Source organism: Cervus canadensis, chromosome 6 (assembly GCF_019320065.1).
Source record: "Cervus canadensis isolate Bull #8, Minnesota chromosome 6, ASM1932006v1, whole genome shotgun sequence".
In the NCBI taxonomy this organism is placed as follows: Eukaryota; Metazoa; Chordata; class Mammalia; order Artiodactyla; family Cervidae; genus Cervus; species Cervus canadensis.
Window position 1 is genome coordinate 4,056,250 of NC_057391.1, and position 144,179 is coordinate 4,200,428.

Consider the following 144,179-nt stretch of genomic DNA (forward strand, 5'->3'; position numbering starts at 1 on the left):
TACGTTGAGGAATAAATTATCAGTCAACCTAAGGAAGAAATGGCACATTTTATTTGAGCCATATATGAAGATTATAACCTGGAAACACCTCAGAAAGCTCAGAGAACTGTTCCATCCATTGGAAGTCAAGACACAGCCAGATAAGTTTTTCTAAGACAGAGGACTATACTTTAAATGATGTATTATTGAGTTTATACAATCCAGAGCTAAGCCTCATTGAGGCCCCTTACAAAATCAAGAAGAAATGTTATCTTTTCAGTTGTCTTGCTGATGCTAGGAGAATGTGGCTCTTTGAGGAGGCGTTTCTGCCGGTAGGGGAGGTTTGACTGATGCATAATTCAGATATACAATATACAGTAGTGGGGAGAGAGGAGAGCGAAGGTTAGAGAACATTTTTCCCGTTTAAATGTTTCTTATCTTGCTATAAAGTGTGAATTTTATTTCACAGCTACAAGAAAATGAAAATGACATTCTGTGGAAGCCCAAAGACAGAGAGACCCTCTCTCCCTGCGGTGCTTCTGGGGCTTCTCTGGTGGCTCAGCAGTAAAGAATATGCCTGCAGTGTGGGAGCCCAGGGGCCTCAGGAGACTCGGGTTCAGTCCCTGGGTGGGGAAGATGCCCTGGAGGAGGGGTGTGGCAACCCACTCCAGTGTTCTTGCCTGGAGAATCCCAGGGACAGAGGAGCCTGGTGGACTACAGTCCAGGGGGTCACAGAGTCAGACACGACCGAAGTGACATGGGCACGCATGCCCATGGTACTTCTGAAAGAATTGGTATGTGAGCTGGACCTGAAAGAGGAGCGTGCAGGGAAGCCTAAGATCTGAATGAAACATCTGGGGAGGGGAAGGGGGAGCTAGAGGAGGGACAGGGAAGAGCTACATGAGAGGTGGGCCCAGCAGCAGCTGGAATGCTGTCCTAACAGACTTAAGCACTCATGTAGACATAGGAATGGGCTTCCCGCATAGCTCAGTTGGTAAAGAGTCTGCCTGCAATACAGGAGACCCGGGTTTGATCCCTGGGTTGGAAAGATCCCCTGGAGAAGGAAACTTCAACCCACTCCAGTATTGTTGCCTGGAGAATCCCATGGACAGAGGAGCCTGGCAGGCTACAGTCCATGGGGTCGCAAGAGTCAAAACTTAGCAACTAAAGAGAGAAGAGAGATCTAGGAATGAACATAAAGAGAGGGATTTGAGGAACTCTCAGAGGCAATGCCAAGACTGCAACTCTTCAGCCTTGCTTTATTCAGGCTGGGGAAGGAGTGATGGGGTGGTGCTACGGCTGGGAGACACAGCTCCTCATAAGCCCTGAAGAGAAATGCCTGATCCTGCCTCCTAGTGACTTTTTCTGTTCACTTTAGTGCATGACATTTTCGACATCGTTTGTTTTCAACTTTAAGATTTAGCGAGATTCTGGGACAGTGAAAAAAGTCTGCTTGCCTCCTATCACATAAGGCTGCAATTCTGGTGGAAAAATGTTATTCATGGGTAAGAACTGATGGAGAATATTCATATATTGGAGCTTTCTTTGGGGGCACACTCAGGAGTCTATCTATAAATTCCTGTCCTTGGAGGGATGGGGTGTTTTATAAATTTCCTTAGTAAGTCAAAGAAAAACAGCTAGCACTGAATTGTTTAAATTAGTGGTAGTGTAGTAATGTTCGTTGCTCAGTCGTGTCAACTCTTTGTGACCCCCATGGACTGTAGCCTGCCAGGCTCCTCTGTCCACGGGATTTTCCAAGCAAGAATACTGGAGTGGGGTGCCATTTCCTCCCCCAGGGGATCTTCCCAACCCGGGGATCAAACCCAAGTCTCTTAAATCTCCTGCATTGGCAGGCAGGTTCTTTACCACTAGCACCACCTGGGAAGCCCTAAATTAGTGTTACCAGGGATAAAAAGGTGATGGTGGTCTAGTTGCTATGATCGTTCATTCCTTCCTTCCTTCATTCATTCATTCAACAAATATCTGTTGACTTCCCAAGTAGTAAAAATCTGTTGATTTTGTCTGCCTGGCCTCTAGTCTCCCCTTCTGACTTCCCTGGGTGACCTTATGCCCCACACTAATGCATTTGATTTGATGGAACTGGCTCCAGCCGACTCCAGAGGCAACCAGGTGACTCGGGCCAGGGCCGAGTTCATATGCTGCTGCCCATAGTGAACAGGTTGGAGATGGGTGTACGATGCAATGAGCGCCCACATGGCTAACTTCCTAAACTTCTATAGAAAGATTGTAAGGAAATACCTTATTTTGTGAAAACTGAATTGAAACTGTGAGCCTGGCATTACTGGGAATCATCCTATACAAGGGTTAGACTTCAGAGTCAGGAATGCTAGAGCAAGGTCCGAGTACCAAGAAGCTGTTTCAACCCTTTGGCCCACCTTTGCCTGAGAACCTACTGGATTTGACAGTTATATGACCTCATTTTGCTCAAGTCAGTTGGGTCACATGTTGTCACTTGCAGTTGAGTGAGTCCTGATGAAAACAACCTGGAACACTGGTCTGGTGTCGTAGAGGACAACTGTGACCAGTCCCAGTGAAGATGGCCTCACTCTGTCAGACAAGAAGGAGCGAAGCACAGCTCACTCCCGGACTGTGTTATGACAGGATAATTAATTCAGATCCACTTAGGGGAAAGATTGTCCCTTTCCCGGGGTCATGAAGATCCCCTGGAGAAGGGAATGGCTACCCACTCCAGTACTCTTGCCTGGAGAATTCCATGGACAGAGGAGCCTGGTGGGCTACAGTCTATGGGGTCACAAGAGTCAGACACAACTGAGTGACTGACACTTTCACTTTTTCACTTTTCACTGTCCCTTTCAGCCTGAGTACCTTCTGAGTATTTGGGTTTTTTTCTTTTTAGCTATGAAGTCAAGAACCAGTTGACAGATACGAAAGCCACAGAACCACCATTCCATATTAACTTTCTGTTCCTGCTTAATAGTTTTGCTCTTCTGCCCAAGGTTCAGTGTGTCCTGGGCAGAGCCAACGTCTATTTTGTTTTTTCCATTACCTAGCTGTGTGTCCTTGGGTAAACGATTTTATCTACGTCTGCTTATATGTCCCCGTCTTTGACATGGGGAGGGGAGAAACAATATCTCTGTCTCAATTTAAAGGATTTCCCTGAAGTGACATTTTTCTATGTATGCAAAAGTCCAGTAACAATGAAAGGATTAAAGTGTATATTTAAATAGTCTGGGCAAACCTTGTCTTTATTTTGAATTGACTGAATAGGTTTAGATATAGTGATATGCTCTCAAATATTTAACAGACTCTCTTAAGATAGAGAACTACCTACTCGGACTGGTAGTATTGACAGATTGACACAGTGTAAATATTCCCATTATTGTTAATTTTAATCTATCAGTCAGCTTGTGAAATTTCTCCATTCCATCTCCCATGGGGCTGTGTGAACCTACTCCAGTACAAAGCTGCTCTGAGCAGTGGTTAACCCTAACTTCAACTGCCTCAGTTTCATTTATCAAAAGATTTGTTTGGCAATATGCTCACTCATTTCATCTTCATGATTTCATGCTAGCATTATTTTATATTTATCAGTTAGATGAATCCTGCATAAATTCGTTAGAATCGTACTTTCATTTGTGGAAAGGTGTTTGGCAGTGATCTATTGTTGTAATGATACTTTTTCTTCTTATGACATGCCCAGGAGGGCCCATGGAATGGAAGGCTAATCAATCTTTTCAGTTGCAGTAGATTACTTTCTAGTTCTATATTTTTACCCCTCATGTGCAAGGAATTTTTCTGGTTGCATTTTTAGGTAAATATACATCCCACTCTATCATATGATATACAGACATAAACATGTCAAGCAGATGGCTGTCTCCTTGAGCTTGTATAAGAAGGTCCCCTCAGGCTACGGAGGCTTAAATCAGTGCTCAAAATCACATTCAGAAGATCTCAGTCTCTGAGATCCTTTACATCTCTTTGTGAATTACTCAAGAAGCAGTAAAATGGCCCTCATTAAGCAAAGTGAAGGATGTTTTCAAAAGCACAGAAAGCCGTCACATCTTCAAGCATTCATCAAGGGGAGTGAGTGAAAAAGCAAACAAAAACGGAACATCAGGAATGGGTCAGCTCTCTGATCTGCACGCGCAGAATGTAGATTGATCATCAGTTTGCTCACAAAAACACAGGTTTTCCTGCTCGTGATAAGGAATCTCTCTGAGTGTCAAGCTTCTGACAGTTGGAGGCTTAACGTGAACACACTTGACCGATGAACATGTGGAAGTGGCTGAATTGAACAGTGATGACATCAGGTGATAAGTTCTACACCGGAGGGGCCCTCTCCAGTTAGGGTGGCTTGCCATGACCTTCCACTGTTACCTCATTTCTTGGGGCTGAGTTATCGCGGCTGTTTTGTAATAAAGACATGTCCACTGATATTTGTGAAATGACATCACATACATGGTTACTCATTGCAGAATTGTTTGTGATTGTAAAAGGTTACAAATCACCTCAAAGTCCATCAGCGGAGGACCAGTGGGTTAAACTATGGCACATTCACACAGTGTAATACCATACAGGCAACCATCAGTACAGAGTGAGGGAACTGCTTGTAGCTGGCTATGGAAAAGTCTCCTTGTAAATGCACCATATGGACTTCAGAATGCTACCCTGTGTCTAAGTAACGGGGACAAGTAAATGAGGAAGCACAGGAGAGTGGTCATATGGGCCAGGTTACATCGAGAGAGGAAAACTGAGAGCCTGAGGATGGGGTGAAAAACATACTTTTCACCACGTGCTTTTCATTTCATTTGCATTCTCTATGGCAGGAAGTCTTACCTATTCCAACACACACAAACTTTACTTCCACACACACTTTTTTTTTTTTTTACTATTTTAACTATACACAAATGTTCAATTCAGTGATACCAAATACATTCACAATGCTATGTATGCACAACTACTATCTATACCCAAGTCATTTTCATTACCCCCAACGGAAACTCTGGACCCATTAAATAGTAACTCTCATTCCCTGCCACTCCCTACCCCCTCAGCCTCTGGTTACCTCTAGGCTACCTTTTCTGTCTACGTAAATTGGCCTTTTCTAGGCGTCTTGTGTAAGTGGAATCATGCATTGTTTGTCCTTCTGTGTCTGACTTATTTCACTATCCCACATACACTTTAAAGAAAACACCTACAAACTAGATAACTGAAGTTGTGAAAGACTGCAGTTTTTCATGTCTTTAGAGAGAACTGACCTTGTGAACTACGTGGATGTGCCTCAGACAAGGTAGCATCAACCTCTGGTGATTCCTAGAAACCTCCCTGTAACTTTCACAGGTTAACTAGTAACCCAGCTTGCTCAGAAAATGAAGTGAAATAGCCACCATTTGTCACGAGCCTTGGGAAAGCCTCATATGTGGCAAAGCTCTTAACTGGGGCTTCTAAGGGCCTTCACAGGGTCTAGGAATCTTCTCTGAAATTGTAAGCAAATCTGTTGTGTGCTGGTCTTTCTGGAGACTTTTTTAGCGTTTGAGATTTCAAAGTGGTAGGAGTAAAAAAATAAATAAATAAAGACTAAGCACCATTACTAAACGTACTGCTATCCCTTCACATGAAACACAGGTAAAAGCCCTTCATTCATCAACCAGTTCGTCCAAGTACATGATCAATGAACCCACACCAAAAGATAAGCCTCTGACATGGGCCTTGCACATGAGGCCAGGAAGCTTCTGACTCCTGACCAACAGGGCTGTGGGAAAGTGAGTCTGCGGTAGTGTTAGAGCAGCAGAACGAAATCAATCCAGTGTCTAATTCATAAGGAAGAGCTTTCTGGAATTCAATTTGTTAGTACATCTTGACAACTTATAGTAACGCCAAGTATATTTTAAATGCTCAGTCTCATCTGACTCTTCACGGCCCCGTGGACTGCAGCCCACCAGGCTCCTCTGCCCATGGAATTTTCAGGCAAGAATACTGCAGTGGAGTGCCATTTCCTCCTCCAGGGAATCTTCCCAACCCAGGGATTGAACCAGTAACTCCTGCATTGGCAGGTGAATTCTTTACCACTAGCACCAACTAGACATTGATGTTAGTAAACATTAATATCCTTCTCAAAAGTGAGAGGAAGCAAAGGTATAAAGATGTAAATAATTCTATGAGACTCCACAATCAATGGCCTAATCAGAAGTATCTTCAAAAGAGTTTACTTTCTAATTCAGTTACCAGAGATAACAAAACCCGTGATTATGACAGCTACTCATAAGAAAATTGCCTAGAGTGGGGGCAGCAAACATAAAAGGCATGAGTGGGCTTTGCAGGAAACACACAAAGGAAACAGGGAAAATGGGGATTGCCACAGATGGGGGAGGCGGCCCCATCCAAGGGGCAGATCCCAGCACGGTTAACTGCTATCAGTACGAGTGCAGCGCAGGTCCAGTCTTGCCAGACACTTCAAAGTCCATTCCTCCTTCCATGAAATCCCCAGTTTTTAACTGTTGAAATCTAATTCATATATAAACACATGCAGGCCCCACAGACAATTTTCAGGCAAAACTGATCATGTCTATGAGCCGCCCTAGGGCCAGAGACCCTTGGGTTGCTATCTCTGGCCAGTTGGTGAACACATATAGAAAACCCCAAAGGTAAGTTCCTCTTGAATGCGGTTTTAGGCTTTCTTATATTCTTATATCATAAAAGCATCTTCTGCAGTGCTTTTGGTAGTCTACATAAATCTAAGAAGCCATGAATCATATGAAATTCTGATCAAGCTAAAGAGAAGGAAAACTTTGAATTATGTTCAAACCCAACTTTATTAAAATTATTTGGCAATTCTGGCAGCAGTACAAAGTCTCTGACCACTGGATACATTAGACATTGAGTTCATAGTTTTAGTTTGTTGTGGGTTTGGGTACATGTACTTTTTGAAATCTTCTGCCCTTCATTTAATTACCAAATGGCAAAGTGCCTTAAGTTTCTCTATCTACTACCCTATTATTTATAGAACAGGAATTTGTAAAATAAGATTGAAAAAATAAAATGCACAGATTCAAAAAGTTCTCCTCACATATTGAGAACATACAAAGTATATTGAAGACATCTACATTTAGCCTTCCAAGTAACAAGGTGGGTGGTTTGATATCTTGCTTTTATTTATTGCTAATTACAATCCAGAGACCAAAGTGTTTCCAGAAACTATAAAAACCATCATTGACATTCCTAGTATGGTTCTGATGGGTTTAGCAGGAAAAACAGTGGAGCTTGATTTGACCTTTACAATCATAAGCCTTTTTATCTTTAGTGGGATTTTTCTTCTATAGTAGCTCGGGGCACTATTTGCTTACTTAATCCCTCATAATTAGCATCTGCCTTATGGTAGATTTAATATTGGCCTTGTAAAGTGTATTACTGGACAGGCAAGTGGTAGGAGACGTTCCTGTCCGAGGTGAAACTTCACTGGACCTTAAAGTAAAACCTCAGAGGGTCTGGTGCCCCTTAGTTGTTCTCCAGTGATCCTGAAGTTGCCTGTAAGAAAGAAAGAAAGAAAGCAGGGTGGGATCTTTCCATCAGACATTTCTGCCTGTTCTAAGCAGTTCTGTTTCTCTAGCAGTGTTTGCAAATTCAGTATATGGCAATGAAGCTTCTGCTGTTTTGTTCCTGTGATAAGAGTATCTATCTCCTGGGGACTGGAATGCAAGAAAAAAAGCAGGGCAATCAGTTGAGAGAATTCTGCCCCGGCTTCTCGCAAAGGCTGTACTTTCCTAAGATGGATAAGGATATTCAGTCTTTTCACGCACTGTGCATTTCTGGGCATTCCCATGGCTAACTAAAGATCCCTCAGCTGAATGGCCCACTGACTTCAGAGGTAGAAGACTGCCATAGCATGTTACTGTTGGTTGCCATCACTGCTCAAAGACAAAGCAACTTGGGAATCAAAACAGGCAAGTTTCTTTATTCACGTTATCAGAATAGGATCTCAACTTTGCAAAGGTTAACTACACAAGTTATTTGTGTTGTCTCAGCAGATCAGACCTACGGACATGAAGTCACGGCAGCGGCAGATTTATCAATATAGTTCTCACTCTTATTTCCCTAATGACGATAAGATATTTTCTTTAGTAATAAGTATAAATTTTGAAATCTTTCAATAATCAATTCTTTGCAGCTAATTTAAGCTTTTTCTTTTTAATAAATGGAAGTATAGTCTCTGAAATTAAAGAAAGTAAGAGAATATAGAGCAGGTCTTTTCCCCAAGTTAAGGCTCATCCTATACTTCAACTTAAGAATTTAAATAATTCAAATAATATCTAGAACAAAAAAAGCAATGTATCCATGTGATGCTGTCAACCTACAAAGCATTCAAATATAGGAGAGAGAAATTATACTTACAAATGGAGTCCTGATTCCAAATTTGCTATGGAATGTCATGGTGACTTTGTTTTTATGTCCTGTTCTTTGATCAAAGGCATGGCACGTGTCAAAAGGCGGACTGTACAAGTGAAGGCTCACAGCAGGCTCTGTATGACTAATGTTCTCTACTCGATGTAAGCCAATGGAATCTAAACAATATCCAAGAGGGATGGAGAGATGAAGGGGCTTAGATGATAGACTTAGGTAAAAATTTTGTTAATCACCCCAAATCTTAAATCAACCAATACATATGGAATTATTAAAAACTAGTTATAACTGAACTTCTAGTTAAAGAGTAAATGACACTCTGCTTTTTTCCTGAAGATGCTCTTTCTTGAAGTGGAAGAATTAAAAAGGCATCAACATATAAAGATAAAAGGAAAAGAAAAACGTCTTTATTAAAGTGAAAAAGAAAAACTCTTAAAAAAATTAAAAGTACAGAAGTAGATGGATGACTTTGCAGAGGAGAGAAAGCTAAATCCTCAGTTATGCTTGGACATGGCCAAGAAATAACCTGATTTATATCCTGAAACTGACGAACAGCGCAGACTGGCAGCACAGACACTTCCTGAAATGAAGGTAAAGACAGGCTTCAGATAGAAGAACTCGTTGAAGTCTATCTTAAGTTTAGCCTCAAACTCTTTTCATCATGTCTCCCTCCCCTCCCCTCTAACCCTGGTAGAAGTCTGAGATCTATTTATTCTCTAGAAAGAGTATAGCAGATGAACTCAGAACCGGTGGATACTCGGTGAAAAACTGGTTGACTAAAATGAAAATTTACACATTGAGTGGTAAGATCTCCACTTTCTTCATCACAAAATTGCCAAAATGCTGCCAGATGGGAATTTCTTCTCCAGACAACAGATGGGAAGCAGTTTCTCTGAGAACCTGATCAGCTCAAGAAAAAAGTCCTGAAGATATGGCCCTTGGTTGGTCCTCAAGGAAAAGCTTTACCAGATGATCTAGAGTGAAGTCCAGTTGACAAACACCATCCATGTGTGAAAGCTTCCAATTAACTTTTGCGTCCCTGGTTTTTAAATGCTAGCACACAGTCAAGGCCACCAGACATGTGAGCAGAGCCTCTAGTATAATAGAGGCAAGAGCAACCTGAAAAAAAGGCAACGTGAAACAGACACGACTCATGAGAAGGCTTAAAAAAACAAAACCAAAAACATCAATATCCTCATAGAAACAAGAGAGAGGGCGTTCCCTGGTGGTCCAGGAGTTAGGACTGAGCGCTTTCACTGTGATGAGCTGAGTTCAACCCCTGGTCGGGGAACAAAGATCCTGTAAGCCACCTGGTGCTCAGAGACAGAGACAAGAGGAGAATACCATAAAAGGGCTAGAGAGCAAAAAGAGCTTTCATAGATATAAAGAGAAGAAATACAAATCTGAATAGAAGCGCTAGAAGAAAAACCTGTGAAGACTCAAAGAACAAAGGGCCAAAGATAGAACATAGGAAAGATAAAAACCCCAAAACACCAGAGGACTAGTTCAAAAGGTTTAATATCTGACCCATAGTAGTTTCAGAAACAAACACAACCATAGCAAAATCAAAGAAACAACCTGAGAGTATTATTTTGAAGAACGTGAATTCCTAGCTCATAAGGACCTCGTGAGCTCCCAGCACAACGAGTGTCATGAAACAAAGTGCATCAAAAGACACCCAAAGAGAAGGCCTCAAGAGTTCCTAGAAAGAAAAAATAGGATTCACAGAGATATTCAAGAATCAGAATGGAACCAGGCTTTCAACAAGAAGAATGGAAACTAAAAGACAAGGGATGACCTTTATAGTTGTGAGAAAAAGTGGTTGCCAGGTCATGATTTCATAAGGGTTGAAGACAGAGATTTTTAGACATAAGAGGTCTCAAAAATTTATCTTCCGTGTACCCTTTCTCACAGGGCCGTTGGAAGACTTGTGCTACCAAAACAAGCATGTGAACCCAAGAGAAAGCAGGCATGAGATAAGGAAATGAGGGAATAGGCGCCCGGAGAGAGGAAATGGAAAGCCTGGATGGTGTGAGGGGACCCAGGGGGAGACCTGGCCAGCCAATCCACATTGAAGGAGGTCAAAAGGCCCAGGGGAGGTGTCTTCAAGAAGACTGAAATAAACAAAACAGTATTTTTATACCTGTGGATAAAGAAATTTCTATAGTAGAGAGACAGTTGGAAGGTGAATCAAGGAAGGAGTTCAGGGTATTAGTGTAGTTAATTGTTGATCAGTTGCTAAGTCATGTCCGAGTTTTGTGACCCCATGAACTATAGCACACCAGGCTTCTCTGTCCCCCACTCTCTCCTGGAGTTTGCTCAAGTTCATGTCCATTGAGTCAGTGATGCTATCCGACCATCTCATCCTCCAACGCCCTCTTCTCCTTAGGGCACTTAATTTGGCCTTACGCTTTATCATCTAGCTCCAGGAGCTTGCATACAAAGAACAACATAGCTCAGAAACAGAAGTCTTTGATTCTACTCCCAGTTAGACTGACTACCTTTGAACAACTCAGAACTTCCAGGATCTTCTGTCTTCCTCATTTTAAAAAAATGGGGCTTAGTTCTTAGATATGCAAACCCTTCCATTTTATAGCCTATGCTTTTATAACACACTGGCTTAATTTTGAACAAAAGTGAAACATTCCGAAGAACTGATTGCCTTTCCCCTCCAATTTCAAGCAAAGATCCCACAAAAACAGGTCGCCCATTCTTTAGAAGCCCCCAGTGCTCATGTCTGATCCCTGATGTTAGTAATTCCAACGTTATTATTATTATTAGTTTTTCCCTCCTTTCCTTTTTGCCAATGATATACCCTCTGTCACACTAATACCAGACTGTTCTTGGTGATACTTATGGATGCCAGCTTGTTCGAGGCAATGTCCACCTTCCACCTATTAAGACAGGTAACTTGATTTCCTTGCCCCATTTTCCCTCACCTTCACCCTGTGACACATACTGCTTGATCAAGACATTCCCAGTAAAATTCTGCTGACCAAAGAAAGCTCTTACTTGAAGCTTGTCTTGGAGGCTAAGGCCCTGATCTGGCTTTACTCTCCTATTATTCCTATCCAAGTCCATTCTTCTTCCCTTCCAGCTAGACCATCCCTGCATAGTTTTCATTCTTTGCAATGGTTGTGCCTTCACTCATACTCTTTCCTGTACTTGAAACATCTTTCCTCTGATCACTATCCATATCTAGCATTCTTCCTGCATGTAAAAATCAAAGGTTAAAAGTCTATGGTTTTTGAGTAATACGTCTACAGAAATGTTTAGCTTATCTTATCCAGTATTTTGCAGGTTAGCAAAATTTCCCATAAAAATCAAGAATTTCCCAGGACCTCTCTGATGGTCCACTGGTAAAGATGGTGAGCGTCCAGTACACAAGACATGGGTTCAATCCCTGGTCAGGGGAGTCTGGCATGCCATGAGGTGCAGCCAAAAAAAAAAAAAAAATCAGAATGTCCCACTTCTACGGAAAAAAGTCAGGATGATCTCACTGGAGCTGATAGTCATGTTGTCCCTTTAGACAGGACCGCTTGCACACCAGTTCCCACAGTCTCTTGCATTGAAGACCCTTGAAAAAAATCTTAAGTGTTTTCCAAGATCTAATGTAGCTTCACAATGACTCTGTGATTCTAGCGGAAAGTAATTATTCTGAAAGGCTTTTGGCTTTATTGTGAGGAGTACTGGTAATCTTGCTCTTGGGAGTCTTGTGTGCCTGCTATTTATGTATATTTATTTATGTGTATGTATTTATTTATGTATGTCTCTTCAGTCGTGTGTGACTCTGCGTGACCCCATGGACCCACAGGCTCCTCTGTCCATGGGATTCTCCAGGCAAGAATACTGGAGTGGGTTGCCACGCCCTCCTCCAGGGGACCTTCCCGACCCAGGAGTGGAACCCACATCTCTTATGTCTCCTGCATTGGCAGGCAGTTTCTTTAGCGCCACTTGGGAAGTCCACCTCAAATAAGAATTTCCTGCCACTTGAGGAATTAACCCCCTTGTGTTATGTGAATGGGGGAAAAGTTCCTACACAATCTGACCTTTGTAAGTGACTTGCATTCTTAAACTAATGAACAAAATTAAGCCACGTACCAAGGCCAATACTTAACTTTAAGATCTAAGAAGAAAGAACTTGCTTTGCCAGAAAAACCTCTGTAATACTTTATTTTAGATAAGTGGGATAGCATCCCAACTAAGAGTGTGGGCTTTGGCATCAAATTCTTTGGGTTAAAATCCTGAGTGACCTTAATCTTCGTATGTGTTGGCAATTTCATCTGTAAATGGGAATAAAAAAGTTATCTCATAGAAGCTTTGAGGAGCTTTTTGCAGTTACTAAGCCCTTTAGGAACACAGATGTTAATCATTGCCTCTACTGAAGAGCGTTCAATCCCATATTATATTCAGAAGAAAGAATGAATTGTCAGAGATCTAGAAATCATTGCTAAATAATGTGCTTCATAAAGTTTCTCCTGAGAATACTGTATGCACTTTAGGAAAACAGGGACTAGCTAGCATTCTTAATCACTTCCAGAACATTTCTTTCCATTTTCTAACCAAAGACTAATACTTCCAAGTTGGCCTCTCACCTTTATTAAAAGACTCTCCTTATGTAAATTCCTATTTGATTCTAACTGTCCTAAGACTTGGTAGGTAAATAACTCTTCAATGGATGCTAGCCTGCATGCATATGTTTTTAATAAGTGATTCCTTTCCACACATGGGGATGGTTTAGTTACTGTCATGTCCAATTCGTTGCAACCATCCACATGCAAAAGCTTTAAGGAAAAAAAGCAAAACCCACTGCTTTTAAGTTACTTCCTAAGCAGATGAGATCATGCCTCCAGGACCCATGCTCTACTGCACAAATGTAAGAGAGCAATATTTCAGATGGGTGTGCAAGGTTTTCCCCACTAGTTAGTTAAATGTATTGGATGTTACCGTTGATGTAGGCACACTGGTTTTCCCTCAAGATTCTTTCAGACTTCTTGATCATCTCATTGGATTTCTTGTCAGGCCAGGCAAACAATGTCTCCTTTAGATTTCCCTGCAGCATCTTCAGAAAGCAGTGGGAGTCGGTGTGATCATGGATACTGCTATAGTTACACAAAACAACAACTGAACTCAGTAGATGAACTCAGACCTGTAACAGTCTCTCCAGAGCTTACAGCCAAAACTGTCAGTAGGATACCTCCCAGGCCAATATCCATTTCAGCTGGATTTCTAAATGTCATCAATTTATAATTCAACATTGTTCAGGGCAAAGTAATGCAACACTATATTTTCCATGTTGATGCATATAAGGGGTACAGTTTTGATCCATAACCCTACTGAAGAACAGTTCACTTTTTTAAACCCTGTTGTAAAACTACTTTGATAACAGAAACACAAAACCAGTAACCATTTCCAAGATACAGCTTTTCAATTAGAACTTGATTTAAAAACTACATTAGAGTAATTTTAGAAAGGATAATAATAACTGTAATAACAGCATCACGTTGAGAAGGTCAAAGGTCATGTGACAGTGTTTTCCCCCTCAGGCTTTTTTTCTCTTTCTTCTGGAGGACAAAAGGTATGAACGTGTGTGACCAACTGAAAATTATACTGTAAAGTATACAAAATGTTAACATTTTATAGATTTAGAGTATCCTACCTGTGATTACTTCCCAATATTGATGGGAGAATAAAAAAGCAAATTGGATTTGGGGAAAGAGTTTATTCCTGTAAATAGTATTTAAGCTTATTAAGTAGTATTAGCTACTATAGGGTTGATTAAAAGGTATGAATTTGTATACACTACAGCATTTATTTCGTACGTTGAATTCTGTTAACCCATATATGCACCATAAGAACTTGCTTCCTAATTCACAGAGCATTGTCCTACTCCTAACATATAGTCTGCTTTCAAAAAATTTTGAGAGGATGAAAACAACTTCATTCTAGATAGATAAGTAAATGCCCTCTATAAACCTAACTTTCCAAAATCTTATAAATTCATATTTCCTTTCTTGTACCAAAAATGGGTCTGGATTATTGTTTGTTTGTTTGTTTTACCATTTTCAAGACTGAGGAGGACCTACTTAAAGAGGTAATCATACTTGATTGGTAGTAAGACTTGCAAATGCATAAGCTGAGGGAAAATTAAGGAACGAAGAACTGGTATTAGCCTAAGTTACCTTATCTCTATATAAAGAAAATAAACAATCAGCTTGAAGTAGAAAATTTTCCAAATTGCTTTTCTAGTTTCACATCTGGATGCTTTGGTCTTTGGCCTGACAATTGTTTACACACTTCAAAGCACCACAAAGGTCAAGTTTTAGCATAATTCCATAGAAAGTTTAACTCTGGAGAACACAGAGGTTAAATTAAGCTGGTTACTTACCACCACCTCCTTTGACTGACCACTCATTTGAGCAGCAGGTCTCTCATACATGGTATATGCTAAACCCCTCATGCTAATTCCCATGAGAAGTTTTGCTGGGATTAGGGAACACTGTGAACAATTTGTGATTTATTAGTGCTCACAGACACGTGGCCACTTTGCACTATACTTTTCATGTGCTGGACTAAGTACTTTAATAAATATCCAAACGAGCAGCTGTCTTACCTGCCATGTCCTTCACCCCAGCATAGAATCATGAGATTAAATTTTCCATTTCCTTGATCCACAAGATTTCGAGTATACCTAAAAAGAACATTTCAGAAGTTTGAATTTGTTTGATGAGACAAGCACTGGGAGAAAAATGTCATACAGTATCATTAATTTACAAATGCTAATATTTTTACCTCTCAGCAACTTTAAATGTGGTTGTCTAGTTAGAAATTGAGCACAAATGAAAACAAATATTTTTCTATGGTTCATTTTAGACATTTTTGTATTTTAATCACTGTTCACAGCTGCTCAGTTTCAATCAGTGGCGTGAAAAAGGTAACCAAAAAAAAAAAAAAAACCCAAATTCCTTGATTTTTCACGTGACAGCCTCAAACTGATAAAAAGAATAAAAGTTTCTCACAGAAAGTATTTTCAAAGTACATTACTGCTCTAAGCAAGAATGCTGCTATTATCTTTTTTCCCCCTCCCTGTAGCTAAACCAGAATTTGAGAAACAAGGTTTTATTAAACAGCTGTTCTAGAATTCTCCTTAGTTTTACTACAGCCAAGACACAAACGACATCCACATTCAAAAGCATCAGAATGAAAAGTCCTCCAGAGGGACCTAAGTACCCGGACAAAAGTCACTATACTTGTGAAGTAAAATAATACCCTAAACCTTGTACAGTGAAGAGAAATTAGCAACTGGCCTCCAAAAATCTCAAACCAAAACAACCCCACCCACACCACCCCACCTCAGAAAATCAACTTTAAAGCTTCTCTTGGTCTAGCAGTTTCTCTTGACGCCATCTAATTAACAAAGTTAGGTAATTAAGACATTTATTTAAACTCATTTTTAAGGAAAGGAATCTTTATCCGGTTTTGTTTGCTCACATGGTCACCTGCTCACTGTGCCCCACACACCCCCTCCTCCCCTGGGCTAGAGGCCAGGTGCTGGCAGACCAGGGTCCCTGAGATTGATTAGTGGATTAGAGGACAGTTATCCTTACTTTGCAGCCCTTTATGATCTGCAAGGGGCCGCACACATAGCCCTTGACCCTGGGAAAGCTTCTGTACTAGGGATCCCAGTCTCCTTCCACCAGTCTTAGGGTCCTCCTCTTGCTGGGGCTTCTTCCGGAGAATTTACTGCCTAGCACTTACTCTGTGTTGCTTCTTCTGCACTGGCCTTCCCAAGGCCATGATGGCATTGATTTCTGTTCTCCCATCTCCCTCCCTCCTCCAACTGCAGGACTACACCCATTATCTTACTGAGGGGTGCTTCAGAAACCTGTGGAATAAGTCAACCCAAAGGTATCAAGTGGTTTCGAGCTTGTCCGTCAAGGTAAATTCAAGGCCTTGGAAATGCCCTTGTTCTACAGATTAAAAGCTCTTACAAGCTACCCTGGTTAATTGATTTCACTTGGTCAATAATAAATCTAGGCAAAAGAAAACTATGATGGCACCTTATGTCTATAGGAAGTTTAGCAGTGGTTTAGAGTGTAGGCTCCGGAACGAGAATGCTAATTTGAATCCTGGACATTAGTTCTTACGCAGGTAATCCAACCTTCTCACTACCTACTCTTCTTCCCCTGTAAAACAGGGATGACAATGGCACCTATCTCACAGAACCTCTGCAAGGTAATAAGTTAATTCACGTGCCAAGTGATCGGAAGAGGACCAGAGCCCTCCCTACCATTATGACCAACCTACCTAACCAACCATTATGACCGAAGCGCTGGCTACCCTTCCGTAAAAGAAATCCTCACTCTTCTGGGTGATTAAATTTTACTCCTCTCCCCAGGGGATTGGTAGTGCTTCATGTTTCAATTTTACTTAATCTCCAAGCCAGGGCTGCAATGAGCAGCCACCAGTTCATCTCACTCTAGCACAGCTGAGGAGCAGGGGTCTTCAATTTACATTCCAGACGCTCAGATCTAGAGGATAAGAAACAGCATATTGCCTGGGGGCTGAAAGAGAAGCACTCATCTGAGAACCAAACAGTGGGTTTAAACAAACCCACAGTCAGTGGAGACAACTTGCTTTGGGAGAGGGATCAGCATAGACTGAAAAATAGCAGCTGACATCCCCAGGTCGTTATTTTATATTAGCAAAAATGCTTGCCGGCGGACGCCTGGTTGCAGGCGACCGAGGGAGAAGTAATGTCGCTTAATTGTGTCTTCCACGGTCACCCCTTTCTCCGGACCGCTGTTGGACCTTCTCCTAGGAGCACCCCGGGTTAATCCAGCCAGTCCGAGCCTGAGGGCGTCCAGCCCCCAGGGGCTCCCCGCATCTCCTCCGCGGACTAGGCGAGCGAAGGCTCCGGAGCGGGGTGGGGGGTGGAGGGCTACTGCTCTGGACGCCAAGGTTGGGAGGAGGAGCGGCTGTTCGGCAGCCGAGCGGTCGATCAACGAGAAGAGAACAGAAAACTTGCAGCCGCGCGGTGTCCTCCCCTCCGGGAGCCTGTCGCAGTCTCGGGCCAGTGGGACCCACCTTCGGCCCAAAGCGCCGGGCGCAGGCCCCAGGGCTCGCGGGCGTGGAGGCGCGGCGCTGGGGTGCGGGAGCGGGCTGGGAGCATCGCGAGGGTGGGCGCGGCGGGCGCCGAGCCGCCGGCGCTCTCCGGCGGTCGAACCCCCTCCTCCCGCGCCGGCCGCCGTTGGGCCGGGAGGCCGGCGCTGCGGAGCCTCGGAGAGCGGGGCGAGAGCGCGCTCACCTGTACTGGTCGAACTTGGCGTACAAAGCCCACTCAGCGGGGTTGCTCTCGTAAGCCTCCAAGACGGCCTGCACCTCCTCCACGTTGACCTCCTCGCCGGCGAAGAGCTGGTGCAGGACGCGGATCAGATCGGCCAGGGTGCGGGGCTTTAGCACCTCGGTCCGCTCCATCCCCCGAGGAACTGGCGGCACGCGTCTCGCTGAAGGATGATGAAGGAGGAGCTGAGCGAGCCGAGGAGCCGGAGGCGAGAGTCCCTAGGCGCTAGCTAGACAGTCACTCGCGACACAAAGCCCCCTAACGCACGAGGGTCACGGCGTAAATAAGCCCTTTGCCAAGATACCCGCCCTGGCGGGTCTGGGTACGCGATGCGCACACAAATCAAGATCAAACCTTGTAGGCTCAGCCTCCCAGGGCCCTTTTAAAGCTCTCGGAGTCGGCGGGAATGTACCAACGTCCCTCGGAGGGTGGGGAGAAGCGGGAAGCGACCTGAGAAGGGTGGTTAAAGCGGCGACAACGTGTGCGCGTAAGGCCCACGCAGACGACCCCGGCTCCCTCGGCACCCTCGCCCTGGCGGAACGCTGTCCTCGCGGGTCCCAGCGCTTGCGATGGGCTTCGCACAGTCTCTCCCCCGCCGGAGCAGGGCGCCTTTTGACAGCCCATCCAAAGCCTACTCCCCCTCCCAGCTCCCTGAGGCTCCGTTCTGCAGCCTCGATTCACAGCGCTAGGACGTCGACAGAAGGGGTCTGGAGAAGGGGAGGACGACGGGCAGGAAGGAATGGGAAAGAAAGGGGGTTTTCTTCCAAATGGAGCCGAGGGATTGTGAACAGTTTGCAAAGGCTGAGGATGGATTGCACTCCTAAGGCTGGAGAGCTACTGTTTCGCCAATTGAAACCATCGATAACGTGCTTCAAGGCTAGGTGAAAATAAATGAAAATCTTAAAAAATTTTTTGAATGTGTTGTACTTTAAATTACAGTTTGACGAGGGAGGCTTGTGTCTAGAGCAACCTAGTGAAACAATAGAAGGCCGGATATCGCTCTGATTCTTAAAATCAAACATTTCCTTAAAAATAATATATGCAATGCAAAGACCTGATGTTTCAAGTAATGGGTCAAAGAAATTTAAAGCGTTCTAGTTACTTCAATCTCTCAATTTTAGGCTTGTGCTTGAAGGATAATACCACTGGTACTTGTGTGTACCAGTAATACATACAAGAAAATGCATTTCTATGTTGTGTGTGGCACACGGCAAGCTTTGATATGAACACAAATTAGGTATGAATGAAAAAGTGAAGGACAGAAGAAATGCCCGTAGAGACTCCTTCTTTCTCACTATAGATAGACTGGGGTTTATTAAAGGTCTAGACTTCTGGAAGACTGGTTTATTTTTCCTAGATTTTGCTCCAAGGTATTTATATGTATATACATATGTATGAATATATGTATATATTGTATGTATGTTAGTACTCCAGAAGCCAACCTTTTGTGGTGTGTGTTGCAGGGTGGTTACAGAATCATAGGACAAAGTATTAAAAACTTGCACCCTTTTGATCATTTGCTCAAAATTTTTTGTTCTTGTGTTTCCTGTTGTTGTTCAGTTGCTAAGTGCTACTCTTTGCAACCCCATGGACTGTAGCACACCAGGCTTCCCTGTCCCTCACTACCTTCCAGAGTTTGCTCAAACTCTTGTCCATTGAACTGATGATGCCATCCAACCATCTCATCCTCTGTTGCCCCCTTCTCCTGCCCTCAATCTTTCCCAGCATCAGAGTCTTTTCCAATGAGTCAGTTCTTCGCATTACGTGGCCAAAGTATTAGAGCTTCAGCTTCAGCATCAGTCATTTCAATGAATATCCAGGGTTGATTTCCTTTAGGACTGACTGGTTTGATCTTCTTGCAGTCCAGGAGATTCTCAAGAGTCTTCTCTAACACCACAATTCGAAAGCATCAGTTCTTTGGTGCTCAGCCTTCTTTATGGTCCAACTCTCACATCCTTACACAACTACCGGGAAACACATAGCTTTGACTATACGGACCTTTGTCGGCAAAGTGGTGTCTCTTCCAAGGAGTATGCATCTTTTAATTTCGTGGCAGCAGTCATTGTCTGCAGTGATTTGGGAGCCCAAGAAAGTAAAATCTGTCACTGTTTCCACTTTCCCCCCTTCTATTTGCTATGAAGTGATGGGATCAGATGCCATAATCTTAGTTTTTGAATGTTTAGTTTTAAGTCAGCTTTTTCACGCTCCTCTTTCACCCTCATCAAGAGGCTCTTTACTTGCTCTTCGCTTCTGCCATAAGGGTGGTGTCATCTGCACATCTGAGGTTGTTGATATTTTTCCCGGCAATCTTGATTCCAGCTTGTGCTTCATCCAGCCCAGTCTTTCACATGATATACTCTGCATATAAGTTAAATAAGCAGGGTGACAATATACAGCCTTGACATACTCCTTTCCCAATTTTGAACCAGTCTGTTGTTCCATGTCCAGTTCTAACTTCTGCTTCTTGACCTGCATACAGGTTTCTCAGGAGACAGGTAAGGTGGTCTGGTATTCCCATTTCCTTTAAGAATTTTCCACATTTTGTTGTGACCTACACAGTCAAAGCTTTAGCACAGTCAAAGAAGCAGAAATAGATTTTTTTCTTATTCCCTTGCTTTTCCTATGATCCAACGAATGTTGGGAATTTGACCTCTGGTTCTTCTGCCTTCTCTAAATCCAGCTTGTAGTTGGATTACAGCTGGATATTTGGAAGTTCTTGGTTCACATACTGTTGAAGCCTACCTTGAAGGATTTTGAGCATTACCTTGCTAGTATGTGAAATGAGTGCAATTGTATGGTAGTTTGAATATTCTTTGGCATTGCTTTTCTTTGGGATTGGAATGAAAACTGACCTTTTCCAGTCCTGTGGCTACTACTGAATTTCCTGTTGAGTCTCTTAATTACTGAATACCTCATTTCAGCCGTTTTAACTCACAAATATTGGGAATGAAAAACAAAAATCAAATACAAGCTTAACGTTCCTTCATTTCATAGTGGATTACACTTCCCTAAATTTTTCAGACAGTATTTTCTTTTTCCAGCTCCTCGACATTCAGAGACCTCAAGGATACACATATATATACACACACATATATATGTATACACATTATATATATAAAATATTGTATGTATCTATAATCAAGGCTCTATCTATATAATATAGCTATATCCACACGTTCATATTGCCTCTCTAAACTCTCCCCCCAAAATCACGATTGACCCCCTCTGTGGATGTCTCCTACATCTCCCTAATCGCATACACTGAGAGCAATCTCAAACACCTTTTAGTACCACAAATGAAATATACCATATGTAAAACTCCTTTCAAACATGCTTTTCATTTCCTGGAGGTTCTATTTCCACAGCGAGGCTACCAAAGTTCAAGAACCTCATCCACCACTGTCTACTTTTTCCAACTTCACTCTCATTTCAGTTCAGCTCAGTTGCTCAGTCGTGTCTGACTCTTTCTTTCCCAGCATCCGAGTTTTTTCCCATGAGTCAGTTCTTTGAATCAGGTGGCCAAAGTATTGGAGTTTCAGTTTCAGCATCAGTCCTTTCAATGAATATTCAGGACTGATCTCCTTTAGGATGGACTGGTTGGATCTCCTTGCTTCATTCTCAAGCCTTTTCAACCAATAAATAAGTTTTTTAAATCTCCAGAATATCTTTTAGGGTTCCCCACCTTTCTATTCCTATTGCTACTCCACTTGTTCAAGCCTCTACTATAATTTTGGGTGGATTATTGTGCTGGCCTTTCCCAGTGTGGATCCTTTATACACACTAACCATCCTTTAAACTCCAGACTGATTATGTCTCCTGGTCAGAAACTTTCAGTAACTCTTTTTCTACACACTAGGTTTGTCAGTCTGGCACTTAAAATTCTCCATGTTTTGGTTCTACAATTCCTTTTTCATCTTTCATCTTTACTTTTCTCATTTACCAGATATCTTCCAGCCAGATTGTATTAGTCAGTATTTCTTGTGGTTACCAAATCCATTCTTCTGCTTAAGCTTTTCCTTCTGCCTAGATACTAGAAAGACATTTTAATATGTCCAAATCCTACGTTAGGGTCTTAGCTCAAATGCTTTCCTCTCATGTCTCCTCTTGAACAACTAGAGCAATAATCAGTATCTTTCTTATGGTACTTACCACCTCGCAGCAGGTATTTGTAGTTACTTATGTGGATTATTTTGACAATGAGGACCTTTGGGACACACTTCACTTACATGTTATTTTTGTATCCTCTCCTCTGTGCCTAGCATACAGTGCTTTGAGTATGCATGAATGGTGACTTCAGTAAAAGCATACCGGTAATTGATTAGAGTAATTCAACTGTTGGTTTGTTCTTTAAGGATCCTTGTGGCTGTACATTCAAATGCAGTAGACTTCTTTGCAGGCTTTTTGTTTTTTTGCAAAGAACACCCATATTCTTTCACAAAGAACTGCACATGGTAATGGTAGTATCCCTCATGCCCACCCTACCCCAAGTGACTGCCAGGACACGCTGTGTGAACGTAAGCAGAATACCTAGATTCAGAGGTGGCAGTTCTACTGCACTGTGCATGGCCCAGGGCAATGGTCATCATGTTTAAGAAAGATTTAAGATCATTTAAGAAAGACATTGACATGTGGTGGATATCCAGAGAAAGGAGCTAGAATTATTAGAGGTTTACAATATTGAGCTATCTTTCAACACATATTTATTTTTAATTACTTCAACACATATTTAAAATCATGTACTATACAGCAGGTACTGCTTATAAAACTTAAGACTGCCCTCAGTAGGCTTATGTTCTAATGTTCATGGGGTTAGCTACGGCAACTAATACTACCTATAGTATACATGGAGAAATGGACACATGGTACTATATACAACACACAATGGAGAAAAATTAAGCAGGGGGAAAGATAGTGGTGAGGAGGTGTCATTTTAGAGGGAGCTCAGGGGAACACTTCCTTCATGAAGTGATAGTTGAGCAGGAACTGAAGGATGTTAGTGAGAAATGTGGTTGTCTGGGGGACGCTTCCAGGTGGAGGATATGGTAAGCAGAAAGCCTTGGGATGGAAGCAAGCCGAGTGTGTGAGTAACACAGATGAACACGGATGTGGGTGGCAAGCTGTAGTAATGGGGACTTTAGATCACTTAGGACTTTTAACTTGGGGGTTTTGGCTACAGAGCAGATAAAGGGAAGCCAATTAGCTGGCTATTATATTTCACAAAGAAGATCATGGTGGCCTTGGCTAGTGTCAGAGAAGAGATGAAAAATGGCTGAATTCTGAACATGTTTTTGGTAAAGTTGCCAAGATTTGCTGACAGACTGGAAGTGGGTTGTTAGAGAGGAATTAGTAATTAAAGAATCAAAAGGAATGGATTTGCCATGATTAAATTAGAGGACTTGGGAGAACTGAGGTGGAAAAGGGGAAAAGATAGGCTTCGTACATAGTAGAACTGGGAAGAGACAGTTTTAAGAGGCAGGGAGGAAGGCAGTAGCGAAGAGTTCTGTAAAGAATAGATCCAGCTCAAAATGGGTAGGGTGTCACTGTAAATAACCAATGAGCTTCAGGTATATCTGCTTCATATGAGAACATACAGGGAACCATGGGAGCTGATTTATAAGGATTCCTCTAACTCAAGATTCTAAACATACTCATATACATACCTGCTTTATCGTTCCTTCATCAATATCATACAAGAAAACAAAGGGAATTCTCTGGCGGGCCAGTGGTTAGGACGTGGCCCTCTCATTGCTGAGAGCCCAGTTTCAATCCCTAATCAGGGAACTTAGATCCCACAAGCTGAGTGGCATGACCAAAAAGGGAAAAAAAAAAAAGGTAAATCTAATATTTGGTATCAAGTATCTATTATTTAAAAAAATCAAAATTTCAAGAACTATTTAAATTCATACCTGACAATCTACCTCCCAATTAGAAAGTTCCAGAACAGGGACCTTATGCTTTATTCCAATGCTGAGGACATAGTAGGCACTCTATAGGTGAATAAACAAAATAAACAAATGAAAATTTATAATTTCAAGGCTTTTGATAGATTGCCAAAATGTCCCTTAAATACGTAGTACTAATTCATATTCCATTCACCAAGAGTATGATAGGACTTATTTCCCCAGAATGTTGTCAATACTGGTAGTTGTTTTTACCTACTGATAATGCAAGAGGTGATAATCAGCATTTCATAGTTTTTACTTGTACTTTTTATAACTAGTGATGTCCAGTACTTTTCATGCTCCATTAGCCATCAATATTTTTATTCTTGTTAATTGCATTATACTGTATTTCACCCATTTTTCAATGGTCTCTTTTATCAACTGAAATAAGCTCCTCAATTATTGGACATCAAAACTGTTGTATGTTGCATTTTTATCTTCTGCCATAAAAAATTAAATCTTTACTTGTTGCTTTAAGTTAAATCATTTTGCAAACCATACTTAATTTCATAAACTCAATATATAATGAATTACTGATTATGTGTAAGGCAATGTACTAAGTATTACATAGTGGGTACCAAATAAAAGCCCCCAAAACATCCCACTTTTAGGGATATTAGAATGAGGAAACGGTGTTCAACATGCTTGTAAGGTAGTAAGTGCAGTAACTGCTGTAAGCGTGGTAGTTTGCTGTGTTCTTATGAGAGCATCTCCTCCTCCTGAGATTCAGGTAATCTTTAAGATAAAAAATGAATTAGGCAGAGAAGTAAGACTTGAAGGGGCTGAGGTGTAGGAAACAGAAAACAAACACAATGCAAGTTCAGGGAATGGCAAATAATCTAGTGTAGGCTGAATGATTTTGAAGGAAAAGAGTTATTTGTAAAACTAAACCTGCTGTACTGTTTTCTGAATATTTTCCTTTCATTATGTGGTCTGTAGCTGAATTCCCTTATGCCTTAGTAAGGCATATTGTACTACGGATATTATAGTCCTTGGAAAATGAAGCAGAAGCTGCACAAAAGGTGGTTTTCATTATTATACCCCTGAACACTGCACTTTCCCACTGTGGGTTGCTCACAACTAAACCGGTTGTGTAATCTAAAGCAAGTGTAATCTAATGCTATGTGATCTAAGCTTGGTCTGTACTTCTGAGTTTTCTAATCTTATCAGAATAGATAATATTAAAAGTCCCTTCAGGGTTAAAACTCCCCCCCCCCACCCCCAACGCCTCAAAAAAATATCCAAAAAACTGGTTATTCCAGAGACTACTCCACCTTCTTTTGATTCCAGATGAACATTCTTACGCTCACCTCACGCCCTCACTACGGAGCTCACGGTGCAGTCCTGGGCACTGGCAGCTTCCCGGGGAAAGCAAAGCGCCGTGACACCGTGTGCTATGTGTGCTCAGCTGTCTACTTGTGTCCCAATCCTTGCGACCCCCACTGCAGCCCAGCAGGCTCCCTGGTCCACGGTACTCTCCAGGCAAGATCTCTGGAGTGAGTTGTCTGTCATTCCCCTCTCCAGGGGATCTTCCTGAACCCGAGTCTCAGCATCTCCTGCATTGGCAGGGCTCTTTACCACTGCACCGCCCGGGAAGCCCCATATTCTAACACTACATACACTGAAATCTCTGTACAGTAAGATAAAGCATGCCATTACTGACACTCATTTTCTCATAAATATGGAAAACTTAAAATGTAACCTGCGGATTCAGGTCCCCCCAACACCCCAAGCTCATGTCAATCAAGAGTTCAAACAACTGCAAAAATATTTTTGTAAATTGCAGTCTAGGTTCTGATAAGCAAATAACTTAGGGGATCTAGGCTTACAAGTGTTGCAAATATAGTTTGAAAAACTTGTAAAGCCCTATTTTTAAAGGTTGTGAGGGAAGAAAACAAAGTACATATTTAGCTAACCTCAGATTTAATAAATTAATTGATTATTCAGATCAAAAAAGAATAAGTTGATGACACAATTCAAACTCAAGTAGTTTTGACTGTTGACAGTCTATCATTCTGAAACCTTAGCAGCAAACATAATATACACACAGGTTAAACACATTCTCGCTGTCTGTTAAATATAAATGCATACAGATAAATACATTTACATCCTTCAGTAAGCTGTAAGAGCATAAAACCAGACAACAGATCTTCACCATATTCAACTTATTTGATCTGAAAATAATATACGTTCCAACTTTCAACACATACACTGATTTCTTACCTCACCTTACAAAATAAATTTACACAATTCAACCTATATTATTTCAGGGCTGAATACTGGTTGCATTAATTTATTAAACAGGGACATCATTATAAGGGGGCTTAGAAATTTGTTCTAAAAAGAAAATGAGAACTGAACATGATTTCATCACCTTAAACTGAATTGTTCCTTGGCATTCCCTAACAATAATGTATGGCAGATCATTAACCATAAAGTACATTCTGGGACTCAAAGGACATAAGTGTAGCTCAAAAATTCTTTGACAAAATCATACAATTCTCATTACCTTTGAAAATAAACACTTAAGATTTCTTGCACACACCTTAGATCCTGTTTGAACATTCCATTCAATTTATTAGAATGTTTTATAAAAAATGCTGCATCACAAATACAGAATGAAGAAAAAAGTTAAATCTTATTAAAGCAATTATCACTTTAATAGCATCAGTAAAAAAAAAAAAATAGTACTTTTACTCATGGCATAAAATCTAGCTATTTTCCAGCCATTCTTTGAGCATTTTCAAGTTGGAAAATACATTATAAAAAACTGAAAGATGCTGCCAAGCTTACTCACTGAGTGTTTTTGACACTATAGAAATAAAAGAGAGATTAATACCACAGTTATAACCACTGGGACTCAAGAATTGTTAAATGATAGGATTGAAAGAGTTCAAAGACTCATTTGTCTAGAATTTGTAAAATCACTTCTGTTTCCCAATAAAACAAACCAAAACCACAGATCCTCTCTAAAGCAGTATTCCAGCGTGCTAACACACGTGCTGTCTTGGCCAGATGTTTGCTAGAGATCAGCAGGGAATAGCTATTATCTTCCGGTGAAGATGGAGAACAGAACTGCTCAACTCTTCCTGGCAGCTGAGCTGCCCTCTACTGACTGTCTAAGGTAATAAAGCCAGCAGGTCAACGCAAATCTGCTTCACAAGATAACACTGTTGACAGAAATGTCAATGAGAAAAGGCCTATCACAGCCACAAACAAATTGAACTCCCCTGAATATGCCCCCAAAGAATCTTTTAGTAAATTGACTTTTGGGGCGGGGCGAAAAAAATCAGTAGAGTGCTAATTCTTCAAGTAAACAATTTCAGTTATTTTGAGAACTAGTACAAAAGCAGCTTTATATCATCTTAGTCTCCTTTTCTTTTTTTTTAATTAATTGATTTATTTTTTATTAGTCTCCTTTTCAACACCTTGACGATAACTCTGAAGAAATAACTGTAGTAATGGGTATATACTAATGTCAATCTTTTATGATGATTTGTGTATTAATACAAATCACATTTTTAAAGTCCATCCATTCTGTGGATATTTTAAAGAATAAACATGGGTCATAGTAGATACATGCTGAACAGATTACATCCACAAGTCTCTTGCGATCAAAACTTTTCAGAGCGGTTTCCTTTGTGAAGATTCCTTTTAAGTTAGCAAGATCTTTTCCTCTGTAGTTCATCCCCATGCTTGAGATTTGCAGTAATGCAGGACCAGTTTACCATCACTGCCAAAACACTACAGAAAGAAAAAAAAAAAAGCAATAAATTAAACTCAATTTTTGTTCTCTTTAGATGAAACTAAGAAAGAAAGAATTGTTATGTGTATCATAAATATCCTTGCACATGTATTTATAAAGGCTATTTCCTTCAACAGATGCAAGCTGCTATTGGACAAATACTAGTAATCATAAATGTTAATGATGCTAAATAAAATCATTCTTACATAGTCTCCTTTTCAATTTCTTGGAGGGAGATCTGGATTACTGACTATATAAACAACATAGAGGACACTCCCTGTAGGTAAAAAAGGAAATCTCACTTTCTGGTCATATTTCAGTCATCTTCTATTTTTATTATTCATCCCTTAATTCTTCAGTCACTGTGTCATTTATTGAGATACAACTATATTCAAGGTGTTAAGAGACAACAAAGTAATTTTTTTGATAGACAATTATGAATGGCTTATCATCTCTTAAATGATGTGAATTAATGATCACATCAATATACAGATGAGTATATTCTATGAAGAAAATAAAGCAGGAATATTTTACCTCATAGAGGGTCCCAACTTCCTGGTCTGGGGAGGGGGCAAAGGACTGATTCACGTAAATAAACTGCAAGAAAGAACATTTATGGTGATTCATTTTTAAAGGTATTCAGATTAATCTGCATGTTTCTGGTTCCCAGTCAGCTACCTCAAATTCTTTGTCTTCAGAAGTGAACAAAGTGTCCCTAAACTGCTTCTAATTCTCATAAATTAGTAATTAATAAGATCTTTCGGAACAACCTGTTTTCCCTCTGGAGGAGTAACAATTTTTGTTTCCAGCTTTTTATAAGTAAGAAACTTCTGTTTTCACCAATAGCTTTTAAAGACTTATTCAAGAAATTACATTTATAAAAAGTACCAATATTCTCATTTATTTATAATTAAAGACAGAGTTTCTCTTAAAGTTTTACACACACAGCCCCAAATCAAAACATCTAATTGTGTGCTGCGTACCAATTGTGTCTGATTCTTTGGGACCCCATGGACTGTAGCCTGCCAGGTTCCCCTGCCCATGGAATTTTTCAGGCAAGAATACTGGAGTGAGTTGCCATTTTCTACTCCAACGATCTTCCCCATCCAGGGAGCAAACCTGCATATTTTGTATCTCTAGCATTGGTAGGCGGACTCTTAACCATTGCATCAGTTAAAGTCACTTGCAGCCAAATGACACAGAAAAAAATGTAACAAAATTGAAACCTTACAATCTTGCTGTTCCTTAAAGGATTCATTGTTAAATGTTTCAGTCTAGTCTGTTTCCACTAAAACATTTTAGTACTTAAAAAAATTCCTCAAGATGCTGAAACAAAAGATCATAGTGTCTAGGTGACCTTTCATAGTTTCCTTTTAAGAAAACAAAACACTGAAGGTTAACACAGTCAATTTTCCTTTGTCTATATTAAATTCTAAGACTAAAATTTCCCGGGTTTCACATATGAGCATATTCTATGAAGAAATATGAAAGAAATATGCTCATAGTATATAGCTTTAGAGAAAATTTGTGATTTGTTTGTTTTATTGGGAAACAGAATTTATTTTACAAATTCTATACAAATGAGTCATCTCTTTTCAATCCTATCATTTAATGATAGCTTGAATCCCAGTGGTTATAACTGTGGCATTAATCTTTTAGTCCTTAAATATACATATATTCACATACACATAGTTGGTTACTAGATACTATTTGGGATGCCAGCTAGAACAAGAATAAATATCATATACATTTCTCCCTCAGACAATATAGAGTGGTAACAGTACTTCTTAAGTAAGGGGGAGAGGGCTTCCTGGGTAGCTCAGCTGGTAAAGAATCCGCCTGCAACGAGACCCCGGCTTGATTCCTGGGTCAGGCATTCCCCTGGAGAAGGGAGAGGCTGCCCACTCCAGTATTCTCGGGCCTCCCTGGTGGCTCAGCTGGTAAAGAATCCACGCGCAATGGGTTTGGTCTCTGGGTTAGGAAGACCCCCTGGAGGAGGGCACGGCAGCCCACTCCAGTATTCTGGCCTGGAGACTCCCCATGGACACAGGAACCCGGCGGGCTACAGTCCTGGGTTTGCAAAGAGTCAGACTCGACTGAGACCAAGCACAAGGAAGAGGAGGGGTCCTACTGAGATCCAGGTTTGAACTCTGGCTCTAAATCCAAGTAACTTTCTTCAAACTGTGTGCCTGCTTGTAAATACGGATAACAACAGGACCTACACTTCTTGAAGCTTCTGGGAACAATAAAATGAGATTGTACACATCAAGTATAAGTGCTTGGTATATGTATTCAATAGACTTATAAGTTATACTATTTAACTATTTAAAATAACTCATGTATAAATATCAATTCATTATTAAGACTGAATAAGGCTCTAACATAATTTCAGAAATCAGTGTGCGTTTTAACGTGAATCTCCTATGACAGAGACATAATAATTTGTGTTTAGTTCCTGACAGTTCAACTATGAGTAACCCAGATTTTATTATTTTTTGGTACACTTTAAATTAGAGAAAGGACTCTGGATGACAATTTAGTTTATTTCAGCAGACAAACCGAGTGTCTATTATGTGCTAGGAAATGCACAAGGTGTGGAACAAAAATGAGGATTGTGATTCCTACCTTCAATAAGCAAACATACTCAGATAAGAATATAGTTGGGAGAGATGCACTGAGAAGGGGTGTAGCACAAAGATGTGGCATTAGTTTAGCCGAGCCGCTTGGTTAGGAAAGACTTTCTGGAAGAAAAAAGTTGAGGACTAAATTCGGACTTAACTAGGTGAAGAGAGTAATAATTAGGACTCTGTAGGCAAAAGCGACAAAAGATGTTTTGAGTGTCGAAGGGACAATACAGCAGATACAGTAGAGAACTGTAAGAAACCTATGTAACTCTGCAGCAGGAGTTAGCAACTAAAAGTTGACTTTAATATAAAAAAGCAATTAAGCTAGTTTATATGGGATATCCATGGAGATAAAAATTTCAAAATGCAATCTTTAACTAAATGCTAGAACGTGGGAGGATACAATTTTAAAGACTAATGATTTGCTTTTAAATCACCAGTATTCATATAAATGTCTCTTTAGTTGTTTTGGTTGTTATAACCTCTCAACTAGATTATGTAGAAAGGGTTCACAGGAACAGCATACTCTTGAGTTCTTGCACACGGCTAATAGTTGCTGCCTTAAAAGCCAGTTTTGTATTAATAGTATAAAAAATCCATTATTTCACACTTTCTTTGTATTTCTGCTAGCTAAATCTGGAGGTAACCTAATATCCTAAGCCATGACCTTTTCTCCTTAGAGGTCCAAAGGATTTTTCTTTTTATTTCACGTCCAGTAATCTTACTAGAATGTGTCTTGGTGATGGTTGCACGGGGTTAGTATTCTCAGGATCTTGGTAAGTTTTTTCAGTATGTAGTTTCAAATCTGTTTAGAAGCAATTTCTCTTGAATTATAGTTCCAAGTATTTGTCTTGTTCCTTTGCTTTGGTTTTCTTCTTCAGGGACTCCTATTATCTATGTTTACTCTCCTGTGTTCATACTCAGTATTGACGGTCGTCTCATTCTTTTCTTCACTGTGGTGCACAGAACTCTCTAGTTGTGGTACGCAAGCTCAGCAGTTGCATCACACAGGCTTAGCTGCTCCATGGCATGTAGGACCCAGGTCCCCAACCAGGGGTCTAACCCGTGTTCCCTGCACTGCAAGGCAGATTCTTAACTGTTGGACCACCCAGGAAGTCCCTCAAATTCTTTCAACATTTCATTCCACCTCTCCTCAAGACACATCCCAGAGCCTGAGCGACCAAACACTCCAGGCTGAAGTTCTTTTTTTAAGTTAAAGAAATTTTTTAATTCTTAAGGGTTACTTTCTATTTACAATTATTACAAAATAGAGGCTATGTTCCCCATGTTGTACAATACACCCTTCATCCTATCTTGCACCCAATAGTCTTTACATCTCACTTCTCCAGCCCTATATTGCACCCTATTCCCACCACTGGAAACCATTAGTTTGTTCTCTGTATCTGTTAAGTCTGCTTCTTTTTTGTTATATTCACTAGTTTTTTTGTATTTTTTGGTTTCCATGAATAGGTGATATCATACAGTATTCATCTTTCTCTGACTTATTTCATGTAGCTTAATGCCCTTCAAGTCCATCCATGTTGCTGCAAATGGCAAATTTTCTTTCGTTTTAATGGCTCAGTAGCATTCCATTCAGTTATTTATAAAGCTTCCTTAGACAACAATTCGGAGAAAGCAATGGCAACCCACTCCAGTACTCTTGCCTGGAAAATCCCATGGACGGAGGAGCCTGGTGGGCTGCAGTCTATGGGGTCGCTAAGAGTCGGACATGACTGAGCGGCTTCACTTTCACTTTTCACTTTCATGCATTGGAGAAGGAAATGGCAACCCACTCCAGTGTTCTTGCCTGGAGAATCCCAGGAACAGAGGAGCCTGGTGGGCGGCCATCTATGGGGTCGCACAGAGTTGGACACAACTGAAGCGACTTAGCAGCAGCAGCAGACAACAATTTTGCCTTCTTTCTTTTTCTTTGGGATGGTTTTGTTTGCTGCCTCCTATATAATATTATGGACCTCTGTCCATAGTTCTTCAGGCACTGTTTACTAGATCTAATCCCTTGAATCGATTCATTACTTCCACTGTACATTCACAGGAGATTTAAGTCATACTTGGCTGGCCTACTGGTTTTCCCCGCTTTCGTTAGATTAAGCCTGAATTTTGCTAGGAGAAGCTGATGATTTGAGCTACAGTCACTTCAGGTTTTCTTTTTGCTGACTGTATACACCTTTTCCATCTTTGACAAGGACTGATGCTGAAGCTCCAAAACTTTGGCCACCTGATGTGAACAGCTGACTCATCAGGCCCTGATGCTGGTGAAGAGTGAAGGCAGAAGGAGAAGAGGACAACAGACGACGAGATGGTTGGATGGCATCACTGATGCAATGGACATGAACTTGGGCAAACTCAGGGAGATGGTAAGGAACAGAGAAGCCTGGCGTGTTGCAGTCCATGGGGTTGTGAAGAGTTGGACACAACTTGGCGACTGAACAAGTATTTCACTGTGTTGTGTGCGTGTGTATACACATCTTCTGTCCACTTATCTTTTGATAGGTTGCTTGCATATCTTGGCAGCCCATCTGCTAATATGACACAGATCCTGTAGTTGTTGGGAATTTCTACAAACTTGAATCTTAGGGTTCACAAGGATACTGTCACCTGAGTCTTAAGCATACTGATTATGGGGATTTAGTTTTACTTTCTAGTTGACTGTTTTAGTGGGAATTCATATCTTCTGACACTAATGCTATCTTCCCAGAATCCCCAGCATTACCTTTTGACATTTATTTTGCGAAAATGATGTAGGGTCCAGATGGTGACTGCAGCCATGAAATTAAAAGACATTTGCTCCTTTGAAGAATAGCTATGACAAACCTCGACAGCATATTAAAAAAGCAAGACATCACTTTGCCAACAAAGGTCCATATAGTCAAAGCTATAGTTTTTCCAGTAGCCATGAATGGATGTGAGAGTTGGACCATAAAGAAGGCTGAGAGCCAAAGGATTTGATGCTTTTAAACTGTGGTGCTGAAGAAGACTCTTGAGAGTCCCTGGATGGCAAGGAGATCAAACCAGTTAGTCCTAAAGGAAATCAGTCCTGAATATTCACTGGGACGACTGATGCTGAAGCTGAAGCTCCAATATTTTGGCCAGCTGATGTGAACAGCTGACTTACTGGAAAAGACCCTGATGCTGGGAAAGACAGGACAGCAGAAGGGGCGACAAAGGATGAGATGGTTGGATAGTGTCACTGACTCAGTGGACATGCGTTTGAACAAGCTCCAGCGGACAGTGAGGGACAGAGAAGCCTGGCGCCCTGCAGTCCACGGGGTCACAGACAAGAGACAGTAGCACTGAAGGAGAGCAACCCCCGAGAAGACGCGAGTTCCAGCTTAACCTAGAAAAGGGGTAAAAGGTGGCTTTTATGCTTTCATTTCCTAAAAGGGAAGAGAGAGTCATTTTCACTACAGAAGTTTAAAATTGGACCATATGAAATTGCTGGGGCTTTTTTTGGTCAAAACGATTCATGGATGAAAAGTTTACACGGTTCAACCAAATACATGTTGACATCAACCAAGTCCTTTCAGATTACTGAAAATAGGCAATATAAACTGTCAAAATTCTAACATTAACATAGAACAAAGCACTATTTCATTTTTCTTCTATCTACAAATTTCTAAAAGTAATGCTTTAATTACTTGGTTCTCCTCTAGTTACCTATCTCTCCAACTCTTCATGCTCTACCCTAAGTAATCTCTTAAGTGTATGTCCTTATCCCCCTAACTATTCCATTTAGACTTGGCCTCTAGGCAAGGTCCTCTGTTCCTCAGGTTTTAGCTACCATATGCAAGTGGATGACACTATAATCTTCTTGCCCATCTCTGAAATTTAATTAAATTCTTTATGGCACCCTTTAGAAAACATGATTTTCTTACTCCAAGTGATCACAAATGGAGATGTTCACCTGTAAAACTCAAAAATCTCCAACACTTTCCCCTTGCAACTTCCTCTGGAGGAATCCCTGGCTTTATGCTATCCTTATCTCAAGTAACTTGTAGTGGTTAATCTATCTTGCACTTAACTTTTGTACTCATGACATGACACTTCCGTGAAAACCAATTACCACCAAAATCTTAGATCAGAGTAGTTTCTTCTTCTTCATTGACAAAAAGAGATAAATTCCAACAAACCTCACTTAATAATCACTTCATTCATTTTGCCAGTTCTCACTCCTGTGTTCACAGGCAACTATGTCCGTCCCCAATCCGTATACATACTTGTATTCAAAAAATACTTAATGATTCTTCAATTACCTATCCATTTATATATTATGTGTTAACACAGACCAAGACTGTGATCTGAAGATAAAGGCATTTTATATATTAATACATGTGATAAAAAGTCAAATCCATGTTGACATTTAAGTTTCTGTGGTCAAATACCAAATTCAAAACCAGTGGCATTTAAAATGTTAATGCTAACAATCTGGCATGAAACGCTTAACATGTACCACAGCATGAAATGAGCACAGCTGACCCTCAGAAACAAGGGGGTTGGGATGCCTACCCTCTGAGCAGTCAAAAACCTACATGTGCAAGGCAGATTCAACCAACAGTTGGTCGTGTAGTGGTACACTATGTATTTGAAAAAAATCCACGTGTACGTGGATTTCTGCAGTTCAAACTCATGTTGTTCAAGGGCCATGTATAAGCGGATTTCTGCACTTCAAAGTCCTGTTGTTCAAGGGCCATGTATAAGCGGATTTCTGCAGTTCAAACTCATGAAGAAAGAACGGTACATCTCTTAGTTCTTCCACAGCACATGGCAAAGGTATACTGCTTACCTTGAGAAGAATGCGAAGGACGCAATATTGATACCAAAACAAAGAAAACTCCAAAACTTTCTGTACCAATATTCTAGGATAGATCTTTCTGCATGGGCATTCAGTGACTTTTTGAGGAAAACCAATATAGTAGGCTAACAAAACTCATTTCATTTCAGGGTTCACCAGAGAATCCTTCAATAAAGCACAGAAATTCCACTAACAAAAGAAATAAAAGGACATTACTGAAGTAAGATATGTGGCTCCATATGTATTTCTATACAAAAGTTATTCATTGTTGCCTAGGAACTATAGATTCCCCTCTGAATCCATGGGCTCTGAATGTTCCCTCAGATTCACCCAGTTCTGATGAAAAACATTTGGAGAGAAAAACTTCAGAAAGTTCCAAAAAGCAAAACTTTAATTTGTTGGGTACTGGCAACTATTTACATAGTATAAGGTATCATAAGGGATCTAAAAGTGATTCAAAGTATATGGAAGAATATGCACAGATTATATGCAAATATGCCATTTTATATAAGGAACCTGAGCATCTACAGAAGATGGTCCTGGAGTCAATCCCCCCCGCCCCCCAGATACTGAGAGATGAATGCTCTGTGAATTTCTGTAGGGAAATGACCACCATTGGTTCATACCAACTGTTCTGAAGCCACAAGTTTAAGGAACTTTTTGATGAAGTCAATGAGTCCTTGGATGGTTCGGGTTCGCTCTACAGCCCATTTCTTTGTCTTCATTATAGGAGTGTCTCCCACCGCCTTTAGCAGAATGTCAACTGTAAAGAAGAAAAAAAAAAAATACAGTTGACCCTGGTCAAAACAGGAACTCAGAGCATCAACGTCTATACAGTCGAAAACCCACCTATAACTTATGCATCCACAGATTCAACCTACAATGTATTATCTATTATTCCAGTAGGTACTTACTGAAAACAATCCATGTATAAGTAGACTGGTTGCTCAGTTGCCAAGTCGTCTGACTCTTTGCAACTCCATGGACCCACTAGACTCCATGGGCTTTTCCAGGCAGGAATACTATAGTGGGTTGCCATTTTCTTAACCAGAGATCTTTCTGATCCAGGGATCAAACCTGCATCTCCTGCATCAGCAGGCAGATTCTTCACCACTGAGTCACATGTGAAGATATAAGTAGACCTGCTTAGTTCAAACTCATGTTGTTCAATGGTCAACTATACTGACAAGTACACTGAAACACCTAAAGAGAATGCGATATAAAAGGCTTTAGAAAGCTTAAATCTTCAACCAATATACAGTTTATGTATTTATGATCCTGGAGGCATGCTTGAATTAAAAACACAAGATATGAAAAGATTCATTTAAAAGAATTTCACTTTCGTTGAAACATCTTGTTTTAATTAAAAAAAGGTAAATCTAAATTTCCAACAAAGATATTTAGAAGGGATTGGTTAAAATAAAAGATATTATACTCTATGATAGAATTCATATACTATAGTAAAGATAAAAGAACACACTTGGAGCTCCCCGAGTTCAAAATCTTGGCTCTGCCACTTGCCAGGTAAGTATACATGTATCTAGGTAAGCCCTTCAACCTCACCACACTACAGTTTCTCCACTTGTAAAATGAGGATAACAGCAGAAACCTGGTAAGACTGTTATAAAGATTAAATGATTATGTATAGAGTGTTTATTTAGAACAGTATCATATAACTCACTCATTAAACCACAAGATAATTAAGCTGCCATTAAAGTATTATAAAAGCATATTTAATAGTATAAAAAAGTTATCAAAAAGTATTACATATGAAACAGCATAATTACGGATAAAAATGCATATGATTTCAATTTCATTAAAACCATCACAGGCACATATTCATGTACGTGTATAATATGCTCCAAAATAGTATTTTCTAGTAGGAGTATTATAGGTGATTATTACTTGATTTTACTTGTGCTTTTTGTAATTATCAAGTTTTCTACAATAAGCTTTTTAATGAAGGAAAACACTAAAAATTATTAAAAAGAAATACATCAACTAGGGCCAAAAAAGTTTCAGAGAAATCAAATGTTTCAGTAATTCAAAAACAAAGATGCAAATAGAAAGACTATGAATTTGTCTCCAGAAATTACTTCACTTAACAAAAAAATTAGAAGTTTTTTTAACAATGAGGCAGAAGAATGGATTAGTTCTGACAAAATAGTGGAAATCACTGCTGCCAAACAGAAAAAAGAATGAAAAGCAATGAGGATCGTTTAAGAGACTTCTGGGACAACATTAAAGGTGTAATATTTATATTATACCCTAGAAGGGGAAGAGAGAGAGAACGCACCTGAGAAAATATCTAAAGAGATAATAGCTGAAAATTTCCCTAACCTAGGGAAGCAAACAGTCACCAAAGTCTAGGAAGTGAAGAAAGCTCCATATAGGATTACTTCACAGAGAAATATACAACATATTGTAATCAAAGTGACGAAAACTGAAGATAAACAGAAAATACTTGTACGTATAAAACATACATGGGAACTTCCATAAGGCTACTGGCTGATTTTTTAACAAAAACTCTTCAGGTCAGAAGGGAGCGACATGATATACTCACAGTGATGACAGAGAAAAACTTACAACCAAGAACACACTACCCAGCAAGGCTCTCATTCAGCTTTGATGAGGAAATCAAAAACTTTATAAAGATTTTAAAAAAAAGCTGGAAGAACTCAGTACCACCAGCGTTACAACAAATGCTGAAGAAACTTTTATAGGTGGAAAAGAAAAGGCCACAACTAGAAATAAGAAAACTATGACACAGAAAAGCTCACTGGTGAAGGCAAACATGCAGTAAAGGCAGGAAGGCATTTGTAGACCAAGCTAGCAGGAAAGTTTAAAGAAAAAAACAGTAAAATCATCTGTATTCATAATAGGCAGTTTAAAGGACACATAAAACAAATCAGATGTAAAATACAGTATCAAAACAGTAACTATGAAAGAAGGAAAGTATAGCTGCAAAGTATCTAAAGTGCATTTAAAATTAAGAGATCAGCGACTTAAAACAAGTACACGTACATATTGGCTCCTCCATAAACACCTCATGGTAACTGCAAAACAGAAATCTATTAACAGACATTCATACAAAAAAAGAAAAAGGAATCCAAACTTAACACCAAAGATACTCATCAAATCACAAGAGAATGAAAGAAGGCGAACAAAAAGACCTAGAAAGATGAACCCAAAATAATGAACAAAATGGCAGTAGGAACACAGATATCAATAATTACTTTAAGAGATAACAGACTAAATGCTCCAACCAAAAAAGACTGGCTAAATGGATACAAAAACAAAATCTGTATAGTTGCTGCCTACCAGGGAAACCCTTCAGATCTAAACATACATATAGACAGAAAGTGTGGGGAATGGAAAAAGGTATTCCACACAAATGGAAATCAAATGAAAGCCACAGTTGCAACAGTTGTATCAGACAACATACACTTTAAATAAAGACTGTTACAAGAGACAGAGAAAGACACTACATAATAATGAAAGGATCAATCCAAGAAGATATAACAATTGTAAATATATATGCACCCAACAGAGAAACACCTCAACATATAAGGCAAATGTTAACAGATACAACAGGAGTAAATGACAGTAACACAATAGTTGGAGTCTTTTAACACTCCACTTACATCCATGGGCAGATTATTCAGACAGAAAAATCAATAAGGAAACATAAGTCTTAAATGACACATTAGACTAGATTGACTCAACTGATATTTATATAGAGTGTTCCATCCAAAAGCAGCAGAACACATATTCTTCTCAAATGCATGCAGAACATTCTCTAGGACAGATCACATGCTGTGCCACAAAGCCAGCTTTGGTAAATTGAAGAAAACAATTCATATCAAGAATCTTTTCTGACCACAATACAAGGCTAGAAATCCACTACTGGAAAAAAACTGCAAAAACACAAACACATGGAAGCTAAACAATCAATGCATCACTGAGGAAATCAAAGAGGAAACAAAAAATACCTAGAGACAAATGAAAATGAACAGTGATCCAAAAGCTATGAAACACAGCAAAAGCAGTTCTAAAAGGAAAGTTGACAGTGATACAGATTTCCTTTGGGAAGAAGAAAAATCTCAAACCACCTTACATCTAAAGCAACTAGAGAAAGAACAACAAACAAAATCCAAAGTTAGTAGGAGGAAAGGAAAAATAAAGATCAGAGCAGAAGTCAGTGAAATAAAGACAAAGATCACGGAAACTGAAAGCTGGTTCTTTGAAAATATAAATAAACTTGATAAACCTTTAGTCAGACTCATCAGGAAAAAAATGAAGAGGGCCCACCCACATCAATAAAATCAGAAATGAAAAAGAAGTTACAACAGACACCACAGAAAATCAAAGGATCATAAGAGACTACTCTGAGCAACTATATGCCAATAAAATGGACAACCGAGAAGAAATGGACAAATTTTAAGAAAGGTACAATCTTCCAAGACTGAACCAGGAAGAAATAGAAAATATGAACAGATCAATTACCTATTTATTCAGTACTAAAACTGAATCAGAAATTCGAAAACTGCCAATAAACTAAACTCCAGGACCAGACGGCTTCACAGGTGAATTCTACCAAATATTTCCAAGATTTAATGCTTATTCTTCTGAAACTATTCCCAAAAGTCGCAGAGGAAAGAACACTTACTAACTCATTCAATGAGGTCACCCTGTTGGAAAACCAGAAAAAGGTATCACAAAAAAAGAAAATTACAGGCCAGTATCAGTGACGGACACAGATGCAAACATCCTCAACAAAATACTAGCAAACTGATTCCAACAATACATCAAAAGGACCATACACCATGATTAAGTGGGTTTTATCCCAGCGGTGTGATGAGTTTTCAACATCTACAAATCAATCAGTGATACTAAACTAATAAAGCTCATCAACAAATTCCCTTAAGTTGCTGGATACAAAATTAGCGTACAGTAATCTGTTGCATTTCCATAGACTAACAACAAAATATCAGAAAGAGAAATTAGGGAAACAATCTCACTTACTATTGCATGAAAAACAACCAAATAAGGAGGCAAAACCCTTGTATTCCAAAAACTGTAAGACATTGATGTAAGGAACCGAAGACAACACAAAAGAATGATAATGATATACTGTGTTCTTGGATTGGATGAATCAGTATAGTTAAAATGACTACACTACCCAAGACAATCTACAGATTCAATCCAATTCCCATCAAATTACCAATGGCATTTTTCACAGAACTAAAACAAGCATTTTAACAACCGTGAGAAAGACCAGAGCTGGAGGAACCACAGTCCTTGCCTCTGGACTGTACTACATGCGACAGTCACCAAAGCAATACAGGACTGACACCAAAACACACACAGGTCAATAAGAAACCACATCATGGCCACGTAACCTACTACAGAGGAGACAAGAATATACCATGAAGAAAAGACAGTTTCTTCAGTAAGTGCTGCTGGAAAACTGGACAGCTACATGTGAAAGAATGAAATCAGATCATCCACTACCACCACATACACAAATAAACTCAAAATATATTAAAGACCTAAAACATAAGACTGGATATTAAAAAATTCCTAGGGGAAAACACAGGCAGAACACTCTGACATAAAATGCAACATTTTTCTGGATCTGTCTTTTTCAGCACTGGAAGTAACAGCAAATGTAAGCAAACAGGACCTAATTAAAAGTTAAAGCTTTGGCACAGTGAAAGAGACCATCAAAACAAAAAGACAACCTATGGACTGGGAGGAAATATCTACAAATAATGTAATAGACAAGGGATTAACTTCCAAAATATTCCAAGAGCTCTTACAACTTAGTATCAAAAAAAACCAAACAGCCCAATTAGAAAATGGGCAGAAGCCCTAAACAGATATTTCTCCAAAGAAGACACAGATGGTCAAAAGGCATTTGAAAAGATGCTCAATACTGCTATTTATTAGAGAAATGCAAATCAAAGCTACCATGAAGTCACGTCAGTCAGAATGGCCATTAAGAAGTCTACAAGTAATAAATGCTGGAGAGGGTGTGGAGAAAAAGGAGCCCTCTTATACTGTTGGTGGGAATGTAATTAACAGACATTATGGAGACCAGTATGGAGGTTCCTTAAAAAACTAAAAATAGAGTTACCATAAAACCCTGCAATCCCACTCCTGCGCATATACCTGGAGAAAACCAAAACACACCCAAATGTTCATAGCAGCACTATTTAAAATAGCCAAGATATGGAAGAAACCTAAGTATTCGTCAAAAGATAAACAGGAAAAAAGATGTGGGGTATCACTCGGCGAAAAAATGGAACAAAATAATGCCACTTGCAGCAACATGGATGGATCTAGAGATCATATTAAGTCAGACAGAGAAAGATAATTATCGTATGATACAACTTACATGTGGAATCTAAAAAAAAAAATGACACGGATGAACTTACTTACAAAGTAGAGAGTCACAAACAGAAAAAAACAAATTTATAGTTACCAAAGGGGAGAGGTGAGAAAGGAAATGGCTACCCACTCCAGTGTTCTTGCCTAGAGGATCCCAGGGACAGAGGAGCCTGGTGGGATGCTGTCTATGGGGTCGCAGAGTCGGACACGACTGAAGCGACTTAGCAGCAGCAGCAGCAAAGGGGAGAGGAATATATTAGGAATTTGGGATTAATACATACTACTAGATATAAAACAGGTAAACAGGACTTGCTTTATAGCACAGGAAACTATATTCAATTATCTTGCGATAATGTACAATGGAAAAGATTAAGACAAAGAATCTATACATATATGTATAGCTGAATTGGGGCTTCCCAGGTGGTGCAGAAGTAAAGAATTCACATGAGACAAGAGACTTGGGTTTGATCTGTGGGTTAGGAAGATCTCCTGGAGTAGGAAGTAGCAACCCACTCCAGTATTCTCACCTGGAAAATCTCATGGACAGAGGAGCCTGGTGGTTACAGGGTTACAGAGTTGGACATGATTGAGCAATACACACACATGTAGCTGAATCACTTTGCTGGACACTTGAAACTAACACAACGCTGTAAATTAACCATGCGCCTGCTTGCTGGATTGATTCAGTCATAGCTGACCCTCTGCAACCCTACACACTGTAGCCCTCCAGCCTCCTCTGTCCATGGGATTCTCCAGGCAAGAGTAATGGAGAGGTTGCCAAGCCCTCCTCCAGGAGATCTTCCTGACCCAGGGATAGAACCTGAGTCTCTTAAGTCTCCTGCATTGGCAGGCAGGTTCTTTACCCAGAGCACCACCTGAGAAGCCCAAATTACCTATACTTCAATTTAAAAAAAAATTAAAAATTAAATCAAAAGAAAGACTGAAAGCAGAAGAGTTCTGCTGCCCCTTAAAGTCAAGTCTATTCTATTACATCCTTCTTGTCCCATTCCTTGGTTATTAAAAATTGGGTCACTATGAGGTTACTGAGATTAATTTATTCAAGTTTATCCCTGGAATGACGCTATCTGAAACCCATAATGCACTGTTTCCCTTTCTACTAAAGTTTATCTTCATAGAACCGTTCAACTTCAGCTTCTTGAGTGTTACTGGTTGGGGCATAGGTTTGGATTACCGTGATATTGAATGGTTTGCCTTGGAAATGAACAGAGATCTTTCTGTCATTTTTGAGACTGCATCTAAGTACTGCATTTCGGACTCTTTTGTTGACCATGATGGCTACTCCATTTCTTCTAAGGGATTCCTGCCCACAGTAGTAGATATAATGGTCATCTGAGTTAAATTCACCCATTCCAGTCCATTTCAGTTTGCTGATTCCTACAATGTTGACATTCACTCTTGCCATTTCCTGTTTGACCACTTTCAATTTGCCCTGATTCATGGACCTAACATTCCAGGTTCCTATGCAATATTGCTCTTTCCAGCATTGGACCTTGCTTCTATTACCAGTCCCATCCACCACTGGGTATTGTTTTTGCTTTGGCTCCATCCCTTCATTCTTTCTGGAGTTATTTCTCCACTGATCTCCAGGAGCATATTGGGCACCTACTGACCTGGGGAGTTCCTCTTTCAGTATCCTATCATTTTGCCTTTTCACACTGTTCATGGGGTTCTCAAGGCAAGAATACTGAAGTGGTTTGCCATTCCCTTCTCCAGTGGACCACATCCTGTCAGACCTCTCCACCATGACCCGTCCATCTTGGGTGGCCCCACACGGCATGGCTTAGTTTCAGTGAGTTAGACAAGGCTGTGGTCCGTGTGATCAGATTGGCTAGTTTACTGTGAGTATGGTTTCAGTGTGCCTGCCTTCTGATGCCCTCTCGCAACACCTACCGTCTTACTTGGGTTTCTCTTACCTTGGACATGGGGTATCTCTTCACGGCTGCTCCACAGCAAAGCACAGACACTGCTCTTTACCTTGGACGAGGGGTATCCCCATTCAATATCACGGTAATCCAAGTCTATGCCCCAACCAGTAACGCTGAAGAAGCTGAAGGTGAACGGTTCTATGAAGACCTACAAGACTTTCTAGAATTAACACCCAAAAAAGATGTCCTTTTTGTCATAGGGGACTGTAACGCAAAAGCAGGAAGTCAAGAAACACCTGGAGTAACAGGCAAATTTGGCCTTGGAGTACAGAATGAAGCAGGACAAAGGCTAACAGAGTTCTGCCAAAAGAATGCACTGGTCATAGCAAACACCCTGTTCCAACAACACAAGAGAAGACTCTACACATGGACATCACCAGATGGTCAAAACCAAAATCAGACCGATTATATTCTTGGCAGCCAAAGATGGAGAAGCTCTGTTAAGTCAGCAAAAACAAGACTGGGAGCTGACTGTGGCTCAGATCATGAACTCCTTATTGCCAAATTCAGACTGAAATTGAAGAAAGTAGGGGAAACCACTAGACCATTCAGGTATGACCTAAATCAAATCCCTTATGACTATACAGTGGAACTGAGAAATAGATTTAAGGGACTAGATCTGATAAGAGTGCCTGATGAACTATGGACGGAGGTTCGTGACATTGTACAGGAGACAGGGATCAAGGCCATCCCCATGGAAAAGAAATGCAAAAAGGCAAAATGGTTCTCTGAGGAGGCCTTACAAATAGCTGTGAAAAGAAGAGAAGCGAAAAGCAAAGAAGAAAAGGAAAGATATTTCCTTTCGAATGCAGAGTTCCAAGGAATAGCAAGGAGAGATAAGAAAGCCTTCTTCAGCGATCAATGCAAAGAAATAGAGGAAAACAACAGAATGGGAAAGACTAGAGATCTCTTCAAGAAAATTAGAGATACCAAGGAAACATTTCATGCAAAGATGGGCTCAATAAAGGACAGAAATGGTCTGGACCTAACAGAAGCAAAAGATACTAAGAAGAGATGGCAAGAATACACAGAAGAACTGTACAAAAAAGGTCTTCATGACCCAGATAATCACGATGGTGTGATAATTCACCTAGAGCCAGACATCCTGGAATGTGAAGTCAAGTGGGCTTTAGGAAGCATCACTACGAACAAAGCTCGTGGAGGTGATGGAATTCCAGTTGAGCTATTTCAAATTCTGAAAGATGATGCTGTGAAAGTGCTGCACTCAATATGCCAACAAATTTAGAAAACTCAGCAGTGGCCATAGGACTGGAAAAGGTCAGTTTTCATTCCAATCCCAAAAAAAGGCAATGCCAAAGAATGCTCAAACTACCACACAATTGCACTCATCTCACACGCTAGTAATGTTCAAAATTCTCCAAGCCAGGCTTCAGCAATACATGATCCATGAACTGCCAGATGTTCAAGCTGGCTTTAGAAAAGGCAGAGGAACCAGAGATCAAATTACCAACATCCGCTGGATCACCGAAAAAGCAAGAGAGTTCCAGGAAAACATCTATTTCTGCTTTATTGACTATGCCAAAGCCTTTGACTGTGTGGATCAAAATAAATTGTGGAAAATTCTGAAAGAGATGGGAATACCAGACCACCTGACCTGCCTCTTGAGAAATCTGTATGCAGGTTAGGAAGCAACAGTTAGTAGTGGACATGGAACAACAGACTGGTTCCAAATAGGAAAAGGAGTACGTCAAGGCTGTATGTTGTCACCCTGCTTATTAGACTTATATGCAGAGTACATCATGAGAAATGCTGGGCTGGAGGAAGCACAAGCTGGAATCAAGATTGCCGGGAGAAACATCAATAACCTCAGATATGCAGATGACACCACCCTTATGGCAGAAAGTGAAGAGGAACTAAAAAGCCTCTTGATGAAAGTGAAAGAGGAGAGTGAAAAAGTTGGCTTAAAGTTCAACATTCAGAAAACTAAGATCATGGCATCTGGTCCCATCACTTCATGGCAAATAGATGGGGAAACAGTGGAAACAGTGTCAGACTTTATTTTTTGGGCTCCAAAATCACTGCAGATGGTGACTGCAGCCATGAAATTAAAAGACGCTTACTCCTTGGAAGGAAAGTTATGACCAACCTAGATAGCATATTATAAAGCAGAGACACTACTTTGCCAACAAAGGTCCGTCTAGTCAAGGCTATGGTTTTTCCAGTGGTCATGTATGGATGTGAGAGTGGGACTGTGAAGAAAGCTGAGCGCAGAAGAATTGATGCTTTTGAACTGTGGTGTTGGAGAAGACTCCTGAGAGTCCCTTGGACTGCAAGGAGATCCAACCAGTCCATCCTCAAGGAGATCAGTCCTGGGTGTTCATTGGAAGGACTGATGCTGAAGCTCCAGTACTTTGGACACCTCATGCAAAGAGTTGACTCATTGGAAAAGACCCTGATGCTGGGAGGGATTGGGGGCAGGAGGAGAAGGAGACAACAGAGGATAAGATGGCTGGATGGCATCAGGGACTCGATGGACATGAGTTTGAGTAAACTCCGGGAACTGGCGATGGACAGGGAGGCCTGGCGTGCTGCGATTCATGGGGTCGCAGAGTCGGACAGGACTGAGCGACTGAACTGAACTGAAAGTTTATTTTCCTTCTTCCACTTGGTAATTCTAGTCTCAGTTATCCAAGGACAAAAGATGAATTGGGAGATAACTAATGGGATTTTGGTTAACTAATCTTCCACACAGCCTTGTCCCTGTTCCCTAAATTCCCTGGGGCTATCAGTCAACTGTAACTGCGCATTCCAAGAATGTGAAGCAGAAAATAGTGAGCTGTATTACTGAAGAAGGCAAGGGCAAGAAGCTAGAGAGGAAAAATATTTATAATTAAAGCTATATATTTTTTAAAAAATTATAAAATGTAATTTGCTTGTAGTTCTCAACCATAACTACACATTAAGACTCAACTGGGAGAACATTTACAAGAATACATATGCCTACATCAATTAAATCAGAATCTTCTGGAAGTAGGGCCTTGGCACTGGTAGTTTAAAAGCTCCCTCAGATGATCCTAAAGGGCCGCAAGAACCAACAACCTGGGTCTGCTTCAATAAGCTGTAGATTAAACCAAATGTGGAATATATGAAATATTTAAGCTTTTCTCTATCAAAAAACGTCCTCAAAAAAAGGATGACAATTTCAGGGTAGAAATTCAATAGCTAGAAAGTAAGTGTGACATCAGAGAAGCTAACTGAAATATTCACAGGAGCCAGAAGATGAAAATTTGGTGTTTAAAGAATGGTTAAAAAATCATAAATTGAGCAGACCCAAGAAAACACACCATATCTAGGTTGTGAGCAGTTATCTTTTAGCCACAGTTCTCACAGCGATCTCCAGGGTCAAGTACGTAGTAAACTGTTGACTAACACTGCTAGATATTAAGACAAACCTTTTCAAAGTCTGTTTTGGCTTACAGTAAATTGGAAAGGAAAAAAAGGGAACAACAGTACTATATATAAAACAGGTAACTAATAGGGACCTACTGTAGAGCACAAGGCATGCTACTCAATACTCTATAATCACCAACGGGGAAATGAATCTTAAAGAGTGGATATATATATAAAACTGATTCACTTCACTGTACAGCTGAAACCATCACAACGACTCCAAAAAAATAAGGAGATCTGTAAAACTCAAGGGATTCATCTGAAGGACGATTTTAGTGGTTATCTACAGAAATAATTACAGGGTTTTGTTCCTCTACTGGTGCATCAGGTGGAAATGAAAGAAAAGACTTCTCTCAAATGTAGTCAGTCTGACTTGAAAGAGGGACAATGCTGGGACAGACAATTACACTCCACAGCAGCAGAAAATGAAGCTGGATGAAAGGCCAAGAGATCAGTAAGCACAAAATGCCATACCTACACTTTAACACTCAGGACAGAAAATTATTTCCTGCTTTTCTCATAGGCAACTCTACATAGAGAGCTCCACTTAGGAATTTCTGCATTTTACAAAGGAATTTTGTATTTTACAAGGGCGAACTAATTCTCAAGCAATAAAGGGTTGAGGACAGCCAGTTCAAGCAATGAAATGATTTGTAACGAATGTAATTCCTTACAAAGATTCCAAAATGATGTTGCCTTTTTTTTTGTTTTTTAAAGGCGATGCTAATGTTTTCGGTTTTCCCTTAGCAGTGTTCAAAACCCGTTTTTTGGTCCAAGATGAGCTCTCACCAATTTGGAATAAAAAAAACCGGTGACCTAGTTGGAAGGTGTGGATTCTACTTCAGATCTGCTACCGACTATCCTTAACCACCTTAGATGGCTGGATGGCATCACCGACACAACGGTCATGAGTTTGAGCAAACTCCGGGAAATGGTGAAGCCTGGAGTACTGCAGTCCAGGGGTCGCACAGAATCCGAAACGACTGAGCGACTGAACGACAATCCTTATCAGCTAAAGTCACTATTCAAACAATTAGATATCGCATTAAGTTCTCAGAGCTACCAAGATCCCACAGTGCTCCCACCTTCACAGAGCTCGCAGTCTGGCTATTTCAAAGGAAGGTGAGAGTACACGGTTTTAAAACCCAGCGCCACATCGCGAAGGCGCCTCTAGGGATAGCTATTCTTTCGAGGCACTCAAACGTCTTGAAAGCCGAAAAGTATACTTCCTTTCTCCTGACTGGTCAAGAACCTCGTCTGGAAACGGCCCTACCCTAAATTTTGCTTCTTATTAGTCGCCATCCCTTTTCGAAGACAACCTCAACCTCCCGCCTATGCCCAGAGACAGTGCTCTGAAAATTACTTTTTTTCTTGGTGTCACCGACAGCTTCCTCTGTTCCTGGGGAGACTGCAGCCGAAGAAGGGGGCTCCGGAGTGGCTGTTTCTGGGGAGACCTCCGTAGGCCCTTCAGCTTCGGGAGCAGTTGAGGGAGGCAGCTGCAGCGCAGACTCCTGCTCCTCAGCCATCTTGCTTGGAGGGAAGGGAGGGCGGAAGCGGTGGCTCAGCGCGTGCGGTGGGCGGGCCTTGCGCCGAGGAGCATCTCTAGAGAGGCGCCGGGGTAGGGGCGGGGGAGAACCCGACCCAACCCTGACTCGGAATCGCAGGTTGGTCCCTAGACCGCTGACAGAACAACTATTATTTCACTCTAGCAAGCTTCCGGAAAAGCTTCCTGAAGGCGACGTCTCCGTCAGCCGCCGAGTGCGCAGGCGCCCCTAAACTCCGCGCCCCGGCCCTGCAGCTGTTTCCGCTTCCCCCCGTGCCGACCCCTCCCAAGCCCCGCCCCGTGCAAACCCCGCCCCGAGCCTCGGGGGCGCGCGCGCGCGCGCGTGTGCGGGAGGGGGCGGGTGGGGAAGGACAGCCGGCGAGATCCCGAGGCGAGGCTCGCGCGTCCGCCCCCGCCCTGGCCCCCAGCTCCCACCCGGTCCGCCCGGCTCAGCCATGATCAAGGCGATCCTCATCTTTAACAACCACGGGAAGCCGCGGCTGTCCAAGTTCTACCAGCCCTACGTGAGTGCCCGCCGCCGCCGATCCGGGCGAGGGGGGAGTCGTTGGCGGCCGGCAGCGCCCTCCGGGCGACCCCCTCAGGCGCGCCGCGGCCCTTCTGGCGCCCCGGCCGCCGCGCGCTCCGGGCTGTCAGCCCCCGGATGGGTGTGCCAGGTGCCCACCTCCCGCCGCGCTCCCTTCCTCCGACGTGGCTCCTCTCAGGCGGCTCCTCCGCTTGTCTGTGGGCTGGGTGGCTTCCCGGCTGTGCGGGCGAGGCCCTGGGGACTTCCCGGTGCGGGGCCGAAGCGGGTCTGGAGGCTGCAGCCCACCTGCGCGGGCGAGCCCACCGCGGTTTGCAGCCGAGGGAGACGGCGCGGAGCCGGTTGTTCTGGCAGCCCCACCTCCCCGACTCCCAGCCTTTCCTGCCTGACTTCTTTCTCTTCTCCTGTGTGGACAGATGGGCTAGTGGTTTTTTTTTTTCCGCTGTAATCCTCTCGTCGCGCAGGAACTTTGACTTCCTGCGTTTGGAGAGACCTGCACACTCAGTAGTCTCTCCAGTAGGTTGCCATACGTGATCGAGTGCTCAGTGTGACTTTCCGGTGTCTCCTTTTTAACGACAAAGATAAGTGAGGACCTAACGTTTCTCTGTGGCTTTTCCCCTAGCGGCTGCATTTTATTTACTCCTCCAATAACTGGCGAGGATTGTTGTTTGATCAAGTAGAACGGTGATGCTGTACCTGAAAGTGACCATTTCAGCGACTGGTTTGTCATTTTTCTACGTAAGGGAGTTTGCCCTAATTTATAGTTTTTGTTCTGCTTACAAAGAATAGTAATATTTGTTAAACTCTTTCAGAAGTGTAAATATTGTGGGACAACGCAGGTTTTACGGTAGTAATTTACAAGTAATTTATCACTGTTTGATGACGGGTTATAGACCAGTGTCTCTATCTGAGGGCAAAATTTACCACTGTAGAAACACAAAATTAAGCTCTCAGTGATAGGATTAATGTGGATATATAACTCTTGTTTATTGTTGCATTATTTATTGTTGTATATAACTTTGTATTGGATATTTTGCTTAGAGCCAGAAAATGAATTTTCAATTAAATATTGAAACTGTGCAATGGCTAACACTTTTATGCAGATAAACCCCAAATGGAAGTCATTCCTGCCTTTAAAAATTAAATGTGACAATTTCACTTTGCCTGAAATGATAATGCAGTCTGTGTGGAGGTGTTAGTTGAAGTGAGAAATCTTGAGCTCATTTCTCATATCCGTAAGTAGTTTTGCTTTTGCTGGCGATAAGTAGAAGAGAATATTTTCTACTACTCTTGTTTCATTTTAGTGTAGTATAATTTCGATCCTAATACTTTAAGAATTCTACACCATTCTTTATCCAGGATAAAATTCTAGTTGATTTTTCTGAATGGAAAAAAAATCCCCTTGATTTTACATTGTTACCCATTTGCCTAAAATAGATTGCTGTGCTAGCCTTTCCTGAAGATATCTTTCTTTGAGCCATTTCGCCCTGCCATCCATTTGCAGTGTAGAAACAATATGTTCCAGTTGTGAAATAGAATTTTAACATGTGTTTCTCCATATCTCCATTTAATAATTAAGCACTATTCAAAGTAGAAGGTTTTCTGGCTAATCCATAATGTTGGTGTTACCACTCCTGTAGTGTAGACTTGAACTATGTACAGAAAAATGTGTCGAATTTGAAATGCAGAAATATCTCTCTCTCTTGTCCAGCGCTGGCAACAGATTATCTTTTACCTTTACTCGGTAGGTAGCAGTAAGGTTAAGGTGGAACAGTGACATCTCTAGTGTCGTTTTGTCGTCGTTCAGTCGTGAGGAAATGTCCGACTCTTTGCGACCCTGTGAACTGCAGCACTCCAGGTTTTCCTGTCCTTCACTATCTCATGGAATTTGCTCAAACTCATGTCCATTGCTAAATGACGGGTGTGGCTGGGAGTAGGTTGCTAAGAAATGTAAAAGAAGAATCTAGTGGTCACTGAACGTGAGGAAGTGGGGGATGCAGGGTAATGTTATTACTCTTTCATAAATTGAGTTTTGCCACCTGTTTATTTTTGTCATTCAGGGATAATTTGAGATTATTTATATATTTGCTTTCTCTGATGGATCATAACCTGTTTGAGGGCAGAAATCCTTTTCATTCAATCAGTTCATTTATTCAGTTTTTATTCCATCAGTCAGTTTGTCAACAAATATTGATTTCATGCCTACCATGTGCAGGCAGTGTTTCAAAATTTGGAGGTGAACAAACAGATATGCATAAAACAAACATGCTTTTCCAGCTGGGACATAGACAAAGCTAATAAGTAGAATATATACCATGCCGGATAGTAATAGGTGCTGTGGGAAAAATAAAGCAAGGAAGGGTGATAAGGAATGCAAAGGTGACACTTTAAAATAGAATAGTCAGAGAAGTTTCCGCTGAGATGGTGATACTTGAGCAAAGACTTGAAGGAGGTGAGAAAGGCAGCCTTGCAGTTATCTGGGGGAAATTCTTTCCAGGCAAAGGGAGCAGTAGGTGCAAGGGCCCTGAGGAGGGAACGGAAGAGCCCGTCCTGTTGGGAGAAGACCAGGACTGGCACGGCCAGAACAGACTGTCTGCCGAAGGAGGGCGCGAGGTCTGTGTGGGGGGCAGCAGGGTTTATTCTGTCCTCGCTGCTCGCACTGTCCTTCCCGACCATTGCCAGATGTCCAGACTCCCGGCTTAACTCATCACTTATGCATCCACTGAAGCCTTTTTGTCTTGCTTGAAGATTCCTCTTAGTTCTTAGGATTTTGTCTTTATTTTATGATGGTATAGTATTCTCTCTCAGATTGCATAATTCCTTGGGGCATCCTATACATTCCTTAACAGAAGGTATCAGGTTTTAAACATCTTTGTGTTACCCTCAGCAATCAACATTAAACCTTAAATGTAAAGAACTCTGTATTTCTTTGCTAAATGTATTCATCAGAGTTTCCTAGCTTCAGATGGAGTGTGTTTAGAAATGATTTCCTGAGGTTCCTTCCAACTCTTTATGTAGTCTTTTTATTAACTGAAAGTTTTAAGAATCCATGTCTTTAGGACAGAAGTAATGAGAAAACAGCTGCTATTGCAACTGTTTTGGTTTTTAGTTGAAAGAAGGCTTTAAGAAGTATATATCCAATATCATTGGCAGTTTTGAGTTTAATTTATTGAGGGATATCTAGGGGTGTGGTTTGGGTACCATTGCTGTACTCTGATGGGATGCTGAGGTTTGAGTCCAGCAATAATGATTTGACACTGAAGAGTTTGAAAACTGTTTAACCATTTGCCAACCAGTTTTCCTTACTGCCTTGGATTTCCATTTCTCATTTATTCTCCCTTATGATACAACAGTTTGTGTTTACCCTTTAATAGTACAGATTTCCAGTTCCTGCTGTAATAAATGTTTAGATTTGATTGTGCCTCCGACCTGCTGTTCAATGTATGGGACATATAAAGTCACCCTAGGTTTTCTAAACTGAGGTTTTTAGTTTCATTCTGCTAGAATCAGATATGTAAGATTTCAAGAGTGGACTCAGAATTCGTTCACTTTTGTTTTTCCCTCCTGTATTCTTGAACTGGGCTTCCCAGATGTTGCTAGTGGTAAAGAACCCACCTGCCAATGAAGGAGACGTAAGAGATGCAGGTTCTATCCCTGGTTTGGGAAGATCCCCTGGAGGAGGGCATGGCAACCCACTCCAGTATTCTTGCCTGGAGAATTCCATGGACAGAGGAGCCTGGCAGGCTACAGTCCATAGGGTTGCAAAGAGTCGGACACGACTGAAGCGATTTAACACGCAAGCACATCCTTGAACTTGACTGCAGAAATTCAAATATTTTTCTTGCTTTACTTCTTTAATTGACATTTAGCAACAGCGACTTGGCAACAGTAAACTTCAGTGTTTTAATATTTGCCTGGCAATATTTGTATATTACTACAAATCACTAAAGAGATTTATATTTCATAAGCCAGATATATATTTTATATAGCCATCAAGCAAGGAAAAAAACCCTTGGGTTATGATTCTCATGTTATTAATGCACCATGGCATATCCTTTGGTGAAAATCTGTAATAAAATTGTTTTCCTTTTATATGAATTATTGTAGTTATGTTTACAGATTTAAGCAGTTGTGTATGTATAAGGGTGTACACAAAGTACAAACAGGAAAATTTTCAAACTATTACATACATGAGTTGTCTCAACATTCTTATAAACTATATTTGATTATTAAGTTGTTTTTCAACCAAATGCAAGCCCTAGGTAGAACGCTCATATTGTTCTTTCCTTTTTTTGAATTTGTTTACATAAAAAATTTAAACTGTAAGTATATATAACTTTTTCTTTTAAAAATTTCTTTGAGAAAGATGCAGTGGTGTTGACTGATGTCTTTTTTTAGCAGCTGTTAAGACATTGTGGCAAGTGGGATAGTTAAACTTATTTTTATGATTGAGATGTCAACAATTCTAAGTTTAAATTTAGGTATTAACACATATTAACATATAGTATTTGACTGTTTTGTTAACAAGATAATTCAAAATTATTTTATTTCCTTCCACATGAGTTAGGACACTTTTGACTATACAAATTGAGTTTTATGTAACCTGACTCCAATTTGCTTTAAAAGGAACTTTGTTAGGATACAGAATAGGAAATGCAGACTAATAGACAAACTCCAAAATTTTTTGATTCAGCAAATCAGTGACTTCACTATAGATCCAGTTTGTTTCTCTTTCTCTGCGCTTCACAAAGTTGATATCCAAAGGTTGATTTCCTCCTTGGAATCAGTTTTTTTTTTTTTTTGAGATTGTTTATTTTTTTTTTTTTTTTAAATTTTTTTATTAGTTGGAGGCTAATTACTTCACAACATTTCAGTGGGTTTTGTCATACATTGATATGGAATCAGTTTTAATTAATAAAATTGACAAGAAGAGAGTGATCTGTTCCTGTAATCCTAGACTATGTCTTTCCCTTCAGTCTGGGTGGTTCTACTGTCTGGTTAGACTAATTGGGGTCCACCCTCACAGCTGGGGCTTCTCTTGTGGCTCAGCTGGTGAAGAATCTGCCTGCAGTGCGGGAGACCTGGGTTCCATCCCTGGGCTGGGAAGATCCCCTGGAGAAGGGAAAGGCTACCCACTCCAGTATTCTGGCCTGGAGAATTCTATGGACTGTATAGTCCATGGGTCGCAAAGAGTCAGACACGACTGAGTGACTTTCACACTTTCACTTGCAGCTGAGGATGAGGGTGGAAATATGAAGAAAATTGCTATTCTGTTGGAAAGGTGGAAGAGAGGAGTGGATGTGGGTAGGCAAAATAGTATCCACTATTCCCTCTTCATTAGCTCATGTTATTTCTTTTGAATAGATATTTTCTTCTCTGTAATTTTATTTTATTTTTGGTTGCAGGGTCTTCATTGCCATACACAGGCTTTCTCTAGTTGTGGCACGTGGGAGCTTCTCTGCTGTGGCATGCTGGCTCCTCACTGCAGTGGCATCTCCTGCTGAGGGGCACAGGCTCCGGGTGCAGGGGCGTTAGTAGTTGCAGCGGGTGGGCTCGGCAGCTGTGGCTCCGTCGTTGCAGCACGTGGGCTTAGTTGCTGTGCAGCGTGTGGGATCTTCCCGGACTAGGGGTCCAACCCCTGTCCCTTGCATTGCAAAGCCCATTTGTAACCACTGCACCACCTGGGAAGCCCCATTCTCTGTAATCTTAGATTGTTTCTGAGGATGTTACTATCAAGAATAGTTCTTGATACTATGTGGTTCTGAACACGTGACACAAAAAATCTTACTTATTACTTAGTTCAAGGTGTTTCTTATACCAGTGGAATATTAAAAAATTCAAATTCTAATATAATCACAATTTTTGTAGGTAAGTATGCTTAAAGACTTGCTTTTTAAAAAATTAACATTAGTAAACCTGTTGCAAATTGTATTGAAAGGAAGAAATAAAGTGTTCACCCTCACAGTGATTTTTGGTTTGGGGGAAAAGGTTATAAATAGGAAAATGTCATAGTCCACTCCTCTGCCTTTCAGAACTGAAAAAGGCCTTGTATCGAGTGGCTGCATTATGTTTCTTTGGTTAAGCTGATTGCTAGAATATTTATTGTTTTTATCTTTAAATAAATTTATTGTGATTACATGAAAAATATGTAAGTATTAAGATCACTAAGGTCATCCTTGATTTCACCACCCATAGATAACTGTTGTTATTTAATATACTTCTTCCCTATGTCTTCTTAAATTTTTTCTTTAGAATATCCCAATGAAGAGTATATCCCTTTTAGACATTAATAACACAAAGAATTCATTGAAGCTGTTTTTGGAGTTATAGAATACTTATGGCTTTCAGTTTAGTTCAGTTCAGTCACTCAGTCATGTCCGACTCTTTGCGACCCCATGAACCGCAGCACACCAGGCCTCCCTATCTATCACCAGTTCCTGGAGTCTACCCAAACCCATGTCCATCCAGTTGGTGATACCATCCAACCATCTCATCCTCTGTCGTCCCCTTCTCCTCCTGCCTTTCCCAGCATCAGAGTCTTTTCAAATGAGTCAGCTCTTCACATCAGGTGGCCAAAGTACTGGAATTTCAGCTTCAGCATCAGTCCTTCCAGGACTGATCTCCTTGAGGATGGACTGGTTGGATCTCCGTGCGGTCCAAGGGACTCTCAAGAGTCTTCTCCAACACCACAGTTCAAAAGCATCAATTCTTCTGTGCTCAGCTTTCTTCACAGTCCAACTCTCACATCCATACATGACTACTGGAAAAACCATAGCCTTGACCAGACGGACCTTTGTTGGCAAAGTAATGTCTCTGCTTTTTAGTATGCTGTTTAGGTTGGTCATAACTTTCCTTCCAAGGAGTAAGCATCTTTTAATTTCATGGCTGCAGTCACCATCTGCAGTGATTTTGGAGCCCAAAAAATAAAGTCAGCCACTGTTTCCCCATCTATTTGCCATGAAGTGATGGGACCAGATGCTATGATCTTAGTTTTCTGAATGTTGAGCTGTAAGCCAACTTTTTGACTCTCCTCTTTCACTTTCATCAGGAGGCTCTTTAGTTCTTCGCTTTCTGCCATAAGGATGGTATCATCTGCTTATCTGAGGTTATTGATATTTCTCCCAGCAATCTTGATTCCAGCTTGTGCTTCATCCAGCCCAGCATTTCTCATGATGTACTCTGCATATAAGTTAAATAAGCAGGGAGACAATATACAGCCTTGACGTATTCCTTTTCCTGTTTGGAACCAGTCTGTTGTTCCATGTCCACTTCTAACTGTTGCTTCCTGACTTCCATACAGGTTTCTCAAGAGGCAGGTCAGGTGGTCTGGTATTCCCATCTTTTTCAGAATTTTCCACAGTTTATTGTGATGCACACAGTCAAAGGCTTTGGCATAGTCAATAAAGCAGAAATAGATGTTTTTCTGGAAATCTCTTGCTTTTTGGATGATCCAGCAGATATTGGCAATTTGATCTCTGGTTCCTCTGCCTTTTCTAAAACCAGCTTGAACATCTGGAAGTTCATGGTTCACATACACTTGAAGCCTGGCTTGGAGAATTTTAAGCATTACTTTACTAGCGTGTAAGATGAGTGCAATTGTGCATAGTTTGAGCATTCTTTGATTGCCTGTCTTTGGGATTGGAATGAAAACTGACCTTTTCCAGTCCTGTGGCCACTGCTGAGTTTTCCAAATTTGTTGGCATATTGAGTGCAGCACTTTCACAGCATCATCTTTCAGGATTTGAAATAGCTCAACTGGAATGCCATCACCTCCACGAGCTTTGTTCGTAGTGATGCTTCCTAAGGCACACTTGACTTCACATTCCAGGATGTCTGGCTTTAGGTGAATGATCACACCATCATGATTATCTGGGTCATGAATATCTTTTTTGTACAGTTCTTCTGTGTATTCTTGCCACCTCTTCTTTATATCTTCTGCTGTTAGGTCCCTGCCATTTCTGTCCTTTATTGAGCCCATCTTTGCATGAAACATTCCCTTGGTATCTCTAATTTTCTTGAAGAGATATTTAGTCTTGTGGCTTTAAGATAACCAAATATGTTAATGTCTTGTTGTTAATGTCATGTCACTAAGTCATGTCCAACTCTTTGCAACCCCATGGACTGCAGCATAACAGGCTTCCTTGTCCTTCACTATCTCCCAATGTTTGCTCAAATTCAGGTTCATTGAGTTGATGATGCCATCCAGCCATCACATGTCTAGCTGTTCTATTATTAAATATTTAAAAACACATAATGTATGTTAATTGCATTTTAATAACTTGCATGTATTTTTTTTCTCCATATATATCTTCCTCCCTCCCCGCATAGAAGAATTGAACTTGTGTAAGTAAGCTGAGTGTATCAGGGCCCTTCCCTTTTTTTGATTCTGAAGGGAAATCCTTGCTAATTTTTGTGATAACGTCAAAGAATTCCTTCTTTAGCACTTGGAATTGTCTTTGTACTTTTGGGTTACTGATTTCTTCACTGCTGCTGCTAAGCCAAGGCAATTCTGGCCCTGTCAGCCTTCCTGTCACGACCCACCTGAACTACAATACAGATATACAGCTTTATTTACTAAAGGATCAGGAAACTCTCAAGCTGTGTAGGAGCGGTAAAGGCCAGCATTCTAGCTCTCAGGTGTTAATTTCTTGACTCCAAGGGGAGGCACATCCAGGCTTAGTCCTTTGAAAGTAAGAGTGTCCTTTTTGGGTACTATCTGACCTGTCCATTGCACTCTTCTTTCTCTCCTCCCTGCCCATATTCCTTCCACACATATTTATTTGTTGTTTTGTACGCCCCTGTTCTAAGCTCTGGGAATATTGTAATGAGTAAGACTGACAGCCTTCCTGCCCTGTGGGTTTATTAATACTTTCCAGTGACAAGAAATAAACAATAAATGAATTATGTCAAACTGTGATTAGTCTATGAAAAAAAAAAAGGAAACCGTGTAGGGGGATAAAGAATGATGGGGAGAAGCTATCTTAAATAAAATCATCAAGGAAAGACTCTTTACAAACCTGACGTTGGAGAAGAGAACCGAACTAGGTGAGGGAGTGTGTGAGAAGAACTGAGGAAAGAACGTTTCAGGCAGAAGGAGGTGCAGGATCCCTCAGACGGGTCCACAGTTGGTGTGGAGGAATAGCGAGAAGGCAGGCGGAGTGATCGCAGGGAAGAGTGACAGGAGATGAAGTCAGAGAAAGAGAGGGACAGATCATGCCTGTGTCAAATCGCACCGTCTCTTCTTCCAGTCTTTCAGTCAGATGACATCATCCCTGTCGTGTTCTCCACAGGAAGCGGCGTCTCTCCTTGAATCCCACTTGTATTTTGTTTGGTTGAACAATGCCTCTCGCCTCTGCAGGAGAGGCAGTGATGCTCTCCTCTGCTCAATTATTTTCTTCTCTACCTGGTTTGGAGAGGTAGGAGAGCTCGCCCAGCAAATGAAGGCAAAAGTGAGCGCTCAATTCTGTGCAGCCTCTGTATTAATGAGACCAGTGATCAAGCTGGTTTCATTTCCTAAGTAACCTGTGAAGTAACACAGCTCAAGAAGAAAAGCATTTATCTTCTCAGACATCTCACAGCCTTAATTATAGATGAGCAAAGTTTATGTGAAGCCTACTAGACCACCTCTGTTATTGTGCCAGGAAGCATTTATATCTTTTCTGCTTTGCTCGGAGCCTCCTAATACAGGAATCCATAGCTGTCAGTCACTGTTCTCTGTTACCCAGGAGGAAAGGGCTCTTGATCAGAGTGTCAGACCCACTGTATTGTTTTGATGACTGTGTGCTAGCCAATTAAGTGGAAAAGATTGCCAATTCATCCCACCACACATGTATTCTGCCATTACCTGTCAATTCTTGGTGTGATTGTTATAAAATGATTTTTATGGTGATAAAACATTTGTAACAGATTTGCCATTTTAAGTATATAGCTCTGTAGCATTAAGTAAAGCGTTGTGTAACTATCCCTCCCATCTATCTGGAGAACTTCTTCATCTTCCCCATTTGAAACTTTGTACACTGTTAAACACTTAACCCCCCATTGTCCCCTTCTCCCTGGAAAGCCACTGGCAACCACCATTCTACTTTCTGTCTCAGTGAATTTGGTTAGGAATCTCATGAAAGAGGAATCATGCAATGTTTGTCCTTTCATGACTGGCCTCTTTGATTTAGCAGGAATGCATGCTATGCATGTGTGCTATGCATGCGTGCTGTCACTTCAGTCATATCCGACTCTTTGCGACCCTATGGACTGTAGCCCGCCACACTCCTGTCCATGGGATTCTCCAGGAAGAATACTGGAGTTGGTTGCCATGCTCTCCTCCGTGGGATCTTCCCGACCCAGGGATCGAACCTGTTTCTCTTATGTTCCTGCGTTGGCAGATGGGCTCTTTACCTCTAGTGCCCCCCGGGAAACCCTTCACTTGGCATGGTGTCTAAAGAGATTTAACAGTGTTGTTGCATGTTCTCTTCTTTCTCAAGGCTGGATAACAGTCCATGGTATATATGCATATGCCCTGCATTATTTATCCATTTGTCTATTAATGGATGCTTGGGTTCCACTTTCTGAGTGTTGTGAGTAATGCTGCTGTGAACCTGGGTGTTAGGTTACACTTCCCTGTTGACTAGTGATGTTGAGCGTCATCTCTGTGTTTACTGATCACTTGTATATCTTCTCTGGAGAAATATCTAAGACTTTACCCATTTTATAATCAGGCTATTTGGTTTCTTTGTTGTTGAGTTGTTTCTTATCAGATACATGATTTGCAGATATTTTCTCCCAATCAGTGGGTTGCTTTTTCACCCAAGGAGTGTTATCCCTTTTCAAAGGACAGTCTTTTGATGCACAAAATTTTTGATTTTGGTGAGGTCCATCTCTTTTTTGTTCTCCTGTGCTTTTGCTATCATATCCAGAAAGTGATTTTTTAATGACTATATAATAGTTTATTGTATAGTATATCATAATTTATTTAACCAGTCTTCTGCTGTGGCCTTTTATTTTGAATAAGGTTTTTTAAAGTGAATATTGGGTAAGAAAATACTTTCAAAACCTGATGCATAATAAAAACTCAGTACTTGTTACATAAATTAATAATAACTTTCATTGCTACTTTTATTATTACTACTTCTTGTTACTTCCTATCCTTGGTTGGAAAATTATATAGCTAAGGGACTATAGAACAGTCCAGAGATTGTTTTTGGATGTTCTTTCTATTTCCTCAAAATGAATTGTCTTTGTAGACCTTGTTTTGGAGTGAACTTCCTTCTTATTACAAAATGCGAAGTTCTACACAAGTCTTCCAGAGAAGAGAGTTTCATTGGGAGGTATTTTAAAGAGAAAGCTAAAAGACTTGCCCGGCTTTTTTTTTTTAAAGAATTAGCTAACCTTTAAAAATCTTTAAGGTATACTTTATAATGCACATACTATAAAATTTACCCATTTAAAGTGTACAATTCAGTGATTAAAAAAAAATTTTTTTATTCATGGCTGTATTAATGCAACTATTAGCATAATGTATATTTAGAACATTTTTATCAAACCAAATGAAACCTCATACCCATTAACAGTCAATCCCTAATCTCTACTCCCCCCAGCCCTTGGCAACTACTAATCTATTTTCTGTGTATTTAGATTTGCCTATTCTAGACATCTCACATAAATGAAATCATGAAATATGTAGTCTCTTGTGGCTGCCATCTTTTCACTTAGTATGATATTTTCAGGATTCACCCATGTTGTTGCACGTATCTGTACTGCATTTTTATGGCCAAATAATATTCCATTGTACAGACATACCACATTTGTTTGTCCTTCATCAGTTGATGGATGTTTGAACTGTTTCTACTTTTTGACTACTGTGGATAGTGTTGCTATGAATATTCATGTACAGATTTTTCCTGTGGGCATATATTTTGGTATCTTTTGGTTATGTATCGAGGAGTGGAATGACTAGGTCATATGGTAACTATGTTTATTAATTATTTAAAGAATTGCCAGATTGTTCTCCAGATTGTGTATTCCATTTTAAATACCCATCAGCAATGTATGTAGGCTCCAATTTCTCCAGATCTTCATTAACTCTTATTATTACGTGTCTTTTTGATTCTAGCTAATGTGTTGGATGTCAGATGGTATCTCATTGTGGTTTTCGTTTATATTTTCCTAATGACAGTGAGAGCATCTTTTCATGTACTTGTTGGCTATTTGTGTATCTTTGGAGAAAAGTCTATTCAAATCCTTAATCCATTTTTAAGTTAGGTTATATGTCTTTTTGTTATTGAGTTTGTAAGAGTTCTCGATACACTCTGGATGCAAACACCTTACAGATGCATGAGTTGCACATCTTTGTTGTTGCTTTCACTTTCCTTCTAGTGTCATTTGCAGCACAGAGGTTTGTAATTTTTAAGGCCTGTATTTGTTTGGCCACGTCAGCTCTTTGTTGCGGTGCTCGGCCTTCGTTGCCCTGTGACATGTGGGAACTTAGTTCCCTGGCCAGGGATCAAACCCGCATCCCCTGCACTGGAAGCTGGGTTCTTAACCATTGGACCACAAGGGAAGTCCCTAAAGGTTTTTTATTTTGATTTTGTCCAGTTTATCCTTTTTTCCCCCCTGTCCCTGTGTTTTTTTGGCATATCTAAGAAAACTTTGTCTAATCCAAGATCATATAGGTTATATTTCCTTTCAGGAGTTTCGTAGTTTTCTTACATTTAGGTCTGTGATCTTTTTTTGAGTTAGCTCTGTATATGGTGTGGGGTAGAGGTTAATGTCATTTTTTGCATGTAGCTATCCATTTTTCCTCTCACCTTTTGTGGAAAAGACTATTCTTTTCCTATTGAATTGTCTAAGTACCTTACTCCAGTTTTCGTCCCCAAATTTTACTTTGTTTTTTAGTTCTCAGACCTTTCACCTTCCACCACGGGTTCAGTCTCTCTCTCTAAATATTTCAGACTCAGTCTCTCACCTTCTCAGCTGTTTGTTATTTAAATTAAATAATAGGGTTTTTGCCACTGAAAGTGGCAAACTTCTTAGTATGATAGATGTTAATTTTAGAGTGTTGATAATAGCTTTCACATATTGAGTGCTTTATTGTGCTAAGCATTATTAACACATCTTTATACATTGTAAGGGGAAACACCATTGAGTTCAAAGAAATTTAATGAACTGTCTGGGCAGGTGCTAGTGTAATTTCAGTTGCAGGTGCTGCCTTCTCTCCTTGTTGGCTGGGATATAGGGGTAGCCCAGTGATGACTGCTTCTTCTTTATACACTCAGGCTAAAAGTGAAGCTTACTCGCGTATACAAGTTTCAAGGCAGACTTCCAACTTGGGCGAGATTTGGCAAAAAAACCCCACACTAACTGAATTTTTTTTGTTGAGGCCTTCTCTTTTTCATGTTTTCTGAGTGTTGGAGTGCTCTGTGGCTTAGTTTACAAACTTCTGTTCCCTTTAGGAAAAAGACAGTCTTTCTCTCCCTTCTGCATTTTAATGCAAAGTAAACTAATTATTATTCCTCATTGATGCTGCTCACTGTGGTTATGCTTTGGTCCTTGCTTTGGCCCAGACTTCTCCTTCTGCCTCCAATGTCATGTAGCATCACATTCCTCCTTCTCTGCATTCCTGAATTCTGTCTGTTCTGTAAGGCCGTCCCTAGATATATGTCACTTTTCTTTGAAGATAATTCTTGCTGTTGAAAATCATGTGTTCCCCTTGACTTCTTACAGTATTGAATATATTTTTTGTGCTGTTTTTATGTCAGAGGTTACCCCCTTTTATCATAAAGATGTATATTTCTTTTTTGAACAATAAAAAAGGCAAAATATAGAATGTGAAATAAAAATACTAAGTAGATACATTCATTTTATTTCTTGTTTTAAGCTCTTTCGGAAAAGAAACTTTCTTTTTGTGTTGGTAATTGTTGATATTCTGACATTCAGTGGAGTAAATGAATGTACTTTAAGAAAAAAATTATTTGTGGGAGGCAAGGAAGCGGATAATGATATATTTACTGTCTGATTAGAGGAAAGTTTGGGTTTTTGTTTTTTGTTTGGGATAAATGTTTAGAATCAAGGAAGGAACATAGAAAAAGGTAAGTTTTTATAACTGGGCTACTGGATTTTTAAAATTTGGTTTTCAGTGTGGATTAAGAAGTATTAAAAATAATAAGCATCGTTGCCGTCATGTAATTCTAGTTGTCTTTAGACTGATGTAATCTAGGGGATGTGATTGACTGAAATGTATGTGTATCTTTTGACTTCTGTTATGAAACTGTAGCGTTAGGAAATCTGATCTGCCTAAAGCAAGCTCCAGGCTTCTTTATGAAAGCTGTTAAATTAAATTGATTTTTAAAGAAAGGGAAATTGTCTTTTGTCAGTAGAGACTTGATTTGTTTAATCTTAACTTAGACTTCGGTTGCTTGATTAAAATTTCAGGGCTTCTTTCTAGTATTGATTTTGTTAGTTGAGTATTGCTTGGTATTTTAAGAAAGATGATTCCAAGTAGCAGTCTTGAAATTTGTATGAGAAATTCTTTTCACTGTTAAAACAGTGAAACGTAATTAGAGTTTCACATATTTAACCTGTTATTTGTTTATAAACAGTAATGTAATGCAAAAAGATAACTTTTCTTAAGACTCCTATAAGACCTTTATACTTTCATTATAATTCTCAAGCTGTTTAACGGATGATGACAAGGCCTCGAAATGGATATTCTAAAGTAAGTCAGTGTTAATCCATGCTTATTATGTGCCAGCTGTTGTTTTTTAGAGCTTTATGTGTATTAATTCAATCCTCACAACAACTCTGTGAGGTAGATATTATTATTCTTGCTACCAGAGGAAAACTCAGGCAGGTAAAGCAATTTGCTCAAAGTTACACAGTTAATAAAGACCATATTCAGGAATAAAGCCAGGTAGTCTGGTTGCAGAATCCATACTCTCTTCCCTCCCTTCTTTATTTTTAGCTTGCTTATCAAAGTTGTATACATAAGCATAGGTTATAGAATGTAACAGGATTCCCCACTGGCTCAGCAGTAAAGAATCTACCTGCAGTGCAGGAGATAGGAATTCCATCCCTGGGTCAGGAAGATCCTTTGGAGGAGGAAATGGCAACCTATTCCATTATTCTTGCTGGGAAAATCCTGTGGACAGAGGACCCTAGCAGGCTGTGGCCCACAGGGTCGTGAAGAGTCAGATATGACTAAGCAACTGAACACACACACACAAAGAACTATTATATAGTTCTGTAGGATTTATTATGAAAAATAACATGCTCTCATTCTCCCCCTCCCGTAGGTACATACATTTATCTGATAACTCGGTGTTTATTACATGTCTCTAAATAACATGCTTGTTTTGTTGCCTGTAGGCAATGGGCATTTTTCACTTATAGGCATGATCTGTTGATTTCTGCTATTGAAAATGATTATTTAGCTCTTTTTCCACCCCTCCCATTCAATATCTGTATCCTTCCAATCCTTTCATAGTTATTTCGTAATTTTGGTTAGATAAGTATTTAATGTTTACATTAGTTTCTTTTGTGAACACCATCCTCATCTGAACCACATTATAAATCACTTAGTTTTTCCTGACATTTCCTTTTCCTTGGAGATACAGTCACCTTTTCCTTTGATCTAATCTTTTATTTACTTACCATTAATCCATGTCTTTGCCAGTTGTCTCAGTTATATACATTTTCTATCAGTTTCTTATTCGTGAAGAAATCTCTCTTGGAGAGATTGATTCAAGATGGCAGAATAGAAGGACATGTGCTCATCTCTTCGTGTGAGAGTACCAGAATCACAACTAGCTGTTGAACAGCTATCCACAGGGGGACTCTGGAGCCTACCAAAAAAAAAAAGGAAGTCTCTCCTGAAATCCTTTGGACCTGCTTTATGGCAGTCACGTTAGAATCTTTGTTATTGTAGGTATTCCTTTTTCCTGTTCCTGTGTTGGATCTCCTCTTGCTTGTTTTTTTGGTTTATCACCTTACCATGGTGGAACATATCTTCCAGTAACTCCTTGAGGAAGAAAGATCATGGGAGATATTAATAAATTTTTTTGAGACTTTGCAAGTCTGAAGAGACTGTAACTTTACATTGACCGCCTATAGAATTATTGCTGGAAATAACTTTTCCTTAGAATTTTGATGACATTGCTCTTTTACCTTTAGTTTCCAGTATTGTTATCAAAAAGCCTGATGAAGTTCTAATTACCTATTCCTTTGTGTATTGGCCTCTTTTTCCTCTGCAGAAAATACGTAGACTCCTGTTTGTCTGCAGTTTCTTAGGTTTCATGGACTCTTGCTGTGAATCTGTTTTCACTAGTTGTGCTGGGTTCTTGACGGGTGCTTTAATTCTGGAAATTCTTGTTTTCTCTCCTTGAAAATTTTCTCAGTTCTTTTTTTAAATCTCCTTTTATTCAGCATTCCTCTGGATTGTTGTTCTACTTCTGTTATTCTTTCTCACCTATTTTCTATTTTTCTGCCCTTTGGTCCTATTTTTTGAATGGTTTTCTCACTTTATTTTCTAGTCTTTGCCCTGAATTTTAAGATTGCTTCTCATATTTTTAATTTACATGAACTCTTTATAAAAAATTTGAGTGTTACTGCTTTATGATGTGCTGTCCTGTTCACAGTTGGATAACCTTTTCTTGGCTCACTGGTACTAATGCCGGGCACTTACATTTTTGCTTCACTCTACTTGGTTTGTTTCCTGTCAGTTGCTTTTCAGCCCTGGTTTTGTCCTTAGCTTTTGTTTAGAGCGCTCATCAGATGTGCACTGGTCTCTGGTTGACTCCTCTGTAGAGGTAGGGCACTAAGAGCCAGCCGGAGACTCTAGCTCCATGTCAACACTGTTCATTCGCTCAGGCCTGTCTGACTCTGCGACCCCGTGGACCGCAGCACGTCACACTTCCCTGTCCTTCACCATCTCCCGGAGTTTGCTCAAGCTCGTGTCCATTGAGTCGGTGATGACAACCCGCCATCTCATCCTCTGTCGTCCCCTTCTCCTCCTGCCCTCAGTCTTTCCCAGCGTCAGGGTCTTTTCCAGTGACTCAGCTCTTCACATCAGGTAGACAAAGTATTGGGGCTTCAGCTTCAGCGTCAGTCCTTCCAAAGAATATTTAGCGTTGATTTCCTTTAGGATTGACTGTTTGATCTCCTTGCTGTCCAAGGGACTCTCAAGAGTCTTCTCCAGCACCGTAATTTGAAGGCATCAGTTCTTTGGCACAGCCTTTTTTTATTGTTGAGCTCTCACATCCATACATGACTACTGAATCTGTGAATAGAGGTTGTCTATATGAGCTTTGGAGAAGGCACTGGTGACCCACTCCAGTACTCTTTCCTGGAAAATCCCGTGAATGGAGGAGCCTGGTAGGCTGCGGTCCATGGGGTCACTAAGAGTCAGACACGACTGAGCGACTTCACTTTCACTTTTCACGTTCATGCATTGGAGAAGGAAAAGGCAACCCACTCTGGTGTTCTTGCCTGGAGAATCCCAGGGACGGGGGAGCCTGGTGGCCTGCCGTCCATGGGGTCGCACAGAGTCGGACACGACTGAAGCGCCTTAGCAGCATATGAGCTTTACTGGGATGGTCAGGATAGGCAGTTTCACTAGTGTAACAGTGGAAACTGCTATAACAGCAGTCTCCCCAAGTCTTTGTGTTTAATGCAATAAAGACTTATTTTTAACTCACATTAAGTCTAGTTTAGTGTTCCTGATCAGCTAGAACCTCCTTTGTGGGCACTTATTTGTCATCCTTGAGATGGTGTCAGAGGAGCTTCTGTATCTAGTTACCATGGAAGATAGTATAGGAATTTTTATGAGTGAAGCTTGGATGGTATATATTTTAAATAAAAAAATTTTTATTGACATGTAGTTGATTTACAGTGTTGTGCCCATTTCTGCTATACAGCAGAGTGCCTCAGTAATACACACACATTCTTTTTTTAAAATATTCTTTTCCATTATTGTTCATCACAGGATATTGAGCATAGTTCCCTGTGCTATACAGTAGGAATTTGTTGTTTATCCATCCTACATATAATAGTTTACCTCTACTAATCCCAAACTCCCAGTAGTTCTCCCCATTACTATCCTTTCCCCCTGGCAAGCACAAGTCTGCTCTCTATGTCTGTGAGTATGTTTCTGATTTATAGATAGGTTTATTTGTGCCATATTTTAAATTCCACATATAAGTGGTATCATATGCTTTTTGTCATTCTCTTTCTGACTTCACTTAGTATGATAATCTTTGTGGAGTGAAAGTTGCTCAGTGGTGTCCAAATCTTTGTGACCCCATGGACTCTACAGTCCATGGAATTCTCCAGGTCAGAATACTGGAGTGGGTAGTCTTATCCTTTTTCAGGGGATCTTCCCAACCCAGGGATCAAACCCAGGCCTCCCACATTGTAGGTGGATTCTTTACCTCCTGAGCTTTCAGGGAAGCCCCATGATAATCTTTAGTCACATCTGTGTTTCATTCATTTTTTTGGCTGAGCAGTAGTCTATGGTATATATGTACCACATCTTTATTCGTTCATCTGTTTGTGTCCTGGCTGTTGTAAATAGTGCTGCTATGAACATGGGGATGCATACATCTTTTCAAATTGTAGTTTTGTCTGGGTATATACCAGCAGTGGAATTGCTGGATCATATGGTAATTCTACTTTTAGTTTTCTGGGGAACTTCCCGTAAGTTGACTGCACCAACTTACATTCCCATCAACAGTGTAGGAGATTCCCTTTTCTTCATACACTCTCCAGCATTTATTATTTGTGGACTTTTTAATGGTAGCCGTTCTACCAGTGTGAAATGATACGTCTTTGAAGTTTTGATTTGCATTTAAGGAAGACACAAATGGCCAGTATTTTTTTTTTTTTTAACGACTGGCTTACCTGGAGGAAAGAGCTCTATTTTGTGGTATTTGCTACATGGTGTAAGGACTCCGTTATGGTCAGTTTCATGCTATCAACATGATGTGGTGACATCGTGTGACGGAATGCAGAATTTGGAAGAGATGTGCCCAGTTGACTTTCGGTTGTGCCAGCTCTGGTATAGAATTCTGGGAGCTGACCAAAGTAAAGAAATAGGGATTTCAGCATCTGGCTTGTTGATATTTTCTTTATCCCCCAGTATGGTCTGGTATTTACTTTTATTGCTGCCCTAAGAATTGACCACAAACGTAGTGACTTAAAAATAACACAGATTTACAAGCATGCCTCATTTTATTGCCCTTTGTTTTATCACATTTTGCCCCAGATTCTGCATTTTTTACATATTGGAGGTCTGTGGCAAGCCCTGCCTCAAGCAAGTCTATTTGCGCCGGTTTTTCTGACAGCATTTGCTCACCTGTGTCTCTGTGTCCCATTTTGGCAATTCTTGCAATATTTCAAATATTTTCATTATTATTTTCTTTGTTATAATGGTCTGTGAGTGATCATTGATGTCACTGTTGTAATTTTTTTGGGGGTGCCACAAACCACACACATATGAGAGCAAACCAAATGTTTGTGTTCTGACTGCCCCACTGACCAGCCAGTCCCCTTCTCTCCCCCAATTCCTGGGCCTCCCTGGTTCCTGAGATACAACAGCTTTGAAATTAGAGTAGTTGGTGACCTGATAGTAGCCTATAAGTTGTTCAAGTGAAAGGAGGAGTCCCACATCTCTCACTTTAAATCAAAAGCAAGATGTGGTTAGGCTTAGTGAGGAAGGCATGTTGAAAGCTAAGGTTGGATAAAAGCTTGGCCTCTTGCACCAAATAGATAGCCAACCTGTGAATGCAAAGGAAACGTTCTTGAAGGAAATTAAAAGTACTATTGCAGTGAGCACACGAATGATAAGAAAGTGAAGTAGCCTTACTGCTGATGTGGAGAAAGTTTCAGTGGTCTGAATAGAAGGTCAAACCAGCCACAACATTCCCTTAAGCCAAAGCCTAATCCAGAGCATGACTGTTAATTCTTCAGATCTGTGAAGGCTGACAGAGGTGAGGATGCTGCAGAAGAGAAGTTTGAAACTGGCAGAGGTTCATTCATGATGTTTAAGGAAAGAAACCTTAGTAACATGAAAGTGCAAGGTGAAACGGCAAGTGCTGATATAGAAACTACATTGAGTTATTCAGAAGAATCAAGATAATGAACGAAGGTGACTGTACTAAATGACAGATTTTCCATGTAGACAGAACATCCTTCTATTGGAAGAAGATGCCATCTAGGACGGGCCTGGCATCAGTGATTCAAAGACTAGGCTGACTGTTGTTAAGGGCTAGTGCAGCTGGTGACTCGTTTGAAGCCAGTGCTCATTTACCATTCGCCAAATCCTGGGGCCCTTAAGAATTATGCTAATGTTATGCTGAAATTGTGCTGCTCTGCTTGTGCTCTGTAAATGGAACAACAAAGCCAGATGACAGCACATCTATTTGCAACATGGTTTACTGAATTTATTTTAAGCCCACTGTTAAGACCTCCTGCTCATAAAAAAAATAAATAAAACATTCCTTTCAAATTATTATTGCTCATGACAATGCAGGTGGTCACCCAAGAGCTGTGGTGAAGATGTACAATGAGATTCATGTTATTTTCATGCTTGCTAATACAGTATCCATTCTACAGGCCACAGATCAAGAAATCATTTTGACTTTCAAGTCTTCTACTTTAAAAAATATATTTTGTAAGGCTATAGCAGCCATAGACAGTGATTCCTCTGATGGATGTGGCCAGTCAGTTGGAAGCCTTTAGGGAGGGGTTCACCATTCTAAATGCTATTAAGAGCATTTATGATTCATAAGAAGAGGTGATAATATCAACATTCACAGGAGTTAGAAGAAGTTGATTCCAACCTTTGTGAATGACTTGCAGGGGAGGGATTCAAGACTCCAGTGGAGGAAGTAATTGCAGATGTGGTAGATATAGCAAGAGAACTAGAATTAGGAGCAGAGCCTGAAGATGTGACTACAGAGTTCCAAAGACTAGCAAGAGAGATAAGAAAGTCTTCCTAAGTGAACAGTGCAAAGAAATAGGGGAAACAATAGAATGGGAAAGACGAGATCTCTTCAAGAAAATTAGAGATACCAAGGGAACATTTCATGCAAAGAGGGAAACAATAAAGGACAGAAATAGTATGGACTTAACAGAAGTAGAAGACATTAAGAAGAGGTGGCAAGAAAACACAGAACTATACAAAAAAGATCTTGATGACCCAGATTACCGTGATGGTATGATCACTTACCTAGAGCCTGACATCCTGTAATGTGAAGTCGAGTGGGCCTTAGGAAGCATCACTGTGAACAAAGCTAGTGGAGGTGATGGAATTCCAGCTAAGCTGTTTCAAATCCTGAAAGATGATGCTGTTAAAGTGCTGCACTCAATATCCCAGCAAATTGGGAAAACTCAACAGTGGACACAAGACTTGAAAAGGTCAGTTTTCATTCCAGTGCCAAAGAATGTTCAAACTACGACACAATTGCACTCATCTCACACACAAGCAAAGTAATGCTCAAAATCCTCCAAGCTAGACTTCAGTAGTACTGGAACCAAGAATTTCCAGATGTACAAGCTGGATTTAGAAAAGGCAGAGGAGCCAGAGATCAAATTGCCAACATCCACTGGATCATAGGGAAAGCAAGAGAATTCCAGAAAAACATATGCTTCTGCTTCATTGCACAAAAGCCTTTGACTGTGTGGATCACAACAAACTGTGGAAAATTCTTAAAGAGATGGAAATACCAGACCACCCTACCTGCCTCTTAAGAAATCTGTATGCAGGTCAAGAAACAACAATTAGAACTGGACATGGAATAACAGACTGTTCCCAAATTGGGAAAGGAGTACGTCAAGGCTGCATATTGTCACCCTGTTTATATAACTCATATGTAGAGTACATCATGCAAAATGCTGGACTGGTTGAAGCACAAACTGGAATGAAGATTGCCAGGAGAAATATCAACAACCCCGGATAGTCAGATGACACCACCCTTATGGCAGAAAGCGAAGAGGAAATATTTTTACTTCTTGATGAAGGTGAAATAGGGGAGTGAAAATGCTGGCTTAAAACTCAACATTCAAAAGATGAAGGTCATGACATCTGGTCCCATCACTTCATGGTTAATAGATGGGGAAACAGTGACAGACTTTATTTTCTTGGACTCCAAAATCACTGGTGACAGTGACTGCAGCCATGAAATTTAAAAGATGCTTGCCCCTTTGAAGAAAAGCTGTGACAAACCTAGACAGTATTAAAAGCAGAGACATTGCCTATAAATCACAGCAAGATCCTCTATGACCCACCTCCCAGAATATTGGAAATAAAAGCAAAAATAAACAAATGGGACCTAATTAAACTTAAAAGCTTTTGCACAGCGAAGGAAACTATAAACAAGGTGAAAAGACAGCCTTTGGAATGGGAGAAAATAATAGCAAATGAAGAAACAGACAAAGGAGTAATCTCAAAAGTATACAAGCAACTTAATTCCAGAAAAATAAATGACCCAATCAACAAATGGGCCAAAGAACTAAACAGACATTTCTCCAAAGAAGACATACAGATGGCTAACAAACACATGAAAAGATGCTCAACATCACTCATTATCAGAGAAATGCAAATCAAAACCTCAATGAGGTACCACTACACTCCAGTCAGGATGGCTGCTATCCAAAAGTCTACAAGCAATAAATGCTGGAGAGGGTGTGGAGAAAAGGGAACCCTCTTACACTGTTGGTGGGAATGCAAACTAGTACAGCCGCTATGGAAAACAGTGTGGAGATTTCTTAAAAAACTGGAAATAGAACTGCCATATGACCCAGCAATCCCACTTCTGGGCATACACACTGAGGAAACCAGATCTGAAAGAGACACGTGCACCCCAATGTTCATCGCAGCACTGTTTATAATAGCCAGGACATAGAAGCAACCTAGATGCCCATCAGCAGACGAATGGATAAGGAAGCTGTGATACATATACACCATGGAATATTACTCAGCCATTAAAAAGAATTCATTTGAATCAGTTCTAATGAGATGGATGAAACTGGAGCCCATTATACAGAGTGAAGTAAGCCAGAAAGAGAAATACCAATACAGTATACTAATGCATATATATGGAATTTAGAAAGATAGCAACGATAACCCTATATGCAAGACAGAAAAAGAGACACAGATGTACAGAACAGACTTTTGAACTCTATGGGAGAAGGCGAGGGTGGGATGATCTGAGAGAACAGCATCGAAACATGTATATTATCAAGTGTGAAACAGGTCGCCAGCCCAGGTTGGATGCATGAGACAAGTGCTCGGGGCTGGTGCACTGGGAAGACCCAGAGGGATGGGAGGGGGAGGGATGTGGGAGGGGGGTTCAGGATGGGGAACACATGTAAATCCATGGCTGATTCATGTCAATGTATGGCAAAAACCACTACAATACTGTAAAGTAATTAGCCTCCAACTAATAAAAATAATTGGGAAAAAATAAAAAATAAATTAAAAAAAAATTTTTAAAAAATCCAAAAGCAGAGACATTGCTTTGCTGACAAAGGTCTGTATAGTCAAAGCTATGGTTTTTACAGTAGTCGTGTATGGATGTGAGAGTTGGACATAAGGAAGGCTGACCACCGAAGAATTGATGCTTTCTGAATTGTGGTGTTGGAGAACACTCTTGAGAGTCCCTTGGACTGCAGGGAGATCAACCCTAAATTAAATCAATCCTGAATATTCATTGGAAGGACTGATGCTGAAGCTGAAACTCCAATACTTTGGCCACCCAATGTGAAGAGCCGACTCATTGGAAAAGACCCTGATGCTGGGAACAGTTGAAAACAGGAGGAGAAGGGCGTAACAGGGGACTGAATGGTTGGATAGCATCACTGACTCAATGGATATGAGTTTGAGCAAGCTCTGGGAGACGGTGAAGGTCAGGGAAGCCTGACATGCTGCAGTCCATGGGGTTGCAGAGTTGGACATTACTGAGCGACTGAACAGCAGCAATATGATAAAACTTGAACAGGTGAGGAGTTGCTTCATAATGATGAGCAAAGAAGTGGTTTCTTGAGATAGAATCTATTCCTGGTGGGGATGCTGTAAAGAGTGTTATTAGGACAACAAAGGACTTAGAGTAATTCATAAATTTAGTTGATAAAGCAATTGTAGGCTTGAGAAGACTGACTCCAGTTTTCAAAGAAATTTTCCTGTGGGTAAAATACTGTCAAGCAGCACTGCATGATTCCTCCTTTATGAAAGGAAGAGTCCATCGATGCGGCAAACTGCATTGTTGTTTTACATAAAGAAATGGCCATAGTCACCCAAACCTTCAGCAACCACCACCCTGATCAGTCAGCAGCCATTGAGGCAACACCTTCCACCAGCAGAAAGATTATAATTCAGGGAAAGCTCAGATGATGGTTAACATTTTTTAGCAATAAAGTATTCTTTAATTAAGGTATGTACTTTTTTTTAATATGTAATCCTGTTGAATACTTAGTAGCCTACATTATAGAATAAACATAACTTTTTAATGAACTGGGTAACCAAAAGTTTTGTGTTACTCATTTTATTGCTGCACTGTGGTCTGGAACCAGACCTTCAATATTTGCAGGGTATGCCTTGATATGCACCACATTTTATTTTCTCTATCTTTGCATGGACACTTAGGTTGTTGCCATATATTGGTTATTGTGTATGATGCCCAGATGAACATGAGAATGCTTTTATCTTTTCAAGTTAGTATTTTCATTTTCTTCAGATAAAAACTTGGAAGTGAAATTGCTGGATCATGTGGTAGTTCTATTTTTACTTTTTTGAGGAACCTCCTTACTGGTTTTCATAGTAGCTGCACCAATTTACTTTCCCATCAACAGTGCACCGTGGTTCCCTTCTCTCCACCTCCCCACCAACACGTGAGCATCTTTATTATAGTCACTCTGACAGGTGTGAAGTGATACTTCATTGTGGTTTTAGTTTGTATTTCCCTGATGATTACTGATATTGAGCGTCTTTTCTTGTACCTTGTGGCCACCTGTATGTCTTGTTTGGAAAAGTCTATTTAGATTTTCTGTCCTAAGGTTTAAAATTAGGATTGTTTGGATTTTTTTTTTTTTTTTTTTTTTTTTGCTATTCAGTTGTATGGAGTCTTTATATGTTTTGAATATTAACCTCTGATCAGATATATGATTTGCAGACATTTTCTTTCATTCAGTGGGGTACCTATTTTGTTGATGGTTTTCGTTGCTATAGAGAAACTTTTCAGTTTGTTGTATTCCAAGTCTTATTTTTGCCAAGTTATTTTTCTGTTGGAATTTTTATCTCTTTCTTGCTGGCATTTAAGTATTTTTTATGTGCTAGATACTATTCCTTTTGTCAGTTTTATGTATTGTAGAAATATTTGTCATGTTTGTAGCTCTTAATTTTTTTTTGTGATGTCACTTCAGCATTAAAAGCAATTACTTCCGATGTGATCAAATTTGCAGATCTTTTCCTTTATAGTTACCACTTCCTTTATAGTTATCATTTGTGTCTTGTTTAAAAGTCCACACTGTTACAAAGTTATAAAGATATTCTTCTGTATTATATTTTTAGATTTTTGTAGCTTCATACTTGACATTTTTTTTAACTTTAAACTTTTTGTTTTGTATGGGGTACAGCCAGTTAACAGTGTTGCGGTCGTTTCAGGTGAATGGTGAAGGGACTCAGCCATGCATGCATTGGTGTCGTTTCTTTGCAGGACCCACACATAAGGGACGTCATGTAATATGCTTGCCCTCTGTCTGACTTCACTCAGTACCACACTCAAGGTCCGTCCTGTTGCTGCAAATGGCATTTCAGTCTTTTTAATGGCTGAGTAGTATTCCATTGTGTATATGGACCACATCTTCATCCATTCCTCTGCTGATGGACTTTTAGGTTGCATTGACATTTATTTTTAATCAATCTGGGATTGATTTTTGAGTATAATATGAGAGCTAGAAGTTCATTATGTTGGAACAAAACCAATAATTTTCATCCTGGGACCATTTATGAAAATGCCCTTCCATCCCTGCTAATCTGTAGTGCGTATTATATTTAAAATTAAATTATTATACTTATGTGTGGGTGTGCTTCTGGCTCCATCAGTCATTTTCTCTATTTCTGCACCAATATGTTATCTTAATTACTGTGGCTTTATAATAATTCTTACCTGGTCAACAGGTCCTCTTGTATTCTACTTGAGAGTGTCTGGTTATTCTAGCTGAATTCTCTATTCTATATTCTCTTCTCATATATAAATCATATTTTGAGTTGTAATCAGGTTTTCAAGTTTATCTCCCACACCCATGTTGAAATTTTGATTAGAATTACCTTAAGACTTTGGAGCATTTTGGGGAGTTTGAACATCTGTATAATATTGGATCATTCAGTCTATAAACATTGTACATATTTTCATTTACTTAGATCTTCTTTAACTTTTTCCAGTAAAGTTTTTTGGTTTTTTTTTGTTTCCTCTTGCAATTTTTTTGTTTCCTTTACTCCTAGGCAATGCATGGTTTTTGATGGTATCTTTTTAAAATTACATTTTGCAACTCATTCTTGCAGCAGTTTAGAATGGCATTAGGATTTTTATGTAATGTCTTTGTGTTCTTATTATAACCATTTATTAATTGTATCACTTCTGTGTAAATTATGTTAGATTTTCTATGTGGAAAATCTTTTCATCTATGAATGACAGTTTTGTTTCTTCCTATGAAAATAGGCCTTTGAAATCTGTTAATCATTTCCATGATTTTCTTTATAGTTTTTATTTTTATCACCCCCAAATTTTTGTCAGACATAATGTTTAGTTTTTCATGTTTTTGAATGTTATACTAATGGAGTGATTACATATTATTCTGGTACTTGCTTTACTCCCCTACTGTAGACTGAATTGTGTACCCCCTGCATTTACATGTTAAAGCCCTGACCCTCAGTTTGATGTTATTTGGGGTTAGGACTTTGGAACTTAATCAGGTTTAGATGAGCTGATGACCATGGGGCCCTCGGGGTGTGATCAGTGCCCTTACCAGAAGAGTTACCAGAGAGCCTGTTCTTGCTGTTTCTCCCCATAAGGACATGTAAGAATGCAACGAGCAGGTGGTTGTCTTCAAGCCAAAAAGATATCACTCACCAGAAATCAGCTATCCTGGCACCTCAGTCTTGAACCTCTAGCCCCCAAAATTGTGAGAAAATACATTTCTGTTAGTTAAGTCATCAGTTTGTGGTATTTTTTTTTAATAGCAACTTGAGCTCTGGTAACTCCTTTTTTCCACATTAATTTTTTGAGAATCATTCATATTGGTGGGTATAATTTACTTATTTAGTTTTTACTTCTTATAGGATTCTGTTATATAAGCATACTCTAACTTATGTGATTGGTGAACATTTGGGTTGTTTTCAGCTTTTTTTGTTGTTGTTGTTATGGTGCCTTTATGAACATTCTTCTATGACTTTCTTGGTATACAGGTTAAGAATTTATTATGTATATGTAGTTGTCAATATTATACTGTTTTTGACCTTCAAAAACTTATGGTTTCATATGGGTTAGCATTATACCTAAGAGTAGAGTGCTGAATTATAAAACTTCTTGCCCGAATGGTTTTACCATTTACCTTTTCACTGGCAGGACGAGAATTTCTTTGGCTCCAGATCTTTGTCACCATTTGATATTGTCATACTTTTATATTTTTGCTCATATGGTACATGTTGAATTATTTCATTGTTACTTTAATTTGTATTTCACTTCATAACTAATGAGGTTTAGCATCTTTTCATTTGTTTATGGACCATCATATAGTCTTTCCTGGAAAATTTCTTGTTCATGATTTTACCCAGTTTTATATTGCAGTGTTTGAGAAGCTGATTCTTTTTTTACTTTGCTATGAATTGCTTGGTGAATTTAATAAATATTTATTGAGTCAATTCTTGGTTTTAAGCTGTGCTTACATAAAGATAAGTAAGCTGGATAAACTCTTACCTCAGTTTGCACTTAAACTAACTTAATTGAGAGCACCAAACTTCTGTTCTTTCTTCTATTAAAATATAGATTAGTTCCATGAATTGTTTATAACACTTATCTCTTTGTTTCAGTTTACCCATTTGTACAGTGTACTTTGACTAGTTGATATCTAGTTTCCCTTTTGCCAGTGTCTATAATTCATGTGTCTGATATTTTTCTTGTTGGTTTTTGAAGCTGAGAAATAAGTTTTATTATACTAGAAAATATTAAATGCTGATTTTTTGTTATGTTTTTGCTTTTTGTTTTTAATTTTAATATGTTGGGTTTTGTTTCTATTAAGATATAATAGGTTAGTTCTCCAATGACTATACTCTTATATGAATTTCCCAGACAGATTACTGTCTTTTATTTTCAAATTCTTATAAAACTGTTAAACCTAGAAATTGGACTCTAATGTATATGAATTATTCTTTCTCAGAGTGAAGATACACAACAGCAAATCATCAGGGAGACATTCCATTTGGTATCTAAGAGAGATGAAAATGTTTGTAATTTCCTAGAAGGAGGATTGTAAGTAAAGCATTTCATGGACATTTCTAATCTTTGACTGTATAAGTAGAGTATCACTGTTTAATGATTTTATTGTAAAATTTCCTGATTTGATTAATTGGGTCAGGGGAATTAATTGCATCTTATATTAGCTATAAATCTAACATAATTTTTAGATACTTAATCTTTTTCTTTTAAAATTTTTATAAAGGCATTTTATATAGAGGTAATACATTCATATGGCAAAAATTCAAACAGAAATATAAAACGTAAACCAAGTCTTCCTCCTCCAACTTCAGTCCTTCTTCCCAGTTTCTTGTGTATCCGTCTAGAAAATTAGTTTTGCACTAACATATAAAAATGTAAGGCTTCCCTGGTAGTTCAGCTGGTAAAGAATCTGCCTGCAATGCAGAAGACCCCAGTTGAATTCCTGGGTCGGAAAGATCCCCTGGAGAAGGGAAAGGCTACCCACTCCAGCATTCTTGGGCTTCCCTGGTGGCTCAGACGGTAAAGAATCCACCTGCAGTGTGAGTGACGTGGGTTCAATCTCTGGGCCGGGAAGATCCCCTGGAGGAGGGAATGGCAACCCACTCCAGTATTCTTGCCTGGAGAATCCCTATGGACATAGGAACCTGACAGGCTACAATCCACGGGGTCACAAAGAGTTGGACACTACTGAGCGACTCAACACAGCACATAAAAATATAATGTTAAAAAGTTTTACTTAGGGGATCACACATGTATTTTGCTTACCATGTTGCTTGTTTGCACTTATATTTTGAAAAGCTTTGCATATAAACCCATCTAGAGCAATCTCATTCTTTTTAATGACTACAGAGTACTCCTTAGGGTGAATGAACCTGCTTTCATAAAAATTTAGATAGCATCTTTTATTTTATATTATTGACAATTCTGAAGTCTGCTTTTCAGATATTATATATGTGTGTGTCTAGATAAAATAAGTTCAAATTCAGAGAACAGACTTTTCTGTTTTTAAAATGAATAAATAAAAATTGCATATAATTAGCTTGCCAACTATTATAAATTTAAATTAATGGGTTTCATGAAAACAGTTTGTTCTCAAATGGTTTCGTAGATGTTCCCTTCCATGCTTATATGTTTAATTTCTTAACAGGATATTTCCTCACTGACAATTCAAAAAACTCAACTTTAACTGAACTTCACTGCAAATAATTAGAAATTAGTTAGAGAAACCTACAGTTTTCTGTATTTCTAAGGTAGATGATGTATATTATAAAGAATAACTCACAATAGAGAATTCAATCATGCCTGACCATAAATTACTTTTTATCATGTAGAAAGTTTACTTGCATTTCTTAAAAGGTTATATCATGTTGCACTTAAATTTGCAAATACACACCTATGATTTGTAAATTTTGCTGTTAACTCGAGGCCTCCAATTTCATAGTTGATAGATGTACCTGCTTTCTGGTTTTGTATTTTAATTGGGCCTCACTTATCTCACTTAAACTTCTGTGGTTGACTTGTGTTTGCCAGTGCCGTCATTTCCCTTTATTTCAGTCTCTTGACCTTCTAATCTCATGGGAAGTTTATCACCCAGCACAGTGTACTGCATGTGGTACATGTGCAAGAACTTGGTTGATCTAACCAGGGCAGTGTTTGAACCAGAAAGTATGACTTGAATTTGTGATTATTCTTTTCAACCTTATAAAAAGTAGAAAGCAAATATTGCATCAGAAATGGGGCTACACATCTGGTTTAATCCTAGTGTTGTTACTAACAAGCTGGTTTTCTTGGATAGGTCACTAAAATTCTTTGTATCTCAGTTTTCCCCTTTTATGTTAAATGAGATATTTGGACTAAGGATTTCTAGAATTCTGTGGTTTTTATATTGTGTGTTACATTCTGTACAAGAATTTGAATCGGTATTGTACTATGTAGCAAAATTATAATAAAATGTATTTATATTAATATTTTTATTTCCCTTCAATAATTTTAATTGCCATTTTAAAACTTATAGTTTTTAAATATTTGGTCTTCTTTTACAGCAGAACCAAACAAAAATTTAAGATAAATGACTAAATTGCAGATTCAGGATGAAGCCTGCTGTTTGTGCTCTCTCTGTCCCTTTCAAGGGTCAGGTGCAAGGATAGTGTATAAATAAATACAACTCAGGGACTCTTTGAAGTGCTTGTACATATCTTTAAATGGCATATCTTTTCTAGATAGTAGGAGTTTTAATTCTTGTCCAAGATAATTTTCATTTTTGGTGTAAAAGGATGTTAAGTAATGAATGAGTGTATACTTAAGGAAGTTGTTTCTACAAACTTGTGGATTTAGTATTACTTTTACTGAGTAAGAAATAGGGACTTCCCTGGAGGACCACAGGTTAAGACTCTGTGCAGGGGGCATGGGTTTGATCCCTGGTTGGGGAACTGAGATCCCGCAAGCCTCAAAGTGAGGCCAAAGAAAAAGAAATAGTTGTTATTTTCCTGTGTCATGTTTGGATGTTCAGTTAGCTCTCTTTTTGTTTAGCTTTGATTTTTGTAAACTTAACTATGGAATAGCTAAACTATATTTAGAAAAATAAAAGGTGTTTATAATGATTCCCGAATTATTATTTTTAAAATGCTGAAACACCAATCAGTAAAAAAAAAAGTATTTGGCAAAAGAATTGAGTATCTCTTAGCTCAGTTTTCTTGCTCTTCTACTCCAAAACAAAATGTGCTTTTGTAGAAGAATTTGATAGTAAGTCTGTCCAAAACTGAAGAAGAAATGTCCTTCTTTTTTTTTTTCCCTAGTTGATAATCAGTCTCAGGCTATGTAACTTACTGTGACCTATGGGATTAAATCTAATAAGCACTTAAAAATGCCCTGTGGACTCATTTCTGCTTACGTCTCTGGCCTAATCATGTACTTATCTTTCATTGATTGAAGCTTTCTTTTTCTTTCTTGAACATAGATATTTCATTCTTGATGAATTTGCTTTTTTATTAGTTTACCTGTGTCTGAAATGCTCATCTCAAAATTTTTCTTATCATTAAATCTCAGCCTAAACATCAACTCTTTTAACTCCCAATCGAAAGTAGCAAATCTATGGGTGTGGCATTGTCCTATTTTGATTCTCTAAGTAGTTCCTTCCAGTTATGTAGTTCCATTTTTTCTTATTTGTTCATTGCTGCTTACCCACTCTCAGTGTCTGACACATAGCAAGTACTCAGTAAATAATTGAATGAATGAACTAAGATTAAGCACTGGCATCTTTACTTGAGTTCTCTGAAGATAACAGCCATCTAGTTCACTTGAATGCTGTGTCATTGCTACCTTTCATTTTATAGAAAGTTTTAAAAAAAATTATCAGTTTGCTTGAGTTAATGAAAATGTTTTTCAGTTTCTATAACATTCCAATTGTTTTGTTTTGTCATTTAGATTAATCGGAGGATCTGACAACAAACTGATTTATAGACATTATGCAACATTATATTTTGTCTTCTGTGTGGATTCTTCAGAAAGTGAACTTGGCATTTTAGATCTAATTCAAGTAAGTTAACACTTGCCTGTTACTGTCTTAAACAACAACTTTGGCATTTTTGTTTTTTAAAACTTCAATGTTCTAAATTTTCTAAAATGATGTTTTGTTTGGTAAGAAATAAAGTATTCCGTAGTAGATGTTGGGTGGGTGAAAGAGGGGTGAGGGATGTAGAAGCACAGACTGGTTTAATCTGATGGAGCTGACGACAGCTGACGTCCTCGTGCCCCTTTTCCTGCTCACATAAGTCACCAGAGGAAGCCCTTCACCACATGTATCCAGATCTAACCCCAAACCTGCCCCTTCCTGTCTCCTGCAAGTCTGCCTTAGTGTCCCTGTAAACTCACGGTTAGGTATCAGCAAAGTCCTTCAGCCTCTTCTATTAATATTGCCTTCATCTTTTTGCTGTCATCTAAATCTGGCTTCCCTGATGATGATACCTGCCACCTTCTCAAACAGTAGTTTTCTCTCCTCCTTTCTTCACTTCATTGAGCCTGAAGGGTGTTCTCTTTGCTTTTCATTACTTTGTCTAGACCCTTTTCTCTTCTGAAACATCTTCAGACTTTATCTCATGTTCTCAAACTGTACCACTTTCTACCCATTGCAGTAACCTCTCACTCCCACTCCCTATTCATGGGAGGTTTTGTCAAAAATTTTTAGTGGTCTGAGATTTTATTCTACCTGCAAGCTAAAACTACCCCGGTTTCATGGATGCTAACAAAAGATGGAGTGAGGAGGGTGGTGTTTCTGGTGCAGAAACAAAGGACTTTATTATTAACAGCAAAAGCAGTAGCCAGAGCGACAGCATTTGCTTACACTGGTTACTCAAGTCGCAGTTCCTAAAGTGTGACTCAATAAGGTGTCTTTTCATAACATGCACTAAGCATGTCTGCCCATGTCATGGAGGAAGAGAATGTCTTCCAAGCAAAGGAAACGTTCCCTTTGCTTTGGAGGGAAACTCTGTCTATTTTCTAAGGCTGTTGGCTATACAGGTTTGCTTGGAAAGTTTATCCTCAATAAAGGTAGTTAGTACCTCTGTTCACATGATGTAGAGGAATGCAAGACTCATGGAGGATTGTCTCCAACAGACACTAGTTCTTAGTTCCATGACATTCACTCCAGTACTACTTGTTATAATTCTTGGTTATTTCAACATTCATGTGGGTAATTCATTCAGTACACTGGTATCTTCAGACTGAAATTCCTCTTCTCCAGTGAATTTTGCCCGTTATCCCACTTCACTGCTCACTTCTAGACCTTGTGTTTATCCAGACTTCGGTCCCTCGCAGTTTCCACTCTCTGCTACCATCTCTTACCTTTTCATATCACAGTTTCTATTACTCCAGTGGTTCTTGGAGCCTGTTGGGACCCTCAGTCCTTTTCTTTGGTTGTTTTTTTTTTTAGGATAAAAACGTTTATTGACAGTGTTCAGTTTTCTAGCTATAGTTATATATTCTAAACTATTCAGTGTTTATTAATAAATAAATGGCAGCTTTAGAAAAATAGATATATCTAGAATCCAGTATCCTCTTCCTATGTTTTTTGTCTTTTCAGTGGATCTTTGGGATCTTCCATCTTTTAAATCTCACTGTCCCTGATCCTCCTGATGTCTTACTTTCCTTGCCCAGCTTAAATTCCATGGTCAATCATGATGGTCATAGGCTTGCATATACTCAGCCTTTTGCCTATACCCACATATCTGAGAAAAAAAAGATAACCATACATGCTGTCCTCACTTTAAATTCACGGTCCCAGACCTCAGTGAGTCCTTAATGTTGCCCAGTAATCACATTATATTTCCCCAGTCATTTCACTCTCCCACACTCCTCGACAATGGCTGATACATTCTCCTCCTTTCTCAAACCTCTAGCACTTCTCCAGCGTATAGCTTCCTGGTTTGTTAGGCAGTCAGAAGCAATCAGAAGGGAACTTCCACAGACTCTGTATCTGTGTCCTTGTACTCTGTCCTTTTCTGTAAGAAATGAGTGAACTCTGCTTCTAGCTAAGGCCAGCCCCCCACTTATACACTAGTCTGCTTCCTCCTCATTGCTCTAGCATTTCTCTCTCCTCTGTATCATTTTTTCTTCTCTTCAAGATTATTCCCACTAGTCTGTAATGTGTTGATATGTTCTTCTATTTTAAAAATCCTGTCCCTCATTCCTTTCCAGCCACTGCCTTATTTCTTTCCCTCTCCTTATAGCAAAACACTTTAAAAATGTTTTCTATATGCAATGTCTTAAATTTTCCTTCTCCCATTCTTTCTTGAACACATTCCAATCAGGATTTTCAGCTCCACTCTTGCTAAATCTAAAGGTGCTTCTCAGCCCTCCTTTGCTTGATCAAGATTATTTAGCTCTCTCTTCTTCATGAAATACCGTCTTCACTTGGCTTCTAGGACACCTTACCTGTCTGGTTTGCATCCTACTACTATTAGTTGCTTCATTTTAGTTTCTTGATCTCTCTCAAGTCTTCTTTGGCAAAAACTCTGTTGAGTATGCAGAATCCACTTAGTACGCTCTGCACTGCCCCCACATGGTCCATGCCACCATCAGCTCTTGCTTCGGTTATTTCAGTAGTTTTCCGACTGGGCTTCCTGCTTCCACTGTCTTTTCCTTTTTGTCTTTTCTTAGAACAGCCAGAGTGATACTGTTCAAATATGTTGTGTTTTACACTCTTCCATATTGAATTCTCCAATGGCTTCAGCCTCTCACAGCAAAAGCCAAATTCCTTATAAATGACCCGTGAGTCACATAATCTTACTCTCCTCCCCATGCCTTATTACTTACCTCCATTTTCTAGTGTTTCCCCCCTTTGCTTCACCCACCCTGGCCTCTGTGTTCCTCAGATCCACCAGGTATGCTTTTATCTACAACCTTTGTACTTGCTGATCTTCCTACCTGTGTTGTTCGCCCATCATTGATTACTATTTTGATATTATTGCTGATCTTAATGGATATGACGGCATGGTTGTTACAGCTCAGATGGGAATTAAAAACCAATATCCTTCGTCATATCTGAAGTCTATCATCTATTTATGAAAAGTGGAAACTATGTCTTATGTTTTGCAAAACTGTTTAGCTATGACTATTTGAAATGTTGGTAATATGTCTTGTTCCTAAATAAAATACAGAGAAAAGAATTTCAGGAGAATTATGTTGTCTTTCCATTTCTAGTGTAGACTTGAGCTGTTTTTATAAGAAGATCCTATTGAGTTATTACATGTTGATCTATTATGTCACAAAAAAAGAAGCTTTCTGTAATTTGCCTCACAGAGATGGGTTCTTTCACTCCCTTGAACATGTTGGAAGCTCTGTAGTTACTGTCTTTCCCCTGTGGTTATTACAGATCTTTAAAGAAGAGGGAGTGCTGAGTATGCACAAGGTAGTCATTTTTTAAAAAATTGGTTGAGTGAACAAAATGGAAGGGAGTAGCTTATTGTCTCTGCTTCTGTCTCATGAAACAAACAGCTTTTCAGAGCTTATTTAGAACTGATTTTCTGGCCTTGTTCATCCTCTAGTTTTGAGAAAGGCAAGTGTAATACAAGTAAAGGTGGAAAATTATATAAATCGAGAGTTTAGATCAAAACCTCTTGGTTTTATATTTTCGTTAGAGAATGGGTCAAGAAAACTTAATCAACATCAGTATGTGATGACTAAATACATGTTTTGATTGTGGTTTTTTTAATATTAAAAATGACACAATTCAAATGATCATTGGGCACTTATATTAGTACTTTTATGCAAAGATTTTGTGTTTCTAAGATACCAGTGTGTCTTGTCAGATTTGACTTTTGATCTTATATAAAATCTGAAAGAAGGACTTGCTAGTACCTTCCTTGTGAGATTTATACCAGCATGCCACCAAGTTGAATAATCAGCCTCTATTTTCTTTTAATTCTTTGTTAGTCAGGGGGGAAAGGTGGCCTTTTTTCCTTTCTTGTGTGTGCTATTTTAGTGTGATATTGACTGCAATATAATCCAGTTTCAGAGTTGTAAGCTAGCCTTTTTGAAGTCCTTTCTGTTGTAGCATATCTTCATTGGAAGTGTTGAAATATTTACACAGAGTGGGAATAAGACTTCATTAAATATTCATGTTGGTTGTTTGAGTTATTTATAAGCAGTGTGTCCTCAGTTAATTTAGTATGCCACACTGATAATGGAGGCATAGAAGTTTACTCAGTAATTCCAAATTTTGTAACAGTTCTCTAATACGTGATGTCACATGTAGCAGTTATTCAGTTGTCAGTCTTGCTCAGTTATAGTTAGGAAGAAATGGAGAAGAAGCTGCTAAACTTTTCTCTAGATTTAGAAAGATATGTTTTGATCTTGGTGTTAGAATATGTATATAAACTAGAGTTCTTATATATATAGCATCTGTCAGTTCTGTAGTACTGACTGTTACACTGACTTTTGTGAAGTTATTTTACTTATTGCTATTAATGTTAATTTAATGTAATAGTGAGCAAGTCATTTAATGCTTGCAGACCTTGAATTTTTTTCAGTTGTAAAGTATGCCTATTTCAGAATACTACCTATAGGCCTGATGAGTTGTTAGAAATATCAGTAAATTAAAGCACACTGGTAGTGATTAAAACCATTCAGGCCCTGCTTGTACTTTGGGCAAGTTATTTAAGCTCTTTAACCCTGATTTTCCTTGTCTGCAAAATGGGGGTAATAATAATAATAACTCATAGAATAGGTGAAAGCATTAAAAAATATATAGTGTATGTGAAGCCTGTTGCTAAATGACGGACTTGTAGCAGTCAATTTTTTTAGCTGACATTATCGTTAAAGCATATATTTATGAAAGTGAAAGTGAAGTCGCTCAGTCGTGTCAGGCTCTTAGCGAACCCATGGACTGCAGCCTACCAGGCTCCTCCATCCATGGGATTTTCCAGGCAAGAGTACTGGAGTGGGGTGCCATTGCCTTCTCCCATATATTTATGAGGATAGTGTATAAAGTTTTATTTCATTATTACACAAACTGAATTGGGTAAAGAAGTCGTCTTATATTTTTTTTTCATTATTACACGAATTTGGGCTTCTTTTTATCCTATATGGTCTTAGATGAATTCTTAGGAGGAGTTCTGCATTGTGATAGAGTTATGTGGTAGGGATAGGCGTAATTGAAGAAACTTATAAGCCAAGAACACTCAGCTAAAGATTCTCCGGTCTTTGCACTATCGTGTAGGAAGCTGTGCTGAGGTAGATACTACTACACATGGAAGAGTGTGCCAACGGAGGGCTCACACCTTCCGCCACATCGTTGTTCTTTCATGACAAAGGTCAGCGTCATTGAAAGCACCCTAATCCGTAGGGTGGCGTACACATTACTTAAGCTTTGAGCTGTACGTGTTGAGGTGCCACCTGCTTTAAAGAACTGTCTGGGAAACCTAACCGACCAGCTCTTGAGGACTGTGGGAAGTTGCAGCTTCCCTGTTAGGGACTGAGAAGGATAAACCCCTGGTTCCAGAGAGAGAGGAATTCTGGTGCAGTTACTCCTGCTGGAGAAAGAGGGAACCGTGGCGCGATTTGTTTCTTTTCTGGGCATTCCACAGTGAACGCCCAGGATCATTTTAGGAAAGTTCTACTTGTTCCACCAGACTGTGTTACCAGAGTGTTAGAAATTCCTGTTTTTAATAAGACTTGTTTTTTATGTATGTAGGAAACCAAGAAATAGTTCTGTAGACAGTTTGAATCGACACTGTTAGGGTGATTCAGCATTCCTAAGATCCTTTTCCTATCTTATTTTCATTGTTGAAAATACTAATTTATAATAATTGAAGTAATGCACTTTTCAGTTATTTCCATTGCTGCTGCTTCATGATAAATCCAGGTGTCAAATTTGATGATACTTCCTTTTCTATGGAGAAGGAAATGGCAACCCACTCCAGTACCCTTGCCTGGAAAAGCCCTTGGACAAAGGAGCATGACAGGCTACAGTCCATGGGGTTGCAAAGAGTTTGACATGACTGAGAGACTTCACTTTCCCTTTCCCTATTCTAATTTACATGTTTTATTGACCTCAGCAGTCCCCTTGGGAGGCATTATAGTGTCAAGTTGGTGTTTGGAGTTCGATGGTATGGGCTTAAGTATTGGTTATGTCATCTAACAGTTCTGTAACTTTGAGTAAATTACTTAGTCTTATCCGCCCCCAATTTTCTTGTCTCTAATGCCAATATCCATACCTGCCTTGCCAGCATTGTGATAAGAATTGGAGCTAGCGTGTATAAAGTAGTCAGCCCAGGGCCCGGAATGTAGCAGACACATTGTTATTACTTTATAGTGGTGAAGAACTCAAGTATGTAAAGTCAGAATTTTAGAGCTAGAAGTTAAAATTTATTTTTTTCCCCTTCACAGTAGGATTGAGAGAGAAAAACTCAGCTTATGTTAGTATTTTTCTTTGAAATAATGTGATTTCTTTATTTGTCAGCATAGAATAGTAGATTTCAGGGGGGACTGGATATACAGGAGAAGAGTACCTTTTCAACTTGGTTTTTCAAAAATTTTTTCTTTAAAATTAAAAAAAACTTCATGTTGAAATTATTTTAAGCTTAAAAGAGTGGTAAATACTAATACAATACAAAGAATTTTCAACACCATATCTTCATCCAAACTCCTGGAATTTAACATCTTCTGTAACTTCAAGTAGGTAATTAAAATCAGGGAATTTACATTTATAGAATACTGTTATCTGCAGAGTGTATTCAAAATTTGCCAGTTGTGCCAGTCATATAATTTTTCTTGTTAAGTGTACAGTTAAGGTCATATATTGTGTTAGTTTTTCTGTCTTCTAAGTCTCCTTCACTCTGTAATAGTTCTTCACCTTTGTCTTCCATTCATTTCATGTCTTTTGTACCTTGATCCTTTGGAGAATACTAGCCAGTTATTGCACAGAGTATTCCTCAGTTTGGAGTTGATGTTTCTTAATGGTTAAATTTGGGTTATACGTTTTTGAATATCACAAGTAATGTTGTGTCCTTCTCAAATGCATCATATCAGGATATGCATGATGTCATTTTGTCCCATTAATTATGATAAAGTGCCTGCCAGGTTTACCTCCTTAAACTTCTCTTGCCCCTTTGTGCTTAGAAGTATCTTATGGAGAATAATTTTGATAGTATATAAATAATATTTTTTCTAATCATAATTTGGACATTAGTTTTTAGCATCTTTTGATGACTCCTGCCTGAATTATTGTGGTGTTTGCCAAATGGTGATTTTTTTCATGATTTTTATATTTATTAGTTGATATTCTGTAAGGAAAAGCTAAGAATTTTATTCATTTTAAGTCAGTGCTCAAAATACCAATTGTAGGGACTTCCCTGGTGGTCTGGTGGTTAAGAATTTGCCTTCCAGTGCAGGGGTTACCAGTTTGATACCTGGTCAGGGAACTGAAAAGATCCTACATGCTGCGAGACAGCAAGGCCCGTGTGCCACAACTAAGTCTGGACTCAGCCAAATAAGTAAATACATATTTAAAAAATACCAGTCGTGTGTGACTCTTTGCGACTCCATGGGCTGTAGCCCGCCAGGCTTCTCTGTCCATGGGACTCTCCAGGGCAGGAATATTGGAGTGGGCTGCCATTTCCTCCTCCAGCAGATCTTCCCCACCCAGGGTCAAACCCGAGTTTTGTCTCCTCCACTTCCTGAATTGCAGGTGGATTCTTTACCACTGTGTGCCATTATCATTGTTAGCTTTTAAATTTTTTTCATTTTTATTTTAAAAAATAGAAATTAATCACACAGTAAGAATCACTGAGTTAAGAATTCTTAATCATTATGACATGAATACAGAAAACAGTCCTTTCATCAACTCAGTTTTTTCATATTGAAGTCAAGAGTTTAATTTGTCTCAATTAACTGCTACATGGTAAATGCACAATAAATGTCTCATTTTTACTGATAGAAAAAATATCTGTAATCATTGTCGCGTTAGTATCTAGGTCAGGTTTAATGGAAATCCAGTCCAGAATCCAGTCATATAATGACTCAAGAGCTATTTATGTACCTTAAACATCACACTTTCTATAGTCTGGATCTTATGTGCAACTGTATTCATAGTTGTTTTCAAGGGTAATTGGTCAGATTTTAAGTTCAGTCTGTCTTCCCTAGCTTTGTTAGTACGTTTTTATTGATGGTTTTGATTCTTTATTTGAGCTAAGCCAATGTTTCTCTAGAACATCTCGCTGCTGACTGAACAAAATTATTATTTTTTTTGATCTTGGCATATTTTTATATTTATGTCCTCTTTTCTTGGGTTTAAGGCACTTCTTGTCTTATAACATGTCAGTTTAACACTTATGTGTTATATTTAATATTATAGATTAGAAACAGTAGGATTGGTTCCTCCTGAAATTTAGCAGAAGTCCGTAAGCCTAGAAATCCTTTATATTTTTACCTAGATAATCTAAAGGAGGGCCTGCAAAGTCAGTGATACTGCTTAAGGAAATTTTTATGACATTTATTTTATCTAGTGCACATTTTTATTTCTGCATCTGTATATTATATTTTAATCCTTGCTAACATATATTGAAATACTTTTTTTGGTGAGATACTGTTCTAAGCCCTTTATATTTATTCTTTTAATCATTAAAACAACTCTGTGGCATACACCATTATTATGCCCAAATGAGGCTGGAGTTAAATAACTTGCCCTAGTTTCCATTGTTAGAGTCTAAGCTGTAATTTTAGTAGCATACTAAGTACTCTTATGGAAAAGGCAATGGCACCCCACTCCAGTACTCTTGCCTGGAAAATCCCATGGACGGAGGAGCCTGGTAGGCTGCAGTCCATGGGGTCGCGACGAGTCCGACACGACTGAGAGGCTTCGCTTTCACTTTTCACTTGCACGCATTGGAGAAGGAAATGGCAACCCACTCCAGTGTTCTTGCCTGGAGAATCCCAGGGACGGGGGAGCCTGGTGGGCTGCCGTCTATGGGGTCACAGAGTCGGACACGACTGAAGCGACTTAGCAGCAGCAGCAGCAGCAGCAAGTACTCTTAGGTACTAAGCTTGTGATAGATTCCCGCTACCCTTTGTGACCCAGGCATTATTGTTGTTGTTGTTCAGTCACCTGAACCCCATGGACTGTGGCATGCCAGGCCTCTCTGTCCCTCACCATCTTCCTAAATTTGCCCAAGTTCATATCCACTGCATCGGTGATGCCATCCAGCTGTCTCATCCTATGACACTCTCTTCTCCTTCTGTCCTCAATCTTTCCCAGCATCAGGGACTTTTCCAATGAGTCAACAGTTTGCATCAGATGACCAAAATACTGGAGCTTCAGCTTCAGTACCAGTCCTTCCAATGAATAATCAGTGTTGATTTCCCTTAAGCTTGACTGGTTTGATCTCCTTGCTGTCCATGGGACTCTCAGGAGTCTTCTCCAGAACCATAATTTGAAGGCATCGTTTCTTTGGCGCTCTGTCTTCTTTACCATCCAGCTGTTAACAATTGTTTGTGATTATTGGGAAAACCATAGCCTTGACTGTACAAGACCTTTGTCTGCAGAGTAACATCTCTGCTTTCAGGACACTGTCTAGGTTTGTCATAGCTTTCCTGCCAAGAAGCAAATATCTTCTGATTTCATGGCTACAGTCAACATCTGGTGTGGTTTTAGAGCCCAAGAAGTACAGACACAGGCATATAAGTTTGTAATTAAAGAGAGAGGAGATGCAAGGAAGTTCTGTTGTTAGAAGGGCACTAGTAAGGGAGACTCAGTTTATATGTGAATGTGGCATTTTTCTGAATATCTTTATGTTTATTTTTAGAAAGCTGTATAAGTATTAAAATGTGGGAAAACCTAAAAAATTATTTGTAGTAAATTAAAAGTAATTTTTCTCCCACCAGCCTTTGAATTTCTAAGGCCAGAGATTAATGAGTAGCTACTTAGAAGATAACAGTTACCTTGAGATTGACTTTAAACTTTTATCATTAAAAATGAAACACAAGAGGGTGCCATTTACCATGCCAGTTCTGGTTTTTTACTTTTTATCTTTCTCTTTGTGAAATACAATGCAGCAACAACTGTATTATTTTTTGACTGTTCTGACTAGACTCCCCAAAGCCCATTAATTTGTTTTTTTTTTAATTTCTTAATTTCAATTTGTAGATTATTAGTTTTGTATTGACCTTGTTCATAGCCCATTAATTTGTTTTTTTTTTTAATTTCTTAATTTCAATTTGTAGATTATTAGTTTTGTATTGACCTTGTTCATGTAACAGATTGGCAGTATGTATCTGCCTTGGGGCTTTCGATTCTAATTATAAGTAATTCTTGCTAACTTGAAAGTTAAGAGTTTTTTGAAGCAGGTTTTTAAGTTTTCAACTAAGCATTTGTATGCCTTAAATCTTAAAAATTCTTTTCCTAAGTTAAGAGCATGTAGTTATAATGATATTTTGCTGCAAGGCACTTCTTAAAAAAAGTATTTACATTTTTCATAGGTGGTATTAATCTGGTTTAAATATTGACAACCTTTTTTCTAAGTTAATAAGGAAATTCCAAAGTTTTGGCAACCACATAATTTCCTTGCTTTTATATCAGTGTTTATTAGCAGAATTAGAATTTTCTATTTTTAACTTGTAATCATCATATATGTTAAACAACCAGATAAATAGTAGTGACTTTGGTTAGTAGATGTGTTTTGGGCAGTGTTAGGTGCTTTATTAGGGGTCAGTCACATAGGCATGTGATACCTATGTGACTGAACTACTTAAGCTTCAGAACCTGAGAGGAAAAAGTGTGTTCATCGTAAATCACATTGTCAGCATAAACTGTCTTGTCACGCTGGTACGGTGTGGTCTAGGTTCTCAGGCATGCAGAAACACTCTTATCAGACAGAACTTTCCAAGGGCTGGGTTCCCAGGAACTAGTCGGAGACTAGTCTGTAAGCAGACCATTTTGGGGAATGGGTAGGGTTGAACAAGCCAGGCTTACTGGGTTAACCTTTTCCCATACAAGGTCATACAAGGAATTCTAGCCAGAGTTTGAGTCCAGGTCAGTGTGATTCTAAAAGCCTGTGCTCTTTCCATGAGTTTGAATTTTAGTGATCTTGTATCCTGCTTTGCTAATTAAAAACTCCTGGCTCTGTTAGATGTGGTTGAGACTTGGACTGTGCCTGTCCAGCTTGACAGATGCTTATGACAGGTTTTCTTTTTTCCTCAGATGAAGAAAGGGAGCCTGATTTGAGTGTTTGTCAGTAGTTTTGTAAGTAATGGTGCTAACAATTTCTGATTCTTAATAATTTTCAGTGAAGTTTATTTTGGTTATTACCATATTGAAAATTAGTTTAGAAGAGTAGTCTATAATTATTCCTTTTGTACTTAATACAGTTTTCAATTTAAAAAAGAGAAATGTGATAATGGATTTCGACATTTTAGTTCTCAGTTACAAATTGTCTGCCTTGTAGGTGATAGATATGAATGAACTTGTATAGTTCTTTAAGCTTTTAACCTTTTTTCTTTTCCTTAGGTATTTGTGGAAACATTAGACAAGTGTTTTGAAAACGTCTGTGAACTGGATCTAATTTTCCATGTAGACAAGGTACAGCTTCTGTGTTATCAAATTTTCTAAGCTTTTTATCTTAGAAAAATGTTAATTTGTATTTGTCAAAGTAAAAATAAATTTAGTGAATAATGCTATTTTTAATCCTTTATTCAATTCATTAGTTGTGTTTACTATGAGCCAGGCACTGTGTTTAGTGATGAAGTTTCAGACCCTGACCTAGAGGAATTCACATCTAGAGGATGAGATGGGAATGGAGGAAATTACGTTTAAACTGGATTTTTTTTTTTTCCCCAGAAAAAAAGGTTAAAGGGTTCATAGATATTTCACAGACAGAAAAGGAGAGGATGACTCTACAGACAGAGATATAAAATACATGCTTTTTGTGAGGGGAAGATTTGATATTGATCATGAAGCCTAATTTTAAAGTACCTTTACTCCCATGGATTTGGGCTAAAACAAGTATTTTTTGGCATTGTTGTTGCTTTGTTTGTTCATTTTTGGGGGGGACAAAACAAAATAATTTTCTGCTTTAAGAATGGTGGGTTGGTAGGTGGGAGAGTAAAGACAAGGAAATCAATTAGAAGTGTACTGCAGCAGTCCAGGAAGAAATAAACTAAGGTGGTAGAGTTGAGATGAAAGAAGGTAAAACTGATAGGACTTGACCTGTTGAAAGGGGGTGAGAGCGAGGCAGAGTGACTGGCTTCTTTGGTGTTACTGGCTGTTCGGAGTAGGGGTTTATGAGAGATTCCACTTCTGCTGTACATGGGTTTTTTTCTCTGTTAAGTTGATAAAATGTAACATTGTGTTGAATGGCTAAATCATTGAATAAAATTATTGGGAAATAATATGAAAATTTTAACAAAAAATTGTGATTTTTAAAAGTCAACTTCATTGAAATGTAATTCACAAACATTAAAATTCAGCAGCTGTAAGCATACATTTTACTAAGTTTTGGCAAATGCATTTAGTTATGTACACTACCACAATCAAGACATAACAAAAAGAATGCATTATATTATTTGTGAACATCAGAAGATTACTTTTACCATTAGCCAGTCCTTTAGGTCACATTTCTCATCTACTAAGTGATTTAATTTCATATTTTGACTCATTTTGCAGAAAGAACTTAACCTTGATATTTTTAAGAGAATTCATTTTAGTTTTCTATTGCTTTTTTCTATTATCTACCTTACGCCATTTTAACTTACAAAGACTCCTGTTATTTTTAGGCCTTAGGGTTTACAATATTCTAAAGTATGTTTTGGTACATGGTTAAAATGTTTAAAATTCTGTTTTTAAAATGACTGCTCAAAGATCATTAGCTTATCTGTTACATGTAGCAATTTTTTGAGAAAATCGAGAGTTCTATTGTAAAATGTTGCAGTAAGAGTAAAGTTGTTGCATTTGTAATAGAAAAATTTTCCTTAATAGAAAAATTAAACTACATATATATACTTTCCATTCATGACACATGGTGTTTTTATAACTTCTATTTTACATTAATACACACTCATTTTGGAAAAATCAGAAAAAACAAATAAGAAAATAAATAGAAGCCATCTCAATTTCAGAGATTGTCTAGTATTAAAAGATAAATTGAGGCACATTAAACATTTTAAGTTTATTGGCATAAAAATGGATTCAAATTGGTCAACACCAAACCAAAAGTGGCTACGAGCACTCCACTGATGCAAGCTAAATGAAAGACGTTTATAGAGAAGGAGCAGAAGCATCTGATGAAAGTGAAAGAGTGAAAGTTGCTTGAAAGTGAAAGTGAATGGCTGTTGTGTGAAAGTGAAAGTCGCTCAGTCGTGTCTGACTCTTGCGACCCCATGGACTATGTAGTCCATGGACTTCTCCAGGCCAGAATACTATAGTGGGGAGCCTTTCCTTTCTCCAGTGGGTCTTTCCAGCCCAGGGATTGAACCCAGGTCTCCCGCATTGCAGGCAGGTTCTTTACCAGCTGAGCTATCAGGGAAGCCCTGGCTATTGCTTAAGCAGTTGCATTATTTGGGAAAGCCAAGTTGGCTGTGTATGTTGGTTGTTCTTAGGCTTTGATTTCTTAACCTTGAGGCGTTTCAGGCTTAGGCTTTACTTTGCTCATGCAGGCTGTTAATGTATTAGAACCACCTGGTCTAATCACCTCCTGGTTTAACTGACACTAGTGTTAGCATTTTAGAGTATGTGTATTTCTAGATTTTTTGGTACAATTAAGTAACAAGCAAATATGTATTTATAGAATCATATATATAGTGTGCATAACCTGTTCATCAGAGAAGGCAATGGCACCCCACTCCAGTACTCTTGCCTGGAAAATCCCATGGACAGAGGAGCCTGGTAGGCTGTAGTCCATGGGGTTGCGAAGAGTCAGACACGACTGCGTGGCTTCACTTTCACTTTTCACTTTCCTGCATTGGAGAAGGAAATGGCAACCCACTCCAGTGTTCTTGCCCAGAGAATCCCAGGGACGGGGGAGCCTGGTGGGCTGCCGTCTATGGGGTCGCACAGAATCGGACCTGACTGAAGTGACTTAGCAGCAGCAGCAGCCTATTCATATCACACAACCATGTATCACTGTTTTTGAACCTGCCAAAATTAGCTGTGCCTCTTCTTTCTGGCCTCAAATCTTGTTTTAATTTTTCTTCAGTGCAATCAGGAAAAAATTTCAGTTTAACAGAAGTTACAGAGTCTCTTGATGAAAGTGAAAGAGGAGAGTGAAAAAGTTGGCTTAAAGCTCAATATTCAGACAACTAAGATCATGGCATGTGGTCCCATCACTTCACGGCAGATAGATGGGGAAACAGTGGAAACAGTGGCTGACTTTCTTTTTCTGGGCTCCAAAATCACTGCAGATGATGATTGCAGCAATGAAATTAAAAGATGCTTACTCCTTGGAAGGAAAGTTATGACCAACCTAGACAGCATATTAAAAAGCAGAGACATTACTTTGCCAACAAAGGCCCGTCTAGTCAGGGCTATGGTTTTTCCAGTAGTCATGGATGGATGTGAGAGTTGGACTATAAAGAAAGCTGAGTGCAGCAGAATTGATGCTTTTGAACTGTGGTGTTGGAGAAGACTCTTGAGAGTCCCTTGGACTGCAAGGAGATCCAACCAGTCCATTCTAAAGGAGATCAGTCCTGGGTGTTCATTGGAAGGACTGATGCTGAAACTGAAACTCCAGTACTTTGTCCACCTGATGTGAAGAGCTGACTCATTGGAAAAGACCCTGATGCTGGGAAAGATTGAGGGCAGGAGGAGAAGGGGATGACAGAAGATGAGATGGTTGGATGGCATCATTGACTCAATGGACATGGGTTTGGGTGGACTCCAGGAGTTGGTGATGGACAGGGAGGCCTGGCGTGCTGCAGTTCATGGAGTTGCAAAGAGTTGGACACGACTGAGCGACTGAACTGAACTGAACTGAACAGACCGGTCAAATAGACATTTCTTGTCCCTGTTAGTTGTTGTTGATGTTCAGCTGCTAAGTCGTGTCCAACTCTTTGTAGCCCCATGAACTACAGCACTCCAGGCTCCTCTGTCCTCCACTGTCTCCCGAAGTTTGCCCAAACTCATGTCCGTTGAATCAGTGATGTCATCCAATCATCTCATCCTCTGCTGCCCCCTTTTCCTTTTGTTTACAGTCTTTCCCAGCATCAGGGTCTTTTTCTGTCCCTATACTCTCTATCTAAAACAATGCGAGTCTTGTTTTTACCCCTTCTGTGAAAGTAGGCTTGTTTTCAGCTTCCAAGCAGCCCTGGACCTTTTAGCAGTAAGGGATCTCCAAATAGCTTAGCCCATTTCTTCTTAGGGGCAAATACAGTTTTCTGCACAACCCTCTGAGTGCTGTTAGACCACACTTGGGTAGAGGAAAGAAGGAAGTTGTAAAGAATACCTGTTCTGTTATCAGATAAGATGGATTAGTTTATACTGCAGTAACAAATACCAGATTATTTCTAATTTATGCAATATGTTTATCTTGTTCTACATGCTGTCTCTCTGGGATCCATGGTAACAAAACTGATAGTATCTGGAAAATCATCAGTTTTTATGTTAGAGAGAAGTGCGTTTTCATGGGTAAATTTATCTGCTTTTTTGCCAGTGTTTTACCACTACAAACTTGGATCACTAACTTTCTAACCTCCAGTACAGTAATTTCCACATGGCCTACTGCCCAACCCCTAAGCCATTGTCTTTTCCTTTATTGTGATTGTTGTTGAGCTTCTCATTACCAGCCTTTAAGTAACAATTTGTTTATCAGTCACATAAGCTAATATTTGTAGTCACCCTGAAGAATGGAACAGTACCCCCAACCCAAAATTTATTTGGATGTAGAGACCGACGATACCACATGTACACCAAGATCTGATATGGGAGGATTTATCAGTCATATAACAAGTGTTTAGAGGGAGAACAAGAACAGTGACCGTTTGGGGGTTTTATGTGGTTAGCGGGTTGGGGCTGGAATGAGCGTTTCCACAGGCAGCTCAGGTCTTGCATAGTTTGAATTTCCTGGCAGGGTAAAGGAAGGAGCACATGGACTTTCTTATCAGTTCTCCCAGATGTGGGCAGGAGAGGAAGGGAGAACAGTGGGGCTTGCAGGCTGTCAGGAGGCAGACGTCAAAAAGAGTCAGACTCTTTATTACAGTCCGGTTACATTACCGTCATAAGATCAGAAATATGAGTAGCTTGGTTTATTTCTTACTTACATGCCATTGTGGGTTTACTGGGAAGGTCTGCTTATTTGCTCAGCTGTGTTACCTGCCCATTTTCCGCACACCCTGGCTCTAATTGAGCAGCCCCAGGTTGTTGCTGCTACTGCAACACACCATCAAATCCCAGGGCAAAGATGATAGAGCTGAAGATTTATAAAGAGCTCAGTTTGGAGCATGTATGACTTTGACATTGACAGCTATAATGTGCTCTGTCTATTTCTCCCTGCTTCTTCCCCCACCCCCATGCTCCCCAAAAAAGAAGATCAGAGTAAGGGAGATCTGATTGGAGGCCTCAGTATCTTTCCTACCCTTCAGGCCAGGAGAACTAAGAATTAAGAGCAGAGGTGGTTTCCTCTAGCCTACTCCCTGTTAAGGAGTTTGATAGCCAGTCCTTAAACCACAGGACATAGGGTGAGAGTATCCTTTTCCTTTCACCCATGGAAGAAATTAACCTTTAAGAGATCTCAGCAACCACACCTAAGTACCAGTGAGTAAGAAAAAAAATATATATATATAGAAATACTATGTTATAAAAAAAGTAGAAAATTAACATGTGGTGCAATATTATTAACTAAAATACAGATTTTAAGAAAAAAAAAATAAAATACAGATTTTGCTCAAATTTAACAAAAGCTTACACTGATGGCCTTTGCTTGTTTTCTTTAAAAAAAAAAAAAAAAGCCATCTCAACAAGAGAACAGTCAGTATATATGCTCCATGAGAAAGCATATGTAACTACTAGAGGAGTTAATGGAATTTCTGGAAAAGGAAAAAAAATGTCAAAAAGTTTTCAGTGGATAAATTTAAACAGACACATCTGAGTAAATAGAGAGGTAGAACACATTGTTCATATTGTAGCATAAAAAGTCAAGAAAGACTGAAAATGTTATTTGTGGTTAATGTTATATGTTCATGGTTAAGAGTTATATGTGGTTAATATTAACTGCATACTTATATAACCAATTACTTCCTCGGCAAAGACTTTTTTCAGGTTCATGACATTAGCAGGTGAAACTTTTGCTTTATACAGCACTTTGATATGTCAGCTATCCTCCTAAAGAATAATTACACAAAAATTTAATGTATTTTTAATTTAATGAAGTTCTAATAAATATACTTTGAGAGACAAAAAGATTGAAAATGGAAAGATAGTTTACAGGTCAAGGAAAATGGAACAAGAAATGTCTAATATAGAAGAAGGAAAGACTGAGGCATATTCAGCAATTTTAAAAATGCCTTAATTATTATTAGTATATTATAGCATATTAAAGTATGTTGTCAAATCAAATCCCTTATGATTATACAGTATAAGTGAGAAATAGATTTAAGGGACTAGATCTCATAGAGTGCCTGATGTACTATGGACATTGTACAGGAGATAGGGATCAAGACCATCCCCAAGAAAAAGAAATGCAAAAAAGCAAAATGGCTGTCTGAGAAGACCTTACAAATAGCTGTGAAAAAAAGAGAAGCCAAAGGCAAAGGAGAAAAGGAAAGATATACCCATTTGAAAGCAGAGTTCCAAAGAATAGCAAGGAGAGATAAGAAAGCCTTCCTCAACGATCAATGCAATGAAATAGAGGAAAACAATAGAATGGGAAAGACTGGAGATCTATTCAAGAAAATTAGAGATACCAAGGGAACATTTCATGCAAAGATGGGCTCAATAAATGGTATGGAACAGAAATGGTCTGGACCTAACAGAAGCAGAAGATATTAAGAACAGGTGGCAAGAATACACAGAAGAACTGTACAAAAAAGATCTTCACGATCCAGATAATCACGATGGTGTGATCACTTACCTAGAGCCAGACATCCTGGATTGAGAAGTCAAGTGGGCCTTAGGAAGCATCACTACGAACAAAGCTAGTGAATGTGATGGAATTCCAGTTGAGCTATTTCAAATCCTCAAAGATGATGCTGTGAAAGTGCTGCATTCAATATGCCAGCAAATGTGGAAAACTCAGCAGTGGCCACAGGACTGGAAAAGGTCAGTTTTCATTCCTATCCCAAAGAGAGGCAATGCCAAAGAATGCTCAGACTACCACACAATTGCACTCATCTCACACGCTAGTAAAGTAATGCTTAAAATTCTCCAAGCCAGGCTTCAAGTGTACGTGAACCATGAACTTCCAGATGTTCAAGCTGGTTTTAGAAAAGGCAGAGGAACCAGAGATCAAATTGCTACCATCCAATGGATCATCGAAAAAGCTAGAGAGTTCCAGAAAAACATCTATTTCTGCTTTATTGACTATGCCAAAGCCTTTGACTGTGTGGATCACAATAAACTGTGGAAAATTCTGAAAGAGATGGGAATACCAGACCACCTGACCTGCCTCTTGAGAAACCTGTATGCAGGTCAGAAAGCAACAGTTAGAACTGGACATGGAACAACAGACTGGTTCCAAATAGGAAAAGGAGCACCTCAAGGCTGTATATTGTCACCCTGCTTATTTAACTTATATGCAGAGTACATCACGAGAAACTATGGGCTGGATGAAGCACAAGCTGGAATCAAGATTGCCGGGAGAAATATCAATAACCTCAGATATGCAGATGACACCACCCTTATGACAGAAAGTGAAGAAGAACTAAAGGGCCTCTTGATGAAAGTGAAAGAGGAGAGTGAAAAAGTTGGCTTAAAGTTCAACATTCAGAAAACTAAGATCATGGCATCTGATCCCAGCACTTCATGGCAAATAGATGGGGAAACAGTGGCAACAGTGGCTGACTTTATATTGGGGGCTCCAGAATCACTACAGATTGTGATTGCAGCCATGAAAGACACTTGACTCCCTGGAAGGAAAGTTATGACCAAACTAGACAGTTTATTAAAAAACAGAGACATTACTTTGTCAACAAAGGTCCATCTAGACAAGGCTATGGTTTTTCTAGTAGTCATGGATGGATGTGAGAGTTGGACTATAAAGAAAGCAGAGCGCAGAAGAATTGATGCTTTTGAACTGTGGTGTTGGAGAAGACTCTTGAGAGTCCCTTGGACTGCAAGGAGATCCAACCAGTCCATCCTAAAGGAAATCAATCCTGGATGTTCATTGCGAGGACTGATGTTGAAGCTGAAACTCCAGTATTTTGGCCACCTGATGTGAAGAGCTGACTCATTTGAGAAGACCCTGATGTTGGGAAAGATTGAGGGCAGGAGGAGAAGGGAATGACAGAAGATGAGATGGTTGGATGGCATCATGGACTCAATGGACATGAGTTTGGGTAAACTCTGGGAGTTGGTGATGGACAGGGAGGCCTGGCATGCAACAGTTCATGGGGTCGCAAAGAATCAGACACAATTGAGTGACTGAACTGAACTGAAAGTATGTTGTATGCTTTCCGTTTCCATTTTGTCTTGAAAATTTTATCAAAATTTTTGATGGACTAGCAAAATATACTCTTAGTTCATTTCAAAATTGTTTTCAAAATTGTCATACTTTAGACTTTTTTTCATGATGTAATATTAAAGAAGAGAGAAGAAAATCCTTAACAAAATTCTAGCAAACAGAATCCAACAACATATTAAAAAGATCATACATCATGACCAAGTGGACTTTATCCCAGGCATGCAAGGATTCTCTAATATCTGCAAATCAATCAATATAACACACCACATTAACAAATTGAAAGATAAAAACCATATGATTATCTCAATAGATGCAGAGAAAGCCTTTGACAAAATTCAACATCCATTTATGATGAAAACTCTCCAGAAAGCAGGCATAGAAGGAACATACCTCAACATAATAAAAGCTATATATGACAAACCCACAGCAAACATTATCCTTAATGGTGAAAAATTGAAAGCATTTCCCTTAAAGTCAGGAACAGGACAGGGGTGTCCACTCTCACCACTACTATTCAACATAGTTTTGGAGTGTTGGCCACAGCAATCAGAGCAGAAAAAGAAATAAATGAATCCAGATAGGAAAAGAAGAAGTAAAACTCTCACTGTTTGCAGACAGACATGATCCTCTACATAGAAAACCCTAAAGACTCTACCAGAAAATTACTACAGCTAATCAATGAATATAGTAATGTTGCAGGATATAAAATTAACACACAGAAATCCCTTGCATTCCTATACACTAACAATGAGAAAACAGAAAGAGAAATTAAGGAAACAATACCATTCACCATTGCAACAAAAAGAATAAAATACTTAGGAGTATATCTACCTAAAGAAACGAAAGACCTATATATAGAAAACTATAAAACACTGATGAAAGAAATCAAAGAGGACACAAATAGATGAAGAAATATACTGTGTTCATGGATTGGAAGACTCAATATTGTGAAAATGGCTATACTACCCAAAGCAATCTATAGATTCAGTGCAATCCCTATCAAGCTACCAACAGTATTTTTCACAAAACTAGAACAAATAATTCCACAGTTTGTATGGAAATAGAAAAAACCTCAAATAGCCAAAGCAATCTTGAGAAAGAAGAATGGAACTGGAGGAATCAACCTGCCTGACTTCAGGCTCTACTACAAAGCCATAGTCATCAAGACAGTGTGGTACTGGCACAAAGACAGAAATATAGATCAATGGAACAGAATTGAAAGCCCAGAGATAAATCCATGTACCTGTGGACACCTTATCTTCAACAAAGGAGGCAAGGATATACAATGGAAAAAAGACAACCTCTTTAACAAATGGTGCTGGGAAAACTGGTCAACCACTTGTAAAAGAATGAAACTAGAACACCTTCTAACACCATACACAAAAATAAACTCAAAATGGATTAAAGATCTAAATGTAAGACCAGAAACTATAAAACTCCTAGAGGAGAACATAGGCAAAACACTCTCTGACATAAATCACAGCAGGATCCTCTATGACCCACCTCCCAGAATATTGGAAATAAAAGCAAAAATAAACAAATGGGACCTAATTAAACTTAAAAAGCTTTTGCACAACAAAGGAAACTATAAGCAAGGTGAAAAGACAGCGCTCAGAATGAGAGAAAATAATAGCAAATGAAGCAACAGACAAAGGATTAATCTCAAAAATATACAAGCAACTCAATTCCAGAAAAATAAATGACCCAATCTAAAAATGGGCCAAAGAACTAAACAGACATTTCTCCAAAGAAGACATACAGATGGCTAACAAACACATGAAAAGATGCTCAACATCACTCATTATCAGAGAAATGCAAATCAAAACCACAATGAGGTACCATTACATGCCAGTCAGGATGGCTGCTATCCAAAAGTCTACAAGCAATAAATGCTGGAGAGGGTGTGGAGAAAAGGGAACCCTCTTACACTGTTGGTGGGAATGCAAACTAGTACAGCCGCTATGGAGAACAGTGTGGAGATTCCTTAAAAAACTGGAAATAGAACTGCCATATGACACAGCAATACCACTCCTGGGCATACACACCGAGGAAACTAGATCTGAAAGAGACACGTGCACCCCAGTGTTCATCACAGCACTGTTTATAATTGCCAGGACATGGAAGCAACTAGATGCCCATCAGCAGACGAATGGATAAGGAAGCTGTGGTACATATACACCATGGAATATTACTCAGCCATTAAAAAGAATTCATTTGAATCAGTTCTAATGAGATGGATGAAACTGGAGCCCATTATATACAGAGTGAAGTAAGTCGGAAAGTAAAGACCAATACAGTATACTAACGCATATATATGGAATTTAAAAAGATGGGAACGATAACCCAATATGCAAAACAGAAAAAGAGACACAGATGTATGGAACAGACTTTTGGACTCTGTGGGAGAAGGCGAGGGTGGGATGTTTTGAGAGAATAGCATTGAAACAACTATACTATCAAGGGTGAAACAGACCACCAGCCCAGGTTGGATGCATGAGACAAGTGCTCAGGGCTGGTGCACTGGGAAGACTCAGAGGGATGGGATGGGGAGGGAGGGGGGAGGGGGGATCGGGATGGGGAACACATGTAAATCCATGGCTGATTCATGTCAATGTATGGCAAAAACCACTACAATATTGTAAAGTAATTAGCCTCCAACCAATAAAAATAAATGAAAAAAAAAAGAAGTTTATGTGGAGATTGTGCTCTTGAGCAGCAGAACCTGCTCAATTGCATCAGTCTCAACGTTAACCACATACCAAAGAACCAGTTACTTCCTTTGCAAACAAGCAAATACTTTCTTCAGGTTAATGAAGTTACCAAGTGAAAACTTTGATTTGTGTAACACTTTGACATGTCAGCTAACCTGTTGGAGGATAATTATACAAAAATTTAACATATTTTTAGATTTAATGAAGTTCTGATAAGTATGTTTTGAGAAGATGTGTTTCTGAAGGTAAGCTCTTTTATTGGTGTTGGTGTAACTCCAGTAAAACCCAAAGACATCCATTTTCTTCCTTAAAATTTTTCATTATAGCTTTTCTTTTATTTATAAATACCTGTGGAACTAAAGCATGATAAGAAAATATCATATTTCATAGATTCTAAAATGCTGATTTTCTTTCCCATTTTTAACATTTTTGAGTTCAGTCACTCAGTTGTGTCCGACTCTTTGCAGCCCCATGGACTGCAGCATGCCAGGCCTCCCTCTCTATCACCAACTCCCGGAGCTTGCTCAAACTCATGTCCATTGAGTCCATGATGCCATCCAACCATCTCATCTTCTGTCATCCCCTTCTCCTCCTACCTTCAATCTTTCCCAGCATCAGTCTTTTCTAATGAGGCAGTTCTTCCCATCAGGTGGCTAAAGTGTTGGAGCTTCAGTTTCAGCATCAGTCCTTCCAATGAATATTCAGGATTGATTTCCTTTAGGATTGACTGGTTTGATCTCCTTGCTGTCCAAGGGATGCTCAGGAGTCTTCTCCAAAACCACAGTTCAAAAGCATCAATTCTTCAGCACTCAGCTTTCTTTGTGGTCCAACTTTCACATCCATACATGGCTACTGGAAAACCATAGCTTTGACTAGACAGACCTTTGCTGGTTAAGTAATGTCTCTGCTTTTTAATATGCTGTCGATATTGGTCATTGCTTTTCTTCCAAGGAGCAAGTGTGTTTTAATTTAGATCAATATACATTTATAATTCTATAGCTTGTCATAATTTAATTGGCAGCATTCTTCCTTTTCAGTGGTTCATAAAGTAATGATGTTTTTAGTGATCAAATGTAAAGCTAGTGGAGGTGATGGGATTCCAGTTGAGCTATTCCAAATCCTAAAAGAAGATGTTGTGAAAGTGCTGCACTCAATATGCCAGCAAATCTGTAAAACTCAGCAGTGGCGACAGGACTGGAAAAGGTCAGTTTTCATACCAATGCCAAAGAAAGGCAATGCCAAAGAATGTTCACACTACTGAACAATTGTGCTAATCTTACACACTAGCAAAGTAATGCTCAAAATTCTCCAAGCCAGGTTCAACAGTACATGAACCGTGAACTTCCAGATGTTCAAGCTGGATTTTAAAAAGGCAGAGGAACCAGAGATCAATTCCCAACATCCGCTGGATCATCAAAAAAACAAGAGAGTTCCAGAAAAACATCTACTTTTGATTTATTGACTATCCCAAAGCCTTTGATTGTGTGGATCACAAAATCTGTGGAAAATTCTGAAAGAGATGGGAATACCAGACCACCTGACCTATCTCCTGAGAAATCTGTCTGCAGGTCAAGAAGCAACAGTTAGAACAGGACATGGAACAACAGACTGATTCCAGATTGGGAAAGGAGTTTGTCAAGGCTGTATATTGTCACCCTGCTTATTTAACTTAAATGCACAGTACATCATGTGAAATGCCGGGCTGGATGAAGCACAAGCTAGAATCATGCCGGGAGAAGTATCAATAACCTCAATATGCAGATGACACCACCCTTATGGCAGAAAGCAAAGAAGAGCTAAAGAGCCTCTTGATGAAAGTGAAAGAGGAGAGTGAAAAAGTTGGCTTAAAGCTCAACATTCAGAAAACTAAGATCATGGCACCTGGTCCCATCACTTCATGGCAAATAGATGGGGAAACAGTGACAGACTTTATTTTTTTGGGCTCCAAAATCACCGCAAATGGTGACTGCAGCCATGAAATTAAAAGACATTTGCTCCTTGGAAGAAAAGCTATGACCAACCTAGACAGCATATTAAAAAGCAGAGACATTACTCTACCAACAAAGGTCCATCTAGTCAAAGCTATGGTTTTTCCAGTAGTCATGGATGGATGTCAGAGTTGGACTCTAAAGGAAGCTGAGCGCTGAAGAATTGATGCTTTTGAACTGTGGTGTTGGAGAAGATTCTTGAGAGTCCCTTGGACTGCAAGGAGATCAAACCAGTCAATCCTAAAGGAAATCAGTCCTGAATATTCATTGGAAGGACTGATGCTGAAGCTGAAACTCCAACACTTGGCCACCTGATGCGAAGAACTGACTCATTGGAAAAGACCCGGATGCTGGGAGGGATTGAGGGCAGCAGGAGAAGGGGACGACATAGGATGAGATGGTTGGATGGTGTCACCAATGCAATGACAGGAGTTTGAGTCGCTCCGGGAGTTGGTGATGGATAGGGAAGCCTAGCGTGTCCATGAGGTCGCAAAGAGTCGGACATGACTGAGCACCTGAACTGAATATTTCAGGTACTCTCTGTGACAGAACAGTGCTGGCTGTAAGACAGCAGAAGTCTTGAGCTCTGAGGGCGACTGTGAGTCTGGGTGATTTTGTGTCAGTGTAGGTTCATTAGTTTTAACAAATTGCCACTCTCAGTAGGTCATGTCTGTCAGAGGCCAGGGCTGTATGTGTGGGATATGTTGTGAACCTAAAACAGCTCTTAAAAGATAAAGTCTTATTTTTAAAATTATTTATGTGCCTTTCCATAATTTTTCTGGGTATATCCAAGTGTGTGTATGTGTGTAATTTTTTTAGTATACCTCAGTGGGACTATATTATAGATATTGTGCTGTCCCACTCATTTGTTCATTTAGTAACTTACCTGTATTCCTGAAGAATCTGTATATTTCTCTCATTTTTAGATGTGTGATAATTAATATGGTAGATTCACCATTTTAATTTTATATTTTTGTTTGCGCTTACCAACAGTTTCATTGATCATTTTTGTACATGTATCTGACTCCAGTAACTTGTATTATTTTATTAACTGACAGGCTCATTTTCTCTTGCCTATAACTTTCAATTCAATCTTTATTTTCTTGTAGAACTATGAGAATAGTGTGTACAATGTAATCTCATTTGTGTACATTACATATGCACACACATATAACAAGCATGTGTGTCAGTTTTCTGGAAGGATATATAAGATACAATTAACTGTGATTATCTTTGGATAGAGGGACCTAATAACAGAAGCAGAGGGTGGTAGAGACTATTTTTATATATGTTTCTGTTTTTCTTATATGGTGATTTTTAAAAAAGTGAAAATGAAATTTAAAAGTTATGGTCTATGTCCAGAAGAAGCTGTGTGGTTGGGTAGATAGGGCATTTTTTTTTAAAGCAAAAGTACATCGTTAATGTGGTATTTACCACTTTTTAAGCACTTAAAAAAATTCATAAAAGAGAGTGAAAACTTATTGAGCTTTTATGTGAACATCAAAGCATTCTAGTAGATGAGTTGTATTATAAGCATATTGTTACCCTTTTATTTCCATAAAAATCTGTTTTTAGTAAAACTTGTAAAACAAAATACTGAAATATGTCATCCATATGAGTTAGGGCTAAGCTGAAAGCAGAGCTTATCCTCTTTCTCTTACTAAGTCTGCCAGAATTCTTTTCAATTCTTGGAACATGAATCTTTCTGTCACTGGACGTGTTCACCTTCTAAATTCCTCTCCTCATGTGCCATACCTTACTCTGGACAGCTGGCGCGCTTAGTCCATGGGGTTGCAAAGAGTTGGACACGACTTAGCAACTGAACCACAGCAACCTGGATAGGCCTGGAGTAGCCTCCCAGTTGATAGTTCTCATTCCCAAGCCATTTATCTCCTTGGATTTCTACATGACTTATAGGACCTCCTCATTGGGAATACCGTCTTTAGGCATTTATTGTCTTTGTAATGACTGAGATTATGTTTAGGAATTTAGCTCATATTTTCTGTCTCTTCTGGATCAAAATTTGCTTTCATAAGAATTTTTTTAACTTTGAGGACAAATTTGCATACATTCTTAGAATTTGTTGCTTACAACTCACACTGGTAGGCTGCTCATATTTTGATACCTCTAATCTTAGCAGACGTTTCAGTATTACTGAAATCTACAGTTCTACCAATCTAGTGCTTGTGTTCTGAGATGTTGTGAAAGGCAATAGAACAATGTGTGTAGGGATGAAGCCACAAGAAAGCCTGAGCAAAATGGGGCTGGTGGAATTGCTGCACATCTATCAGTGTTACAAGTCATGCCATCTCATGAGAATTTGCTTTACAAAGTAGAGAAGAGTTTCTACTGCTAAAACAGAAGTTTTAATGAATCTCTTTCCCCTCAGTTCAGTCGCTAAGTCCTGTCCGATTCTTTGCAATCCCATGGACTGCAGCGTGCCAGGCTTCCCTGTCCATCACCAACTCCCAGAGCCTGCTCAAACTCATGTCTATCATGTCAGTGATGCCATCCAACCACCGCTGTCATCCCCATCTCCTCCTGCCCTCAGTCTTTCCCAGCATCAGGGTCTTTTCCAGTGAGTCAGTTCTTAGCATCAGATGGCCAAAGTGTTGGAGTTTCAGCTTCAGCATCAGTCCTTCCAGTGAATATTCAGGAACTGATTTCCTTTAGGATTGACTGGTTTGATCACCTTTCAGTCCAAGGGACCCCCAAAAGTCTTCTCCAACACCACAGTTCAAAAGCATCAATTCTTCAGTGCTCAGCTTTCTTTAGAGTCCAACTCTCACATCCATCCATGACTACTGGAAAAACCATAACTTTGACTAGATGGACATTTGTTGGTAGAGTAATGTCTCTGCTTTTTAATATGCTGTCTAGGTTGGTCGTAGCTTTTCTTCCAAGGAGCAAGTGTCTTTTAATTTCATGGCTGCACTCACTATCTGCGATGATTTTGGAGCCCAAGAAAATAAAAGTCTGTCACTGTTTTCATTTTTTCCCCATCTGTTTTCCATGAAGTGATGGGACCATATGCCATGATCTTCATTTTTTGAATGTTGAGTTTTAGGCCAGCTTTTTCATTCTTCTCTTTCACTTTCATTAAGAAGCTCTTTAGTTCCTCTTCATTTTCTGCCATAAGGATGGTGTCATCTGCATATCTGAGGTTATTGATATTTCTCCCTGCCATGACTTTTCTTTCTGAACACTTTTTACACATACAGAACCTATTAGCTATTATGAGGTAATTTTATCACCTAGTTACCTTCTTGACCTTTAAGTGGATTTTCATAGATTAAGACTAGAAAGTAATTTGCTGTACTTACTATGAATAAATTATTTCATTTATTATTTCATTTATTATTGTTAACAGAAAAAAACAAAGTATTGGACTTGGATCACTCAGATTTAGGTTTGAGTCATTAATTTGCTACATATTAGCTTATGTATCTTGAGTAAGCTGGTTTATTCTGTCAGTGTAACAGGTTAATGTGAGAATTAAATCAGATACTGCAAGTCCAGCAGCATCAAAACAGAGTTTTAATAAATGGTATCTAGTAACAGAAAGGATAGTAGTCAAAGTGATGATATTTTTAAAGCTTCTATAGCTTCTGGTTTTATTTTGTTTGTTAAGGAAGAATAATTTCTAGAATTTTTCAGAATTGGAGTGTGAAGTGTCCAACTTTCCAAAATGAAGCATTAGTAAATAATGATATTTTAAAAATCATGAATATATTTGCATGAAATCCTAAAAGAATGAAAATTGAATAGCTTAATTCTATATTTAACTTTTTAAAAGTTTTGTTTAAAAGAAAACCTGTAAGGTACTGTGCTACAGTACTTTCATGAATTTGTTTAGTCCTTATGATAACTCTCTGAGGCACCTATGCTGTCTCTACCTCTGCTTTACAGATAATGCAACAGAGAGGTCAAGTAGCTACTGAAGTGTGTACAGCTCATAAGTGATTGAGGCAGTATTTACACCTATCTAACTTCACAGTCTCCATTCTTAATGCTGCCACGTTATTTTAAAAAATGTATATTATAGCACAGTGTACTGCTCTTTGACACCCACTTCAGCTTTGAATTGGTGATTTTTGATTCAGTAAATTCCTTATGATAAAACACCTGGGTTATAGTTTTTCTCCCCAATGGAAAATGATATTTTTGTCATTGTAATGTTTTTGATCATGAAAAATCTGAGTAATTAGATTAGTAGAGAGAGCTTTGGGGTAAAAGTATTATTGAAAGTGAAAGTCGCTCAGTCATGTCCGACTCTTTGTGACCCCATGGACTATATATTCTCCTAGCCAGAATACTGGAGTGGGTAGCCTTTCCCTTCTCCAGGGGATCGTCCCTGAGATCAAACCCAGGTCTCCCACATTGCAAGAGGATTCTTTACCAGCTAAGCTACAAGGGAAGCCCAAGAATACTGGAGTGGGTAGCCTATCCTTTCTCCAGCGGATCTTCCTGACCCAGGAATCGAACCAGGGTCTCCTGCATTGCAGGTGGACTCTTTATCAACTGAGGTATCAGAGAAGCCCTAAAGTATTATTAAAGTACCTATAGTATAAAGAAACCACCACTTGCTATAATATAACAAAAGCGCCACTTCTCAGGTGGTGCTGTGCTATGCTATGCTAGAAAGAAAAGTAAGTGAAGTGGCTCAGTCATGTCAGATTCTCTGCGACCCCATGGACTGTAGCCTACCAGGCTTCTCCATCCTTGGGATTTTCCAGGCAAGAGTACTGGAGTGAGTTGCCATTCCTTCTCCAGCGGTTCTTCCTGACCCAGGGATTGAACCCCGGTCTTCTGCATTACAAGCAGACTCTTTACCATCTGAGCCACTAGGAACTCAAAAAGGGCATGTTGCCTCCCTGTCAGAGAATCAAATCCCAGTCTCCCACATGACAGGCGGGAATACTCAGCACCATGCTAACGGGGATGCTAAGTCACTTCAGTCTTGTCCGACTCTGTGCAACCCTAGGACTGTAGCGCGCCAGGCTCCTCTGTTCATGGGATTCTCCAGGCAAGGATACTGGAGTGGGCTACCATGCCCTTCTCCAGAGGAAGCTTCCCAGTCTAGGAATCAAACCTGCATCACCTGTATCTCCTTCATTGGCAGGCAGGTTCTTTACCACTAGCGCCAGATAATCTGCCTGCCAGTGCAGGAGACAGGAGAGACAGTGGTTTGATACCTAGGTCTGAAAGATCCCCTGGAGTAGGAAATGGCACCCCACTCCAGTATTCTTGCCTGGAAAATTCCATGGACAGAGGAGCCTGGTGGGCTACAGTCCATGGCATTGCAAACAGTCAGACATGACTGAGCAAGTGGGCACAATAAAAAAAAAAAATTACTTCATTTTAAATCTAGAGCTAGTAGTAAGGCCACATAGCCTTATTAAGTACCTTGAGCATAAAACAACTTTATAATTATTGATGAAGAATCTGGTATAAAAGGCCCCAATAGATCATTTTTTTAGCTTTAATTTTGATACTATAATCATGGTAGCTAATGTTTATAGATTATTTATTTTGGGGACACGTCCATGGTGGTTGACCTCACTTAATCTTCTCAACAGTCTAGGAAGGAGATATTATTATTATCCCTGTTTTACAGCTCATTAAACTAAGATTTAAAGAAGTTTGTATAATTACCTAAGGCTTCACAGCAATGACATAAGTGTATTATGAACACTCACTCCAAATTATTTTTATTTACAGCTCATAAAACAGACACAGCAGTATTTGAAAGAAAAATCACTGGAATCATGAAACATAGCGAGTTTTCTTTATGGATGTGTATTCTATCTTCCTTTAGGTTCACAATATTCTTGCAGAAATGGTGATGGGGGGAATGGTATTGGAGACCAACATGAATGAGATTGTTACACAAATTGATGCCCAAAATAAACTGGAGAAATCTGAGGTAAGAATGGAAAGTGCTCTAGTTAATGAAGGGAGTAAGCATGATCATAAATTATGCATGATTTGTAGCTTTCACTGTTTGTCCTTCAGTATCACCCTTCAGTACAGCTGGTAGGCTTATTCGGTTTTGAAAATAAATGGAATATACACATTTTAGTATGTTAAATGTTCTGTGACCACTATCCACCAAATAGTTTTGTGTATTCTTTTAGCCACAGTCATAATTGCTTTGGGTAATAAATAAAATTCCCAATTCTTACTGCTTAAAAAAGAAGTTATTTACTTGAATAATGGAATCAGTATTTGTTATGTTCTTAGTCATTAATTATCCAAGAAATCTTAGAACTGGTTTTCAAAGATATACGAACTTAATGTTTTATAAAACTTTCTGAAAAAGGAAAGGAGAGAAAACGGAATTCTCATAAGGAAGTGATATTAATAATAGATGCTTAGTAGGCCTGAGTGCACATTGAAAAAAAAGAAATTCAGCCCACTAATCTTTTATTTCTGGATCCTTGTCAAAAGTCACTGACACGTTAGCTAAATCATAACTATTTCCTACAATGAGCCATGTAGTCATGGCTCTTGTTGCATTCTGGAAGAGCGAGATGTGGTGATGCGAGCTAACTGTGCTGTTAGGTTGAGGGAATGAGGACCGACCGGCGCTCTAGCCTTGTGTAAAACTCTGTTCTGCACGTGTGCTTTAGGCATGCTGCTTCCCTCAAACAAGGCCGAATAGAACAGGTGCTGAAGCTGAACCACTCAAGTGGGCATTATTTTAGTGATTTCTTACTGCTGTAGAAGAAATTTAGAAAGATGAATAGTCTTGATACCTCATTCAGCACCATCCATGTTTGAGGATACCCTTACCTTTGATATTTATAGTCATAACTCAGAGTAGAAAACTAATTTTATTTATAATTATTAGTACAGGTGTTTGGATGATCTAATGTAAATATTACTATAAAAGCAGAGAGATATTAAAAATATGCTAGCATTGATTTACAACAGGTGAGTTGTGAAGAATTTTTATCTTGTTGGCTCTTTAAAGGATCAGCTTAACAAAATGCTGTGCTCATTGTAATTAAATGAAATATAGGATGGTGGATAAATCTGAAATCTGAGAGTTAGAAACAGTTGAAGTTTTGTATAAAAGTCTTTTCCAATGTCTACTTTAAATTAAAATAAGTCCTACATTCCTCCTTATCTCAGTTTATCATCCTTCTTGGTTTCCCAAAGAAGGGGCTTGAAATGGGGAAGAACTTAAAATTATGACTCTTATAAGTAATTGTATATATTTTATATATTCTACAACCAGTTTTTAAAATACTGGTTTTTGAAAAGGGAAAACAAACTAGATTAATAAAGAAAATTTCATTTAGGACAGGGAAAAGGGCTCAGACTGTTTAGTAGAGTTGGCTTGCAATGGATTTATCAATATGGCAAAAGATTTACTATAAGCTCTAAGCTATAGTTTTTAAGGTCTTAAAATGATAATTTATGTAATCTGTTAAATCTTGCTTTGCAAAATTGTATGGATATAGATTTTAAATGCTAAGAGACAGACAATGATACAGTCCCTTAATATTTAGTCCAAAATGAGTGGATATGTGGTAATTTATAAATTCTGTGTAATCATCTGTAAAAACATATCAACCTCTTGTCTGGAATTTTCGCCTTTCCAGGTATTTAATTCCTTTCCATTGGTGGTGCCCTTCACCCCTTTTCCTCCTTAGTTTCCTATCTGTAATATTGATAGAAGTCATGAGAGACCTATAATTATTCCATGATGGATATTTGCTTTTTGATTGTCCAGTAAAACTTTGTTAATAAGCCAATTTTTCTTATCTGTAAAGAGCAGTAAAATAAAGAATTGATGTTTTCAGTGGAAATAGTTATAAGAATATTACAACTTTAAAAATGTCCTTTCACCGAAACAGTGCTATTAAAACTGGTCTTGAATCCTAGAGAATGAATACTTCTGTTTTTCATCCACTGATCATTTTTTAACATGTATAATCAATTGTTGTCTATTGCCGAATTAGTTTTTCTTTTTCTTCTTTACAGAGAAGTATGTTTTAAATCTGATGGGATAAACTAACATTATATGTTTATCAAGCATTTCCCTATATGTGATGTCTGCTAATATTTTACTCACAAGATAGAATTTTGAGTCATAGTGAAGCCATAATTTAGTTCTGATCACATTTTAAGAAATTGTGTTGAAGCAACATTGACTTTGTGTAATTTTCCAGTAATTTTCATATATGTTAAATATGTTTGGAAGGCTGCCAGCTTTATTCCAGACACAGGGAAATGTTAAAGATTTTCATATGTGTTTCATTTCAATATTATTTAAGTTGGTTATATCTACCAAATATATGACTGCAGAATAATCCAAAATTATTTGTGAGCAAACTGTAAGCTTTTATTAATCTTACTCTTACAAAATTTTAGTTAAAATGTATTACGTAAGCAAAAATTTCCAAAGAAAATCTTAAAGTTCAGAAAACCATGATTGGTGAAGAGACTTATTTATCATATTATAAAAATTAAGTATTGTTTAGAATATCATGTGTCGTTTAAAAAGCTTGGATGTAATTACTTTACAGCTTTTAAAATATAACATGGATGTTTCAAGGTCCCTTTAACTTTGTCAGAAATAAAAAGATTTTATTATTTTTAAAATAGTGTATTTCTAGTAACAGTCAAAAGTGAGCCAGTTTAATTCCCATTACCTAGACAAGTAGAAGCAAAGATCACTCAGATCTTTGAAAAGAGGAGAAACAAAGATAACGCTCTGAACAGATTTTCCTCTATCCCGCTTTAATAGATGAACGGTTTACTATAACATTGGGATCCTGGGAAAGGAGGGTTTACGCTGGGAGGTTGTTGGGACTTGGGGGCTGGAAGAGGCACTCAGGATCTGCCTAGGTGTGAAAAGACTCCCTGGGGGTGGAGGTCGAGGGGTGGGGCTGGGGAGGTGTGTGTTTCATGTGATTTTCAAGATGAATAAATGGGTCTGGATTTAGTCACTACTTTTTAAAAGTCAGTCCTCTTTTTTTCCGAACATCCTGATCTTTCTAGCTCTTTCCATTCTTCTCTCTTACAGACCTTTATCTTTCAATCTCCCAGACAGGACAGGTAGACAAGGTATTGCTGACTTTGAGAAAAATGTACTTTAACAAAGGGAAAGCAAAATGATGTCAAAGGCAATTAATTATTTAGGCCAGACTCAAAAATTCTTTGTGTTAATGAACCCATATAGTCCCTGTAGCTCTTTTCCATTCTAGTTTCTCCTTGTAGTTATTCATCTTTTATTGGACTTAGTGTATTTTATTAGTATATCATTAATGTCATGTTTGTTCTGTTTTGTCTGCCTGCATTGTGAAGGAAAGTTTAAATTTTTTGTTCTTTTTTTAAAAACATTGTCATTTAACTGACAAATCACATTTGTAGAAATGACAATTTACTTTGTATATATAAATTAGAGTTTATTTTGAGCACCATATGGCAGAACCAATCTTAATTTAACTCTCACAGATACTTTTCCCTCATCTTTCTGAATTAGGATTCTATTAATAACATAAAATTTCCTGCTGGGTTTTGGAAGCTCTGAATTTAAAAACCAAAAGCTGAACCTTTAGAGATTTGGATACAAAGTGGGAACCACAAAGGCTTACAACAGTGACTGTTAAATAGTCCCTTTCCCCCTACTTAATGGTTTTCAGTTCCAAAGTCTTAACAGAATTGCTTTTACAGTTTTGACTGACAGGTGAATATTGAAAGTGGCCAGCAAAATAAGATCAGAAATTTTCTAAAATTGAACTCAATGCTCTAAAACATGGAATTAAATATATTGACCAAACTAAAATGGATTTCTACTGTAGCAAACTTCTGATATCTAAATATATCATAATATGACTCAATAAGATATTGTAAACCTTGAAAATTCTTGCAAATCACGTTGGAGAAAATTGGAAATGTTTTAAATAGACTCCTGGCCCTACAAAACTAAATTTTCTCTGCTGTTTCCTGTGAATTTTTCACACCACAAGTTACCTGTGTGAATTACTGTCAATCATTTCCATGTAGAGATGATAATGAACAACTTTTTGTACAGAACCATTTCAGGAAAAATGAAGATGTTTATATACCTCCATTTAAATTTTCAAATGAAAATACTTTATTGAGTCTCATGCAGGGAAAAAACGTATAAACTTAGGTTAGCCACTTTAGTAATTAGAAAAATGCCGCTGATAATTCGGCACCATTTTTAGACACTAAATTACTGCTTTCTGGATGTGTTTAGAAAGCAGCATCATACAGGTGGTTTTATCATTTCTTATCCTGAGTTGGTGGGCCTTGTGTCATGATGCTGGGGACACCACTTTTGAAGCCCAGATCTGTATTACTGTATCCCAGGAACAGAAAATGCATAATGGGTCTCATTTATTGCATTAATCTCAAATCACTGCCAGTTTCTACATTCCAGTCTTTAATTTATGTTAAATTGTTTTTTCTAGCATAGAACCATCAGTAACTTGGGTCTTATAATGTCTTTCACTAAAACTACTGATTTGCTTTTTTTTTTTAAATCAAGTATCTATTTTCAAAGAATAGAGAACAAGAAAAGTGGCCCTCAGATATAGATGTTGGAAAGTCAGCTTGTGAGTTGGTTCTGCCCCTCTACCTTGACGTGCCCAGTTACTCTCCCCTTCAGAATTATGGTGAAGACCCAGGAGGTCACATGTAATGGTCAAAACTATTTATCTTAAATCCATAAATGACATCAGTCTGCTATATTTATTTCACACAGGTAAATCCTATGCTAGAAATTAAAACTATAATTTAAGATTACATAAAATTGCTAGACGTGAAAGGTTTACAATTTTTAAATATTCTCATTTTGATAAAAATTTTCACAAAGTGCCATCATTCTTGCTCACTAGAGGACTGTCAGCAGCATTTCTAGTCTGTTTATAATTGCAGTTTTAAAACACTGCCTTTAAAGCAAAGAGCAGGCCTGTCCCCAGTTTAAAAGTTATTCTGCCTTAAATTCAAAAATTGAAATATTGACATTTTCCATTCTGCTCAAAACATACTTTCAAAACCTGCCATTATTTTGTTAATGATTTTGAGTCTGAAACCATTTAATACTGTGTTTATTAATGTTGATGTTCTTTCACTTTGCTGTTAGGTCAAAATTATGAATTGTGCATATAGCAACTTCCAGCAGGATGGGTGGGTAAAGGTTTTAGTATGTAAAGATTATTCCAACTACCATCTTATTATGGTCTATTTCAAGCTTGAAAAAATATCTTAAGATGGTAGAATATTTTATGTGTTAGATGAAGTAAATACCTAGGTTCTTTCCTTTTCCCTTGGAGAAAGCTAATCGCTTATTGCATGAGGAAAAGGGAGCCTTCAGATCCTTTGAATGAAATGTATTTTATAATGCTGCTTTTTCAGTTTTGCTTGCACACATTTTGTTTATTTTTGGGTCTGGCAATTAAAAAAAAATCAAAAACGAATCATATCCATCCATTACTATCTTTGTGATTAAGTGCTTGAAATTTCTGAGAGTATGTCTGTATAAGTCTTCTATCTGTTTGGCCTCATTTTGGTATACTTGCAGACTTCATTTTGTTTTCTTTCTCTTAATTCTGTTAATTTATTTAATCTCATGGGAGAGAAAACATGATCATTCTTTTATATACTGTACTTCATTCTTCCATCCGATTCATACTCTTAACTGCTTTGGATTCATGTATTTGTTTTTGTTAGTGAAGTTGCTGCAGTTTACCTGCCATGGTGGTGCTCGAGTATAACAGCTTAGATGGAAACAAGTTATTTCTCCAGTAGGGTTTCATTCTTTTTATTTCTGCTTTATGTCAACTGTGTAATCTTAAATCTATAAGAACTATGCTGTACTGTCAAAAGGATCTTATTTTTACATTTTAAACTGTACTTACTACTAAGAAGACAGGTAAACTTAATTTCTGTAAGTTTCAGTGTTAAAAAAATTGTGTTAGTAAATGTTATCTTGTTTTGAGTATATCTAAAAAAGCTCAACTCAGATGAAAATTCCTTTATACCTTTTTGCTGGCAAACTGATTTTCTAATGGCAAATGACCTCTTTTACATTTTATTCTTTAATAAAAATGTTTCAGACTTCACGTTCATGGAAGTCTGAAACTGAAATGTGTTTTTAGCAGTTCTGGTGTTAACTATCTGAGTGACATGAAGTCTATTATTTTTTAAAGTCTGAATTTTTGTGCATTAACAGCTCATTTAAGCGTCTACTTACTGAACAACAGTCCTTCTCATGTTTTTCTTTCCATTTTATATTCTACAGAATCTGATTTCTTAAAATGTTAGTTTAATTAAAACTTAATTGAAGTATACATTACAATTTTTAAGTTTTCTATCATTTAAATTTGTGACATACTACACAGAAGTATTGAACATGCTTGAGAAATAATTTGATTCTCTTAATTCATTTGCGTGTTCTGAGTAGTTACCACCCTTTGCATGTCTATGGCTTGCTGCTTATGTTTAGAGGAATTGTAGTTTGTTGACTTAGAAACTTTTTGGTTTTACATAATATGAATTTGGCACATATATGCTATTTAAATCAATTGCTATATTGACTTTATGTATTCTTATTAGCAGCCAACAGTCAACACCGTCTGTGGTCACAAAGAAACAACTTAATCTAATGAAATTTAACAGGATGCAATTTTATTCTCTAGTTTAGCTGCTTATGGTACAGGGTATTATGGGGGAAGAAACCTTCTTGACAATGACTTTTAATACTACAAAAATGTATTTTTACTACTTATAAATGTTAAGCATAGCATCCAGTAAAACAGATGGACACATACACACACATGCACCCCTACCTTTTCTCTTGTTCTCAATAATAAAAATCCTCTAATAATCCATGCCTTTTAAAATATTTATAGTTAAATACTTTGTCAGTGCTTTACTATAGCCTACTCATAACTAGCACCTGGTATATAAATTCCAGAGTAGAAATAGGAGCAAGTTGCTTATTTAATTAGAAAAATTATAAAACCTTTTTACCTGGAAAGATGATAACTATTTCCAGGTTGTCTGTTATTTTGTTAACTAGTTTTTGATCCCTCGGAAAACAATATACTTTCTAGTAAAAGGAAGAAAGCCTACAACATGGCAAAGCTGTTTGGATTAGAGTCTTCTCTGATTCTAAACCATCCTAAACTTTGGTAGCTAAACACTGAGCTTGAAAATAGCAAGTTGGCATGTGTGCTAAGTTGCTCAGTCATGTCTGACTCTTTGTGACTCTGTGGACTGTAGCCTGCCAGGCTCCTGTGTCCACGGGACTCTCCAGGCAAGAATACCGGAGTGGGCTGCCATGCCCTCCTCCAGGGGATCTTCCCGACCCAGGGATCAAACCCATGTCTCTTGCATTGGCAGACGGGTTCTTTACCACTAACGCCACCTGGGAAGCCCAAATAATATTCATCTGTATCTCCAACGTCTTTTGGGGGGCAGTTGGAGAGGAGTGGGGTATAACAAAAACTGCATTGTTTCAGGTAGGTATAAATGTAGAGGTCACTCAAATTTTAGTTATACATCAAAAACAACTAACCTCCATTAAATTATAAAAGTTGAATTCTCCGGCCCTATTAGTCTTTAATTGGGTATGGAGTTTTTCATCCATATCACCCTTATCATTGCCTGTGTGGACCATATATATTATTAATACTGTTTTGCTGATTTTTCTATTATTTCCAATTCTGACTTGATAATCCATGGCTTTTATTTCATTGCTTAACAATGTTTGTATCCTTTATTCAGCTAATAGTTTACACTGGCCTATTTTGTATCAGTCAAGATTTTTCTCAGGTAACAGCTTTATTATTATTATTTTTTAATTAACAAAAGAGGTAGGATTACATTAGAGAAAAAACTAAATTACAAAAAGGGACATTAAAACTCATATTTCTTATAACATGGACACTGTCTCATATATGAAATCTAAGCAAAGTGGAAGATTTGTTTTTGTTACTTAATTGCTTTTGTGCAAGATAATGTATGGTACTGAATTCCCATATGTTTGTTGGCTTTTTTATATAACCTGAATAAAAATTGATGAAATCTAATTAATATATAAATTAAACCTTAAAAACATAATGATGATTGTAGCTTTTTAAGAAAAGTGATGTATATGCATTTTTCTTATAATTTTAAGCATGTTTTCTCTCAAAATTTTTCACAATATAAATTGTCCTTCTAAGATGAAAGCCAGATACTGTATACTAATGGCATAGGAAATTGTTAAATTCATGTATTCATATATATCCTACCTTTTACATTTATGTTATTTCTTTCTCTAAATTTGTATATTATAAACTGAACATATGTTGAATCTACTTTATATGACAAAATATTTTTAATCATTATATTTTTACTAATGTATTGAAGGGTTGGATTGATCCTCTTCTTACAGTTTCATTTTTTGACAGACCACTCTCTTTGGATTGAGGCTTCACTTTAAAAGCCTGATTTTGTTTTTTAATGTTCTAGAACTTTCCTAGAAAAGTTTAGAAGAACCTCTACAGTTGTAAAAAATAATTTTAAAAAGCTGTATTGTATTAAAATGTTTTAAGGGTTTAGCCCTCAGAAACTAAACAAGCATGATTTATTACTTTCAATTTTTATTTCACAGCATATATTAATAGTAAATGACAGTTTAAAAGCAAAAACCCAAAATCTATCACAGTTGTTGCAAGAGGTGTCTAGTAAGGAAAGTAATGTAAAATATGCTTCATGTTTATATCATAAGTCAGTTAAATCAAGATAAAGGTGAAGATCTAGCTATGCAGTTTAAATATTTTGTGTGATGTTTCCATAGTACAAGTTAATTTGTATTTAAATCTTTACATTGTTATCATTGCATGTATTCACTGTATTTTTTAATGTGTCAACTGTTTTCTCCTTATAGAGTAGTATTTCAAAGTAACCATTCCATACCAATTCCAACTACCATCTGGTCTCTAAGCTTGTTATATGAAAATCTTTTACCATTGTCCTCCAGTTTTAGTGTTTTTTGATGAGCTACACCTGAGTTGTTCATTTTCTTTTTCTTTTATTTGCTTCTGTATACAGGCTGGCTTAGCAGGAGCTCCAGCCCGTGCTGTATCAGCTGTAAAGAATATGAATCTTCCTGAGATCCCAAGAAATATTAACATTGGTGACATCAGTATAAAAGTGCCAAACCTGCCCTCTTTTAAATAAAAAATTTAAAAGGCCACTCCCAGGTAAAATCCAGGGGAAAAAGTCATCTAAGTTTACCATGCAGTTGTTTACCAAAAATAAAGGAGGAGAGTCTTAACTTTTACTCTTGGATTTAAGTCAAGGTACTGTATAGACATTATATAAAATCAGTATGGAAGTTCAATGTTGCTTTTCTTGCTCAGTGGTTTTGAAGAAATTAAGTAGTTCCAGTGTGATTTTTTTCTTTATTTTCTAAACTGCATTCCTGTGGCCACCTAAGGCATGCCTGTATGTATTGGCTATTACAGTATTTCGAAAAGTGTTCAGGACATTTCTTTAAATTGTGTACAACCCAAAATGTTGGTGTTTTGTGTGGATCACAAGTGCAGCATTCCTTAATAATTTCTGTTATTTGTCACAATTGTTATTTAAAGAACGAAGTATGTATTGCATGAAAACCTTATGACCTATTTCTCTTAGTTTAAATAAACTCCAAGGTAACCGGACTCATAAAGAACCGTTCTGTTTGCCTGATATCTACTTTAGCAATAATTTTTTTTTACGACCCTCTGACTCAACAAAGTAAATAAAAGTATATTTTATCACTGTTAAGCAGCTGTTAATGTTGATTTATTTAATTTATATTTTTAACATTTAGAAGCTCATTATTATAAAATTAAATTATTTCACAAGTCAAGAGCAGTGTATCACATAATTTGCCCACATTTTCATATTTAGTCTTATCTTGTGATCCGTGAGTGGAGTTCCTCTTCCAGTTAGACTAAGGTTTTCTCTATAGTTCTAGTCCTATCTCCCTAAATGTTCTTTTTTGAAACATTTCCTTAGATCTGTGGCATGTCTGAATTTTACTCCAAGGTCTGGGGTATAAGAAAAGTCACTGTTTCTTTTTAAATAAAATTAATCTGACTCTAAGCCCCATCCAGGAAATTCAGTCTGTGATTATTGGGATTTCCATCAGTTCAGAGGTGGATCAAAGTTCTAGAAGAAGGTTGTGCAAAGCAGAACATGCAGGGAAGTCCCTGCTCTTCAGTCATTTGACAGATGTTTTAGTCATTTGACAAATGTGCCAGGTTAACAAGTCCCTGTCCTAATGGAGCTATATACAGTACCACACAAGAGTGCTTGGCAATATGTATTTTTTCTCTTTTTCGTTTTTCTGGGTGAGAGGTGTGAATTATGGAAAAATTTAAGTTTTTGTTTGGTTACAATGTACCAAAATTAGGGAAACTTCTGGGCCAGATTATGCTTTAACCTAAATAGTGGAAAGGGTTTTATCTCTCACTATATTCTAGTATGAGAAAGAAACCCAGTCATGTGCAAATGACAAAAATAAGCAAGTCATAGAAAACTAAATCTCAGCAATCACTTAATATGTAAAGATGCTTAATCTCACTAGTAACCGAGGGAATGCAGGTTTAAAGAACAATTACTTTCACTTGTTGTGGGTTTCCGTGGTGGCTCAGGCAGTGAAGAATCTGCCTGTGATCTAGGAGGCATGAGTTCCATCCCTGGGCCGGGAAGACCCCCTGGAGAAGGGAATGGCAGCCCACTCCAGTACTCTTGCCTGGAGAATCCCGTGGACAGAGGAGCCTGGTGAAGGGAATGGCAGCCCACTCCAGTACTCTTGCCTGGAGAATCCCGTGGACAGAGGAGCCTGGTGGCTACAGTCCATGGGGTCGCAAAGAGTCGGACACGACGGAGCGACTTCACTTTCACTTCTGTCATACTAGCAAAAATTAGGAGGGGTGACAATATCCAGTGCTGGAGAGGATGTGAGGAATGAGAACTGTCAGATATTGCTGGTGGGAATGTAATTTACGGTAACTTAAAAAAAAAATAATATGCTAAGTTCTGTGAAAATTTTTAAAAATTAAAAACACACATATCATACATACCCTGTGACTCACTTTGGAGACTCTCTGTTCTCTTAGCATTCCTGGATATCTTTATGTACAAAGGTAATTATTTCATCACCTTTTTAAAGCAAAATAATTATAATAATAAACTGGAAATATCATCAGTGCCCACCAGTAAGGAAATGGTTGAATAAATAATGGTAACTGTCACACTAGTTATAATAGCAAAAGCCTGGAGAGACCCAAATGTCCTTTATAATGAGACTGATTGAGAAGTTGGATTGCATCCACATTATGGTGTCTTAGGAGTTATCAAAATGAGATATCCCTCTATAGTGCTAAACACTGATAAAATTGATTCCTAGAAAATATAATGTTAAGTGAGAAAAATCAAGATAAAAAGAAGAGTGTCTATATCTGTGGTATGTGTATTAGTTAGGGTTCTCTGAAACCAGTAGGATGTGAGTGTGTGTATATGTGTGTGTAATAGGTTGACATTTTATCAGCAGACTGAGTAAAGCATATTGCACTCCCTGATGTGAACAGGCCTTACCCAATGAGTTGAAAGCATGAATAGAATGAAAAAGCTGCCTCTTTTCATTCCTCCTGCTTATTGCCTTCAGACTGGGACATTGGCTTTTTTCTGCCTTCGGAGTTGAAATAAAACAGGGATTCATCCTGGGTGTCAATCTTCCCAGCTTTCAAACTGGAGCTCCACCTTAGGCTCTCTGGGTCTCCAACTTATCAACTCACCCTGTAGATCGTGGGACTTATAAGGAACGGGACTCATGTGGGCCGTTTCCTTATGATAAAGATCTTTAAATAAAATCATCATGTTGCTGATCATTTTTAAATGAGAAGGCAAGAAAAGAAGAAGGCTGATGTCCTGGCTTGAAGGCAGTCTGCCAGGAGCAATGAAGAAGATCAGTCTATTCATGCTTTCAGCTGTTTGGGTGAGGCCCGTTCACAAGGGAGGGCAATACACTTTACTCAGTTTACTGATTTAAATGTTAATCTCAACCAAAAACACCCTCACAGAAATACCCAGAATGTTTGACCAAGTGTCTGGGAAACCCCAAGACCCAATTAAGCTGACATAAAATTATCCGTCACGGTATGCTATCAGTTACCCAAGAAAAAGGGAGAATGAGTGGTGTGTGTGGGATACACACATACACACATACACAGTGAGAAGGAAAAAGGGCAGAGGCGTGGACTTCTTGAAGTGTATCTTGTTTTGAAACCATGTAAATGTTTTACATAGTTAGTAATCAAACTTAAATTTTTAAACCCTCCAAAATTAAAAGCAAAGCAAATAAATTGAACTATGTGATGAGTTGGTGGCATGCGTGCATCGCTAAGTCGTGTGCAACTCTGCGACCCCACGGACCGTAGCCCATCAGGCTCCTCTGTCCATGGAATTTCCCAGGCAAGAGTACCAGAGTGAGTTGCCATTTCCTCCTTCGGGGGATCTTCCTAAGCCAGAGGTCAAACTGTATCTCCAGGGGATCTTCCTAACCCAGAGGTCAAAGACACCATCTCCTGCATCTCCTGTGTCTCCTACTTTGGCAGAAGGATTCTTCACCACTAAACCACCTGGGAAGCCTGACCCCAAAGGGCAACTTTAAAACTCTTAATACCACGAAAGACAAAAAGACCTGCCCTGCCTGCCTCCGAAATTAACTTGTTTTCTTTAACCCTGGTATCTGTGATATTTTAGAATTCCAAGGGGGCTGTGCAGGGGGACGGTGCGGTAGAACAGGGGAGAAAGTGCCTCAGTGCCAGAAGCGGCGCCTTGGCGTGCCTTCTGCAGGACTGGAGCACGCACCTCTTCAGCTGCCAGCCACGTGGGTGGCGGAGGGCACTCTGCTGGTTGCTGAGGATTGCCGCCAGCTGAAGGGAGCTACCTCACCTCAAGTCGTGACTCCTCTCCAGAGACATCCTCCAGCCAAGTTATAAAAGCGCAGTCCACTTGGCTAAGGCAGGACAGCCCCAGCTCCAGCGCGGCCCATGGGATCAGCTCCAGCCTTTGTCGGGACTGCACTGCCACTTAACTCTTCCCTCTGGCTCATCCTACTTCCTTGAGACTTCAGGCTTTGATCCCAGTGATTGGCTGGCATGCACATCTCTATTTCAGTCTGGCTTTCAGCAAATTATAGCCTAGAATGATCTGAGGAGGCACATTCTGAAACGAGGTTTTGAAACGTGACTGCCTCCTGGCAGGCCGGCGTTGGAAGACCTATTACTGACAGCAAGTGGAGCGAGGCTCACCAGTGGTGTGCGGCAGCAGTGTAAGTGTTGACACTCACGGGTGGTGAGCTGGGTGTGCCCTGGTGGGGGCAGTGTCTCAGGCCTTTGAGAAATGCATGAGAACTAGTAACTGTGAAGAGTATGCAAGTGGATGACTGTTATTCCAGGCCGTCAATCCATTAGAGAAATGCTGAGTGTGATTAATTACTAATTAAAGGCTATGTGTTAAGAGCAGGTTCAAAATTGGGAAAGAAGTATGTCAAGGCCATATATTGTCACCCCACTTATTTAACTTACATGCAGAGTGCATCATGTGAAATGCTGGGCTGGAAGAAGCACAAGCTGGAATCAAAATTGCAGGGAGAAATATCAATAACCTCAGATGACACCACCCTTCAACAAAGAGGAAGTAAAGAGCCTCTTGATGAAGGTGAAAGACGAGAGTGACAAAACTGGCTTAAAACTCAATGTTCAGAAAAACGAAGATCATGGCATCCAGTCCCAGCACTTCATGGCAAATGGGAAACAATGGAAAGTGATAGACTTTATATTTGGGGGCTCCAAAATCACTGCAGATGGTGACTGCAGCCATGAAATTAAAAGATGCTTACTCCTTGGAAGAGAAGCAATGACAAACCTAGACAGTGTATTAAAAAGCAGAGACGTTACTTTGCTGACAAAGATCTATATAGATAAAGCTATGGTTTTTCCAGTAGTCATGTATGGATGTGAGAGCTGGACAATAAAAAAGGCTGAGCACGGAAAAACTGATGCTTTTGAACTGTGGTGTTTGAGAAGACTCTTGAGAGTCCGTTGGACTGCAAGGAGATCCAACCAGTCCATCCTAAAGAAAATGGGTCCTGAATATTCATTGGAAGGACTAATTTTGAAGCTGGAGCTCCAGTACTTGGCTACGCGATGCGAAGAGCTCACTCATTAGAAAAGACCCTGATGCTGGGAAAGATTGAGGGCAGGAGGAGAAGGGGGGCTGAGTGACTGAACAACAACAGTGAAAAGCAGAAGGCCTTCTTAACAGCCTATAAAAGTACTTTCATCTCTGTTCAGCTGGATGACAGAAAAAGCTAAGCATCAGGCCCAGACTTAGCTGTAAGATAGGCAAAGTTCAAGGGAAGACTGGATTCCAGGCTCATCATGTCTGCTAAGCCAAGGTCAGGGACAAAAATCTTAGATACAGACCTATAGAAGTAGCCCACTTCTTCCCATTAAGCTGCCACTCACTCGTGTCCTTGTTGAAGAAGATGCAGAAGCATCTACCTCGCAGGGTAAGATGAAACCTCCTTAGGATTTGCCTTCCTTGCTCTGATCACCAAGCCAATAACTAGGGTCAAGACACAGCATAGTCAGGCCAGGGAAGTGCTAGGTCTGCCAAAGTTGTTGCAGAACCTTGCCAAAGTAAGCCTGGAAGAGCCAAGAGAGTCTATTAACATATGGACATGGGTCACAAGGCTTCTGGCTTAAGGTGGAAGGAGCATAAAGTTGGACGAGGGAGAGAGTTTTATATGTGAGCTCTCCAGTGACAGAAGATTTAACTGTTTGGTCAGGACCTTGGGAGACAGAGCTGTTACACTGCTAGGGTATTTCTTGAAAGCTTGGAGAAAGGCTGAGCCACTTGGTTTGGCCCAGCTAAGTGAAGTATAACAATGTGCAAGCAGACAGGTAGAGTTCAGTTCAGTCGCTCAGGCGTGTCCAACTCTTTGCCACTCCAAGGACTGCAGCACGCCAGGCCTCCCTGTCCATCACCAACTCCCAGAGCTTGCTCAAACTCATGTCTACTGAGTCGGTGATGCCATCCAACCATCTCATCCTCTGTTTTCCCCTTCTCCTCCCACCTTCAATCTTTCCCAGCATCAGGGTCTTTTCCAATGAGTCGGTTCTTCGCATCAGGTGTCCAAAGTATTGAAATTTCAGCTTCAGCATCAGTCCTTCCAATGAATATTCAGGACTGATCTCCTTCAGATGGACTGGCTGGATCTCCTTGCAGTCCAAGGGACTCTCAAGAGTCTTCTCCAACACCACAGGTCAAAAGCATCAATTCTTTGGTGCTTAGCTTCCTTTATAGTCCCAACTCTCACATCCATACATGACTACTGGAAAAACCATAGCTTTGACTAGATGAACCTTTGTTGACAAAGTAATGTCTCTGCTTCTAAATATGCTATCTAGGTTGGTCATAGCTTTTCTTTGACAGGAGGAGCAAGAAGACATTAAAAACCTTAGAGAAGCATGTGAGCTAAAGTGAATAATATACAGTGTAAAGCAAGACAGCCCGGAAGTTCCTCCATTTATTAAAGCAATAAGTAACATGCCGTCTATAGGGACACTGGCATCATTTAGGAGCTCCCTAGTGGCTGTCTTCTGAAGGCCAGGGCTGATGGTCGGAAATGCTGTTAAAGAGCTGGGTACCCTGAAAACAACAGGGATGTTGAGATCCTGAAATAAGAGATTCCAGATTGTGGCGATTGGATTAATTTTTTTGGCTGTGCTGGGTCTCTGTTGCTGTGCGGGCTTTTCTGTAGCTGGGGTGAGTGGGGGCTGCTGCGGTCACAGGGCCTGGGCTCTGCAGTGCTGTCTCTTGGTGTGGAGCACCGGCTCTGGGCGGCGAGGGCTTCAGTAGTTGCAGCGCGTGGCTCAGTAGTTGCAGCTCTGGCGCTCTAGAGCACAGGCTCAGTAGTTGTGACCCATGGGCTTAATTACTCCATGGTATGTGGGATCTTCCTGGATCAGGAGTCAAACCCATGTCTCTTGCATTGGCAGGCGGGATTCTTTACCAGTGAGCCACTGGGATAGGCCTGGATTAATCATCTTAATGAAATGGCAGCCAAAGGTCTAGATTCGCAGAGGGCTATAGAGATGGTTAATGGAACAGGGCTTCAGCAGATATAAGACAGATGGTCAGCCAGTGAGGGCATTGCCCAATCTGCATAATGAAAAGAAAACATGGATGATCGGGTTGAGAGTAGTCACCACGATAAAAAGGCATGACTCTTGGTCCAGTCTCTGATCCTGAGCTGGTTCTCAGACCCAGAACTCACTGATTCACAGAAAGATCGAGTCTCCAGGAGGACAACCCAGCACACCACGGCAAGGGCATAGATGAATTATTTTCCCACTTACTTGACTAACCAGACACTGGCAAATGGGAGATGCCCAACCTTTTGAGGAGTATTGGGCACAGTTCCCAAGTTGACACTGACAACTAGCAATCTAACCTCACCATGTGCCTCTGTCCCTGTTACGGTGGGAGCAAACAGGGGCTAGCCCAAGTCCCAGAAGGACAAAGATTGGAAGATCAGGGTAAGGAAGCTTGGGGAGGAGGCGTGTGGATAGACTTATATCGGAATGAGCATGAAAATGTGAAGATTTTTGAATCATATGTTACCCATAGAAATCATCTGAAGAGATGCTGTACTGCCAAATATGGACAGAACGACTCAGCGAAGTGTTCCTCTGCTTCTGCCTTTGGCCTCAGGGTTGGTCCAGTGGAGCTTGAAAAGGGTATCCAGGCATTGAGGCCACACGTGGGCCCAGCAGCGTGAACTCCTCCACATCAAGGCTAACTTAGCCACTGATTGTGTCAGATGGCCTTCTACCGGTAACAGAGACCAATGCTGAGCCCCTTGAGGAAACCCAGCAGCCACTTGTGGCAAGTAATTTTTGCCTCTTCCATTTTAGAAAGCAGAGTGAGTTAAGCCTGATAGAGTGGACACGTATTCTGGATACGAGCTTGTGTTTTCAGGCTGCGTGTCCTCAACCAGCGTCACTATTGAAGGACTTACAAAGAGTTTGATCAGCTCACACGGGAGGGCCCACATAGCATCACCAAGGACCTTACAGCAAAGGAGAGGCTGCGATGAATGCAGAACAGTGGATCGACTGATTTCGTTACATGCTGCCCAGCTCAAGCTGCTGGACTGCTAGGGCCATGTCATGGCCTTTTTTAAAGCACAGCTGAGGTACTGGGTGCCTCCGTCGACAATCATTACATGATGCTCTGCTCCCAACAGGTGAACCACGGGGCAGACGTGGCCAAACTTACACCACTCCCAGTGACCTGCCAGGGGAATTTGTGCTTCCTGTCGTCACAACTCTAGGGTTTATTATGGTCTAGAGGTCTTGGATCCCAGAAATGCTTCCTCTAGGGGTGCAACAAGGGTTGTATTCCTCTTTCATCTACAGCAGCTGTCCTTTCATTTCAGGATCCTCATATCAAAACATCTTGTTGGCAAAGTAAAGAGTCCCCATCCTCCATTTCTCCTCAGCTCATTGAAGTCTGACCCAAAAATAGCGTATTTCAGGGCACCAAAAATAATAGCAATCATGTTTTGTCTAGTGATTCAAAATCACAGCTATTTTGAGGACAGGTTTCATTAGGACTCTGTTGCTAGCATTGCAGTTGCTGACTGAACACAGCTCATTCAGTGTGACTCCAAAACCAGATATAGATATATATGTATATATATGAGAGAGAGAAAACTGAAGAGTAACCAATAAATTCAGAGAAAGCACTTGACAAAATATAACATCTTTTCATGATAAAAACCTTCAATAGATTGGTATAGAAGGGACACACTTCAGCAAAATCAAAGTGAGAAATGCACAGCTAACATTGAAAGCTTTTTTTCTAAGATCAGGAGCAAGACACGTAAGTTCACTCGCACCTCTCTTGTTCAGTGTGGTACTGGAAGTCCTAGCTGGAGCAGTTAAGCAAGATAAAGACATAAAATCATCCAAATTCGAGAGGAAGAAATAAAATTGGCATTATTTGCAGATGATATGCTATGATTTTAAATATAGAAAATCCTAGAGAATTAAAAAACTGTTTGAAATAATCAACAAATTCAGTTAAGTTGCAGGACATAAGATTAACATACAGAAGTCAGGTGCATTTTTATACACTAACAATCAAAAAATCTGAAAAAGAAAACTGTCCCTTTCACAATAGCGCCAAAAACAGAAAAATACCTAGAAATAAATTTAATCAAAGAAGTGAAAGATCTCTAGAATGAAAACTACAAGACCGTTGAAAGAAACTGAATAAGGCACAGACAAATGGAAATTTGTGGATTGGAATTAAAGAATTTAATTAATTAACTTAAAGGATTATTTTTAAAATTAAATTTAAAAATTAATCTTTAATTAATTTAAATAATTATTTAATTCTTTAATAAATTATTAAATTTTAATTAAAGAATTAAAACTTAAAAATGTCATCTATATTCCGTTTATTTTTCACCATTGCTAGAGTATAGCACACTTTGATTTACTTTTATGTCACTAGTTAGCATCTTTTCATTTCAACTTGGAGAACCGCTTTCAGCCTCTCTGGCCAGGCAGGTCTCTCGTGGTGATGAACTCCCTCAGTTTTTGTTTGTCTGAGAATGCCTTTACTCTTCATATGTGCAGGATAACTGCTGGATAAAGTGTTCTTGGCTGGCAGATTTTATCTTTCAGCACTCTGAATATGTGTTTCACTTTCTCCTGTCCCGTAGCATTCCTGATGAGAAATCTGCTGATAGCCTAATGGAGTTCCTTTCCTTTGTAGGTTACTTTCTTTTTTCCCCTGGCTGCCTTTAAGATTCTTTCTGTATTACTAATTCTTAACAATTCCATTATAATGTGTCTCAGGAAGTTCTTTTTTTCGTGGAGATAACAGGATGTTCTATTAGTTTCTTGGACTTGTTTGTCCAGTTCCTTCCCCAGGGTTTGGAAATCCTCAGCTATTATTTCTCTCAATACACTCTCTGCTCCCTCTTTCACTCTTTTCCTCCTGGTAGACCAACTATTCTTTTTTTTGTTTTTCTCATCATATCTCATAGTTATCATAGGGTTTCTTTACTTTCTAAACATCTCAGTTTGTCTTTACTCTTCAGAGTCATTTCCACGTTATTATCCTTTGGGTCACTAATTCCTTTTTTGATCTTTCTGCCTCTTTTCCTAAATTCTCTCATGTATTCCTTATCAGAGTCATTGACTTTTTCAGCTCCAGAATTTTTGTCTGTTTCTTTTTTTTAAAAAAATTTTTAGTCTCTTTGGTAAATAACTCTTTCTATTCATTAATTTTACTCCTGAGTTCTTTTAATTGCTGTTCTGAGTTTTCTTGAAGCTCATTGAATCTCTTCATAACAACTGTTTTGAATTCTTTATCAGATTGCAATACTCTGTACCTGTGGGTTCAGTTGCTACAGAATTATTGTTTTCTTTTTGTTATACCATATTACCATGATTTTTTTTATAGTGTTTGATGAAATGTGCCTGTCCTGTTGCATTTGAAATACCACACACGCTTTTCTTGTTTCCTTTGTTCAGGTTAGCAGATGGGCAGTTAGAAACTTTTGTTTTCCACACGGTGGCGCTACAGATCAAACTTACCTAAACCAGCTCCACTTACCTAAACCAGCGAGGGTCGGCACTTCAGAGCTCCTGGTAGAATAGAATCTGACATAGAAAAAGCTAGAGGACACCATGGGGAAGTGTGGGCTTAGCACCTGGGGCTTTGTGGCTGCCCATTACGCAGTAGGGGGTTCCTTGATTGCAGGTTAGACCTCCTGCTAAAATCTTGAAGCAGATAGCAGGGCACTTGTTCCTGTAAGGCCATTCCTTACACTTGTCTGCCGCTTTCCCTTTCCTCTCTCACCCACTTTCCCCCTCAGTCACAGAGACTTTTCCTCAAATCCATGCTGCTGGAGAGAAACAGGTCCATCCTCCTGTGACCCGGGCAGCCCACTGTTAGCCACTCACCCTTTTGCTTTCCATCTCCCTTGTAAGGCAATCACCATTGTCAATGCCGGGAAAGCCCGGAGCAGGCGGTGTTACCCCGGGAAGGAGGGCTGACGTTTGAGATTCTCCTCTGTTTCCAAACTTGACCCTCCCATGCCAGTAGCACGCCTGATTCTCCTGACGGTCTCTCTGGACTTCCACAGGTTTCTCTGTTTTCCTTTGCTTGTCTGCCTTATTTTGCATTCACCAGTTTCATCTCCCCTCCCCGCCCAACGCTGTTTTCTGGTGTAATGTGAAGAAGCACTTTTGTTTGCTTGTTAATCACCAACCTGCTGCAAATAAAAGGGGAGAGAAAAAGGGACAGCTCATGCCGCCCTGATGCTGACAGCAACCCCCCATTCCCAAAGCCACCCATAGATTCAGCGTGACCACTATGAAAGTTCCAATGACATCTTCCACTTCTAGAAATAGAGTTACCATCTGTAACAGGCAAATTTGGCCTTGGAGTACAGAATGAAGCAGGGCAAAGACTAATAGAGTTTTGCAAAGAGAACGCACTGGTCATAGCAAACACCCTCTTCCAACAACACAAGAGAAGACTCTACACATGGACATCACCAGATGGTCAACACTGAAATCAGATTGATTATATTCTTTGCAGCCAAAGATGGAGAAGCTCTTGTCAGCAAAAACAAGACCGGGAGCTGACAGTGGCTCAGATCATGAACTCCTTATTGCCAAATTCAGACTGAAATTGAAGAAAGTAGGGAAAACCACTAGACCATTCAGGTATGGCCTAAATCAAATCCCTTTTGATTATACAGTGGTAGTGAGAAATAGATTTAAGGGACTAGATCTGATAGACAGAGAGCGTGATGAACTATGGACTCAGGTTCATGACATTGTACAGGAGACAGGGAGCAAGACCATCTCCAAAAAAAGGAATGCAAAAAAGCAAAATGGTTGTCTGAGGAGGCCTTACAAATAGCTGTGAAAAGAAGCAAAGAGCAAAGGAGAAAAGGAAAGATATTCCCATTTGAATGCAGAGTTCCAAAGAATAGCAAGGAGAGATAAGAAAGCCTTCCTCAATGATCAATGCAAAGAAATAGAGGAAAACAACAGAAGGGGAAAGACTAGAGATCTCTTCAAGAAAATTAGAGATACCAAGGGAACATTTCATGCAAAGATGGGTTCGATAAAGGACAGAAATGGTATGGACCTAAAGAAGCAGAAGATATTAAGAAGAGGTGGCAAGAATACACAGAAGAACTGTACAAAAAAGATCTTCATGACCTAGATAATCATGATGGTGTGATCACTCACCTAGAGCCAGAAATCCTGCAATGTGAAGTCAAGTGGGCCTTAGGAAGCATCACTATGAACAAAGCTCGTGGAGTTTTGGGAATTCCAGTTGAGCTATTTCAAATCCTGAAAGATGATGCTGTGAAAGTGCTGCACTCAATATGCCAGCAAATTTGGAAAACTCAGCAATGGTCCCAGGACTGGAAAAGGTCAGTTTTCATTCCAATCCCAAAGGCAGGTAATGCCAAAGAATGCTCAAACTACCCCACAATTGCACTCATCTCACACACTAGTAAAGTAATGCTCAAAATTCTCCAAGACAGGCTTCAGCAATATGTGAACCGTGAACTTCCAGATGTTCAAGCTGGTTTTAGAAAAGGCAGAGGAACCAGAGATCAAATTGCCAACATTCGCTGGATCATCGAAAAAGCAAGAGATTTTCAGAAAAACATCTATTTATGCTTTATTGACTATGCCAAAGCCTTCGACTGTGTGGATCACAATAAACTATGGAAAATTCTGAAAGAGATGGGAATACCAGACCACCTGACCTGCCTCCTGAGAAATCTGTATACAGGTAAAGAAGCAACATTTAGAACCGGACATAGAGCAATGAACTGGTTTCGACTTGGGAAAGGAGTACATCAAGGCTGTGTATTGTCACCCTGCTTATTTAACTTCTATGCAGAGTACATCATGGGAAATGCTGTGCTGGATGAAGCACAGCTGGAATCAAGATTGCTGGGAGAAATATCAATAGCCTCAGATATGCAGATGACACCACCCTTATGACAGAAAGTGAAGAAGAGCTAAAGACCCTCTTGATGAAAGGGAAAGAGGAAAGTGAAAAAGTTGGCTTAAAGCTCAACATTCAGAAAACTAAGATCACGACATCCGGTCCCATCACTTCATGGCAAATAGATGGGGAAACAGTGGCTGACTTTATTTTTTGGGCTCCAAAATCACTGCGGACAGTGACTGCAGCCATGAAATGAAAAGACGCTTACTCCTTGGAAGGAAAGTTATGACCTAGACATACATACAACAACCTAGACAGCATATTAAAAAGCAGAGATGTTACTTTGCCAACAAAGGTCCGTCTAGTCAAGGCTATGGTTTTTCCAGTGGTCATGTACGGATGTGAGAGTTGGACTATAAAGAAAACTGAGCGCCAAAGAATTGATGCTTTTGAACTGTGGTGTTGGAGAAGACTCTTGAGAGTCCCTTGGATTGCAAGGAGATCCAACCAGTCCATCCTAAAGGAAATCAATCCTGGGTGTTCATTGGAAGGACTGATACTGAAGCTGAAACTCCCAATATTTTGGCCACCTGATGCAAAGAGCTGACCTATTTGAAAAGACCCTGATGTTGGGAAGGGTTGAGGGCAGGAAGAGAAGGGGACGACAGAGGATTAGATGGTTAGATGGCATCACCGACTCAATGGACATGGGTTTGGGTAGACTCCGGGAGTTGGTGATGGACAGGGAGGCCTGGCGTGCTGCAGTTCATGGGGTCGCAAAGAGTCAGACACAATTGAACGACTGAACTGAACTGAACCAGCAATCCCACTCCTGGGCATAGATCCAGAAAGGATGGAAACTCTCATTCGAAAAGATACTCACCCCCTAGTGTTCACAGCAGCACTGTTTACAACAGCCAAGACATGGGAGTGCCCTGCGTGTCCATCAGCAGATGAATGGATAAAGAAGACGTGGCAGACACAGACACGCATACTCAGCCATGAAGGAGAACGAAATAATGCTATATGCAGCAGCCAGGGTGGACCTCGAGGTTATCATACTAAGTGAAGTAAGCCAGACAAAGACAAGTGTCATATGATATCACTTGTGAACTCTTAAAAAATGATACAAAGGAATTTATTTACAAAATGAACTCAGACATAGAAAACAATCTTATATTACCAAAGGGAAAGGGATAGGATAAATAAGGAGTTTGGGGTTAACAGATACACAGTACTGTATATAAAATAGGTAAGCAACAAGGATCTCCTGTGTAGCACAGGGAACTATATTCAATATATTCAATAGCTTGGAATAACCTATAATGCAAAAGAATCTGAGAAAATACATTTGTGTATATGGATGTATACAACTGAATCACTTGCTGTACATCTGAAACTAACACAACATTGTAAGTTAACTACAGTTTTAAAAGGTTAAGGAAAACAACCACAGTGAGATATGAACTCGTATCTGTTAGAATGGCTGTTATGAAGACAACAAGAGGTGTGTGTCAGTGAGGACATGGAAAAAAAGACACACACACGCGAAGTGGAGTGTCACTCATCGTGAGGAAGCAAGTCCTGTTCTTTACAGCCACGCGGGTCTTCAGGCGTCATGCTGAGTGCAGTACGGCGGGTAGAGAACGATAAATGGTAGGTGTGATAACACCTGAGTATGGAACCTAAAAAAGCAGAACTCGTGAAAACAGTAAAATGGTGGTTACCAGGTGCTGGGGGTTGAGGGAATGGGAGATGCTGTTTAAGGGTAAAAAGTCACGTCCAACACCCTGGACTGTAGCTCGCCAGGCTCCTCTGTCCACGGGCTTCTCCAGGCAAGAGTACTGGGGTGCGGGGCCATGCCCCACTCCAGGGAATCGTCCCAACCCAGGGATCAAACCCGTGCCTCTGGCAGCTCCTGCATTGCAGGAAAGCCACGAGGGAAGCATTGCAGTTACCACAGTGATTGATTTCATGACCTCTAGATTCAAATCACCTGATTTTTAATTCTAGCTTGTCCATGTTAAACCAAATATGCAAGGCAGCTAAGCCTCAGTTTCCTCACGTGTAAGTAGAATATGCCAATGGTACTTATCTCATAGAATTACTGGGATGAGTATATGAACTGGACTTACGTGGTAGCTCAGTGGTAAAGAATATGCCTGCCAATGCCAGAGCTGCAGGAGATGTGGTTTCATTCCGATCCCTGGGTCAGGAAGATCCCTGGAGAAGGAAATGTCAACCCATTCCAGTATTCTTGCCCAAGATGTCCTATGGACAGAGGAGCCTGGTGGGCTACAGTCCATGGAGTTGCAAAAGAGTCAGACATGACTTGACTACATAGCAGAAAACTCCATGAATAATCTATGTAATGTGCCTAGCACAGTGCCAAACAGAAGACTGGCATTTAATGAAATGGTTGCTTTAAAAAAAAAAAATGTGGTTTTGCTCCAGGGGGGGAAATGCATACAAGTGCAGAAGGATCCTGGCTGGCTAGTAAAGAATATTTTTCACTTTCAAGGGTTTGTTCTGCTTGGAACAGTGCCCTTCTGGAACTTTCCCTTTCAGACACCTTCCTTAACCATTTAAGATCCTGAGGTTTGGTTTGCCAAGACCTCTCCTGCTACTATTCCAGATTCCCCTGGGGTTGGGAGAGGGCTGCATACAGCAACACAGAAATTAAGATCGAAGTATTTTCCACAGTAAAGCTATCTTAGTTTCAGAAGGCAGGAATTCTAATTATTATGTTTAAAGCCCTCTTTGTAATGTATCTTCCACTTCCTGGAGTTTATTTTTATAGGTGCTTTCATGTTTCTCTGAAACTAGAGGAGACAGTCATACTTAAACCACAGAACCATTCATTCTAGAATTAACAATGCATGTGGTATTTTTTCCCCAAAGACCACCCCAAGTATGAAGGCTGAAATAGATTATTTTCACAATCCACCCTTCACGCTAGGCACCACCACGCCCTCCCCTGTGCGTGTCACTCCTGACGTCTCCCAAGGAGCTGGCCCTGTGATTGTGGCCTGGGCCTCCCTTAGAAAGTTGTCCCCTATCGGCTCTAATTAGATGTCACTTCCTAAACATATGGTACATTTTATACCAATTCCTTGCAGCAACAACGGAAGGTGGTTATTGACTGTTCCCTTCTACTCTTAAACTGCTTTCTTGTGCCCTGCCCATGGAACATACAGAATTAGGGACACTCACTGTAAAGTTATTTTTAGAGTGAAAAATCTCTTAAACAGCCTTACAGTATGGAAGTCATTGTGTTTTCAGTTTTCAGGGGACCAGTGCTGCTTGCCTCCCGTTCAGACCGCTTTCAACTGTGATGTCTGACTGCGTGTGTTCATTGCTCGGTCGTGTCCGACTCTTTGTGACCCCATGGACTGTAGCCCGCCAGGCTCCTCTGTGCGTGGGATTTTCCAGGCAAGAATACTGGAGTGGGTTGTCATTTCCTTCTCCTGGGGATCTTCCCAACCCAGGGTTTGAACCTGGGTCTCCTGCATTGCAGGCAGATTCTTTACCGTCTGAGCCACCAGGGAAACCCCTAAGTCTGACTGTAGTAAAATATAATAAAGCAAAACGACGGCCAGATGAGCTGTTTTGTAGTTTGGCAAGTCTGAAACAGTTTGTAGGTGTGCTGGTTTAATTCACTGAGAGCTGCAGTCTGGGGTAAGCTGCTGTGTGCCAAGGGGCGCTCGTGCACTTTTCACCAATCACTGCTTTCCATTTGTAAGCCCTTCCAAAGGCAGCTGCCGTTTATCACAAGCTGTTGTGGTCTGAATGTGTCCCCCCAAAGTTACTATGTTGAAATCTAACCCCCCTAGGTGATGTTATCAGGAGATGGGGCCTTTGAGAGGCACTTAGTCATGAGCGCGGAGCCTTCCCAGATGGGACCCAGGCCCTTATAAAGGTGGCACGCTGGGGCTCGCTCTCCTCTTCCGCCACCCAGGGTTGCTGGGAAGTCTCCAGCCAGAGGAGGACCACCTCACTCCATAACGCTGACACCTCGATTTGGACTCCCAGCCTCCTGATCTGTGAGAAGCACATTTGTGTTTAAGCGACCCTGTTTGTGGTGTTGGTTACAGCAGCCCTCGTGGACTAAAACACAAATGTAATTCATAAGAGCTTGTGACTGTCTTCTGCCAGCTAGAAAAGGCAACATTTTAGACCATAGGGCATAGTAAGGGAGGATGGGCCCGGAAAGGGCTTCTAAGGAGATAGACACAGCTGATCTGGACACAGCAGGGTACGAGAAGGTGCCAGTGGAGCGTGGGTTCTTAGCCTCAGCAACAGAGACACGCGGGCTGGATAATTCACTGTCGTGGGGGCTGTCACGCGGGTTGTGGAATGGCTGGCAGTGTCCGCCCTGGCCTCCGCACACTTTATGCCAATAGCTGTCTTTCTCTGAGTTGTAACAACAAAAATGTCTCCAGGCGTGTTTGCCCAGTGTCCCCAGGGCTGCAAGATCACCCTCAGTTGGAAACCACTAGAGAAGAGAATTCATTTGGAATTCCAGGGAAAAGCTAAACAAAGTCTGTACTTTGCTTAGGCCCCAGATGGCAGGGGCACCAACTATAAGCTACTAAGCATTTGTCCCATGCTGTCTAGAGGTTGACATTTCTTTTTAATTCGGCTGTGCCGTCCAGCTTGTGAGATCTTAGTTCTCCAACCAGGGATCGAACCTGGGCCCCATCCAGTGGAAGCGTGGTGTCCTAACCATTCGACCCCTAAGGATTCCCAAGAGGCTGACATGTAAAGCCCATCTCACTTAGGTTCTAGTCTGCGTTTCTAAAGTGGTAGTCTCTTCCTTCAACAGGAGTGTTTTTCAGGATACTCAGGAGATTATGAAATCTATTTAGTGGGTTCTGGTAAAGAATCCACCTGCAATGCAGGAGACCCTGGTTCAAATTCTGGGTCAGGAAGATCCCCTGGAGAAGGGACAGACTACCAACTCCAATATTCTTGGGCTTTCCTGGTGGCTCAGCTGGTAAATAGTCTGCCTGCAATGCGGGAGACCTGGGTTTGATCCCTGGGTTGGGAAGATCCCCTGGAGAAGGGAACAGCTACCCATTCCAGTATTCTGGCCTGGAGAATTCCATGGACTATAAAGACTCAGACACGACCAAGTATCTGACTTTCACTTTCAACCAGCATTAAGGAAAAAAAAAAAGAATGGAATAGAATAAAATAGTCCTGAAAATGTCAGGGTAATACTTTGTGGAATAAACATTGATTTGTAAAACTTTGAGTTACATATTTGTGTCTAGTTGTGTATGTTTGCTCACATTGGATGTTAACATAAAGCATATTTCTTACCAAGAGTTGGCCGCCAGAAGAGTCTGACAGTCCCTGTTCTGTTCACACGTCCTCTGGCCATACCTTTCTCTCCTAATGTGCAGTTTTAGTCTCTCATTGATGCTGTAACAAATGACCACAATTTAGTAGCTTAAAACACACACGTTTATTCTCGTACAATTGGGGAGGTCAGAAATCCAAAATCAACTTCACAGCACTAAAGTCAAAGTGTTGACAGGGCAAGGACCTCAGTCCTGTAGCTGCGATGAACTGAAGTTCTGCCGGAGGCAAGCTTAGAAGAGGGTTGTGAGCCTCAGGTGAGAAGGCGGCCCAGACTGACATGCTGACTGCAGCCTTGTGGACCCCGAGCAGAGGAATCCACTGTGCCTGGACTCCAGACCCGTGGAAACTGTGAGTTAATAAACTGGTGGTGGGGGGGTTGTAATATAATTTTATTGGGTATTTTTTTTTAATTTATGATTGCGCTGGGTCTCCGTTGCTTTGCGCAGTCTTTCTCTAGCTGCGGTGAGCGGGGACTACTCTTTGCTGCCATGCGCAGACTTCTCATTGCTGTGGCCCCTCTGGCTGCAGAACACGGGCTCTAGGTAGGCGGCCGTCAGTAGTTGCAGCTGATGGGCTCTAAAGCGTGGGCTCAGTAGTTGTGGCTCACAGGCTTCGATGCCCCATGGCATGTGGGATCTTCCTGGACCAGGATCAAACCCATGTCCCCTGCACTGGCAGGCAGACTCTTATCCACTGCACCACTGGGGAAGTCCAAATGGATGTTTAAACTTCCTAAGACTGAAATGATTTGTTATGTAGCAAAAGGAAACTAGAAGAGGTATTCTAGGGTTTCACTGGAGCAACAATCTAAGCTATGCTGACATAGTACATAGATATTAATATTAAAATTATGAGATTTTATGTAATAATGTGGAGGAATCTCAAATGCCTTTTTTGCTAAGTGAAATAAGCCAGACCCAAAAGACTGCATGCTATATGACATTTTGCAGAAGACAAAACTGTAGGGCTGATGAATAGGTTAGGGGTTATCAAATGCTGAAAAGAAGGGAAGGAGATCGACCATGAAGGGAAACAGGGGAGTTTAGGGGGTGAACGAGCTACTCTGTATCATGACTATTGTGATAGATACACATCTCTACACATTTGCGAAAAGACATGGAATTGCACATCACAGACAGTGACTCTTAATCTGCACAAATGTAAACATGTATTTTAAAACTAAGTGAACTACCAATCCTTACTTTAAGTTACTTGCCCTAGAAGAGTTTTTACACTAGTTGAACAATACAAGAGGCCAAAGAGAAGTCTTCGTGCCAGGGATGGAGCAACCACCTGGAGATTGTGGAGAAGGTGCTTTCCTTGTCTTGTCCTCTGAACACTTCTGTCCCACTCATGGAGCCTGGGTTCAGTCAAACCGGTCAACTCTAATGCAGGGCCTGGTAAAGTTACTGAATGCCAAAGATAAAATTGCGATGAAAAGTGAAGTAAATAAAAGCAGAGAAAAAAATTACATTGGCTTTATATTTCTCTACTGTCGCAGTATTTTTAAAATGTATGGTAATGAATTAGACTTGCAGACATTAGTATGGACTCATGTTTATCATAATATATAGACGGATGCATAAAGAATATTTATAGATATGCATATTTTTGTTGTTATTCAGTTGCTAAAGAAAGAAAGAAAGTGAAGTCACTCAGTCGTGTCTGACTCTGCGACCCCATGGACTGTAGCCTACCAGGCTCCTCCGTTCATGGGGTTTTCCAGACAAGGGTACTGGAGTGGGTTGCCGTTGCTAAGTCATGTTCAAATCTTTGTGACCCCATGGACTGCAGTATGCCAGGTTTCCTGTCCTCCACCATCTCCTGGAGTTTGCTCAGACTCACATCCATTGAGTTGGTGATGCTATCTAACCATCTCATCCTCTGCTGCCCCCTTCTTCTTTTGCCTTCAGTCTTTCCCAGCATCAGGGTCTTTTCTAATGAGTCAGCTCTTTGCATCAGGTGGCCAAATATTAGAGTTACAGGTTCAGCATTAGTCCTTCCAATGAATATTCAGTTTATTTCCTTTAGGGTTGACTAGTTTGATCTCCTTGCAGTCCAAGGGATATGTGTATATATACTGGTTAGTATACACAGAAAAGTTTCTCTACTCTGTCAGCAGAGAGGATCTGCTGCTGCTGCTAAGTCGCATCAGTCGTGTCCAACTCTGTACGACCCCATAGATGGCAGCCCACCAGGCTCCCCCACCCCTGGGATTCTCCAGGCAAGAACACTGGAGTGGGTTGCCATTTCCTTCTCCAATGCATGAAGGTGAAAAGTGAAAGTGAAGTTGCTCAGTCCTGTCTGACTCTTAGCAACTCCATGGACTGCAGCCCACCAGGCTCCCCCGTCCATGGGATCTTCCAGGCAAGCGTACTGGAGTGGGGTGCCATTGCCTTCTCCTGAGAGGGTCCAGAAGAAGCAAAAAGGAAAGAAGTGCTAGATTCCAATGACAAAGAGAACACCCAGCACCAGATCTTGGATTCTAAATACCATCTTTCAATAAAGGGGAATAGGACTCACTGGAGAAATGTCTGAATCTAGGGATGGGAATACACAAGATGAACCTGGAGCATATTGAGGTGCCAGAAAGTAAAGAAATGCTCAAAAAAACAAGACAGTCCATAAGTCTATTCTGTATGTCTGTTTCTACATTGTTGCCCTGTAAATAAATTCTTCAGTACCATTTTTCTAGATTCCGTACATATGCATTAGAATATGATATTTATCTTTCTCTTTCTGACTTAGGAGGACAGATGTATGGAAAGAGTAACATGGAAACTTACATCACCATATGTAAAATAGACAGCCAAAGGGAATTTGCTACACAGCTCAGGAAACTCAAACAGGGGTCTGTATTCTCCTAGGGGGGTGGAATGGGGAGGGAGATGGGAGGGAGGTTCAAAAGGAAGGGCCTATATGTATACGTATGGCTGATTCATGTTGAGGTTTGACAGAAAACAACAAAATTCTGTAAAGCAATTATCCTTCAATAAAAAATAAATTAATTTAAAAAAAAGACAGTGGGTGTATGTCAAAGGGACTGAAGGGCTATCTGAAAGAGCTATCCACGGCCAAAGCTGAAACGATTGGAACAACAAAATAAATAATGTAGTATTGGATTATAAACCAAAGTACAAAATAAATACCTTTGACTCCATACTGACACAAATAAATGAGTAGGTAAATAAATAAGAATAGACAAATTTTCTGTACAAAAGAATTTCAAGGAATTCCTTAGCAGTCTAGTGCTTAGGGCTCCTCACTTCTGCAGCAGAGGAGGGCCTGGGTTCAATTCCTGGCTGGGGAACAGAGATCCCACAGGCTGAGCACCGTGGCAAAAAATAAAAACCAATTTCAAATAATTTATGTAGGGGCTATCTTCTGAAATTAACAGAACATAACTCTCTACCCCTTAAATATGGGCTGCCTAGAGTGACTTCCCTCCAAAGGGTACAGTTTGGAAAGGAGGACAAGAAAGTGGAAAAAATCTGACAAACTCTGCAAACACTGCCGCAGGTGTATAGTCAAGTTTAACCTCCTCGGCGATGTCGGACACGGTGCCCTGAGAATGGCACTTTATCTTTGCATTCTTCCTCCCAAGCATGCTAACTCCAATCATGAGAAAAACATCAGACAAACCCAAACTGAGGGCCAAGCTATGAAGTATTCTGACCCATGGCCTTCAGAATTCTCAAGTTCATAAAAAACCAGAAAAATCTGAGAAACTTGACAGGCCAGACGAGCCTAGAGAAGTGATCACTTAATGTAATGTGGTATCCGATCAACAGATGAGGTCCAGGGACAGAAAAAGGACATCAAGTAAAAGCTAAGGAAATTTGAATACAGTATGGAATTTTGTCAGTAATAATGTTCATTAGCTTGACAAACTAGTTCATTAGTTTTGACAAATGTATTGTTGAGGTCCAGGGCTGTCCCCTGGTAGGTCAGACAGTAAAGAATCCTGCAATGTAGGAGACCTGAGTTCAACCCTGGGTTGGGAAGATCCCCTGGAGAAGGGAATGGCAACCCACTGCAGTTTTCTTGCCTGGAGAATCCCATGGACAGAGAGGAGCCTGGCGGGCTATAGTCCATGGGGTTGCAAAGAGCGCATTTAGCACACAGGGCTGTCCACAAATATGCCTCTATGGCATATTGATTGCTTTGGACTACAGTTACTTGAGAAGCAGCTGGTGAAAAAAATCTTTTTTAAACTGGCTTTGACCCGGTCTTTCCCCCTGAAAGCAGGAAATGAATCTCCCACGTGAAGGCATCCTCCCACCAGGGGGATAGAAAGCATCCCTGTCACCAGTTCGGGAATTCAGGGCTAGGAAAGCTGTGTAAACAAACTGATGCTCTTCATTCAGTCTGCCACTCCAAGTACAAGCCCCTTTGTTTTGTCAGATCTTCACAAATAACTGTTTCTTTGTCTAAATATGATACATAAACAGTTTGCTTTGGTCACTTTGGGGATTCTAGTTCTATGAGACCTCCATGCGTACAAATTGAATTGTTTTTTCCTCCTGTTTTTTCTGTCTTGTGTCAATTTTTTTTTTCATTTATTTTTATTAGTTGGAGGCTAATTACTTTACAATATTGTAGTGGTTTTTGTCATACATTGATATGAATCAGCCATGGATTTACCTGTATTCCCCATCCCGATCCCCTCTCCCTCCTCCCTCTCTACCCGATCCCTCTGGGTCTTCCCAGTGCACCAGGCCCAAGCACCTGTCTCATGCATCCAGCCTGGACTGGTGATCTGTTTCACCATAGATAATATACATGTTTCGATGCTGTTCTCTCAAAACATCCCACCCTCGCCTTCTCCCACAGAGTCCAAAATTCTGTTCTGTACATGTGTCTCTTTTTCTGTCTTGCATATAGGGTTATCATTACCATCTTTCTAAATTCCATATATATGTGTTAATATACTGTAATGGTCTTTATCTTTCTGGCTTACTTCACTCTGTATAATGGGCTCCAGTTTCATCCATCTCATTAGAACTGATTCAAATGAATTCTTTTTAATGGCTGAGTAATATTCCATGGTGTATATGTACCACAGCTTCCTTATCCATTCGTCTGCTGATGGGCATCTAGTTGCTTCCATGCCCTGGCAATTATAAACAGTGTTGCGATGAACATTGGGGTGCACGTGTCTCTTTCAGATCTGGTTTCCTCAGTGTGTATGCCCAGAAGTGGGATTGCTGGGTCATATGGCAGTTCTATTTCCAGTTTTTTAAGAATCTCCACACTGTTCTCCATAGCGGCTGTACTAGTTTGCATTCCCACCAACAGTGTAAGAGGGTTCCCTTTTCTCCACACCCTCTCCAGCATTTATTGCTTGTAGACTTTTGGATAGCAGCCATCCTGACTGGCGTGTAATGGTACCTCATTGTGGTTTTGATTTGCATTTCTCTGATAATGAGTGATGTTGAGCATCTTTTCATGTGTTTGTTAGCCATCTGTATGTCTTCTTTGGAGAAATGTCTGTTTAGTTCTTTGGCCCATTTTTTGATTGGGTCATTTATTTTTCTGGAATTGAGCTGCAGGAGTTGCTTGTGTATTTTTGAGATTAATCCTTTGTCTGTTGCTTCATTTGCTATTATTTTCTCCCAATCTGAGGCTGTCTTTTCACCTTACTTATAGTTTCCTTTGTTGTGCAAAAGCTTTTAAGTTTCATTAGGTCCATTTGTTTAGTTTTGCTTTTATTTCCAGTATTCTGGGAGGTGGGTCATAGAGGATCTTGCTGTGATCTACGTCGGAGAGTGTTTTGCCTATGTTCTCCCTC

General features: G+C 39.6%; 3 protein-coding genes across 6 annotated transcripts; 1 reads left to right on the plus strand and 2 right to left on the minus strand.

Moving 5' to 3' along the window:
* Nucleotides 1–6,754: 6,754 nt before the first annotated feature.
* CDO1 (cysteine dioxygenase type 1) lies at nt 6,755–18,232 on the minus strand. The gene is made up of 5 exons (XM_043470651.1): nt 17,666–18,232; nt 14,972–15,049; nt 13,306–13,460; nt 8,350–8,519; nt 6,755–7,485 (listed from the first exon to the last, which is right to left on the minus strand). The coding sequence occupies exons 1-5, from the start codon at nt 17,833–17,835 to the stop codon at nt 7,456–7,458; spliced, it is 603 nt and encodes a 200-aa protein (XP_043326586.1). The 5' UTR covers nt 17,836–18,232; the 3' UTR covers nt 6,755–7,455.
* A 7,317-nt stretch (nt 18,233–25,549) lies between these two features.
* Nucleotides 25,550–48,348, minus strand: ATG12 (autophagy related 12). The gene is made up of 4 exons (XM_043470656.1): nt 47,936–48,348; nt 35,449–35,585; nt 27,923–27,985; nt 25,550–27,387 (listed from the first exon to the last, which is right to left on the minus strand). The coding sequence occupies exons 1-4, from the start codon at nt 48,096–48,098 to the stop codon at nt 27,328–27,330; spliced, it is 423 nt and encodes a 140-aa protein (XP_043326591.1). The 5' UTR covers nt 48,099–48,348; the 3' UTR covers nt 25,550–27,327.
* Nucleotides 48,349–48,428: 80 nt separating this feature from the next.
* Nucleotides 48,429–120,727, plus strand: AP3S1 (adaptor related protein complex 3 subunit sigma 1). Of its 4 annotated transcripts, XR_006269855.1 has the most exons (8): nt 48,429–48,639; nt 77,076–77,167; nt 80,558–80,669; nt 92,130–92,201; nt 110,745–110,852; nt 113,964–114,004; nt 118,697–118,744; nt 120,008–120,143. XR_006269855.1 is itself a non-coding variant. In XM_043470655.1 (7 exons), the coding sequence occupies exons 1-7, from the start codon at nt 48,571–48,573 to the stop codon at nt 120,134–120,136; spliced, it is 630 nt and encodes a 209-aa protein (XP_043326590.1). In that variant the 5' UTR covers nt 48,429–48,570; the 3' UTR covers nt 120,137–120,727. The 4 variants fall into 4 exon arrangements, 3 of the variants coding, with proteins under 3 accessions (XP_043326590.1, XP_043326587.1, XP_043326588.1); XM_043470655.1 differs by lacking the exon at nt 113,964–114,004 and having other exon boundaries at nt 120,008–120,727; XM_043470652.1 differs by lacking the exons at nt 113,964–114,004; nt 118,697–118,744 and having other exon boundaries at nt 120,008–120,727.
* Nucleotides 120,728–144,179: the final 23,452 nt, after the last annotated feature.

What these genes read in the sequence shown, in the direction of transcription:
- CDO1 (XM_043470651.1), bottom strand. Translation starts at nt 17,835, where the DNA reads ATGGAGCGGACCGAGGTGCTAAAGCCCCGCACCCTGGCCGATCTGATC. An exon ending in CCAGTGTGCCTACATCAACG is followed by an intron (nt 8,520 to 13,305) that starts GTAACATCCAAT and finishes GATATTGTTTAG; the next exon opens with ATTCCATTGGCTTACATCGA. An exon ending in TTGGAATCAGGACTCCATTT is followed by an intron (nt 7,486 to 8,349) that starts GTAAGTATAATT and finishes TCTTTCTTACAG; the next exon opens with GCAACTTCAGGATCACTGGA.
- ATG12 (XM_043470656.1), bottom strand. Translation starts at nt 48,098, where the DNA reads ATGGCTGAGGAGCAGGAGTCTGCGCTGCAGCTGCCTCCCTCAACTGCT. An exon ending in CGGTGACACCAAGAAAAAAA is followed by an intron (nt 35,586 to 47,935) that starts GTAATTTTCAGA and finishes TCTTCTTTACAG; the next exon opens with TTGACATTCTGCTAAAGGCG. An exon ending in AAGTTGGGACCCTCTATGAG is followed by an intron (nt 27,388 to 27,922) that starts GTAAAATATTCC and finishes TTCTTTCTGTAG; the next exon opens with TGTTTTGGCAGTGATGGTAA.
- AP3S1 (XM_043470655.1), top strand. Translation starts at nt 48,571, where the DNA reads ATGATCAAGGCGATCCTCATCTTTAACAACCACGGGAAGCCGCGGCTG. An exon ending in AATTTCCTAGAAGGAGGATT is followed by an intron (nt 77,168 to 80,557) that starts GTAAGTAAAGCA and finishes TTTGTCATTTAG; the next exon opens with ATTAATCGGAGGATCTGACA. An exon ending in ATAAACTGGAGAAATCTGAG is followed by an intron (nt 110,853 to 118,696) that starts GTAAGAATGGAA and finishes TCCTTTATTCAG; the next exon opens with CTAATAGTTTACACTGGCCT.